This window comes from Ctenocephalides felis, unplaced genomic scaffold (genome assembly GCF_003426905.1).
Source record: "Ctenocephalides felis isolate EL2017-DRISC unplaced genomic scaffold, ASM342690v1 CF-g0.4_SCAFFOLD_03571, whole genome shotgun sequence".
Taxonomy (NCBI): domain Eukaryota; kingdom Metazoa; phylum Arthropoda; class Insecta; order Siphonaptera; family Pulicidae; genus Ctenocephalides; species Ctenocephalides felis.
In genome coordinates, this window is record NW_020539725.1 from 24,857,283 (window position 1) to 25,001,461 (window position 144,179).

Genomic DNA, 144,179 nt, shown 5'->3' on the forward strand with positions numbered 1-144,179 from the left:
TCACTTCAAACGTGTTCTTTCTTAGGCAGCTATTATATAATCAGATATGTCTAAAACATAAAAGTCTATAACAAAACTTACATTAATATCCTTTTGATATCAAGTTCCTAGAATCACTCATGGGTTGCGCAAGAAACTTATGAGCTGTTGAACAAAAACCGTGTAATAGGAAATCCGTGTAGTCAGAGGGATGTCGGATTTTTAGCTTCGCGTAGTATGGGAACCGAGTACTCAGAGTGCCGTGTTAACTGAGGGTTTACTCCATATGTGAAATACGCCTGAAATACGCACAGCATATATACATTTTCACAATTTTCACTGCCAATAAACAATCGTTGCCACTAAAACTACTCTCAAACGATTCACAATGACTTGAAACGTTATATTAGTCGAATATTCTGGTGGGACATTACTTCTTCGGTGAGGTTAGCACTTACGAGTTTGTAACGACATACGGAAAGGTGATATTTTTATTGTTAAAAAGTACAATTGCATTAAGGGGGTTGTTTGGTTTTTATTTTTTTTTCGATTTTGAGATTTTTCGATATTATGAAAGCTAAAAACCTTAGAATTACTTTTACCATGATGTATTTAGTACATTAAATCAAATGGTGTATTTAGTACATTATATTAAAAACTTTAAATACGTTTTTCTCAAATTGACTTTTTTCAATGCGGTGTCACAAATTAAAAAAAAAAAAACTACAAGTCGGATCGACTTGCATTTTTTTTTTAATTTGTTCACCACTGCAATACCTAGTCCCCCTACCTTAAACAACTTGATAACATTACGCAAAAAAAAATTGCCAAGCTTCTCGCCTCCAAAAAGGCCTTTTTTAACACTTTTTTTTAACTAGCTGCAATTTTTTTCCTTCTTGTTTTTTTTCTTTCATTTTGGTAGGGGGACTGGATTCAAACTTCTTCTTCAACGTAGTTTCTTTTTTTTTTGTTTCAGGCGATGCGCAACGGATTTATCTGTGGCACCGCAAAAGAGATTGATTTTGCAAGCCCGCCTTTGGCGCCCCCTGGTTAAAAAATAACGGCAAAAAAGCAAATTTCTTAATATTCTATGATTTTGTAATTTTTGTTTAAAAAAACCGCATGATGAATACATTTCGAGAAAAACAAAAACAAATTCCTTGCATTTTTTGTAAGAAAAAAACCGAACAAACCCCTTAAATTAAATCGCGGAAGTAAACCTTTTTATTTCCATGCGACATCAGACACCTTTGATATCAAATTTCCACTTGAGGTTGTAGATCTCAAAACAATTTTAAGTGGATATGGCCTTTTGTGGGTATAGCTGAAACATTCAATCATACGATAACTATTAAAAACAACAGATCTTATAAAAACGCTACACATAGGAAAATGGTAAACCGATGGGTTGCAGTATTCAACAAACAGCTTAAGGTAAAGTAGTTTTGATTGCTGTTGAAAAAATAAATTAAAAAAAATTACTCATGAATGATTGAATGCAAAGTTGTATTCCCTAATTTTAATTTCCTTCTTTGATTATCCTACATATGCTTTCAAAACATTTCAAAACACTGGCATATATGTACTTCAAACCGTTTGATGTAATATAAACATAAAAAATTACTGCAATTTTAATTCATGTTCGGTCTAATGCCTGCAGAAATTGACGTTTTAATATGCGTGTAAACCAGATGAGTGAGTTACATTTCACTGCAAAGAAATTGAATAATAAAAGTTATTACGCGTGACGATTTGAGAAAATGAAATTTTTACGATACTTGTTTTCATGTGCATCATAACAATGAGCATTGTTTGCGTGAAACATTTCAAAATAATTTATTTACTTGCCTCTATAAACAATTTAGTTTTAAGTAATTTCATTGTTAATTTACAACATTTTTGAATTCTACTTGTAGATTTATTTTGTTACTATTTGCTGTGCAGTCCCAAGTGCGGTCTAGTTTTATCTTCACGAAGGAAGTGAAAAATTAGTAAGCCGAAATTGAATCGTCAACTATTTTCTAAAACCCACTGCACCCATTTCAAAAATTTAAAAGCCATTTGATGTAATTTGATAAAAACTTGCATTCATTAGTTTTTCGGTAATTATAAATAGAATTTATTTGTAGTGCACGTTTTCATCTTGAACCGATTTTGAAAATTCAGAAACTATAAATTGGAAATCGTGCTAAGTAATTTTTGATAGAGATCGATTGAGCGGTTTCTTCAATTTTAACTGTTCAATTTCTCACTATTTTAATAAAGATACAAATAAAACCAAATATCAATTCTATGATCCATAACTGTATAGTAATAAAAATACGCCCAGGACATTAGTCTACATTTTTTCTAAAATGTGGAAATTATGTGTTGTTTTGACTATCAACTATATTTTTTGAATTGGAGCATATTACTTTGTCTTCTTTATATGATATACACACACACACATATATATATATATATATATATATATATATATATATATACATATATATACGAGTATATATATATATATATATACATATATATACGAGTATATATATATATATATATATATATATATATATATATATATATGACACTGAAATATTTTGCAATACTATGTTAAAATAAAAATTATCCTTTCCGCTGTCACTTCATGCTTGAAGGTTGCACACCCACAAATACACAAACACACCTTATATACATATAAATATATAGGTGTATATATATGTATATGTATATATATATATATATATATATATATATATATATATATATATATATATGTATCCATTAAAATAATTTTTATAAGATTACTTAAATGGTCATATGGATTAAAAAGCAATTACATATACACAACATGTAAATATAAAACTCCTTGGAAATTGTATTGAGTCAAAGCATTTTAAATGGCAATATACTAAAGTATTTATTTATATAAACATCAATCGACTGTGTGCAGCAAGTTTTGTAATCATATTTATATACACATTATATGTACATATTGTTATTTTGTCAAATAATTACAGAGTTTCAATGATCAACATACGTAGTACAAAATTTTTCTATAGATTTTTTCTTATTTAGAAATTTTTTTAAAGTAAGTATTTTGACCAGTACACAAATCTAGTATTAATGGACCATCCCTATGAACTTTTTTATGAAACTTTTGACCGATTATCATGAAAAAGTTTAGAAATGCTCATTTAACCCTAGAACGGTATCTGCACGCCTCCGAGGCGTATATGCAGACAATAAATGATGATGGTACTTTTGTTATGAAAATTTTGAAAAAAACAGACTATTTGTTACTAAACTAAATATTATGTATTATATAAATAGGTTCATATTTTCTGAAATAACATTTGATGATATCACAAAGTGTACAATGACAAAAGAAGGAAAAATTCATTTGTTAAGCACAATACTAGGGTTAATGGACTATTCAATGGTTGTTTTGTATCTATTTTTTATAGTGGTGGTTCTGATTAATTAACGATGGCAAAACTTTTTTTTTAAAATATTCGTTCGTATAAAAAATTAAGATCAAAAACGTATATTATGAAATTGCTTATAAACAACACCCTGAGATTTTTTTCAAAAATGTTTCAAATCTTGAATTGCATTAGCATTATGCTCATTTAAGAAAAGTAATTTTTGTCCATAAAATAAGAATTATTTTGTATGCATTTAATTTATATGCGTTAAAATTTATGTTTTAGTTACTAAACAAGCTTGAAATTATTAATTAAATTAGGAAAATAAGAGATATATTTTACCATTTCGTGTATATTAAACTAAAACTACTCGCATATTCTGTATAAAATTTGATTTATTTAGGTGAACTCAAGTATGCTCAGTCGCCAGATAAATATTGTATTATGAATAATATTTGTATAATAATAATATAATAATAATAAAGTTTATCTAAATTCCTGTGATACAGGATTATCAAAGTAATATAATGCAAGAAATAATTAAAAAAATTACGACTTGTTAATTATATTTTAAAATAATTATGATAAATGTTTAATAACATGACGAGAATTATATTTATATTTATTGCGGAATAGTTTTATTTTTGCAAATGTATATTAATTCAAAATTTATACACACATTTTGCTCTTTTCAGAAATGGTACGATAAAATTAATTGACCGTTAAATGAATATATTATCTCATACAATATTAAATCTGGATAATACATTATAATTGTATAGTATTAATAATTTAGGAAGTAGGTGATTTGGATTTTTCGTCATTATTGTTCATCCAAACATATGACGAACCATGTATTCATTTATTCATCAAGTCGAAAAAATATAAAAACTACTTGCTACTATTTATTTGACTTGGAAAAAAACATTTTTATAAAGCTAGGTGTTAGTGCCATTTTGTCTTAAGTAAAACTTTTCGATATTTGTATATTAACAACTTGAATAAAAATTGAGATTTAGTAACAATTAAATTTGTGACAATAAAATGATCAAATATTGTTTTTTTTGAAAATAATGTTTACAAAAAAATTTTAATAAATATTCATACATATCCACTATTCTCAGGCCTATAATATATTAAAACTGAAATTTATTTTGTTCTCACATAAATTATTATACATACATTATAAAAATATATTTTTATAACAAATTACAAGAAATGGCTCGGCCGATTTTTACCAAAAACTAATTTGCATATCTTCCTGACAATAGGATTCGAGTGTTTTTTTTTTTAATTATTCATACTGGTCGGTCCGTGCTCTCAAAATCGTCGATGAAAAATTGTATCCGAACATACATTCGCATACTACACACACACGCCAGAGACAGTCGTTTCAAATAAATTAGAGATCAATTATATAATAGTCCAAACAAATGTCCTTATAAATTATTCGTACATTTATAAGCACTTGTTATATTTTATTTTAGATGAATTATTCATCTACATTATATTTTACATGTATCAAATACGAAAATACAAATGATGCAATTTACAGTAAATATCTAATAAATCTATTCGATTTTTTTTAAATCATTGATCCGATTTTTAATCACTTCCCGTAGTGTAAATTATTGTAATCGTTGAAAAATCAAAATTGAAATATTTTCTCGTTTTGAAGGTTTCTGAACAATTTGGCATACCTTAGAAAAAATGAATAATGTGTGTGTATATTATATATATGTATGTATGGATACATTTTTTTGTCTACGTTTTCAGGCGCGCAGATCAACCGATTTGAATGGTTCAGAAAAACGTTAGATTCCTATTGATAGGGAGATGTGTTGATTAGTTTTTGGCAAAAGTTGGTCTATCCATTTTGGAGTAACGAAGCAAAAAATCAGAACATAGAAATCAAGTTTTTAAGAGAATGGAGCATCCAATTTGAATGTTTCAATAAAATATGCAATTCGTAATGATGATTTATTTATTTTGACAGAGGCAGGTCCAGCCGTCTTAGAAAAATGAGAATTTGAACGATTAAAAAAACACCCTGCTTGTGTTAACAAAACGATTGTTTTTGGATTTTTTTTATTGCAAAAACTTTTTTGTAATTTCCAAAAAATAATTCTTTTAAATATCTAAAATTATTCGTATTTTAAAATTTTAATTAGGAACGCGTAGTTCAGGCAATCTATATTATCTATATTTATTTATATTATCTACGGCTATACTTTTTCCACAAGTTAATAATGTTTCGAAAATCTAGACAAAAATAAGAATTATTTTTCAGTAAAATAATATATTGTTATAAAGTCTTAATTCTAGAAGGTGATAAAGAGGGGTGTCTCAAAAAATTGGTATCTAACTATACCCATGACCATGTCGTGGCCATACCTCCAAAATTAAATTTCGAAAAATTTTCTTGCACACATTGTCGATTATTTAAGCTTTGAAAATATTGAAAAAAACTGAAATATATTTAAAAAAAAATTCTAAACAGAATACTCGCTTAAGGCACAATATGCCATGTATCAGTAGTTGCTTATTGCATTTTATAACAATAGGCTAACATTTAGACATTTCAAGAATATATATATATATATATATATATATATATATATATATATATAAATATATATATATACAGGGCCGGTCCTGGGGTCCTCAGCGCGCGCATGCCAGATTTGTTCTAGCGCCCCCCCAATAATTTTAACTATTTCAACACTCGTTTTTCATGTTGGATTTTTAAATTTTGTTTTAATGTAATTTTAAGCTTTGTAAGCTTCTTCTTATTAATATTGTAAGGACCGAATTGTAATTCATATTTACTTTCCCATCTGATTCAGAACATCAGATTGTTTTTTTCAAGTTAAATTTTTAACGTATTTTAAAAGATGCAAAGAAATTACATATTTCCTGATTTATATTGAAAACAAAACACAATTATATTTGTGTCTGTATTATTTTTGCTGAGTTAATAATTAAATTTAGTATGGACACCACTAGGTATAAAAAAAGCTCATGATTTTTGTTTCTAAGAACATTTTGCTTCCACTTTTCATATTTGCTCCATTTCCATAAACCTAACCACGCATATCTCCAACATTCAAAATTCATCATCAGATGCAAAACATTTTCAACAAAAACAAAAGTTACTATTCAGTTTCTCGGTCTTAATACGCCATTTTCTAAGCACTGACTTACCATTTTCCATTTTTCTCTATTATAGTTTGTATTTATTTTTTTTTAACAAGTTTCGTTCAAACTAAATCTGCTCGCAACTTTTCGTCAATAATGCCCAATAATTTGAACTTTCGTGGGTTTGCGCTTATGAGATTGAACACTAGATAATTTCTTTTTCGATTTCACATTAACTTCAAACGAAGAAAAATTTAATAAGTACATTAAACCACAAGCAGAACAATAAGTTACTAATATGCAGAGTAATGAATTGTTTCTACTGATATCACATTGCAAACTGAATATGCTTTTTGTGTCTCCGTATTCATAGAAGTTAGATTGTTTATTATAATCTATTAAGTATTCTAGATTTTATATTTCGCATGCAAGGCAGGACCGGCCCTATATATATATATATATATATATATATATATATATATATATATATGGCATTGAACAATTTGGGAAACTCTGCGTTACATAGCTCTACTATCGGCATAGCGCGCGCAAATGCCGGGAACAATAAATATACATTACATTGACGGTAAAATTAGAAAGTGATGTTGCGAAATATTATAATGGAATCCATCGGAACGAAATTATGTGACATTGTAGGTACATACTTGAACAAATAATTCACGCATATAACATGTGATCTGTGTACAATACTAACCAGTTGCGAAATTTCTATTTGATATTTGAAATAATCACTTTTTGACATTACTCTTTCCCATCATTCAATCCAATTCCAATTTGTTCACGTAAACTTGTAATATTGTTTGTCATAAATGATTTATTTGCGGAAATTCATGTCAACTGTTTTGCAATATGAAATACTTTGTTTTTCCCTGCACGCATATTTTACATTAACATTAATTATAAGAAACGATTATATATCTAATTTCTTGTTTATATTATCTTTATACTGGCTTCATTCATTCATTTTTTTGAATGCTTATTTAAAAATGTACAGTAAAATCTCGATTAACCGGACTAATTGTTGTCTATAGGTATTAGGATAATCGAATGTATGAAGAATAATGTTGTGTGAATTGTGCAAAAATTCGAATTGTAGGTATGTACATACATATAAATTAGTGGCGATGGTAGTCCGGATAATCGCGAATCCTTATGACATTCGGTGCTATATATGCGGCGTGAGAACATTATCAATAAACAGGTAAAACTAATGAGGCACATGGCATCGTGCCTTAAAACAAATTGCTGGAACTTCCCGTACCGTAATCAAAAATCTTGGTATGAAACCCAATAAAATTTACACAAAATGTGTATACATTATGAAAATTTCTATAAAATATTTGATAATTTGATGTGCATATGTCTAATGATCATTTTTGACCGCCAAAAGACATTTGAACTTATTTTTATTGAGAGTCCATAACGTAGAGGCCTGCCTTCCCAAAAATTTAATTTGTTTTTTGAATTATTCGAAGCTACAAAAGGTAAGCAATGAATGTGTTAAGCGTTGCAATTAAGAGCTGCATATTTAGATGGTAATTAATATCGAATATTCAATGAAGCATAACGATGTGGTTGTTTTATGATCAAATACTAACTTGACAAAAAATTAGTTACCTAAGGTAACCACATTTTTGTAAGTTAAAACTGGGACGCTAATTTTTAGTTATGCTATATCTTATATTTTTTTATCTATGTTATTTTTTTTCGAGCCTTGATTAAATTTTTTTTTAATATTTTTAACAGCAATCAGAACCTTACGTCCTATGAGCTGTTCGGCTGAAACTTCTCTTTACTTCCTATTTTTTAGATGGTAACTTGGTAACCCAATGGTTAATTCATCCATATTTCATGATTTTGTTATTAGAATTAATCTAATAAGGCTGACATTTTATTGGTGCAGCAATGTCGGGCAAGGGCTATTTTGGTGCAGCAATTCCGGGCAAGGGCCATTTTCACTTGGAAACATATTGCTATGTATATTTTCAAGTGAAAATCGTTGTCATTGCTGCCTGACAACAGGCTGCTCAAAGTAGGGACCTCTGACACAAGTCCCGTCGCTCTTAATCGCTTACCGATGGGCGAGCCCTGATTAAATTTGTATTCAATTTTCTCCATAATTAATTTGAACAAAAAATAGCACTTGTTGGTTAGTTTTTTTAAATTTATTTTTATATATATTATTATTATAATTAATTTAATTTTAGCAAAACCAGGACAATTCGGGACAAAAAATCTAAATTCGGGACAAACATAGCTTTTAGAAAAACCCAGGACACAAAGTAGAATTCCAGGATTGTCCAGGCCAAACAAGGACGTATGGTTTGACCACCTTAAGTTTACTAACTATCTTTAAAGAGTAGTTTATTATGTTTTTGCTAAAAAAATCCGATTTGCAAATTTGATGTTTTTGCATTTTAAATGATTCTGAATTATTTAAGGCCAAAATTGTAAAAAGTATGCGTATTAAATTTGGCCTATCTTTGATGTTTTCTCAACAACAGCTGGTAAAAAATAATGAGACTCAATAAGACTCGTATTGCATTGTTTGTGATATCAACGGACAAGACGTTTCTTTAAAATTAACAGAAAAGGGTAAATGTCCTTATACACGTTTAGGCCTAAAGTACTAAGCTGACTTTACTAAAATTTAGATATTATAGTTAGAAATCGTGCTTATTAGTTTTTGTTGAAGATTGGTCGAGTCATTTCTTCGAAATTTATTGTTAAAAAAATTCTACTGATTACGAGTTGTATGAAAGTAGGGCCCTAACGAACACTCTAGAACATTATTGTTCTATGAAAGGTGATTTATTTATCAAAGTTTTGAGTGATAAACCGTGTCCAAATTTGAAAAATTTATCTGCGGAATTTTGAAAGATGCTAAATTGCAATTGTTCTTGATTAAGACAATTAATTACTTCGATAAATTCTTACTTATCTGGAGGTAAAATGTGACTTAAATTTGGTTTTAAATATTATTTTCCCAGCATAAGCAGAATTTTTCAACCATCCTTTATAATGTGACATTAAGGATAGAAAAAATGAGTAAAATTTCCACGAACCGGTTGACGTAAACTATTATTATATGGGTTCGATATTATAAGATTATAAGTATAAGATCAAGTACAACTCAATTATTTTCATATTATTAAGTAAATTTAGCAAAAATAATGGCCGTATTACTTTATTGTCAGCTGGTTGGAATAATGAGTTTATGCTCTGTTTAGTTAGGTTATTGTTTTATATCCATTTTGTTGGGATTAACAACATAATGATTTCGCAGTTTTTGGAATCATACTTTTATAACAATAGAAAACCTACATCAGAAGTTGACAAATTATTTTAATAGTATAGTTAATAACAATAGTTGTAATAGTTAGTAACAATAAATCTTATACAAATATAGTAGATCCAAAATTACCGAATCTACAAAAGTAGATTCTTCGCAATTGCCATTATATCAATTTTAATTCGATTATTTCATTTTTTATAAGTTCATATAGAAGAATATGAAAGCCTGTGAAAATAATCATCAGAAAATCTATATTTTTTAAAATACTAAGCATTATATTATTACGTGAATATATATGCATTATATGTATCATGTATATACATAAGATGTCTTGCTTCACATAAGATGTCTTAACTTCACGAAAACAGATCATGTTTTTGTCAGAAAATACTATTTGATAATTATATATTTTCTCGACGTTTTAAATCTTTCTAAGTCGTTTGACACAAAAATTGAGAAAAAGACGAACAAATCTGCACGTTGGAATTTTCAACAAAAATTTAAGCTACTTCAAAACTCAAGCATTTTAATTGAACATTATTATTCAGGTCATAAAATCAGATTCATACGCATTAGTTTATTTCTAATAAAATTGTATATTTATATTTATATTAATATAGTTTTATAGTAAACTAGAAATGGTACTGGCATATATGTAGTATGAAATAGATGCTATAGCATTAAAATATAATTTTATGCCTTCTTGATTTCTAGATACTTTAAGAATTAGGACAGAACTTCATGTAAATATTGTTTAAATTAGTATTTCATGATATTTAAATTTATTTACAGATAAAAATTCAATAACTAAATTGAGTCATTCTATGTTCACAAAATTAATCAATTGTTATCTTAATTATGTATCTGAGATGTAACAATAGAAATCCATATAAGCTTCCTTGTATAATTTGATATTCCATGCAGATTCGGAAAAAAACTAGATCTACAATCGTTCCGCCATATATATATATATATATATATATATATATATATATATATGTGATAAACAAATATATATATATATATATATATACTCGTATATATATATGTGTGTGTGTGTGTGTGTGTGTGTGTTCAAAGAGTTTTATGAATCATTCGTATTGTTTTGGTAGTCTGTTAGCGTCTAACATATGTTTGCAAATATATTTAACGTGGGTTATTCCGTCATGAATATTTAAAAATGTACATAAAAAAAACTTAACCAATATCTTATTTATTTACCTATTTAGTTACGGATATATATTTGAATTTGGACTTATGATTCAGAAATTTGCATAAGTTTTCATCTCAAAGAAATCTCTCACTCGGATACTATTATTGTTCTGTATGTGAGAAGTAAGGAAAAAAGTAGTGCATGACGAATTGGACATATTTTCCTGTTGTTGTAATTTCTGTTATATGTTTTATAAACTGCACTTAATAATACATATATTATTTTGACAACTACTTTCAAAAGCTGTTTAACCGATATGGAAAATAAAAAGATTTCATTTCAATTAGATTAGATAAAAGCAAAAAAAGTAAGTTTTTGTTCTCATAAAATGTTTTGTCTGTCTCAAATTAACTAAAACGTTTCCAAAAGTTTCAAATTCGGTCGAGAACGATTTCTGCGAAATAATCGACTGAGTCAATAGTAATTGGCATCTATCTATTCAGATTATATTTTCAACTAATCATTTCGAAAAAAAGTTTGCAGTTTCACTAAAAAACTAATCAATGCAATTTCCATTTGATATCTTTCAAATAAACCTATAGTTTTAATTATAGTGTACAAACAAACATTCTAAAGGCAGGGCCCATTATTCCAAATTTTAATGAATTTTTACAATAACCAGTTTTCGTAAACAAATAATACTTTAGAAACTTTGTTCAGACCATGTACTAAAATAACATGTTTCATTAAAAACGACAAAAAATATTTTTTAATATATAATTACGAAGAAAATCTGTCCGTTGAAATGTTAAAAATCGGTTCACATACATAATTTTACAAAACTTGGTTACAAACGATTCAAATGATTAATAACGCCATGAAATTAGCAAGTCGGATTTCCTTGGGAAAATGTTAAAAATTGGCTCACATACACACTTTTACAAATGATTCGGAATGAATTGAAACGTCGAACAAACATAAAATTAGCATATCGGATTTTCTGGAGAACATTTTCCTTCGGGAAGTTAAAATTCGGGACAAACGAAATAATTGTATGTGATCGTGATTGTTGATTTATTACAACAAAAATAAACATTTGAACCCATTTTGTCCATAGAGTTTGTAGAGTTGGTCATAAAAATCCCAGAAAGTAAAAAATGAACGTTTATGTATAAATGAAAAAATGCATAGATATATGTACCTAAATAATAGAAGTATCTAAAATCAATGCCGAATATTCTTATTTTGTAGATAACAGAACAATTATATAGATTTTAAACAGATGTTTAAATTGAATTTATTTTAATTAATGTTTAAATTGAATTTACAAAGCTAATGAGAGCATTTATAATAATTACCATCATATGCAATTATCATCGACTATTTTGTTATTTATACTAAGATAATCAATTTCGACAAAGTTTGATTCAAAATAAACATCAGATTTCTTGAATGATCAGATTGCTTTCTGTTTGTGATTATAAATATTGCCTCCTTTAGACTTGAATTGAGATAAAATTTACTAAGTAATAAATTCGATGTCCGAGTTGTTTTTGGAAACTTCTTTTGAAATTTTAATTTTAATCCAATTTTATTATGTAAAATTTTCAAGATATTACATGTCTCATTTTGTATACTTAAACATATATAAATTCTTGAAGTTCATAATTTTAGAACCAATTAATAAATGGTAATTAAAAAACAAAACATGTTGCATAACCACAAAAATTGGAAATTGGAAATTGTATGTTGTTAATTGTGAATGATTTTAAGGTTTTTTATTCTAATAAAATATTATTTTTATTGAAAAATTGTAATAAAAATTTATTTATAAAAACCAGTTCAATGAAATAGTTTGCAGTTTACAAACTCTAAAAATATTTCGTTCATACAATATATGCTCAAATAGTTCATTCACATATTTTACTATGAGGAAGTGTGGCCTCCAATAATGTTTTTTGTTAATATTTTTTCTATGTGAAACGTTTTTTCACCAACAGCAGTTTCTATTTTAACAGAATAACGCGTTTTATCAACATGACCTTCTTTGCTATAAAATTTCTATACGCCAAAATTTGATCTTGGTCTTTTTTTAGAAATCTATAGCGGATTTAAAAAAAACGACGAAAGACTAAAAAAAAATTAGATCTGCTTTTCATACTTTATATATTTTATATAATATAGTTAATAAAGTTATTATTTTATATTTAGTATTATTATTTTTCAGGAACTTTTTCTTTAAAATGAATTTTTAAAATCTTAGAGAACCTGAAGCTCTTACAAATTCAGAAATTTACAAATTGTCCAAAGTAATTTTTTTAAATGAAAGATCAATTGATTTTATAGAAAACTATATCTACTGGTTAATTAAGAAAATATTTTTTTATTTAAAAATAATTGTACTAATTTCATACTATTTAAAATGCAATATTCTTTGCTATTTTTACGGCACATGTAATTTTTCGTGATTTTTAAAATGTCTCGCAATATTTATAATCATAAAACATGGAAACAGATAAAAAAACAAAATTGTACGCCGCGTATAGAAAATTTATAATATTTCTCTCAATTTTTGAATATTATAGTCAATATTAATAAAAAAATCCTTTGGCAAATTGCAGTTGCTAATATATAATTAATTAATTCGATTGCACTAGAAATGTAATTAGATGTAATTGTCTTCATAGATTAAAAAGTTTTAGGTTAATTGAATCTCCTCAAAAATCAATATTAAATATTATTTTGACTCATTTTTGCTAAACACAAATTTCTAATTTCATACTTTAAAACAAAAAACCGATGAAACATTTTGAGAATTGGATCATAATTATATATTCCACCAAATTTTCTAATATCAAATAACATACAACTCTTACTTGGATATGCTTATATCTTTGATCGATTTTAGTAAATTATATCTTGTATATTATATATTTTGAAATAGTACCTACTTTGTAAGTAATACATGCAATTAGTTAAATTATATTAAAATTCTCAGTGAATATAAATGGTCGAAATATTATCAAAAACGCAATTGTATTTTATGGTTAATCTGAATCAGGTAGCAATTGGAAGATGAGAACAATTAAACATAATACTGTAATAACAATATAATGTTTCTATATGGAGTATGCAAATTAAACATAATAAAATAAGTTTTAATATATCATTTTATATATCACATGAATATTTACAATTGGAAGCCAGTCTAGTTTATAGACCTAATTTGATAAAGCAAATTATTTGTTTTACATTTCCGTTTCTATTTTATTATATATCTATATTATTTAATCGTAGACTTTTGAATAATGAATATATCATGAACATCATTAGTTGTGTTTATATTATTGTTAAATTCACATTTGTCATGCAATTAATCACTATTAAGTGATTAATTGTTAGATATTTCTAATAATTACATGTAAATTATGCAGTTCTCAGATTTGATTGATTTTTCATACAAAGAACCATTTTATTATGCAATGACATAAGATAATCTCGGTGGAAAATACTATTATTCTATATATTTTAAATTACATAATAATTATTGGAAATGTGCATCTATGTCAATGTCACTTGAATGTGGTATTCTTTAATAATTGAAATATTTTATCTCTTTGTTGGTGAAATTCAGAAGCTTTTTACAGATCATATCGACTTTATAAAATTTTATACATACATATATATTTAATATGATTAACCTACTTTGCAATGAAATGAACAAGTCATCCAAACGAGGTGATAGTATTGATCATAACTATCACGAAAAAAAAAATTAAAAAAAAAATCTTCTCACGTAGTTTTGCAAATTATGAACTTTTAAGTTTAACCTAGAGCTTTGGTAAAAATGTGACCATTTTTCGGTTATTGTTGTTAATTTTTATTAATTTTGCTCATTTTAGCTTTGAATGTCAACCAAAGTCAAAAATAATGTCACAATTGCCAGAAGTTTTCACGAATTAAAACTTTTTGTAGAATTATGGATTTAAAATTTTCAAAATTGGTCGAATTTGAGAAGCCCTCCTTAAGAAAATACACTGAAGTTTGTTGACAAATTTCAACGAACATTGGCCCATTTAATCAGGATTGGTAAAATGCTTGATAGTTTTATAAAGAAATCGAGTGAAAAAAACATTGTATACATATGTGTACCAAATCATTTTTAAGAGTAAATTCGACTCGTATTGTTGAAAAATTGGTATGATGATTTATGATAAAATAATCGCTCGTTCAGCACGCTCTGTTTAATTTTCTTTATTAATTTTGCGATAGTACGATTGTATTAAAAATACTATAGTTTATTTTATCTCTCACAGTTTTTCACATTTTCATCTAGACTGTGAATTTGAATCATTTAGAAGTATAGCCAATAAACAATCATGCCTACAAAAAACCATGAGACCCTATATTTTGTTAGAAGTTTTTCCAATTCAGCACCTTTTAAAATTAGAACTTGAATCATAAATAATTTTCTTAACTTTAAATGACGTATTCAAAATGCATAAATTGTTAATTTACAACTCAAATAGTTAGTGAATGAATATGAAATGAATAAAGCATAAAATATGCCAAAAATACTTGCTTTTTTGAATTCTAATGAAAAAAAAATATGCAATAATTTTCATGAAATATAATCGTCAATTTGAAGGTGACTTATTAAAATGATTATAAAGGTAATAAATCATTTAAAGTTCAACAAAGGTATAGATAGACTTCAATAGAAGCAAACAAGATAAATTTTATATTCTTGTTTCTAAAAGAAGCAATTAATGCAAATATGAGGAAATCGAATAAATTAATTACAAGTTAACATGAGAAACAGTGTAAATTTATCTAAAAATTGTTATATTAAATTAAATTATAATGAGACAAAGCAATTGGCAATAAAAAAATATTTTAGTATTCATTACAAAAAATAATTATGTAAGTTTTATATCGTTATAGTTAGAATGCTTATCAAAATTGTAGATCACCCTGACCTTCATAACAAACATTATTAAAAAAAAAATGAATCAATATATCTGTAGCCACAAACTATACTACTGTCTTAAATCAGGATATTTAAAAACAAGTTGATATGCACCAACTTCTTTTTAACTAATATTTACTTAACTTATTTTTTGCAAAAAAATAATCATTTTGAAAAAAATGGACCATTAACTGTTATACGCATGTCTTTAAACAATGAGTAAAAACGCGAGAGAAGTTCTTACAAAATCTTTAAAATCAGTTAATTTTTTTGTGAAAACATGTGGTAAATATATTTTAATTATGATTATGATATAGGTATATATTGCAAGAAATAGTAAACATTTATTAAAACCTGCAATACTACATTGTTGTTATGTTATGTAAAATATATTAAGATCTGTTTCGAATCCGTTAGAAATTTAATATATTCCATATGTTTCATTTCAAATCATTAGTTATCAAAACATGAATAATTAATATTGATAATTAAATTTTACATACATTGAAAATTTTATGAATAATTGTATTTTGAGTAGTTTCGATTCGATTTCATCAAGATCATATAAGTATGAACGACCTTAGCTTATATTACTTTAGAAATAACTGTTTCCTTTTATTAGTACCAAAAGCAATTATTCAAGATTATTGAGAAAAATAACAATGATAATAGCATTTTGATAAAAAGTTTTAACTAAATACATAATTCGCTTTCAACAAAACATCTATAGAAATCGATATGTCAATCCGTACACAATAGTTGTACTTAGTAGTTAAATATCCAAAAAATGTCTATTTTCTGACACCATTTTACTATTATAGCAGTACTCTCACATGAACGATATCTATGTATATTTTAGAACTATCACATGAAATAGAAAAAAAACGTTATAAATAATGATAATGATATAGTCATACACTTGCAGATCATTAAAAGGTTATCGACCAACAGAGAACTAGTCTAGAGGCAACTTTTGAGTGTTTCACCAATGTCTCTTAACCTTATGGCCTATTTTAAAACATCTGAATTGACTTTTTTTAAATTAAAAATGAAAATGTATAATGAAAGTTTTGTCATGTGTTATTGTACACCTTGTAATTCATAAATTATTAGTTATTTGAATTATTAATTATTATAAATATATAGGGCAGAAAAAAAGTTCTTCAAAAATAGAGGAACTTCAGAAAATAGATAGGGAAAATAGATTTTTTTTTTGAAGATATGAAAAAATTATCAATTCAAGATATGGTTAAAGTTGAACTTAAGTTTATAATTGAAACCTATAATTCATTTTGTTTGTTATATTTATAGTCAAATTTTTGTTGGGCGTAAACAAAGGCAACTAGTAGAATATTATCCTATCAGCTCCTCTTCAAGATGATTATAACAATTTTGAGTAAAAAATGTAAGTCCGATATCAGATGAATTAAAAAATTGATTTCTCTATATAGATTTTTACATAGTAAATAAAGTAACTGCTAATTGGCTTATAAATATTTGCAGAATCATCAGAATCTGATCAAACAAAAGTGATTTCATTTGTATAACGTTTAAAAATATTCTTAGTTTTTGATATTTTTATGATTTGAAAAATATTTTAATTAGCTCAATTTATTAATGCAATAAGCAATGATACGATTGATTTTATAGTTTCTAAACTATCTGAATTTCATAATGCTCACTCGGCTTCTGTTTTGTGAAAGTAATATTCTAATAATTTCATCTTCATAGCGATGGACAGTTCTTGTATTATTTTCACGATGATATTACCAATGGTTTGACAAAATTTATCTCCTAAAGCAATTTATCGGAACCAAATTTAATAGTAAAAAATATTTCTGGTAATGACTTCTTATTACCTAAGATGCTTATTAGTATTTTACTAATTTATATTTAATTGTGTAATAATATACTAAATACTAAAAATGGTGGTAACATCACCTATGCATGTTCAATAGTATATTACTAATCTGTGTTTATTAATAAAAATTATACAATACTGAAACCAACAGTAACAAATTTAGCATTTTACTGACATGAAATAAATCATCTCGACGCCCATAGTAATTGCAAAAGTTATGTGTTTTTAATCCAATAAAATCTCTATTGAATGAAAATTTCTTTCTTTCTAAATTATGCTCTTAATGAACTAAATATTTTAATTTATTATAATTTTATGTAAACAAGACTCTAGGGCAATTCTAGTATTTTTGAATTCTAGTATTTATTTCTGCTAGTTCTAGTACCAAAAGAATTCAATCATATGATTCAAAAATTCTAGAGATTATACTACGTAATTATTTAATTTGTACATTAAAACCAGAATATAAGAATTTCGAATTATTTTGGGTATAGAGTATTGATATAGTGACAGCAAAATTTGTATAATTATAAAATTCTGAACAAAGTTCATTTCAAGGACTTCAAACTTGTAGACTGAATATGATTAAATATACAGACTTATATCAAAATATTTGCCCGCAAACCAATTTAATACAACGTATTTACGTACAAATTATGATAAATATGTTTACAAAGTTTAATACTCCAAAAATTAGTTAAACCGATTTAACTTAAATAAATTTTAGATTATTATTTTATCGTAACTATTTGAATTTTGTTTTATAATGTATTACATATTTTATATGTAAAATCAATTTTCAAAAAAATAAGCAATATAAAAATAAGTATCTCATTATTTTTTGAATCCATTATATGTTGGTTTTATTCTGACAATGAGACTACCCTAATTTTAGGTTATAAATTGAGATAAAAGAGTCAATAGAGTTCTTCATTATAAAACTAATTCAATTTCATCTGCAATATTGAAAATTTCATTGTTTTGATGTTAAAATAAAAAATAATTCAAACGAAATCAAAAAGTAGTAAAATAGATTATAAGGAGATGAAAAGGTCAAACTACTTCGTAACCAATTTAATGAAAAATTTAAATCGAATTGTGAGGTCTGTGATATCATAGAAGCAAAACTCTTTATAAAGTTTAACTATGAGAGGTTTTTTGTGTATTAAAGTTTCGTATATTCAGCAGAAGTTTATTCATAAGTTGAGTACCTAAACCGTCTATCGTATTGAAAGAACTTTATAGTTCATAGGAACATGCAAAGTAATTAATTTGTGTCTGAACTTATAATACTTTGTGTTTTCCAAAGTTGCAGCTGTACAGATGTAGTTTCAATGTATCAGTATTTCAGTATTTTTTCAAGTCTAGGTCTCTGAATTCCGAATTGAATTTTTGTAAGAAATATGTTTATTTCTTTGCATTATCATCATCATTTGATCATCCGAGTATAGGTAGGAATTAAGTTAATTTTTTTTTCTTCCATTAATTCAATAAACGGGAAACATTTCAAATATAGTAAAAAATAAGTACATAGTTTCCAATCGTATTTCAGTTGGGATTAGTTATTTTGCCCAAATTTAAAATTAAATATCGAAACAAGTTAGTTGGTAGTATATAAATTTTTTATCACACATTTGTGACTTCAAATATTCTGGTTCCTGATCTCTGACAGATACATTTTCATGTTGAGAATTGGTGTTCTATATTAGAATCATTCGTTTGGTTGGCAAATGTTTGCTATTTTTTTGACAGAAAGAAAGTGAGCAAGATTGATTAGCAGATCTGATAGCTTTTAAAACAATATTTCATATAGAAATTAATTCAACTAGAATATACTAAAAATGTTGAGTTTGTTGAATTTTTCTGATACTAATGCATGTTTTTAATGCCTAATTATGAACTAATGAAATTTTCTGTTAATTTATCGATAACTACTATCTTTGAGTAGATTTCAGGAAATTAATATGCACCAGTTCTATAATAATAATGATATGTGTAAGTTTAAATTCACTAATAATTTATGTTTTTTTTTTACAAATTTCATTACCAATTACTTATTTCCAAGTGTGATCGTTGTCAATAGTATTTGATAGTTTTCATAATGCATAGATTCTACTTATAGATTACTGAAATTTTGAGTTTCATCAATACTATTATTGAATATAATAACTTTATATGATTATAATATAGGTACTAGAGTTTGCTATTCGAAGAATTTAAAAGCACAGTTATACAATTCTAGTCCCAAGTAAAAATGGCTCTCTAAATGTACATATTACTAAAACAATCTACTATCTATGAAATATATCTAGAACTAATTTTTAAAATGAAAAATCGATCTCATTGTATACATATATAATGGTAGTATATACTATATTGATTTGAAAACGTAAATTATAATTATAACAAAAGCATTCAGAGTAGGTCATTACGCTTTTGTATAATTAATAGCAAGTAAAATAATTTATAAGAACTCATAAAATCCTATTAAGCGTTAAAATTAGAACACAAATTTTTAGTTTAATACCGAAAATTTTCAATTATTACCGAAAAATTTGATAGCTAGATACTTAAATATAAAATTTTCGTTGTACGAACAACTATTGCTTTATTATTAATTATGATAAACAGTGCCAAATTTAATTTAATTTAATCACGCATAATATATTCAAATTTCTATAATATTAAAAAATTTACAAAACGCAACTATTCCTCGTTTAACAATTTTATATTTAGATTAGATAATAAAGTTGATGAAATAATGAGAAAGCAGATCTAGATCTATTAAAGCTCTTTCAGAAAATCAATTTAAATATTTATATTCTGGACGACATTGCACATATTTCCACTGACAATAGATTTTTTTCTTAAGAAAAATAAACATGTCACAAACATAAACAGCAAGTAATGTTGTAATCTGTACACGAAATTCAACGAACTGACCGAGGACACACAAGAACTTGCGGAGCTGCTACGATTCTGTGGACTTCTCTAATAAACGTAGAGCCGGTTAATATTTCATTTAGAGAATTAAGAATTTAGAATTACTAAAAAAAATACAAAATCTATGTTAGGATTAAAAAATTCTTCGATGTTGAAATGTTCGACTCGTTCATTAGTGATACTCATAAGATTTTACTTCTGTTCATCATTATAAAAAGAAATGTTGCCAATGTGATACGATCAATAACATGATCCAAATCAACGAAAATTTATTTGGCACCTTATTTAGTAACGCCTAAGGATATAATTATTTGCAATTACTAGTCCTTTGGACTTGGATATCTAATATATGTTCTTACTTGATAATAATGAATTGTTTGATATGATAAGGTCACATTTCTGACAAGTAAGTTATAGTCGTGATACTTTCTAACATCCATCCTCTAGAATTCATAGAAATAATGAATACATATTCTTAGTACGGTTGTTATTCTCTAAGAGAAAAATGAAGAAAAGTTAAAAATTCAGAAATGAGCTTATACCACTATGCTTTAAATTTGTTTGATCCAAGAGTTAATACAGAATATTTATTCATTGATGAATATGATGAATTGGAAATTAATTTGCTTTCTATAAATTTTTTTCTAATTTTCATTAGTTTAATCAGAACTTGCTAAAATGCATGCTTTTTAAAAGTTTTACAAAACAGTTTTTAAAAATTGTATATGACGAGAAAGAGGTTAAAGCGAAAGCTTTTCCTTCTAAATTTAATTAAGCCTAAGCTTATTAAACGTGACAAATCAAATAGTTCGTTATTTGTTAAAAAATACTTTATTAAAATAGAGAAATGTACTTTCATCAATTGCTTCAAATCTGTTCAAACAAAGTGTTAATAATTTTGCATTTGTGATAAATTAGAAATAAACAGTATGTAAATTTGTTTCTAATTTTTATTAGTTTAATCAGAAATTGCTGACATACATGCTTTATAATCGCCTTTACAAAAAAAAAAATAATAATAATCTAAACTAGATTATATGGAGAAGAAAACTAACAGACTTTTCTTTCAATTTTGATTTAGATTCATAATCTAACGAATTAAACAGATTGTTCCGATTTTTGATAAAAAAGTTATTAATAGAAACATTTCATGTAGAAAACTTTTATATTTATCCTGATTTGTGAGAAGACTTAATTACACCAGAAGGACTCTGGCTCAAGATTTTATTGATATTTATGATAAATTAGAAATTAATAAATAAATTTGTTACTAATTTTAATTAGTTAAATCAGAGATTGCTCAAATACATAACATTATAAATAAAGAATGTGCAACTTTGCTTCAAATTTTCATTTGTTTAATCAGAATCCTTTTTAAAAGTTTTAGATTCATTGATTCTCATAAAAATTTCTTTCAATCAAGGGTATTTAAGAGAAAACTAGCTTTTTATGCAAACTAACTAGTTTGCTAGTTTTAACAAACATTTATGTTTAAAATTTAATTTAGAGTATGTAACAAATCAAATAGATCCTTATTTCTTATTCCTTGATATACCTTGTAATAAAAAAAATATTCCTAGAAACTGCTAGCAACCGTCAAGATTCTTGTATTTTTGGAGAGCAAATGATTTTTTGTTGAAAACTTTTATAGTTTTTGAAAAGACTTAAGTACACCAGAATGACTCTACTTCCAAGATTTCGTCGATATTTAGGATAAATTAGAAATTAAAATATTATAAGTTTGTTACTAATTTTGAATAGTTTAATCAGGAATTGCTCGAACCTATGTTATTTAATAGCCTTCAATTTATGGTTTCTAAAACTTTCTGTCATTTTAAAGTAACAGGTAAATTCAAATCCAGCGTTTAACAAATAAGACAGATTATTATTTGTGATGAAAGAAGTTATTAGTATAGAAATACTAGTAACCGTAAAGTTCCTTGTATTCTTGCAAAGCAAATAATTTTATGAAGCTAACTTTCATTGTTATCCTACTTTGTGGAAAAACTAAGAAATCGATTCTGCCGCATAACAGAAAAATGTTATGGCAAGGCCCTGCTACGTTCCAACTTACATACATTATGCTACAGAATCATACTGATAATGTCAAAATGTCATGTATTTGCTGTGTATTCAGGCGTTTTGCACATGAACTGCAACGTCACTCATATGTTATTGAGCTGTGTTAGAATGACCCTGCTATCTAACATTGTTTTTTGTCATTTGTGCGGTTTTTAAGTTAGGTTTTCTATGTGTCAATCTGAGAAATACACTTGACTGCACATTAACCCCATGGCTTTTGTCAATATTTTGTACGGAAAGTTCTTCTTAACATGTCCTTGCCACAACATTTTCTAAAGTACATCAGAATTACATTGGCTCAAGATTGGCCCCGTGACATAAATGCTACGTTAATATTACACCAAATACAATAGAACTACTTTTGGCTCATGTAAAATTTGAAACCTGATTGAAAGAAAAGGTGATTGACCAAATATTTTTTCACTGAGAAGTTCCCAAACGAGATACTTGTAAATAAAATATATATCGACTCTTAGTCTATGTACTTCTCCGTAAATTTCAAATTTCATATACTCGGCCAACCGTACAGATGCAAACAAACACACACGAAAACCCACAAACACATCGAGAGTTAAACACATTCGCCACGGAAACACACATTCGCATACATAAAACATAAATTTTAGTACCTGCACAAGCCGCCGGGACGCCCCACTATATAAACGTTGCGCAAATTAACTTCAAAACTCAGTTACGTTCAGTCACTCGTGTTACACGTTTCGTGGTTTTTCGAAAAAAACACACACACTTTTTTTTCTAAAAGATAACATAAAAAATAATTTAAGAAAATGAAATACACAGCTTTTGTCTTAGTGTCTTTGGCTGTCTTCGGCGCCGTCTTTGCCGAAGAAAAAGCTGAGGAAGAAGTGGTTAAAGTTTACAAACGTCTTATCCCAGCTGATGTCTTAAGAGGTATTTATTAAAAAAAAAATTTAAATCTCACAAAATAACACTATTATTTAGCTAGTAAAAGTAAATTGAAGGAATATTGAAGTATAATTTTCAATTTTTTTTTTTATAAAATGTTAAACATTCGGTAAGGACTTTGTAAAAAATATTCTACTTTTAATTGACAAATGTTCTTCGATGCGATTTTTGGTCATTTGCCTAATAATGTTGCTATGTTGGTTGAAATATACATCAAGCTTCTTGAAAACAATGCCAATTTGAATAGACTTTTGCACCAAATGAGACTATCAACACTGATTTTCCTCTTAATGAAACTGCTGTTCATCTATTAAACGTGGCATGTGAAATATATTTTAACTAACTACTGTTTTTATCAATATTTATGAAGTTTTTTGGTATATTATAAGTATATAGTGATTGAACAAATGCTCAAATTGTGTAAATTTTATTTTATGCCAAACGGAGGCATAATGGTAACATAGCAAACCATAAGGCTTTAAATAAATAAATCTTGTATCTATTTACCTAAATCATGATTAATTTACTTCCGTTTCATGCCTACTTTCACAGTAGAAGAGATTGCCTTTCTTCATTAATTTTTATTTTGATCCAAAAAGCTCCTAGACTATCGCTGTTGTTACTTTCAAATTACCTGTTTGTATGGTAGATTTATGGACTTAAAAAACTTCTACAGATCTTTAATCAAAATTTTGTCATCAATTAGGTCATATGATAATAATGATATTAAAATTATTAATTTTTAATTAATTAAGTATCTCTTCTGATTTTCTTATTAAAAAGCAGTATAAAATTAGGTAAACAAAGGCGGAAAGTTGGCAAAGTTCCCAAATTTGTTGCAACGTTATTTTACTGAAGTTTATATTTTAAAAAGCTGATATAACATGTGCACAAACACAATTGAGACATTGTTAAAAGAAGGTGTACCTATGTACTAAATTTAAAAAGTAAATAACACCTAAAATATTTTTCAGTTACTACTATATATATCTGACAAGGAGGACCTCTGGTTTGCTCTTTCAGGATTTTGATGAAATTTTGCATGGCGATTGAGTTGATTGTTAAAACAGTTCAAAATATTATAGGTTTACAAAAAGTGGTTTAAGTATAAAAATCAAAAAAAAAAAATTGAAAAACAGTCTCCGAGCAACACTTTATTTTTTTTATAAACCACTTCTTATAGGCCTATAATATATTAACTGTTCAATTAGACTATCGACTTTATCAACATGCAAAGTTTCATCAAAATCCCAGAAGGGTAAACCTGAGGTTCTCCTTGTGAGTACTTGTTTATGATTTTCCAAAGAGAATGATTTTCCTTGTTTATAAATGATAAAATATCAAGTTCTATAATAAATAGCAAATTCAAATATATAATTTGAAGTAAAATTTACATAAGGCATTATTTAATTAATATTTAACAAGACTTTCACATTTATTACATCCTTTATCAAACCCTAAACATATAATGGAAAATTTATAACTAAAAAGCAATATCTTATGTTCAGTGTAATAAATTCTTCTTATGATTCTCATGAGTCATAAGGCATTTTATGAAATTACGTTACAACCATTTTATATTTTATATTCATTGCAAACTTTAAACGCTATATTAAATTTACTGCAAAATTCTTCACTCAAAGCTCCTTATATCGCATAGAGTCGCTTTCGCGTGTACCAGCAACCGCATTTAATTTCCATGCAAGTAAATGCACATATGACTCAAGCGAAAGGTCTCGTATCACAAAAACATGAAACAGTTTTTATTAACCTTATTTCAAAACTGGTTCCGATCTTTAGCATATTAAACGAATTACAAATATATTTCACCGCACACAAATAAATTGTGTTGCATTTACATATCTGCTCTTACACGTTCAAATATGGAATTACTGTACATATGTCTGTTCCCAGCTTAAATCGAGCTTATATAACGTACCATGTAAAATGTCAATCGGAAATAAACCTGAATATTGAAATTGTGAAATAAATTGACATGATGAAACATCCATTAAATTCCATGCATATATTTTCAACTAAGTACGGATAAAATGAAAATTAAATATGCCTATTGCATGCGAGTATCAAAATATTTTAGGACTTCATCTAGTTTCATTGATATACATATATAATATACATACTTACATACATTGTGTATATAAAAATATTTTGTATAATTATACATTTGATGTAGACATATGTATTATATTAAGTATTAACCAAGTCTCTAATCGGACTTTTTCTGTTTTACCACTGAGATTTGCAAATTGCAAATATTTTTTACAAACTCAGTTGTTACATATATTATATGTTAGTTTTTAATTTTAATTTCAAATTCCACTGAATGAAGGCTTATGACTATCGACAAATCGTAGGGATTTTAGAATAAATTTTTAATAAAAATTTAAATTCAAATATAAATTTTGAACATCAAATATTTTAGTAAGAGATGTTTTTTCCTATTTTCGTCAGAAAATCCGATGTGCTAATTTATATTTTCCCGACGTTTTAAATTATTCTTAATTGTTTGAGACCAAAATTGGAAAAAGTATATATGTGCGCATGTATGTGACCGTAATTTCATCCTTCGAGGGTTGAACCGTTTTTAATAATTTAAAAGATATTCGATGAAACTCGATAAGGACTAGGTAGAAAAGTGCTAAACGTTTTATCTACGTTTTACAAAATTCAAAATCGATTTTGAAAATTTGGAGGAGATACATTTCGGAGTTGAAGATCGTTCTTTGCAAAGATCTGCCTGACCGTTTTTTCGTATTTAAGTATTAAATGTTTCTTCAGCATTTTTATTAAAACTTATAATAGCAATAAAGTTGTAAGATCTAAAAAAACAACATTCTAAGATACTATAAGCCTTCAAAAAGTGGCTGAATTATAAAAAACCATAAATGTTTGGAAAAATGTGTAGCATTTTAGGTTCAATAAGCGTGTATTTGTGCTATATATTGAAATAATATAATTAAATTTATTGTTAGTTTGTTTAAAAACAACCTGTAGGAAATAGTATTGCATAGTTTTTAGTCATAGCGACAACTTTTATGTAATGTTATCTAAAAAGCTAGCAAGCTTCCAATCTTATTTTGTCCATTATTTATATGCATCGAGAATTTCTAGCAATTTAAAACGAAGTGCATTTTAAGACAAAATGCATTCTAAGACGAAATACCACTTAAGCCTAATCGTGAATGTAACTAAATAAAATGCCTGCAACATACCAAAAGTTTAACGTAGCAAAACATGAAGAACAATAACACGTTAATCGCCACAATAATATCCGAAAATTTTTCACATGAGCCCCGGTAAGTTCAAGCAATTTAAGATGAAATGCATTTAAAGACGAAATGCCACTTAAGCCTAGTTATGAATATAATTAAATAAAATGATTCCAGCATAACAAAGTTTAATGTAGCAAAAATTCGTATTTACAAAGAATATTAAAACGTTAATCGCCACGCTAATATCCGAAATTTTTCACATGAGCCACTGTAACTTCATTAGATTTAGTTAAAAATGTATCCGAAAAAAATTTTTTTTGACAAAATTCCTAGAAAAATACTATATTTTATGTCATTCATATATATGACTAACATGGCCCTATAATGATTTTAACCCTAGAATTTGCAAGTTGTAAGTATTTTTTATGCTTGATAATTTTTCAAAATCAGTTGTTACATATATGTTAGTTTTTAATTTTAATTTTAGTTTCACTTAATGAAGGCTTACCGAAACGTATGGATTTAAGAATATTTTATTTTAAAAAAAATATTGGACTCAAGAAATAAGTTTTTTATTGATGTTCCAGTTTTTTATTGATTCTGGTGTCCCATGAATGGACCCAAAGGACAAAATTTTGAAAAAATCGATTTTGACTCATATAGAGTGCTTTGGACAATATTTCATATATTTTAAGAAAAGTTATTTTTTTGTTTTCGCTAGAAAATTCGATGTGCTAATTGATATTTTCTCGACATTTCAAGTTATTCTTAATTGTTTGAGACCAAAATTGAGAGAAGTATGTGAGCCGCAATTTGTTATTGACTTATTATTCTTTTTACCATAGACTCACTTGGTCTTATTTTTTCACAAAATATCTTCCATAAATTGCTCGTAAATTTGTAAGGTTTACGAACTTTATCTTCGAAAATTACAAATTCTCCAGCGATATTTTGTTTCATAAATTATTACCATCCTCCTCAATTAACTATTCAAACGCCGCATTAGTTCATGCGGTGAAATCTAATTATTTCTGACGGCTACCGAATTTATCGAAACTTTGCCCCGTTGAGCGGAGATTTGTGTGGAATATTTCAGCAACACGACGACCGAGCCGGTCGCTTACGTGCGAAATTATTAAACTGTACCTCAAACCTCTCTGCCTCGTACGTATTTTAAAATTCAGCTCGAAAATTAACCTTCGGAAGTGCTAATTAATGTTAATGCAAGTTTTTTACGATACTATGTACTTTGCGAAATATTCCAGTTATAATTACAATGCTGCGTTTTAACTACGTATGCGCCAAAATAATAAAATACCTGCAACGCAACAAAAGTTAGCGTTGGGGAAATGCTTATTCATAAAGTATATTAAAATAAAGTATTGTATTTCAGTGAAAATGCTGTCAGAGGTTTTTCATTAGTTCATTTTTTTACTGTGTGAAAACATTCATGAAAATGAAAAAAATATTATAAAAATTATATTACAAAGGTTACTTAACAAAGTAATGCTCAGTGATATATTTTTTTGACGTTCTTTTTACAATTCGTCAGTCACGTGGCTTATTAGATAATTTAAATAATTCACTTTATTACTATTGGGATTGATATTGATATTTTATTTTATTGTTTTTTATGAAACATTATCTTAAAATCTGTATGTTGTGACTTTTCTGCTTTGAATTTGTTAAACATGCTGAATGATAAGCCATCATTGATGTCATCATTGATGACACACATACGGTGTTGAAACGTACATAATATTTAATAATCTATTGCTTCTTATTGCTACTATTTTTAACGTTAAACAAAAAATCTAAAGTTTCAAAAGTAAGTCAAATATATATTTATATATGAGCTATTATAATATAATATATAATTAAAGTACGCAGTACAAAAAATGTTTTGTTTTTTGTATGTAATATAGAGCATAGATTTTTCAATTATTTTTTTCATATTCATATAATGAAAAAATCATACAAATTGTGCAAACTCAAATAATGCATTTAAATAACTTACTAAATTTAGGAACAATATTATTGTTTAAATATTTTTTGTGAGTGAGTCTTTCATATGTATACTACAATATTTTACAATATTATAGCAAAATAGCAAAAGAAAAATTTACAAGAAATTGTAAGTCAAAATAAAAGTAAATAAAAGTTGTAAATTTTATGAATTTTTATTGAACAATACTATAGTTTAAATATTTTTGTGAGTGAGACTATCATATGTACACTACAATATTTTACAATATTCTAGCAAAAGAGCAAAAAAAATTACAAGAAATTGTAAGTCAAAATAAATGTAAATAAAAGTTGTAAATTTTATATTTACGTAAGTAGTTAGTACTTACAAATTGCGCATATCTTTGACAATACTGGATATATTTGGAAAAAATCAGCTAAGATAAAATGTCCAAAAATAATTATGAACGTCTACTGTATATTTTGATGTTATTAGTAATTTATTTTCCTATGTATATTTCACTACACAATTATTATATTAATAATTTATTTGGCGGTTTTGAAAAATGTTTAAAAGGTATTATATGCTTCTGTATTCAATAATACAAATATCTATTAAACTAATTTTTTCAAAATAATACCAACTTTTTGCGGATATAAATTTAGATTGTTCCAAATGTTTAAATTACTATTTGACTTTTTCCAGATTTTCAAAAACATAATTAAAAATCGATTTTTTAAAAATCAATATTAATAAAATACATGATGTATTAATAGAATAAAAATTCAAATGCAATTTAAAGAAAAATAGTTTATTCCGAAAATAATCTAACTCAAAAGTATTGTATACAATATATAGACTCTTATGAAGAGTATTAGATATTTTTAAAACTGGACCAACTATAAAAGTTGAGGAATCTAAATTCAACCCTTCTCGTACACCTGGAGTTTACTGGACCCCAAAGCCACCTTCAGAATCATTTTTTGTGTGAGTCAAATTTGAAAACCTTAGACCTCATAGATAGTATTGTCTCCACTCTAGACTATAGTTTTAAAATACCGGCCAATATTGGTTTTTTTTTCCGAAAAGTTCTATATCTTTTTTCGCTATACTATATCTGATTTTCGCGGATGGAAAACTTGGTTATCAACTGAGTTGTGATTTTTTTGGGAAAAAAAATTCACTCGTTTCACAGCACTTTTCAGGCTTTGAAATTTTTGAAAAGTGCTGTGAAACGAGTGAATTTTTTTACTGTCGCATTGCAGATAGATCGTTGCTTTTCAAAAGAGCTAATTTAAAATTTTCTCCTAACAATCCGTATTCAAAAGCTATCAATGACCTAATACAGTAAAGTAAAAAGGGAAAAAAATACTAAATAAATAACTAAATCAACCCATAAGACTTATAATAAGAAATTACTTCGCAACAGCTTCCTTTAAAATCATAGAAAGAACTTCATATGTGGAAACATATATGAGTAATAAAACCTTCGAATATAATAATGAATGTAATATAGATTATACATAATTATACGCTCCAGCGATAGAAGTTACAAAAGCACAGCTTAAACAAGTATTGACGGGATCATTATCAAGAGACGATGGTTTTGCAATACTTAGTCATACTTGATATTCAATTTTAAAACACATGACATATGTCTACACATGGATACATACGTATCCGTATATACAAAATAGAATATACTGTCTTTGTAATGCCTTTATTATAAAATTTATGAGTACGAAAAGTTTCCAAATGTGGTAAGTAGGCACTTAACTTATTAAGTTTATATTTTGAAGTATGATTGTGTTTTGGATTCGTTACCAAAATTGGACAAACAGTTTTTAAATATGAACACTATGAGAAATATATATTTACTTCTCAATGAATATTTGTGATACGCAAATTACTAAAACTTTCCGTACCGTAATTTAAAACTTCAAAAGTGAATTACCATTATTGCGCTTAGTCCTGTAAAGTCAAAAATGATTAAAATACTCAAACAGTTTATGAGATAAATGTGGTATTATCAGCGACATAAATATAATATTCAACGCCATTTTGGGTATCACAATAATTTGGTTCATTCACAATTATAATCCTAAATAGGTCTTTAGTTTAAATTCAGTTGGCACGTCAGTTGAGTTCTTTTTATTTTTAATCGGTTTTGACACAACTAATTTGTGTATTTTAGTCCGTCTGCATGTTTTATATTCATAGATATATATCAAAAAATTATGCATGAGATTTGAGATATGTGAGGGCGTTGGAATTTTATTTTGTACACAATTAAATTTGAATTGTATAATTATTTCTAATGTATTACTGAAGGTCTTTATATTATTTATTTGTTAGCCTTGTTACATATTTTTACATTTATAATTAATTAGCAGTGCATACACGCACATATTTTCAAACAATAATCGCGATTGTAATATATATATATATATATATATATATATATATATATATATATATATACATATATATATATATATATATATATATATATATATATATATATATATATATATATATATATATATATATATATATACATATATATATATATATATATATGCTCATGTTTATGTGTTGGTTAGTATAATTTCTGTAGGTAAATGCAAATGCAAAACATAACAATGTGTAGCAATTTGTAAGAGTACTTAATATGCAAGATTGATAGTTAATTTAACATTGAGCGAATTAATTTATTCTTTTGTTTATGCAATAATTGAGTGTGACTAATGCTATGAAAAAGGCTTTGTACCTTATAAATCGTTCTGATATAGTTAAATAAATATAAGTACAACTGATGATCCTCTGCTTTTGCGAATTTATTGTGTATGTTCTCATAAAGGTTATTTCGAAGAAGCTTTTTAAATTTTTATAAACTTTTAAAAGCATGCCTTAGACAGGTAAAAAATATACCATATATATTATTTGCCGCCAGCTATAAATTTCGAAGCAATTTCAAGTACCTCAGTAAATCAGGGTTGTGTTCGCGTGACATATAAATCATGCCAATTTGGTTTTATAATTTAGATTGAAAGTCACATTGTAGATATTTTATAATATATTATAGAAGAATTCACTTTTGAAAGTACATTGAATACCATATCACATACCCCAATTATAAGCAGAATTTCAATACTTCGAAAAATAAATTTTCTCAAGAAGCCTATGAAAGTCGAAATTCCGATAAGATTGAAAACGAAGATGAAAATAGAATTCACAAAACCAAATTTTACCAAACCGAATATACCAAATTTCATATTAATCAATAATTAAAAATTATTCGGATAAAGATAACATTTAAATAATTGATTAAAATATCTAAACCCAGAGCTTTAAGCACAGCTTATGCATTTTGTAAAATAATTGCTAAAATGAATTTCTTGAAAGTTAAATTTGCTGGAATTATAAAAAATTATTAAACAAAACATGGAAAAGAAACTCATCATCGTGCATTCATTATTAATACAATATACATTGCTTCAATAAGTTTTACAAATGATGATAAAATTCAAATATTGTCACAACCCTGAGCTTCCCTTTCGCATGAGCTTTAAGATCTTATTAAGTTTTCATGCTGCAATAAACCGAACTTTATATGACATACGTGCATAGGTGCCCACAGGTGTACATTGCTATCCCGAACAAGTTTATATATATATATATATATATATATATATATATATATATTAGGGTGATACTTAATATGGACATTTTCGAATTTCCTTGCTCCCAAGGGCTCAAATGTTTTCAAATTGATAAAACAATTATTTTAAAGTTCTAGCTCTTAAAATTGTCTTTTAGATAGAGCGCAATTTAATCAAAGTTTTGTATGGAAATAGCATAATTTCCATAAAAAAAAATTCAAAAATTTTGCAGGCCGTCAAATCTAACTTGCTAAGCGTTAATTTTTATAATCACACCACTTTTCACAGGCCTCTAATATTTTACAAATTTCGTTTTGGATGTCATTGCTATAATCATTCATACACTAATTCGATAAACTCCAGAACGAGAAAACATGAAATTCTTGTAATTTGATATTAAAATAAATGTAGAAAATTTTTTATTGAAAAGCTCACTGTCTCGAAATTTTCTCTAGACCTATGGTTTCTTAGACAAAGTTTCTTGAATAAAAATATGAAGTAGAATTTCACCCACTCTTATGAACAGATAATATATGTATAAGATTAAAAATATATTTAATTTATTTTGAACATAGTATTTCATAGATGCACAATTATGGCAGAAAATTGTCAATAATTGACTTTAAAAGAAAGGAAAGGAAGAAATTTTTAATAATGTAACAAAGTAAAACTCAATAAGTTATTCCAACGCGACAAACATATACAACTATGTGAAAAAAACCGTACTGTGTGAACTATTGTTCAAATTAATGCATTATAATAATTAGTGATCTGTCTAAGGTATTTCCAAAGTATGACAATAGTGGTTTTTCAAATTTTTCTTCCATTTACATAATCTATTTTTAACTATAATTTTAACTGTATTTTTACTCCGATTTCTCACAGTCATTATATAATTACCTGTACAACTCTTTATCAATATTGATATAAATGTATGAAGTGTACATATATTCAAACAATCTGAATCTGTCGACTACAATGGCAAAATCCTTGTATTTTTACAAAAAAAAATTATTTTCACCTTGGACAAAATCGTTGTGTGTAACGTAATGCAGATTACCTCATGATCGTGTTCTTAGGAAAACGTCAAGATTGTGGTTAGCACAATTATGAATTGTCTGTATGTATATTGAATACATTCACTAGAAACATGTATAGCCTATGATAATTTCGGTAATAATACGTGAATTTGTACATAATAGTAGAATTTAGAAAAAAATCAATTTGGTATGGTATTAACAATAGACATTTAGCGGACTGTTAATTATTTGAACCGTTAGCCGAAGGAGTGCCGAATATGTGAATAACACAAAAGTTCCTTAATCTGTTTAAATATAATATGGAAGTATATACAATTGTTGCTAAAATACGTGAAAAATATTATTTAGTGTAAAATAGATTTGTTTTTAATTGAGGTTTTTATATTAGAGAACACATGCCTTTGGAAATTGCATCAAATGATCTAGGGTTTGTAGGATATTTCTTGATATGAAAAAGAAATTTCCAGAGTAAATTTTATCCAATTTTATTAAGATGTGAATAGTGAATAATAATTAATAATAATAAAATTATGTTTACTGAAATATTATTTCAAGTAGACATACGAGATATGTATATTATTCATATATTTGAAATATATGAGACCGTAAAGGAAAAAGCATTCCTCTACACATCTTATTAAATTTTTAATTAGTTTTGGCTACAAATGAAGTAGTCTTTTAATTTAATTGCTTGCACTATATACAAACAACAAGCTTTCCATATAAATTTGAAGTAAAATTCTGTTTACATTTTCATCGAGCATGGGCATGTACAAATATGAACGCTTTTAAATGATGAGAGTAAAAATTTGAAATTGATGCATATATTTTTTAAAAAAATATATTGTCCATTTTTTTTTTTCATTTTTAATTTTCCGAATCGGATGATAGAATAATTGTAGTAGTTATTCAACATACGTTCGTTACATTAGTATATTAATATTTATATAAATATTAAAAAAAGGAATTTTCATCTACAAATTTTTCTTAATTTCTTATATGAATTTTTATTCTACAAAAAAAAACTTTGTACCCATAGTTTTAGCTATATATAAATTAGTTGAGCAGGTAATTAATTAATTGAATTAGGTTAGAATTAATATTGATTTATTGATTAATATTGATCAACTCGGAATATGGAAGCGATATTAGAGAAATTATTTGATCGAATGATTTTATTTACTCTCATAAACTCGTATATCGTGTATATATATATATATATATATATATATATATATATGTATATATATATATATATATATATATACTAGTTACAGTTAAATTTATTACAAAATATCTCTGAAACTCGTTTTTCAAACGTGTCCATATTCATATACACTGTGCACAAATCAATATCGATAACAGATTTAAAATAAATGTTTCAAATTTTATACTGGTCTTTGATCTTGAATAATTGACAAGTAGAAAGAATTAATTTGCATAATTATAAATTTCTAGTTATACAAAAAACCTGTATAAGCAAGAAAATAAATTCATATTAATAATATATTCACATCTCTATCCATAGAGATCTCGAAGTGAACGGCCGATGTAAAATGGTTGAACTACTTTCAATTAATAGATTTGTGCATATTTCGAATATTTTATTGATTAGTATATATTTGTACATAAATGTACTTGCTAAGTAGAAGAGTTTTTCTTTCGGTATTTTTATTTATAAATACAGAGAGTATTTATTCATGTGTAAATCCGTTACCTGTTACAAGGTGAAAGTGCAAATATAACACCCAAACAATAAAGAGATATTATAGATAAGCTGATTTATAAAATTTGCATAAATATTAATTATTTATAGAGGAGAAATTTTCAATACACAATGCTTCAAAGTGAAATTTGCTACTTTCAAATGGTTTGAAAAAATATTGGTTTACCATAAATATCATAACAAACAAATATGAATAAATTATCTCAATAGCTCTTTGGGATATTTCTAGATATGAAATGAATTAATGCAGCTATAAATCTATCAACGATTTTCTTATTTATTATATTTTATTAAAATTTTAGGCAATGCAATTAGTAAGAACTTGGGTTTGAAATTTAAATATTTTTGATATATGTAATTAATAAATAAAACAATAAATTAAAAAATAATGAACGATCTAAACATAATAATAAAATAAGTATAATATTTGTAAGTTGTATAAGATAGGGCTACTTTTTGAGCGAAATTAAAGAAAAACAATTATTTTATAATGATAACAAAATTGAATCTTTCAGAACATGTTTTTTTTTAATATTTAAATATTTTAATTCTGTGTTCTGTATTAATTGGTGTATTGCATCTGTACTATTTGATACAAATATGTAATTTTCATTTTCTTTTTAAGTTGTATAATATTACCACGGATTTCACCTTGTGTCCCGTGTTTTTCTAAAAGCAATATTTATTCCGGATTTACACTTTTTGTCCCGGTTTTTATAAAGTATTAGATTTAAATTAAATCTTTACAATTACTTGATAATGAAATTACAAATACCCATCAAATATCTTAAAAAGATATATAAAATAAGCATGCTTATATAAAACAATACTTATTAAATTGCCGAATGTTTAAACAAATATCACCTTAATTTAAAACGCATTATTAGACAATATTACGAATAAATGTCACTATAATTTAAAAACACAACGAAAACAGACAAACGCCAAATAAATTTACAACTAAAAGTGAATAAAATTTCTTGTAATAGGTGAAAATGCACTATTAAATAAATTAATTTAAATTTTATTACTCTATAATTTTACTTCATTTCATCCCATACCATATGATGAATTTCACTCGACTCATACACCCACATTTACCATGATGAATATGAGTAGGTACTAATACATTCGAACTGAAATAATGATTTACGTCATGAAACCCGTTTAGCAATAATAATAAAAATGTTTTATGCAAGAAACTTTCGCCGAGTTGCGAATAAGACTCGGCCATACATCTTACCTGAGACACAGAGACACGTCCCAGTGCACGAGGAATAAAGCCCGAACTGGTGTATGATACATAGAATAGTGTTGTACAATTATTATATATTATCAAAATGAATCAAACTTTGGAAAAAAATATATATAAAGATGGAAATATGTTTTACTATGTAAATCTCACATAAAAACTTGTAATCTCGTCAAACTTTTACAGTTGAAAAACCCTTTGCGCAAAGGTTTGTCGGTTTTTAAAACCGGCGAAGTAAGGAAGAGAAAATTATGTAATTCGAAAACTGTTTTTTTAGTTGAAAATATCGGTTATAGTGTATAGATAACATTGAAAAAATTAATAATAGCAAATGAAGCCAGTGGTGCCAGATGGATGAAAACAATGTTGCAAACCGATACTCGTCCTTCGTTTGTTCGTAAAAGTATTTACACCCTCATTTTATCTATAGAAATTATGTATATAAATAACAAATTAAATTCTTTAAGGTAATTTAATCCTGCTCAAATATGTTTTGTTTTACTGGATAAAAAAATATCAGCGAAATAGAACAGTAAATAACAATAAAAGTATTGACGCCCTCATTTTATCTATATAAATTATGGATATAAATAACAAATAATTTTTTTAAGGTAATTTATTCCTGCTCAAATATGTTTTGTTTTACTGGATAAAAAAATATCATCGAAATAGAACAGTAAATAACAGTAAAAGTATTTACGCCCTAATTTTATCTATATAAATCATGGATATAAATAACAAATAATTTTTTTTAAGGTAATTTAATCCTGCTCAAATATGTTTTGCTTTACTGGATGAGAAAATATCAGTGAAATAGAACAGTAAATAATTTGAGTCAAAAACTGTTTTCATACTCGAAATTTTGTGTTCGTTGTTTTTTCGAGCTAATATTTTTTTATGAAAACTCGAAACCCGGTTAAATCTGTTTTTTGGAAGAAAATACTATTTGATTACTGGTTTTCTAAAATGTTGGTTATTGTATAAACCCTAATTTGCACTATTTCCTTCTATTCATATTATTAAGAGGTATAGTTTTAATGTAGTTTAAGCTGTTCAATTTTTTTATAGTTTATATATATATATATATTTATATATATATATATATATTTGTTTATATATGGATGGTTAAAAATGAATAAAAATCATTTCAATATTTGTAACAATTGTCATGTCTACAATAATGCAAACTGACCTACTTTCAATGATCATAATCACACAAAAATACAATTCAAATCCTAATATACATAGAATTCGAAACAATAAATGAGTATTTTCAATAATACGTTTTTCAATTTTAATATTTGACAAATTTGTCAATATTGGTATGTGAAAAATGTTGAAAACTACCCGAAAATATTGTAAATTGACAAAAACTTCTCGTACTGCAAATGCAAATTAATTAAAAATGTCGTGTTTGTTCAAAAATATAGGAAAATGGCTAAAAATATAAACTGTGAAATGTGAAATTTGTGACAAATTATAAGAAATACAACAAAGCAACTACATACATGCAAATATGCAATTGGCAATAATAGTGAAATTTTGAATAAAATTTAATAACAATGACACACTCAATTATTTTAGAATTTTTTTTTCATATTTATATATGTCAATCTGTTGGATCATTTTGGTAAAAGATATAAATCACATTAATCATATGAGTATGTTTAAGTTCATAGATATGTGTCTATATAGAGATACAATTATTTGTCTTTAATATTCCATTTGAAAAGATTTTTCAAATATTATACATAAAACTTGTGACATTTCTAATATACCTGTTTTATGTCCAAAAACGTTTATATTTGTATTTGCAAGTTGGGTACGGAACTATTTCCATACTTAGTACACGAACATTTACTTATATAATCACAGCGTGTTAATATCTTCTCTGACATATATTTTTAAATGTCAATATTTTATTACCCTCTGAAATTTTATGTAATAATATTTATTACAAAACTTTCCAAACTTATCGTTCATTATCTTTGTTATGTCACCATCGGCGCAATCAAATTCGCTTTTTATCGCAATTTATCTAAAGTAGTTTAATGAGGATTTTGCAAAGCCTTAAACTGCGGAATTAAATGCAGATTTAATCAGAATGTGAATAGTAGAAACACTAAAATTTTATTGCTCAATTCGAATTGTTTCACAGTTGCGGTACGTAAGCTATGTTTAATTACGCTTTTTTATTAACTGATTTTATTATGTAATTTTTATTGTAACAATTGAGATTGTTGATGACGAAAAGTAAACGATATTAATATGACTCTCCATTACTATTATAAAATGTGAAGTGCTTAAAAATTGCTTAATAACATTGTTTATTAAGCAATAAAATTTATGAACCTATTTAGGATGATAATAAAATAAAAAAATAAAAATTTGTTTTAAATATTAATTAGTTTTTAATGATCAATAGTTTGAATAACAAATATTAGTCTAAAGTGTTGAGGCACGATATGAAGCCCTTTGACTATTCGAGATAATAATTTGAAACTTGTTCAGACAAAAGAATGACCTAAAGAGACATTTGTTTCTAGCGATAATGGGATTTACAATTTAAATGGTTCCCAGAAATTGAAAATCAAGTGGCTTGTATCAATTAACGCTTATGTTTCGATATCAAAAATACCGATACTTTTAAGGTGAATACCCGTGTTAAGACTGCCGAAAAATTAGACGGTATAACGGTTTTTAGGCATAGTTATAATGTTACATAAAGATTAGTGGTTTGCGTATCATTTCGAAAAATGAATTAATGAAATAATTATAACCAGTTTTGAAAAATATTTAAAATAATAAAAGGCGACAATTATCTCGATATTATCATTTGAGTAAACGCCAAGTGCATTTCTGATCCGTAAAATGTTATTTACTAAATAATACACTTTTATAATTACCATCTAAGGCAAATTGGCAGAACAAAATAATTTATAGACGATTTCGCAAGTCATTATTAACTTTCCTAAGGAGAAATTTATGTTTTCATGAAAAAATCCGACTGGTTAATTTTATGTTTTCTCGACGTTTCAAGTCATTCTGAATCGAATGAGACCAAATTTGGAAAAAGTATGTGTATGTGCGTATGCGTAAACAGATTTTTTTAACGTAAATCGACGTTTTCAAAAAACGGCTAGATCTATTTTTAAAATTTAAATGCCATCCGATGTATCTTGACGAGGACCATCGTTTGTCAGTTTTGCGCGACGATCGGTCGAGCCGTTTCTTTGTAATTTGCAAAAAATCAAAAATTGGTCGAAAGATATTGGTTGGGAATGATGCTGATTAGTTTTACATAGGTAAAGATCGACCAAGCCGTTTTCTTGTAAAAAAAAATTTTTTTGACGATTTTTATGAAACTTTCGTTGACGGTAGATATCATGGTCTTAAAGACCATAATAAAATATTATGATCGTACAACAAGTCAACTTAAAAAATTTATCAAAATTTGAAAAATACGTTTGTTAAAATTAGACATTTTACTTGGTTTGGCGATATAGTACCTGGTCTTAATAAACTTACTAAATCATTATAAATCATACGGAAACTAGTACAATTATAAAAAACTATAGAGTTTTGAACACTTGATTTTAGAAAACACTTATTTGTATTAGACACGTGTTCGATTTTTAATAATGAGCAATAAATCCACTTGGAATACTCATAAATCATTCATAAATTATTTTGTTTATTATTGATTAATTCGATTGTTTACACATATCGGGAAGTTCATGTAACTTGAATCAAGGCATAATACCACTTGAAGTTGCAGTATTCTATTCATAATTTTATTACTTTTAGTTAGTAATTTGATGTACCCAAATTATCGATCAAAATAGAAAAATGTAATAAAAAAATAAAAATAAAAATTATTAACTATTCCTACCTTTACCCTTGCAGATTTCCCCGGCATGTGCTTCGCCAGCACCCGTTGCGCCACCGTTGAGCCCGGCAAGTCCTGGGACTTGGCACCATTCTGCGGCAAATCCACCTGCGTCGTAACCGAAGAAAGCCCTGCTCTACTCGAATTGGTTGAAGACTGCGGACCATTGCCTTTGGCCAACCCCAAGTGCAAACTGGACACTGGTAAGAAAAAAAAATATAATGATTGAAGAATTAACAACAAAAAAAATTTACGAAATTAGTAAGTATTTTGACCCATTTTACGTGGCTAGTCAGATAGATAGATGTAAAACATAGAACTTGATAGCTCTGTAACATGATTTTCAAAAAATCTGCATTTTTTAAATTTTTAATTTCATTAATTTTTAATTGTTTTTATTTTTTTTTTTAATTAAACGATTTTTTGATTGCTGTATAAGCCAATAAAAATCACAACTCAAAAGTGCATTGCTAGATATCTACATCAATTGAAAAGTGCTATAATTTGGTACAAAGTTTTTCGAAACATTGATTTATTACATTATTTTTCAAAACAGTTTATATACTTAAAATATTTCACTGATTCCAAAGAGCTTTTATATATCCTATTTTATCATTGTGCTCTATATGTGGAATAACCGAATAAGTTTTACAAAATACTTTTGTTTCTTTTATGAAAAGATATATGTTCAAAAATGTAACGCAAAGTTTGACGATAAATTATAAGATTGAGTTTAAGTTGAAAAATATTTAGAAAATTGTATAATACAATAAAATAAATAACAAGTTATCGGTAATTTTCAACTTGATTTTTATGCTATTTATTTACTCGACATGCTAGATATATTTTATTCAAATTTATTGAAGTTCTGTACAATTTAGTGAAACCTAAAATTTTATAATTTTTCGTCAAACTTTGTAGTATATTAACCTATGCTAATATTGCATACATATTATATATTGTATATATATATATATATATATTAGGGTGGTCCTTAAAATGGTCATTTTCGAATTTCCTTGCTCCCAGGGGCTCAAATGGTTCCAAATAGATAAAAAATAATTCTCTGAAAGTTTTAGCTCTTAATATTAACGTTTAGATAGAGCGCAATTCAATCAAAGTTTTGTATGGAAATAGCATGGAAAAATTTTCAAAAATTTTAAAAATGTTTTTTAGATGTAATTTAGCGAACAAATGAATGAATAAAACTCATTCATTTGTCACTAAGTTATACCTAAAACATTTTTTTTAAATTTTCAAAATTTTTTTCATGCTCTTTCCATACAAACTTTGATCGAATTGCGCTCTATCTAAACGTTAATATTAAGAGCTAAAACTTTCAGAGAATTGTTTTTTATCTATTTGGAACCATTTGAGCCCCTGGGAGCAAAGAAATTCGAAAATGACCATTTTAAGGACCACCCTAATATATATATATATATATAATATATATATATATATATAATTTTTTTATCCGATGAAGTTTCACTAATCATAGCCAATGATTTACAGAAAAGACCAACAAAACCGCCCCATTCCCTGGATGCTGCCCCAAATTCGTATGTGAAGATGGTGCTAAACTCGAATACCCAGAGTTGCCAAAACCCCAAGAAGAGGCCGCTGACTCAACAACCACCAAGGCTTAAGTCTCTTAAATATATCTGAATTTTTAAAACATTTATTTAAGTTTAGATAAAAAAAAACTCATCATATAAGAAACATTCCACCACCAAAATAGAAGATAAAAACAAATGCAATATCATGAAAACAGCTAAAATTTCCTTTGGAGTGATGCTATTCATAAACCAAATTGGATCATAATCAACTGTACCTATAGAATTAAGTTTAAAAATATATGATAAGAGATATTTCATGGTGATAAATTATTTTGGAGATTGAGAAACACAAACTAAGTCTTAAAAACAGTTAAGATAATAATGTCGAAAAAGAACAAAAAAAAAAATTACATTAACCGCTTGATTATAAGTTTCGTATTATTTTGATTTGAAAATTTACTCAAATATTTTTGCACAATCTTTTACATATAGATAATAATAGCATGTATAAAAAGTTTCTATGATAAAGAAATGTATTATTACATGTAAGTTATATAAAAATATTAAAAAAGCAATAAAAAAATTCTTATAATTGATACTTATTCTACGGTTTTTGATTTTGAAAAATTTAAACTTTGTTTTGTAGTTTGCTTTCTTTTATTTTTTAAACTTAATGTGTTATATAAATGTATTTTTTATATTATATGCTACTATGTTTTGTTTAAAAAATATGCTGTGATTAAATTTAAATAATGAAGTTTCAGTACACGGTTTAATTTTTAATTTTTTAATTTTTTTCTAATATTTCTTACGATTTGATTATTTTGATCACTATACGTTTTTATATGTATATTTTTCTGTAATAAATCATAATAAAAATTTGAATGTGCGTTTTATTACAGAGCTCTATTTCATGTTATTTTTTATAGGTTTTCAGCAAAATTTTCATATAGTAAATAGCAAGTAGTGAACAAGTTACTTTTCAGAAAAAATCTTTTTCACAACAACTTAAAGATAACTGGTATTTTGAATTTTGACAAATGTTGGGACCTTTTTGAATTCTAAAAACAGTTTTAAACGTGAAATCTTGATAAATAATAGATCTAGTAAATAATGTATGAAATTCCAAAAAATGAGACCTAGTAAATAGTTTATAAAATTCCAAAAAATAAGATGTCATAAGTAATTCATAAAATACCAAAAATAAAGTTTTTAACTGTTAATTATGACAAATTTGTTTCCTTTTAATAACATCAAATAAATATTTTGATACTCATTTGGTGTATTAGTTTTTGAACAGTTCAGATTTTTAAAAGTTTATCAAAATGATTCTACTAATTGTCGACTATAATCCATAAACTTATGTATGATGGAAAGCTTTAAGGAATTATGAAATATTAGCTAAAGTTTAATATTAAGTGATAGCTTAAAATCGTGCTGTTTACTTCTACTAGCAATAACTTTAACCGTTAAAGATATCAATATATTTTGAGAAAGTTTAAAATTTTATGAGCTATATTATCAGGACTAAATGTAAATAAATGCACATGCCCAATACACAAATATACATACCCAATAAGTGAAGACATTCAAATAGTTACTTTTGGATACATTCATCAGTTTTGATTTGCCATAACTTATAAATTACAAATTAACTCTTTAGACTATCATAACATGCGATTGAAAATTAGTCTTCTATAAAACCACAAGGTCATCAACATACCTTAAGGGGATTCTTCTTCCTCTTGGTGCAATATTGATTTCTTACGGTTTGTATTACCTAGGTAAAATCATGTATTAATCTTTTGCCCTATATGTAGGTTTGGCAATCCAATATTTCTGAAATCAATCTTCAAAATTTCCTAAAATAGCTTTCTTTGGCCTACTTGAATCCATTCTATAAAACAAAAGCAGATATCTAGGTTTCATCCAATCTTCCTAACTGCTTCAGTATTGTCTCTATTCAAAATATTAAAAATCATTATAAACAAAAATAACAAATACATTTTTGATAAAATTAACATATCTGATCGTCCCAGGTTCTTTATACCTAATCATATAAACATAAAGAAAGTTGAACATAAAACATACAGAAGAAAACAACTACTAGAATTATAAAGAATACTTAAATAAAATAGGGCATTGTACGGATAAATTCGTAACTTATAAAATATACTATGCCCAAAAACATGCACCAATAACAAATAGTTAAATAAGCTCAAATAATGTTAAATAAAACCCTCAACCGTAGAAGGAGTTAATATAATATTTTTATTTTAAATATATTGTTTTATGTTATAATGCATACTTTTACAAATATATATATATATATATATATATATAAATATAAATATATATATATATATATATATATATATATGTATATATACACTTATATAAGTATGTCCTGTCGCTTATATAAGAATGTGTTATAGTACTACAATATATTTTGACTAACTTAATTTGCTAACACTTATGTACATCAACAACTTTATCCTAATAAAAATAAATATAATTATTTATATTTTTATAACTATATAGATAATTACATACAGATTATATATATATATATATATATATATATATAATCTTGCAAACTTAAAGCCTAAATCGAAAACACATATACTTTAAAATAACATTTTTATAATTCTTTGTTCAATCTAAACATAATAATATTTATCAGAAAGCACATCACAGGGTAGGTATATAAACCTACAGCGCTCAACACATTATAACTACTCAATAATTTTCTAAATATTCAAATAATTCAGTATCATTCAAAAAACTAACGACATGATTCAAATATACTTCGAAAAATAATTATCGAATTTCAGATTTAATAAAAATATATGATTTGTGTTCGATTTAATTAATCGTAAATTTAATTAATCCATAATATGTTGAAGTTATATGATTCGATAGATATTCATAATTATATATATATATATATATATATATATATATATATATATATATTTGTATACATATACGTAACTTTTACAATTAGTTAGGGTTTATTTAAATATGTACTTATTTGATATTATATGCGTATTTGTAAAAACAACACATATTTCAATGAATTTTATTTTCAAACAACATTCCAAAAAAATGGATTGGATTAATATTATTAAACTTTATGGATTCATATAAAATTGATAATAAACCGAAATTTTCAGGTTCTGAACACCGCTGCTAAATTAGTCGCTTCAAAATAAAAACCTTATGAAAACAATTCTGCACCTAATTAATTTTTTTGGGTAATTGTACCATATGTAAAAATATGTGGTACATTTCCTCGTCTTGTAGTAATTGTACAACATGCTAATATATGTCGTACATTTACTTGTCCCATAATTGTCATAATAGAAATAATAAGCTTAATATAATTTCTAGCAAATCTTATTCACTTTTATTCGCCTACTATGCAGTAAACAACTAAAAGATTAAGGTCAGCGTTCAGTATGCACATTGGCTAATTTTAACACTGAAATACTTAATCTAACTTATTATTCGCATTCTTTTTTATTTTTTTAATTTCCATATATATAAAAGGCGTTTCATTGATACGATATTTATATGAGTTTTTACACTAAAGATAAACTAAGCTTTTGTTAATATAGTCAGGTATATATATAATTTTGCACCAGGCAATCATTCAATCAACTTAAATATGGTTAAATGTAATAATAAGTCATCCAGATTTAATTAAATTTGATTCATATTCATACAAGGCATGATGACATTAAAGACTTTAACATTTCGAATTAAAGTATATCATATAAAAAAACTAAAATTAACTGAATGTCACGTTTTTGTGTACTTTTTAAAATTATTTGTGTGTTATATCCAATGCAGAAAATTAAAATTGAACTTAAAACGTGTATCACTATTTAATTTTACCCTCGTTCCATTAATTGGATGAAATCCTGCTAAAAACCTTTGTTATATATATATATATATATATATATATATATGTATAGAAAACATGTTATTTTTGTTATATTTGTATGTTAATGGTTAAGTATGGTTAAGTCTGGTTAATGATCAATCGACAAATTTTACGATTATGAATAAAAAAATTCATACTAAACAATTTTTCCAGATGCATTTGATATCTAAGTACGATGATAATATCGCAGTAACGTTTATTACTTGTAACAGCAATTACTTATATTATGAGAAATAGTCAATAAAATAAAATGCCAACTTTCCAATAGTAAAAACATAAACTTCTCTTTCGGGAAGTTAATAAAATTGTTCCAACAAAATTTGCTTTGCGATTTATCAGTCGTATAAGATAACCAAAAAATGTTTCACCTTTCCAAATTTATATACAACTTTATATCTATTTCTGATAAACGTAAACGTATTTATTAAAAACCGACGAAGTAGATATTTGATGATAAATCTACAAATATATTATCGAATGTAAATTTCTCAAAACGCAATAATTCATTTGGCAACTTAGACAAATGATTATCTTTAGCAATGTAAATATATTTGTGTACATTACTTTCAAAAAAAAAAAAATTATCAGTAAATCAGTAAATCAGTAAATCAGTTTTAGATAGTTTTTAATAGAAATTTCAACGTTTATGAAAATAATAAGTTTAATAGCATTTTAAAGCTTTCTTTAAGATACTTTCCTTTAACTATGTTTGAACCATTATATATATATATATATACATATTTATATATATATATATATATATATATATATATATATATTAGGGTGGTCCTTAAAATTTTCATTTTCAAATTTTTTTGCTCCCAGGGGCTCAAATGGTTCCAAATTGATAAAAAACAATTCTCTGAAAGTGTTAGCTCTTAATATTAACGTTTAGATAGAGCGCAATTCAATCAAAGTTTTGTATGAAAATAGCATGGAAAATTTTTCAAAAAATTTAAAAATGTTTTTAGATGTAATTTAGCGAACAAATGAATGAATAAAACTCATTCAATTGCCGCCAAGTTATACCTAAAACATTTTTTTTTAATTTTCAAAATTTTTTCCATGCTATATCCATACAAAACTTTGATTGAATTGCGCTCTATCTAAACGTTAATATTAAGAGCTAAAACTTTCAGAGAATTGTTTTTTATCAATTTGGAACCATTTGAGGCCCTGGGAGCAAGGAAATTCGAAAATGACCATTTTAAGGACCACCCTAATATATATACATATATATGTATCTGATTATACATTATTATAATATGAATGCAGTGATATTAATGACGACTTACAACTATAGCATTTAAAATGTTGTGCGATTACAAAATGACAGACTAGGCTATATCCATTTATAATTATCGTTGCATTATACAATTTTACGGTTATATAAATACAAACACAATCACACACACACATATATATATATATATATATATATACAAATATACAAATATATGTATGCATTGCCCTAGGCCAGGTTCGTGAGCTAAAACTCGATTCAGGAAAGAATAGTGTGAGGAATTACCGATTGCCATTTCACACCGCAGTGTCCGTTTTACAGTACACATTTTTGATCTATATTTCAAGTGTAAATGAACATCGCTACTGCACTATATCAGGTTGTCCAGAGCGCGGGCTTAAACTCACAACCCTGCCCAGACAAGGCAGCGCACACTTATATAGTCGCACAATTTTTTCACTAGTGCGTATGAGCCCACATACACTTTATTCTTCAAAAGATTATGACAATGCAACTCGTTTGTTACTATTTAATAGTAATTTATATTAATCTATTTGATTAAGGTACATTTTAGTACGTTAACCATTATGATAGACAATAAACATTTAGTATTATTACCCATCTTTCATACTTTCTAGTCACTAAAACTTTTTGCCTATTATTATACATTAAGGTAATTTCTTTGTATTGATATTAGGTATTTTCTGTAATATGTGTGTGAAATTGCACAAGATATGGTTTATTAAATCAGTAATATTCAGTTTAATAGAACGTATCATTGTAATTAAACTTATTATTAGTCTATTGAAGAAATCTATTTATTTAATCTTGATGAAGATATAAACTAATCATGAGTTGAAAGTAATATAAGTTGTAAAGTTGTAAAAAAGTAATATTAAATTCAAGGTCACCCAAAGCGTTTAAAATAAATAAATCCGCAAACCCAAAAAAAATTGATAGCAAGATTTCCATTTGATATTTCGTTTGATACATTTTATTACGAAAATCTTTATATTATACGCATTGAATAAGTTTTATCATCGTTTGCTGGTAAAAGCTTTACAAAATTGACAAAACAAAAATATTTTAATAATGAAGTATTGTTATAACTAAGCATATAAAATACTTTGATTTATGTTAAAAAGTTAAGCACAATAACGTTCTAAATAATGGAAATATACACAGTAAAAGTGGCAAATTCTTAGATAAAATAGATATCATTGTTGTGACAACGATTTGTTACGTACTTTTTATCATATATAATGGTACTAAAAACAGTAAAAATGTATGTATTTGCTGCGCAATCAGGCGTTCTCGATATAAAACCTAACCTAAAAAATGCACGAGTCCAAAAAATTACCCATGAGTGCATCTTTCTGATGTGTCATAATAACACATCTGAAAAGTTAGATTTCATGTGTAAAACGCCTGACAGCACAGCAAATACATAGTATTTTGACAGTTGTTAGTACCATTTTATATGAAAAAAGTAGCGCGACTTAGGTTAACATTGGTATATTTTATTGCAGAATGATGCCTCATGTGCATCACCAAGTTAAAAATAATGTAATGTAATATAGCCCTCAAATTTCCTCGAAGTTGCGAAGTTTTGTCATCATCATGTGTTTCTAATTTGAATACTTTAGTGCAAAAAAAAAAAAAATTTGATTCTAGATTTGTTTCGATACAAAACTAACAATAGAAATATGTTATTAACTGTGGTATTACAAATGTTATGAATTTATGAGAAATATCAAATAAATCCTGAGAAAAATGTTATCTGTTCTAAAACGCACGAATTTTGATACCAACTGTTTTTTGTATTAGAGCTCCCATAGAATTAAAAATCTAATAATTTTAAATATGAAATAGTAGGCAAATCATAGTTCTGCAATATTCACTCACCTTAAAGCTCATGAGTTATAAAATACATAATAAATTGATATACAGTTATAAAATCATTAATAAATTGATAAATAGACTATAAACTTCTTATGAAATCTATAGACTCAAAATTATTACATTACAATAATATATACTATTTCATATTTAAAGTATGAATAGTAAAGTATAAAGTATAAATTTACCATATGGGATCAGTATAAATTACTAAACTCTCACAAATTCGCCCAATCAACTTTTTCAATAACATAACAGCAAAAGCTATAAAAAATTCTTGATATCATATCTACATATAAATCTCGTATTTGAAAAGTTAGCGATCCATCAGAGCAATTGTTTATGTAATTCATAATATAACACTAAAGATTTTGACGAAGCTTTTCATGTCATTACACGAATGATGTAAAATGCATAACAATTCTATAGCAAAATGTCATTATACAACATTAATTTAATTTATCACAAATTCGAAATCATAAATATTAGTTTTATTTTAGTTGCAAATAGTAATGTACCTTAAATCTTTAGTTTTATATTCGTCTATAGCTCACATATGACTTTCTATTAGTCTCTACACAGAAAATATATCAAGGCGTATATTTGAAGCATTCATTATTTCTAATGTCGATACAAATTTTTATTACTTTTCATATATAACATTAATATTTTCTTATTTTTATAATAATTTTATGATAATATTAATTAATACAATTATCAAGCCTAAAAATCTAATATAATAATACTGTCAACGATTTTTAATTTTTATAGTCTTTTTAAATGACATATAAAACTGTTTTCACAAATATTTTAGAATTACGTTTTCATCATTCATATATTATGTAGATGTATACTATGTATACACGCTTTAATGTATATATTTATGTTTCTATATATACTTATATAAATATAATATATAATTTTAATATATTTATATACAAAGATCTGATTAAAAGTTCATTGAAAAAAATATATATCAGGTGCGCTAGGATTATGATTAACCATGCATTTGTTTTAAACATTGTTTTGTCTTTTTGATATTTGGTAAATATTCTTATATTGTATTTGATTATTCAAAAAATTCATAAATAAATAAAAGTATAACAAATAAAATATAAAAAAAGATAAATTGCAAATATATAACAAATGCCTTAGTTCTCAACGACAACTTTAAAAAAACTAATCACATTCGATATATAGTTAGCTTTTAATTTTGATTAAAAAATTGTCACAAATCTAGCCGTCATGAAATAATTAAATGCTCGTGCAACACATATGAAACGTTTTTAATGTCTCCATAAAATTTTAAGTCCGTCTGATTATTTATATTTGGATATTAAAATTTTGCATAATTCATAGTTGAAATTCAACTAAAAATTATTCAAAATTTCAATATTCAAATATAAATCCATTAATACTTTAAAAACCTAAAGAAATTTATGTATAATAAATTCTGTGTGATCCAGCCTTTTCTGCTGGATTGATGGCTACTTGTATATGTGAATATTATTATATTTCTGATATAATATTATATTTGAGTAATAATCTGATATGAAATTTTTTTATGAAAAATTACGGAAAATATAATTTTCTTTTGTGAGAATAATGAAATTTAAAAACTCACAGCCAGAGTTTAAAATGGAAAATCAATACAATATTGAATATGCCGAATATACCGAAGAAAAATATAAAAAATGTATTTAATAGTGATTTGCAACGTTCAATAATATTTTCTAATATCGAATATTGATTAATAACAACTTGTTATTTGTGTTTGGCTCGTTAAATTTCTAAAAATAAAATTAAAAAAAAAATAACTCAAAATAAATTTATATAGCTAATTATATATTTTGTGGATGTTTGACTAGGATAGATCGTTAATCGATTTATAAATGACGACTTTATAATTTCCAATCCTTGTCCAAATTTGTGATTATGTTTTAATTTCAAATAAACAAAAATATTTTGAATTGTGTTGAATTCAGCTTGCATTCAAGATAAGTTTCAGTAAATTTCTAAACTATCATATATACTAATATATTTATATTTTGTATTATGTTTATAAAATAGTATATCGCTTCGCTAAAATTCATTATTTTATAAAAAATTATATTATCAAATAATAATCTATTCTGAAAGCCTTTGCACCTTATCAAAATTTATAATAAAAAAGTAAATAATATTGAAAAATCTATCAATGTTTCTCAGTACAAATTGAACATGACGCAAGGTTAATTTGATTAGAAGTATTGAACTTGAATTCACTTCGTTTAATTAATTCTATTATAAAAGTGCATGGAAATCAATAACTTAGTGAGGGCTGATTGCACAAAAACAATTTTAATTAAATACAAACAGAAATAATGTAACTACTTGTATTTAGTACTAAAAATAATTCTTTGATCCATTGAGTACTGATACTTCGATGTAATAGAAGTTTCTTTTTAACATAAATTATTTTAGTGTAATTTATACTTCAAATTGTTAATTCTAGTTAATTCTAATATATATGCAATAAAAAAAGTGTTAATCGATGGATTTTGCACTAATATATTGTATATTATATCAAAAATTAATGAAAGTCTATACGAATTTTATAGTATAATAAAAAAATGACTATTATTAAATTTGTATTTGCACAATCAGTCCTCAATAACCCAAACCAAAATTAGTGTTAGTCTAGAATAACGAAAATTAGTATTAGTATAGAATAAAGATAATAAATAGTTTAAAACATAACTATAGTATTATAAATAGGATTAGGATTATTATATTACATACCCAAAATTTCTCAAAAATATAAATTCGTGCTGACCCTCGAACATACATATGTGATTTCGTATTTTTAAAGTAATCTTAACTTATTCGGGCTTTAACCTGTGCCATTGAACGATGGTTTGTCGAGGTTTCGTGATCATGTCTTGCCAATGTTTCGTTTCAGATGCCCCTGAGCCATTTTTACCTAGAAAGATAATTTTTGTTAGAAACAAATTACTTAAAATTATCTATAATTGAAGAAACTGGAAAATGATTTTATGAAGTAAAACTTCTTTAGGCGCAACCATGGTGTAAAACTGTGAGAATGCTACGGAAATTGCGTTACGCCGTCGTGTGAATAGAGATCTGTCGTTCTATGCGTACCGGCATCAACATTGTATGCGTACCGATATCAACAAGGAAATCGACATAGATAAATAAACATTTTAAAATTACATCGTAGCACAAATCTTGATTTAATGAAAAATGTTTTATGAATCAGAAAAATATTTTAGCCTGTTTCCCGTAAATAATTAAAATGAAAATAATAAAACAAATGAAACATTTGTGCCGTGTGCTAAACGTAAGTTTATTGAAATAATTTCTATATTATTCATAGCTTTTATAAATCTTTGAAGTTATTAAAATGAAAAATATTTTAAGCAAGACAGATTTTATAGCTGCTCAAAGAATGAGATTATATCGCTAGCGAAGAAGTAAAAAACCTAGTAGGGTGGGTGGCATCGTGCCTTAAGGCAAATTGCTAGAACTTCCCGTACCGTAACGAAATGTTCGAAGAATACTGAATGTTTTCAAATAGATTATTATAAATATTGTAACATTGTCTAACATTTATAAGAATTATATAAACTGAATTGCAAAGTTGAAATTACTTGTTTAAAGTATATTAGAACTATAGTCAGAATTGAAAATAAAATCTGAATTATTTTCGATACACAAAAAATTAAAAAAAAAAAAAAAAAAATTGAAACAAAAATTTTTTTGCAGAATCAATTATTTTGTTAAGACAAGCAGAAAGTTCTTTGAATCATTCAAATCGGACGCTTAGTTCTCTCAAAAACTGCCATTTTTTACATATTTAGCTTTGTATCTTCGAAATGGCTGGGCCTGCTATTGCCAAAATCTAATAAACACTTCTCCCAATCATTCCTAATTGAATGTTTTTTAGATCATTCAAATCGGATACTCCGTTCTCTCAAAAAGTCGATTTTTATTTTCTGCACTCTTTGCTCCGTATCCTCGAAACGGCTGGACCTGCTTTTTCCAAAAACTAATCAGCTCTTTTCCCTATCGATAGAAATCGAATGTTTTTTGAACCATTCAAATCGGTTGATCCGTACACCCGAAAACGTGGGCGAAAATTTGTATCCATACATACATACACACACACACACACATCCATTTTTTCTGAAGTATGCCAAAATGTTCAGAAACCTTCAAAACGTCGAGAAATGTAAAAAATTTCAATTCCGATTTTCGGCCCATTACAATAACTTACCCTACGGGAAGTTAAAAATCAACCAGTCAATAAATGTATGTTAATTTCAATTACACGAAGTTTTTCGAACACAATTATTACATGATTGTTTTCAAATAATATACATATTTTTAATGCTATTATAAATTGTTAATTTATAATTTATTATTATATAAATGCGTATAATGGTTGGCACTATAAATGTGTGCATCACGAGTGTTACCATATTGCTAATAAACATTATTCAAAATTGTTATATGATGTATTTATTTACAATTGAAATGCCATCCTGTGATAACAAAAACGTTTTACTTCAAATGCGTGTGAACTTTACGCGCACTCTTTTTTCATATCTTTACCTTTCAAAGGTTTCTGAACATTTTATCATACCTAACAAAAAATGTATGTATGTGTGTGTGTATGAATGTATGTATGTAATAGGATACTCATTTTCATCTCTGATTTCGAAAGCATGGATCAACCGATTTGAATAATTACAATTAAAAAAAATACTAATAATTTGGTATCCCAATGGTTAACCTATCCATATTTTGATTATTTTATTATTAAAATTTATATATTAGGGCTGATATATTATTCAATTAGATGCAGCAATGCCCTTCAGAAAATAGCCCTACACGTTATCCTTTGAAAATTTTATGAGCACAATAGCTCACAGAAATAAAAAGTGAATAGACGATAGTTTTGAAAAAAAAGTCTAGTCGTTTCGACACCAATATTTGATTAAATATTGGTGTCAAAGATTTATTAACATTATTATACATTATTGTTAACATTTAATTTAATAACATTTAATATACATATTAAAGACAAATGAGATTAACTCTAGACAAATATTTCAAAGTTCAGGTGAATGCATCGAATTTTATCGAGAGATAAAAAAAGTATAATATGTGAACTTTATAAACTGTTTTAATTTTAAATAGACGAATTTATTAGAAACCGAGTGTAGATATGAATTTTTCTACAAAATTTGGAATTTTCACTCGAATTGTCGGAATATTTACTCACAGTTATTTGTTGACCAAACTTTACACTTTTAATTATTTGGAACTCAAACTTTAGTAAAACCCTTACTTTTTCTACACGCATAAACAATGACAATCGAGAGTTTCTATTTCTGAATAATTGAATTAATTCATTTCCAAGAATTTCGATCAATCAACTCAGAGTTATTAATTTTAGGCATGCATACTTATATAAGTGCTACATCTCCACTACACACGTACTTTTTAATTCCAAAATGATAAGAACTCTTCGAGACATATCAGGACATTTCTATTTTTTATTTTCGATTTATTCTATGGGACTTTAATGAAATTCTATAAGCATTACAAGACCACTTTATTTTGCCGACCGCTTTTCTCCGTCATGTTGTTCAAAATAAATTTTATATGGTATATTTGCTGAAGTTTCGTCTACCAGTATATAAGGTAATAATAACATGTTATAGTAGTCACATAGAAAAAGTATATAAAGAAGCTATGAAGTTTGAATTTTCTAGCATGTATTTTACTAGAGCTAACTATATCACGTGCCATATAGAACATATAGGTAAATGTGGAACAAACAATGTTGTGAGTATAACTTAATACAATCATAATTTAAAGTAAAAAAAAATACAAAAATAATAATGTAACCCATGAATTATGTAAATCTATTGTTTTTTATAATCAAGAACCACATAACCTTGCTAAAGTCAGGATGATAAAAGTGGATACTAATATTTTGTTACGAAAATTAAAAATTCGTTTAATATTTTATACATATTATACTGTAAGCTCAGCTTCAGCATAAAATTAGTAAAGTGCATAGCTCAAGACATATAGTAAAATAATGGTGGACAAATTCTATTTTTAAATGCGTTAATAAAATATGCTATAAAATTTACAAACGATGAAGAAATACAAATATCGCAAAAAGAAACATTTCTACAAAATCTTTATTGCAAATGAAGTGGCAAATATGCGAGTAACATTAATTGTTATGCAAATAAATAATTGAGAACCTTGCACACTAGTCAATGCAAATTGATAATTTTTGCTGCCGATGTATTAATTAAAATTAGAACTGATTAATAATTTTGATTAGAAAAAGAAGATGATATTTATTTTGCGAACAAAATCTGTGAAGACATTGAATCATTGTATATGAGAAATAAAAAAAAACAAATAGTTAATTAAACCATCTTTCAAATTTTCTTTCGTTTTTAAATTTGCAGGTTTATAGTTGTATATGAAACTAAATAGAGATAAGCAAGTTTATAGTCAAATAATTATATCTCATCATAAAAAGCTTGAATTTAGATGAAATTTTCTGAAACTTTGAATTGTTTCTCTCCGCATTGTTTCTGTTCTGTTTGTTAATTCCATTTGTGTCTCACTCAAAAAAGTTGTCTAATTAGTCCAGATAAAACAGAACAAATAAAAGTTGCAAATTGAAAATGGAAGAAAGATTATTAATTTAATAAACCAGAAGGAAAACATTTTTTGATACTGAACAAGTCCACGAATTAAACATACAGTGTTCACAATTTGAAACAATAGTTTCATTTCATATTAGTTTCATAATAGGTTTGTATATATATATATATATATATATATATATATATATATATATATATATATAACATTGTCAAATAAATGAAAAGCCTATATACAACCATTATGAATTCGTTTTGAATGTAAATGTTAATTTAGCCCACGTGCACAATCGGAATATCGATTTGATACAAGAAATTCTATCATTTCATTTAGAAAGTTGATTAAAACTTTTTCCCTCACAGCTCGGGCTCCTTTGAATGTTTTAATTTCCTGTTAAAGGCGCAAGAATCGATTTTAGGGCTTGATTAGTCTTCATTTCATTTGGGGACCTCATAAAACTTGATACTATTTAATTTTACGAGATATAGTCGTGTATTGGAATTTGTAAGTAGCGGTAAGGTGTCCAAGTAAGGATACTTTTTCACGGATATTGCCTCAATATAAAGATTAAGTTTTGATTAACTAGTAGTAATGATATCAACATCACATTATCAGGTATTGAAATTGTAATTTAAAATATTATAAAAATAAATATACATAATAAAATTAGATATGAGTTTCTCCTTGGAATTTTGGTTATAATTTCAGATATTTCATGTCATATATACATATTTTCAAAACATGCTAAATTATTAATGTAATGAGTAAACGCCGATGACCGATGGATTCTAGTATCAGCAAATGAACCATAAAAAATCAAACAAACTTATGTTTTTGTGTTTTCAAGTACTATTATATATATTACATATAAGAACAAATCTTTTATATCAATCATAATATATAAAAAAATAAATTTTAGATAGTTATATCTCTTTGGTCCGATATTTCACTTACCGTCGATTGGTTTGTGTGAGAAGAGTCTATGAAATAAATTACGACGCGTATCGAAATATTACAGTTCTTGAATTAATGAAAGGAAAGCGTTTTAATTAAAGTAAGAATAAATGGAATTTATACTCGGATAGTTTGTGAAACGTAATTATATCTACGACGTAAATGCACTGGGTTGTACACGTTCACGTTTTATGACAAAGAAATACTAAAGTACTAAAATATAAAACTTTAAAGCCTTTAGATTATTCTTGCCTATTTAAATACGCGTAGGCATATATAAAAATTAAAATATATTGCCTAAAAAATACTTGAGAAAAATATCAAGTGTACAACTCTTGATCAACTTGACTTTACGAACTAGGATTCTCGAAATAGAAATTTTTGTTCTGAGATTTCATTACAGCAATATAAAACCAGTTCAGCTGGAGAGTTGTTCTTCGTTTAAAGTGTAGAAATAGATCAAATCTGTCATAACTATTATTACTAATATATAAAATAAAATACAGCTTGATTAGTTAATCGTAATGGTAAATGAGCACGAATCAACCGAATTGAATAATTAAAAAAAAAAACCATTGAATTCGTATTGACGAGGAAACGTGCTCATTAGTTTTTAGCAAAGGCAGATCCAGCAGACGTTTCGAAGATACGAGGCAGAAAGTGCCATAATTTTTTGAAAGAATGGAGCGTCCGATTAGAATAATTCAAAAAACATTTTACTTATATTGGACTGAAAAATTGATTAATTGATTTTTGGGAAGGCAAGCCCGACGGCTTCGGAAAACCAATAAAAATGGTAAAAGAAAAAATGCCATTTGGCAGTGAAAAGTGATCATTATACATGTGCACATCAGATTATCAAATAGTTTGCGGAGATTTTATAAAGACGAGTTTACTCGTCAATGAAAACTTTTCCACTTCTCCACCAGTATATATGTTAATCACAGTAAACTCGTTAAATAAAAATAAATGCTATAGCCTAATAATTATAATAATAACTCAATAAGTCAATTTACTGAATATCACATGAAAATCGATAGCGTTTCAACTAATTAGTGCAAGTTGATAAGGCATAATTATTACTCCAGTTAATGGAGCGTTCTGGGTCTGAATTTTTTTTACTGTGCTCCAATTTGCATAAAATTTTGCAATTAGTTTTTTCTTACCCCAAAACACCACTTTATCAAGATTTTTATTGACATTATTTTGTTCATTACATGATTTTGGTTAAAATGTATATTTTAGGAGATATTTGCAAAAAAGTAAACGCCAAAAATATATGAATTTTTAGTGGCCAGTAACTTGAAAAGTATTAGTTTTTTTGAAAAACTTTAAAAGACATTGTTTTCTTATAATTAGATATCCTATCGATATCTGACGTTATTTTGGAAAAATAAAATTACACAACTGAGAAGGGGTGTCATCTCTCCGGGGGGTGGTGGCGGCGTCCAAATTATTTTCACTTGTGAACTTGAGGGTAAGATGAACCTAATACCAAAATCGGAGCACAGTAAAAAAAATTCAGAGGTTATACCTTTTTTTTTGTCTTCGTTTACTGCACTATATATAGAATCACAGAAAAAATCAAAGATAATAGGTTGTCAAATATCTCCCTTCCGCCTTTTTGTATTATAAACCAAGAACAAAAAAGCGGAAGGGAGATATTTGACAACCTAATATAAAAATGTGTTTCTGAGCATAAGCCAGAAATAAGTGTCAATTTTCGAGGATTAAAGCAATATCATCGAAATCTAATATCCCTGTATTGTTACCTGCTAACAATATCCTCCCTATCAGTTCGTTCCGTCCAATATTGTCGAAGTCCATGACCATGACATCGAGGGAGCATTCGCGAATCTTCTCCCACGGCACGTTGAAGCTGAACGAATCGTTGAACACTGGATTAAGGGTGCATTTGAAGATAGCTGTTTTACGTTTCTCGACGCGTTTGTCGGAGAACTGCAGCCATACTTTTACGTACGGATCTGAAATTCAAAACACATATGCTAAAATATATAGGTTCGAGGAGATTAGGGTTTTATGGATGCACTATCATAATGCATAAAAGTTTGAAAGAGTTTGTACTTTGTTCATAAACTTATAGTTTTATTATACTAATAATGCGCATTGCATAAATATACACACACAGACAAATATATATATATATATATATATATATATATATATTAAATGTTAAGTATGAACAATACAACACTCACATTTTTAACACACACTTTATTTGGTAATTACAGACTATTTCTGTAACTTCTGTTTGAAACGTATTCAGTATATGGCTTAATATTTTTTTTCAAATCAACATAAATTGTATAGTGTAAATGTAACATTAACCCTTTCGACTCCCTTTCAGACCATGGTATGCCTCATCTTCAGTGTAATTTCAAAACAATTACTTATATACTACACATTCTCTAATACTTTATTTAAGTTTCAGTTAATTTTTGAAAATACAAAAACATCAACTATCACATGCAAAGCTTGACACAGTGCTAAAACATGTGAAACATACAGAAATATTTTAAACAAATCTTTAGTATCGACATGATGGATATTACTATAATGTAAACAAATGGAGTGAATATATATATATATATATAGAAGGGGAGTGATAGTATATTGACTTAATTGTCGAAAAAAAATCTCACATTGTTTAGAAATTATGACCTTTGATTTGCAATCCAAAGCTTTGGTGAAATTACAACCCATTTTCGATTATTGTAGTTCATTTTTATTTATTTTGTTAGTTTAAACTTGGGAACTGTAACAGTGAATAACATTTCCAGGACCACAGTAAAGAAAAATACCATAATTGCCCAAGTTTTCAAGAATTAAGGCGATTTGTTAAACTATGAAATTAAAACTTACGTTTTGGTAAAACCTTTCTTTAGAAAAATGTACTAGAGTTTGTTGGCAAGTTTCATACAAAATTGGCACATTTATTCAGAATTGTAAAATTATAAAATTGATAATTTAATATTGGAAAATTTCGAAAAAAAACCTAAAATAACACGATACCGGCTAAAGCATTTTGCTCAGGTTTGTGATAGGACATTATAATAGATAGTATAAGAATGAAATACAATAAAATTAAAAATCTCGCTCAATTTTTTTAAACACAAAACACAAAAAGTTTGATAAAAATACTCTTCGCTTCAACACCATACTAGTGAAAAGAACAAAATTATATTATTTTTCACCAACATGATTCTATCTTGATTTTATTTTATTCTTACAGGTTTTGGCAGTTAATATTTACTAGAAAATACATATATCAACTAAAATTGGAAATTCTTTGAAAATCTGTATTGAAGTCGTTAGATTTAATATAATTATCATAAGACAGCACACATTCGACCTTGGCATTGTTTTGGCAAGGTTTTTAATAGATATCCATCCAGTTTTATCAAAATAAATTTAAATAAACATCCTTATAAATTTAAAGTCTTAATTTGTCGCTTCTTCAATAGATAATTAAAGAAAATAATATAAAAATAAAACAACTTTTTGAGAATTTATGAAATAATCCACTAAAAATATTAATTTCAATAAGATTAACCAATGTTAGAAAAATTACAAATACAATGAAATACATAGAATACCATCAACATAAAAAAAAGAATTTTTATATTCTCAAACAAATAAAAAAATAAATTATAAAGATCTTAAAATACAAATAATTCAAAAACAACTACGAAGCTTATACAATGAGCAAAAGGCTTAGCAAAAGATTTATTAGTTGAACATAATTCTATTTCATTTTTGATAACCGAAGTTTTACTTAATTTTATAGTTTCCAGCATCTATATATATATATATATATATATATATATATATATACATATAATTACTTAAGTTTCGATTATTATGTGAAAGCGTGAAAAGAGCATTACGTGGTACAGTGAGTCAATATAAGATGAGATACGGAAAACAGCATCGCAACAAGAATATTAAACATAGTCAGATCCAATTCGCAAATTTGCTGATGTGGGGTTTTTACTTATATTCATCAAGAATGTATATATGGAGTTTTGTGAACCTAATGGTATTTGGGTACTAATGCTGCCTGTGCAAAAAATGTTAATCGTGACGAAATCCGGCAAAATTAATTTATATGTCATTAGAGCGCTTCCGGAACCGTTGATAGCAAAGGTTACACAATACAGGTTCAAAAATGCAGGAGTATGTATACTTAAATTAAAAGAATTTCAAATAATATATTCCACAAATGAAACTAAAAATAAATAGAAATCTTATAATACCGCTACTGGGTGATTCAGAAAATTTTCAATGAAATATAACGTATTTTTAATAATGTACAAAATAATTAAAGCGTTGTCCCAGTTTTTCACGATTTGTTGCAAATTTTATACAAACATTTAATTTTTTATGATTTTGTAAATATTCCAAATCATAATAATAATGAATTAAACAAGCCAATTTTTTACGAATTCAATAAGCCAATAATCCGCATATAATATCTATATGTGAATAGTAAATAAAAATCGTAGAAATTGTTCATACAGACAATTGTGCATTTATTATGACTTTGCCTAAGAACAGTTTCGATTTGAATATTCTTATTGAACATGAAGTAACTGAGTAATTGTTGGTTAGTTTAAATTGATAGTCGAGGTATAAAATTTTTCGAGAAAAATATCATTGTAAAAACCAAAATATTGAATTAATCTTACATTTACACTATACACTTTATGTTGATTTGAAAAAAATATTAAGCCTCAGTATACGTTTCAAACAAAAATCTTTACAAAATCCTAATCAGTTAGTGGAAATTCTAGCTTATATTTTTTTTAGAATATATTCACACACACATACAATTTCCTATTTTAAATTAAATGATTCAGAATGACTTCAAATGTAGAGAATGCGAGTCGAATTTTCTGGATAAAACATAAACTCTCTCGGAAAGTTGATAATGTCTATAGAACTTCTAATTAAAAACATTGAATTGAAATACACATCCACTGAAATTAAGCAGACAGACGGTGCCTAGAATAGAACCCTACTTAAATATGAACGAGTTTCCTAAATAATAAAAGGTTTTCTATTATCAAATTCTGCGTAATGTAGCCGAAGGTAAATATATTTACCTGATTTGCCATTAATATCCTTGGCTTTCAGGTTTCGCGCTTTGAGTAGACCCAACGTCAGTATGCTGTTACTGGGATGATAGCACAGAGAACAAAGTAATTCACCACATTTATCTTTTGCGGGAGGCTTAAGCGCCTTCCAAAACGACGGTTTTTCACTGAAATCCACCTAAAATTGATAGAAATTGTATTAACGTTAAATTCAATTCAAAATTACATATTGATTAGTTTTTATCCATGTGTTCTTTCGATTATTGAATGATAGAAAGATGCTTGGAACAAAAACTTGGTAGGACTGAAAGAGAAAAATTTGCATGCAAATAAAAAATGCTAAATTCTGGTCTCTATTGTCAACTACTATATCGTTTAATGCCGGCTCTTACTGATCAGAAACAGCCTGAATTGGATAACAGTAAAGGTGTTGTGACACCTCACTATAGTAAGTTACTAGAAACTTCCTTGGCGCTTGGTTAAAAAGTTTTAATGTATCCCCCCATACAGACTAACAAGGAAAAAGCAGATACTACTATCGTTTACTTACAATGGGAAATTTCTTCAGTATAGCAAATTTAAGGAAGATTGTGAAAACCGTTTATTACAGTTTTTAAATGAGATCTCTGTAAAAGAGGCATTTAAGTTACCCTTAATGTGGTGGGAAACCATATAACAAACGGTATACAATACGAAAAACGTATAATAAAATGTTGGTATTTATTTGAAAATAATAGATAGTTTTTCACATTTATATACATATTAAATTAGAAATATAAACATACAACACTCGTTTTGCGTTATTTATTGAAAATTTTAAATTTCACAAACGTTTTGTGTCTCGGTTTATTACATCGTAAGTGTAATATATTCTATACTTAATCAAATATGTATATTCATGTTATCTGAAGTAAGATCTATGAAAAAATAGTATGTGAACATGTGTTATTGTTAAACAAAATTAAAAGATAGGATAACTTGAAAAATAGGTAAAATATATTTAAAAATTTGGAATATTTAATGAATAGTCCAAAAAGTGTGTTGCGTGTTCATGTTTCAAATTTAATATTCCATCCACTCATAATACTTTTGATATACACATATGAGAAAATACATGCACATAATTTTGTAGATACCATATTATTTTCCGCTACTCGACATTGAATCACTTACCTGGCACAAAGGCAAGAATACTTCTCCTATGGAATCATCTCTCGAGAATCTGTCGTAATCAAAAACGTGTAAATGCAGAACCTGTAAAATACAATTGAATAAATTTAATTCAATTCCATTGCTACGAACAAATATTTTTTCAACGCTTATGTAAACAATTTGTTTTATTACATTTACAATTAACAACAAACATTTTATTATATATTTATAGAAAGCGAATATTAATGGAATTCGACAAAGGAAATCGATTGAACATTCGTTTTGCTGTATACACATTTTAATTGCAGTGTTTAACGTTTTTTGTTTTGGATAATAAACACATCATATTAATTGCTTATTGAAAATAAATTATGTTTTATAGACTAGTATTAATATTTTTATTTTAATGTATGTTCCAATTCTGCGGTAAAAAAGATCAATGTTATGGTTATGCTCTTGTTCGGACGTATTTTCATTTTATTATAATGGCCAAGAAGGCGACAATCTTCATGGCATTGAGCTTTTACCCGAAACGGTTGCTACCCCTAGTAGAGGGGGACTAATTTGATGGAACTAATCGTTTACTTAAAAAAATAGTGACAAATCAATAGTATACCAACAAATCAGTGTTTAATACAGTCCACGGCTACAAGGGTTAAATTACCCATCAACCTGAGTTATCGAAGGAGAGTTTTAATACATTCCGTGACGCACATACAGCTATGTTATGCTGTATTTTTCATATAAAATGGCACTAAAAACTGTCATAGTACTAAATTGTCAATAGTATTAAACACTCGATAGTGCTAAATACTAGCAACATCTATGCAGTCAGACGTCAGGTAAAAAATGCAGTGTATTTGCTGTGCAGTCAGGAGTTTTAGATATTAGGTTGTCAAATATCTCCCTTCCGCCTTTTGAATAAAGAGCAAAAAAGCGGAAGGGAGATATTTGACAACCTAATATAAAACCTATCCTAGAGAAGTCAATCATCAAAAAAGGATGTTCTTATTAATACATCTTTCTGATGTGCCTTAACAGATGAGGGAACTTAGATTTAATGTAATAAACGCCTGATCACAGAGAAAATACATAGCATTTTGACACTTTTTACTACCATTTTGTATGAAGAAAGCAGGGTAATATAACGTGGCCATATCATTGGTTTATTTTACTGCTGAATTGGCCAATCATTCTGCAACCTATTAGATAGAACAATGAGCAGAGATTGAGAAAAAAAGAGTCACATTATAATTTGATTATAATAGATAATCCTAACGGAGAATCTATTAAGAGTATAATAAAAACCAAAAACAAGAAGGAAAATAATACAAATGCTAAGAAAGGAAAAATCATATGAAAATCACTAAATGAGATCAGTAGCCCTTCCGAGTACACTTGACTGACTAAATCGTTAGAATGGAGGTCGATTCTGCTCATATAATTGCAAGCGGATAATTTTATAAATAATAATGAGAAATAAAAAAAAATCCCATGCATAATGATCAAAGTTCATTAAACAATTTGATCTACTCAAAAATATTTTATCTGGAATTATCATACAGAAACGTATGAATAATTCTATCATTCTTATAAAATCAATCATCATATCCAAACTTAAGTGTATGCCGACAAGTATGATCATGTTCACGTAGAGGCACTTTGCACAGTAAGTTATATATAAAGTTTGTTTCGAAATGACAAGAGCATTCTTACCCTAGACTGCAACTTCTGTATCGGAAAACCTTCAAAGTAGAAAGTTTCGTTCCATCTAGGGTTGAGCGTCCGACGTTTTATTTTAGTTTCCAGCCTGTGTTTTTTGTCAGGCAATAGAGTGACTCTGACGTACGGGTCCGACGTACCGGAAAGATCTTTTGCAGGTAGCTCTTTGCCCTGAATAAAAGAAAAAAATGTCCACATGAATTATTCAACATTTCAGTTATACAAGTAAATTCAATTTATTTGCTCGTTGCAATGTAATCAAAGAATAATGGCTGATTCTGTGATCAATATACTACGGATACAGTTATGTTGAAGTCAAATGAAGATGTTTGTAACTAGCGGTGCAAGGCATTGTGCCTTAAGAAAAATTGCTGGAACTTCCCGTACCAGAATTAATAATATTCGAGGAAAAAAATCAGTAATCAATAAATATTGATCAATGATTGATAACAATTGTTTTAAACATTTTCAAATAAATAATTATAATCACTACATATTTTATCGTTCATAAAATATACAGTGACAACCTTATTATTGCCCAAAACACTTGAGAAAGTTTATATTAGCAATAAGTGCTGAATAAATCCATCTGAGAATATATTGCTTACGACTAGAATAACGAATTTGAAATATTTACATTTTCAAACTGGTTTGTAAGTTTAAATTTCATATTTTAAGTATAAAGCTTTGTATATTTTTGAAAAAAAAAAATTCTGGAAATTTTGTAATTAGCTTGAACCGTATAAGTGAACTTCAAGAATTAACAATCTTGTTGAAACCCAACAAACTTGTAACAAAATCAGTACTCATTTTTGAAAATTTTATCAAATATCTTATAATTTGATGTGCATATGACTAATGATAATTTCTCACCGCCAAACACCAATTTTTTTCACTTTTTCCTCTGTATCTATGAAACCGCTAGACCTGCCTTACCAAAAATTTCACAAATTCCTTATATCGTCAATACAATTAACATGTTCTTTGAATCATTCAAATCGGATACTCCGTTCTCTCAAAAATTACCGTTTTTGGCACTTTTTGCCCTGTATTTGAACCAAAAACTAATCAGCATGCCCTCTAATCAATAGGAGTCGAATGTTTTTGGATAATTCGAATCGGTTGTTTTGTGCGCCCGAAATCGTGGATGAAAAATTGTATCCACACATTTTTCTAAGGTATGCCAAAAGTAAAATTGTGCCCCATAGATTTATGGAGTTGAAACGATAATGTAAACCATATTGTTTAATATTACAAAGTTAACATTATATATACAGTATACATTATATTAGCGTTATATTACATTTTTTTAGTTAGTATGCAATTTAATTCAGTTTAATGTTGAAACACGTTTTTTATCTACAAAAACTAATAAAATATAAGTAGGAATCCTGCTAGGAATAATGATATTTACTATAATTATATACATAGTTTTTATAAAATCATCTAAAAGACACGTATTTTTATAGAAATATAAAATGGTTAAAACCTTATTAAGAAATAATGTAAAACTCAAAGCATGTTATCAATTGTAAACAGAGCGATTGTAAAAAAATTGTACCTCCCATATGAATTTGAATAATCATGCAGCGTTGTCATATAATTTACACACTTTATCATGTTAAATTAAAAAGTTTGCATGTATGTATGTATGTATGTATGTATGTATAGTATATATATATATATATATATATATATATATATATATATAGTTATATATATAATGCACATTTGCATTAATCATGTGCATATATTCAACTCTATAAAACATTTTTTTACTGAGAGCACTACCCTCTGAACTATTTATAACTGGCGAATATTATACGTTATTCCAGTTGCAACTAAATTTAACTTATGTGCTTGGTTTTTTCATAAAATTAATTTTATTAAAATATGCAACTCATGTTGAAATATACGTTTCTACAAAATATCTGAAAATTAATGTATGAGCAAAATAAGCTTCAAAACGTAATTAATGAATAAAATTAATTAGAAATATATTTTTATAATAATTCTCTCCTCAAGACTTTAACTAATAAAATTATAATTATTATATTAGATTAAAAAAAAACAGTATTATTGTTTTTTTAGATTTTAATGATAGTAAATATAAAGATATGACCGTCAAATACATTTTATTGAATGTTGTATATTTATTTCAAGAACATATATAGTAAAGTTATGTTTCAAACAGTATATATTACGAGTATATATACAGCATGAGACAACATAATAGTAATAATGAATTATTCATTATAGTAATTTTTTACAGAAGTTGACATTTTTATTATTGAAAGAAAACATAAATAAATTTTACATCAATTTTCAAACAAAAATAGTTTTAACTGGATAAAATTACCATTATAAAATATATGATATCAATTTAAATGCAGGGATTCGAGAAGAATTTCTAGATTTTTCAGACCATTCGCCATGGTAATTTGAAAACTAGACCATATATGTTTCGTAAAAACGCATTAAATATTAACTCATTAGTCGCATTAAGTATGAATATACAACATGTCATAATATTAATCCTTTAAAAATAATTAACATCAAACGGTTAAACGAAATAATCCATTACCATTTTCTACGTTTAATGTAAAAACAAATATTGCGCAAGCATAATTAAATCACAAATGAAAATTTAATTCCGCGAAATAGTTTAAAATGAGTCCATAAAAATGATGTTTGAAATCCTCGAAAAAGATATAACAATCGCAAAAAATCGAAAAAAAATGTTTATATATCATCATGTTTCAAAAACTTCTGAACATTTTGGCACACCTTAGTTAAATTGTTGTGTTCGTAAGTGTGTGTGTATGTACGTATGTAATATGTATGTATGTATGTGTGGATGCAATCTATTATGCAGAATTTCTAGAGCACAGATCAACCGATTTGAATGATTCAAAAAAATTTGATTCGTATTTGGCATTTAAAAATGATCAGACGTATGCAAAGCAAATTATCAGATAATTTATAGAGATATTAATAATCAGTACAAATTTTGTTGATATCTCTATTAATTCCGTATCAAGATTTATAATGTTTAATCGTTAGACTGTGACGCAGCAAAAAAAAATTAATGATAAAAATGTTAAACTACGATAGGAAAGTTTTAGCAATTTGCCAGCAAGATGCCATTCACAACTAGTTAAATTTATTAATTTATTGATGAATTCAAAATCGTGAAACTTTAAAACGTAATTAATGAATAAAATTAATTATATCATTATCTTTTTAATTGTTAAACGAAGAAGATCTCATTGGACTCAGCAATATCAACATCACACTCAAATATTGTCAATTTAGCTTATAGGAATTCTTATGTATTTCTGATTGCTGAATAAAACAGAGTTTAAAAAAAAATCGCGAAACAAATCTTCACTATGAGTTTTAATGTGCATTGTGATTCAATTTTTATATATATTAAACGTTATATGTTGTAATAAATGTTTTAATAAAAGAAATTGGGTGTTTTCAAAAAATTAAACTGATTGTAGTATGATCTATATAATAAAAACTGTATCTGTCTGTCATTGTCATTTTTATTTTTATCTTTCATATAAAGATAGATTGTTCACAAAGAAAATCCAGTTTAGTAATTAAAAGAAATATCTAGAGCACAGAGTTTCAAAAGGATATAAACGTTCGATCTAAAATTTAGCCCCGGTTTCGTATCATGCCAAGAGCCTGGATAGTCATCATCGATACAACTCTATATAGAACATTTTTCCATTTATTTCTACCATTTATTAAATTACCTGCAATATTCTCAATACCAGCGTTGTGTTTTGGAAGTCGTATTCGAGCGAGAAATGTATTTGGCCGACATTCTCCGACGGTTCGCTGTTATCTATATACATGTCCACAAGCGACACGCTTCTGTTTTGCAGAAAGGCCATCTGAAATCAAATTAATTAATTATTATTATATGAAATTGTCAAGAGAACCCGCAATTTAATACAATAAAAGACTCTCCGATTGAAATTAATTGGAACAGAGCAGATGATTTGCTCGTTGTGCTGTTATGTGAGGAAATGGCAGCTCCAAGAGTGTTTTAAATCAAGAGATGCTTAATCATTTCGTGCCGAAGAAGAATTACCATGTTGATTGGATATTGTTATGTTCTATTAAGTAAAACACAAGATGATATTGTGCTTTTGAACGGCAGGTGAGCAAATCCAATGACAAATTTTAAGTAATTTAATAATTAAAAATGTACAATGTAATTAATTCATTAACCAGTTAACTGTGCTTGACTTACTCGCCATGGAGAAGTGACCAAATTTTGTGTATTTATGAGTATATTTGTCATGCGTATAAAACAGTGAACATTTGCTATTTTAATTAAAATTTTTGAAGATCAAGATATTCTAAAATATCAAGTTGTTATTTCAAGTTGAATATTTTAAGGCTATGACTGTATGAAGTGAGTAGTTGCAAGTTTTATTTTACCTTAAAGAAAGTTGCATGAACTCATAGAAAGTTGAAATGATATACTTAAGTCAATGAATTAAGATTTAGCTATTTAAATAATATTTCATATTATCATAACATAAGCATATTGATTTTGAAATAGAGATCAAAAGGGAGAAAGATAAAGTATGCTTGTTCGAACAAGTTTCCATAATTGCATCGAGTCAGTGTTCTGACAACAAAAGAAGTTAAAATTCATTTTGGTATTAATAGCTATTTATATCGTTTTTTTGTGAATAATCGATCATATTTAAGGACAGTATTTCAGTATTTCCACTTAGACAAATGTTAAAATTACCATTTAATTCACTTTTCACCAAGCTAACTGGTGAATTAACACAATTACTGCTGATCAAAATAAAAGTAGCACAACGGTACCCGGTCTACCCTATAATTTTGTTGTATTTAATCCATTTTTAAAGTAAATTTTGAAGTAAAATGTAATAAAATTTTATAATTTTGTAAAATAAACCTATATTTTTTATCCGATACCTTCAAGCGCAACTTACTGTGATTCACGAACATACTCGTCATGAGTTTGATTTGGATGAGACAACTTTGTTCGAAGTAAGCGCCACAGTTAACTGGTTAATATTACATCTAATATAATATGACAATATAATATCTTTTATTTGTTTCATAATTGAATATTTACATTTGCTAGCAATTTAGAAAGAAACCTCAACAACTTGATCAAGACGTCCTTTGTAACACCAAAACAAAATTTTTGTCTATTGGTCAACATACAAATTTACCTAAACAACGAGTACATCAGAACTCATCGTTTATAATACAAATTATAAAATTTGCATTTGCCAGAAATAGGAAATAATCCAGTGAATCACATTTAATATTCAGTAGATTTTATCGAGGTAGTAATGAAATTTATATTAGTAAATCCTTGAGTATAAACGTCATGCAATGTTGTCAAATTGATGTTAATTTGCCCGAAATAAAGATTTAATATAAATTAAAGTTTAAATATACTGCAAAATCTGCTGAGTTTATGGTTGAAAGTAAATGCCAGAAGAAAGGATATACCGTGGTGTGAATTTTCAGTAATTCTGCAAGCCAATTGATGAATTAAATATAGATTTATTGATTGATTAATTAATATGTATATATATATATATATAAAATATATATATATATATATAAATATAATACTGTATTTGCTTATTTTGGTCATAAATAAAAAAATTACAACAAAAAATTGATATATTTCATAAACTATGTATTACTTAGCAAAAAGAACCAAGAAACTTTGCTTGGAGTGCAGAATATCTTAAAGTTAATAACAAGTAAAACTTTCAAAGAATTGTTTTTTATAAATTTGGAAGCATTTGAGCCCTTGGGAACAAGGAAATTCAAAAACATCCATATGAAGGACCACAATATGAGCTGTTATTTTTTCTGAGCTCAATTGAAGGTTATTTCGTTTTATAGACTTCCCAATAGTTTTTGCTCGCCCATGTTTTCATCTGAATAAATATGTTACGCATTTCCAGTTCATAAAAAATGCGCCGTTTCTTTGGCTTTTCTCATAAACAAACTTGAAATAATTTCCATAACTAAGATGAGAAAGTGGAAAAAATACTGCATAGTTTCATGGCACTACCAGCGGTATGGAAACTGATTATTTCATAAATAGATTCATCAGCCATTTCTGACAAAAATCTGCAGGTTTTATAATGATAAAGTAAAAACACGAAAAGTTTTGTATAGCCGAAGTATACTTATGCGATTCATATATCATGCGCCTGATTGATGTCATTTGACCACCTGTTGCAGTGCATAATTACGGTCTAATATCTGGGCAACATTTGTTGTGATTAATGATCGTTTAGTCCTTAATCAAGTGGACAATAATGGGTATGTACCAAATGATTGTATAATCATAATTAATTATAATAAAATACATCTACGTCAAAATATGTGCTAGCTGAATAATGTTCGCCAAACTAATAAATTATTTAGGAAATTTATATAGTATGCAATTGCAGGATCATTTAAAAGCGGAAATAAAATATGAAATGTACTGAAACTATAGTAATGTATTCCTGGTTTGATGAAATAATCAGTTTTAACTGAGTTGCAAATGAAGTACCAAAATCTACGAATAATTTATCAATTTCCAGAAGGAGATGCTGCTGATTTAAGCACTTTGGGATTCGTATTCGCATCCTATTTTATGCAGTCTCGAATTATTCAAACATGCGCTTTATAACTGGTACTGTATTTATATATGAAACCACAAGTGTTTATATATATATATATATATATATATATAACAAAGAAAAGAATTTTCATATTATACGATGAAGAAACACAATGTCCTAAAAGTAAAATATCTGATTGAAGTCGAAATTTAATACTTTCGAATTGAACACTTATCTGCAGCGAATACGATACAAAATATTCTACTACAGATTGTACGTCGATTTCTGCTTTTCCGATAAGTTGAAGCATATAGTATGCAAAATATTTTTTTGTTTTCTAAAGAAATACGCTGAATCTGATAGTAGTTTGTAAACCAAATTGGAATTTTCAGACTAAAGTTTCTTTCAATCTAGATGCTTGAAAATTTTATGCATGCTTGCATAATATAGGTATAGACATATATATATATATATATATCATATATAGATTTTATTTTTGAGCAGGAAGCAGGACTTAAGGATCTTATGAACGATTGTTTCTATAATGCAAGCTAACTATTGGCATATTCATATTTGATATATTGTTCATATTATATTTGGTATATTGATCAAAGTCTTTTAATTTTACTACTTAATATCAGACTGCCCGTGGTTGGTATATACCCTGGAACTTTGGGTAGCAAGACAAAAATTCTTATTATTTGGTCACGGACAATTTGCTTAAGATATAATGCAAAATAAAAATGGAGAACAGCATATGAGTTAAAAGTGACCAAAACTGGTACGAAACTAAATATTTGGTGAGAGAATTCATATAACTAGAACATTGTGCATTGATTCAAAGATTATTTGCAACTTCAAAGTTGCACTTTTTGCACTTCATGGACTTGCCTTTCTGTACCGTTCGAATGTTTTTTTTATTTGATTTGTAAATTATTTATTTAAATTGGAATTGTATTAGAGAAGTGTTTACAAATGTTTACATATAAAGATAAGTACGCCTAACAAATGATGCATAGATCAAAAAACTAAAATTTTGAAAAATTATATGAAGTTGGTATTTATAAAAATATATCAAATTCGGAATAATATTAATAATATTGTTGTATTGTTCCTAAGCAACAATATTAATCCAAAATAAAATTATATTCCTTTATTTAATTCAGAAAGACCCTAAATGAATCAAGTAATTTTGCCCAGTATAGGTAATATCTTACAAAAAAAAAAAATACAATTCGATCCTGTTGCATGTGACTGTATCATTACTTTTAATTGGTTTTGCATGAAATACCACCTGCCTACATGAAATTTGGATATTGACATTCACATTTGTCCTTCGACATTTCGCACAGAAAATCTTTCAAAAGTAATAAATTTTAACATTTCATAAAGAATGTACTCCATGGTAATAAATGTTAAAGAAATACCAATAAATCTTTGCATGAATACTTAATATAACATTTGAATGCCAATAACAAAATATTTTGAAACGAAAATATTATTCAAAAACATATATAAATATGTAGCCAACAAGAAGATATGTCGTAATTCAATATATTAAATTACTAATACGTATATTAATTTTCTTCCGTTTTATTTTTCTCTATATGAAGACTGCGAATAGATTTTGAGAAAGTGGCAAATAGCATTTTGATGAACAAAATGATTAAATTAATAAGTAATTCATTACTATCGAAATTATATAATTCATAAATACCATATTCATAACATACTTTTAATAAATCATATTTACTTCTAAGGATTTTAAAGATATTGACGGTAAGGACAAATTTACGTTATTGAATCTTTTTCTAGTACCTTAATATAAAATGAATTTGAGTATTTTTGTGACTAGACTCTTTTTATTATAAAAATATTCCATTAGACAGGTCAGTATAAACTTTAACTTCAAAGTAAAAGTATATACATATAACCTTATTTTTTTAAATGTGTTATGTTCTAAAACTAATAAATAAAACTTCTGTATCTACCATTTACTATAAATGACCCACCAAGATTTATCGAATTCTTATTACTATTGGGAATATACCGGGCTATGACAGATGAATGATTTTCAATAGAGAGAAAAGGGATATAATAGCAGGCCAGTAATAATAATTATGCCTGGAGAAGTATTATATATAACACGATCAATAATCTCAGAAATGAAAGTCGCATTGGTATTAAATCACAAAAATATGATAGAGAAGCTCTACTGGCCGAGTTGTTTGCTAAAGGTTACGAACTGGTATTTATTGAAATTCATTGATTTTCGTATGAATAGTAATATATGAAGGAAAATATTTTATCAAATTTGGGGAAATATGAAGTTATAGAATAATTAAAATTTATTGGCAAATACTTATAGCTAAGCTATGGAGTTCAACAGAAGATCTAGTAAATTAATTTCTTGTTTAATTTCTAGACTGGAAAATATAAATAGGCGTGGAATATCTCAGTAAAGTGAGTATTTACAGTATAGTGTCAATGAAGTGAGTTTTTATAATGCTGACAAGATTCTTATACAATTACAATTACAATGTGCAAAACTAGATAAAATATAAGCTTGATGAATAGAAGATATACATCAGGTATATTAGATACATTTTAAAACTATTGTAGAAAACGAGTCATATGTAACTAATATAATATATGTAAATAATCAAGTGCTATTAATACTGAAAATATATATTCCGCTTTTTCATTACTTTCTAATAGTTAGATTAGTTTTTTAAAGTATTATTATATTTACATATTTTATGTTACGCACTGCACAAATTAGAAGGCAAGTCTAATTAAAAGAGAGAATCATAAAATTCTAGATCCTCCCCCCATAAAGTATTACCTAACGGCGGTTTCCGTGGGGACAAGAGACAAGAGATAAGCGGAAGTTTTAGTCGGTATTATACTCAGACGGTATTGAGTCCGACATACCAAGACAAAAGACCCAGTTTGGTATGGATAAATGCATTTCCTTCGCTAAAAACAAAAACAGCAGTGATATACCAAAAACAATTTTTCTTGGACTTGGAAGACATATTGAATCTCTATATTGATGTTGACATTGGTCCTTCGACATTTTGTATAAAAATTACTAAATTGTTACATTTTTAACATATTGTATAAAATAAATTTCAATTCGTACTATTGAGTTAGTAGTTAGTAGTAATCTAGTATTATTGAATTATTTTAAAAAAAATTGTGATAAGCCAGCCAAGTCAAAGAAGTACAAACTTCTAATAGTAAGAAGTTGTTTGTTATTACTATATCAACTCTATATGAGCCAAATTTTTGTAATACATCCAAATATTGGGGAAACAGAAAATCAATAATCATAAGCCTATATACGAGTATGCAAATGAAACACAAAAATTCTGCCTAAACAATTTTTTTAACTTCCCATAGAGTAAGTTATAATAATCGCAAAAAAATCGAAAATAAAAATTTTTATTTAGTTTTACGTTTCGAAGGTTTTTGGGCATTTTGGCATACATTAGAAAAAAATTATGTATGTGTATGTGAGTGTATATATGTGCGGATACAAATTTTTTGCCAACGATTTCGGAAACACGGATCAACCGATTTGAATAATTCAAAAAACATCGATTTTTACTCACTAAAACATTCTGCCTAAACAATTTTCTTTGATATTAATGTTTCAAATTATTATAAAGGTCTTTAATGTACGCACGGTGTATGAAAATGTTATTGGAGGTACAAAAGCTTAGAAAAAATCATCAAAATTGATATTGGTAATCTTGACATCGTTGTAGAATTTAGATTAAACAGAAGAAAGAATCTCACGAAGAAAGCCATAATTATTTGGTAAAATATCGAATTTGAATTAATAGTTATCATAATAAAAAGATCAATAGAGAAACAGGCAAATATATGAAATTTGTGTTTTGAAGATGAATGAAGAAGTGGCCAATAATTTTTAAGAGACAAAATGTATTTACCCCACCAGTTCATTTCTACCAATGGATCTTCTTACTGAAGATGATCTTGATACAAGATAATTTGCGATCAAATGAAATCAAATAAAAAATAACAAAAATCGTGTTTAATTAAAAATAAAATACCGTAACGTATTTCTAGAGAACTCGACCTTTGAAGATGCATTATTCTCACTACACAAAGAAGTGCTTTGTGCCATACGAGTTAGCATAACGAAGGTGATGATTAAAATGTATAAAAACGTAAGTATGCAGAAGAAATCACTGGGAACAATGTAGCGAGAGATATAGAGTCAAGTATCCTTTCAGCCCCCATTTATCACGCTAGAAAAGTTTTAAAGCAAGCCACTGTTGCGTTACTTTTTTCCATGCATCAAAGAGATATTCACTGCGACCTGTTCGCGGAGTGCGGACGCGGATTTTCAGCTTAGCGTAAAAAATGCATGCGGGTGCTACAGTTTATATCATTCGGTATTTAAAATCGTTGAGCATGACTTGTTTATTTATTATTCAGAATATCCATAGTATAAAATATCATAATAAAACCAGGATAATGAAGTCCAAAAACTGTAATTCTAAAACTTTCATACGCGAGAATAAATAATATGAGCAATATGAGCTTTTATCGATTGGCAAATATATCTTATCCATATAGGCTTTAGATATTTTAAGTAGTATCGGGTTACGATGATAAAAATAGTCAAAACCGGAAGACAATACTGTATGAAAATCAATACTGCTAAACCAAAAAATAAAAAATATAAAACGTCATTAAAGATGTCTTTAACACTTTAATCACCATGTCAGTCATATGTGTCTAACGCCGAAAAACGCTTCGACTGATCATGACGTATAATAAACTGCAAATCGATATCGAGTTATATCAAATGGCTTCTAAAAGAAAACGGTTTTCAGAATCTTGTAGAGATAAGGTAGCCGAAAGGTAAAAGTTGTAACCTTATATGATGCAATATATCTACACAAACACAAAAACTGTGTAAAATTGTTCACAACCATTTGAAACGACGAAAAAAATAAAATTGGGGAATTATTTGTTGACACAAAACAAACTCGTTCTCGATATTATAGAAATAAAGAAAGTATCAAATAGTATTAATATTTATATATAGGACTGGGCTCTACCACCGATATCTCATAAACAAGCAAATACTAAAATTATTTGAGAACAATATTTGAAAGTAGAGGAAGAAAAACCAGCCAGCACCTTGATTCTTACCACATTGCTATCTAGATATAAACTGCATTGTTTGAAAATCTATAAAACAAGTTTTTCTTCGTTGTTAGTTTTTTTGATTGTATGCACTTTTGGTCAGTTTACGAGATCTTAATATAAGTTTTAAATATACGCTATTTATTCGGTAATCTTATGTTAGACTCAACAGGATTTTTCATAAATGATGACACTTGGGTAGGGTAAAACGGAGTACAACTGAACCTTTAACCTGGCAAAAGTGTGACTAACAAAAAATAGTAACTGAAAAAGTAAATTCAGTTAAAGAAAGCAATTTTACAAATTATAAATTAAATAAATAGTTATTACAACTCTGCTGATGAATATTTCTGACAAAATACCTGATCAAAATAATGTACAGCGTTTCTCTGTTAAAATGTACACAATCAAGTTTATATTTTGAATCAGTTGAATAATATAGCTATTATTTCGTAAAATTCTCCTAAATTTAATAATAAAACATTGAACCTGTTTGCTCCCTAGCTCCCTAATTTTACCCCGTCTATGGAATAAAAAAGACCAGGTGACAATTTTTTTTAAAACAAATGATTTTTTTCAATCAGAGTTACGGACTTTTAATAAGTACTATATTACTCAATTACATGTTACATTCTTTTATTTTTCATTTTATTATATAATATTTCACATTTTTTTAATCTACATATTTGTTTTTTCATTTGAGCCTTGTATAAAATTCTATTCGATTTTCTTCATAATGAATTTGAAAAAATTAGTTCTTGTTGTGAAATTGAAAAAAAAGTTCGAATTTAATAATATAAAAGGCTATTTTAACCCTTTGAAATTTTGTATTCGGCAATTTTCTTATTCATAACGTATTGTTTCATATAAGCTTCATTCAAGCATATATCATTTTCAGATATTTGATGGGTTGTTGTAATTTCATTATCAAGTAATTGCGAAAATTTAATTTTAACCTATACTTCTCGAAAATCCGGGACAAATATTAATCTTAGCAAAACCTGGGACACAAGGTAGAATTCCAAGACGTATGATGGTCACCTTATGTACTAAGTGTCTGGCTTCGGAAAAAACGAGTCTGAAACAGCCCCGTCTTGGACAACCTATCTAATAGAGAAGCCTATTTCCACTTGAATATGAAACTAAAAATATATTTTCAAATAAAAATAGCACTTCCCGACATTGCTAATAATAATATATATCGAATACAGATATGAGTGTTATTGGGTTTCGATACAATAAAAAGTCGAGTAGTTAACTTTCATCATAACAGCTCATAGAACAGATCATTATGTTCTGATTGCCGATCAAAAAAAATAAAATAAATTACACTATTAAAAAATATGAAGTTACTAAGATCCTGATAATATCATACAGAATCTAGTAGCAATCAAGTTATCTATACAATTCTAAATTACTCGTATCAAGTAACTTGATTTTACACATAATGCTTTATAATAGTAATAATTGTCTAGAAGTTATAACTAACTAGTTAGTTACTATCGATGCAATACTACAACAGTGTGGTGCAATGAAATATGAAGCTGCGCACTTAAGGTCCTTTTGTTATCAAATACAATATTGGTTGAGTTCTGAAACTTAGGGTACACACAAAATTACCTAATCTGTACATAATGCAATAATATTGGTAAGATTTAATCGTAAGCTGATCTTTAGGCTGAATTAGATTTGTATTCATGTTTAGGAACTTGTAGGCATCATCGTGCCCTAACTCAATGAACTAGCAACCACTGATTCTGAGTTCGACATTCATCAATTTTAACATGATCATTAAGCAATAGTGAGATACGATTTTCACATTTCAGAATAATTTCACAAACAACTTCTTCTGTTATGAGCATTTGTTAATATACATTCAAGGATATTGTCCAACAAGCAAATAGTAGATTATATCCTGTATGAAAAATAAATCCGCATCCAGATTTCTCACAAAAACGTCGCAATTTATTGTAGAAATCTGACTTTGCAAAACTTTCGTTTGATATTCTAAAGAAAATCCTATAAAGCTTCCGCTGTCCGAGGTCTGTTACAAATGTTGTTATTCGGGGACCAAAGGTAAAAAGTCGGGCCGGTTCAGCGTATTTATTTTCTTTGTATTAATATAATTTCATAATACAAAGAATATTTTTTGTATTGAATACCCCAAAAGAAATAGTTGAAATACGCATAATTTTGTCAAAAACGCAAATCTTTCTCTGTGAAATTAGAAATTTGTTTCTTCACAAACTTGTAATTAACATTCATAGATATCACTCTACTAATTCAACTGCTGATCAAATTAATAATGTAATTACAGAGAAACAATTTATGAATATTTCCATGTAATCAGATAGTAGAATTTGGTGTTGCAGTACACAAATGATTTTGTTGTTGAAGTGGTTTTCTCAATTTAAATTGAAACCGAGAGTGATTAGCAAACTCTTTACAAGAATTAAATTTTTCTCATTAAGTTGTAACTACTGAACTATTAAGAAACTAACGGCTTCTCTTGCAAATTACCCTCTAATCGAACAAAGCATCGTTGGAATCTATGTCGGACAAAAGGGTTGAAGTTATAAGTAGTTTTATTGGAAAACTCTCTGTAATATTTGTCTCTCCCCTATCATGGTCGCTCTAAATACTAAAAGTAACAAAGGAGCCCGCTTCACTCGAAAGTTTCAACTTGTCAAGTGCACAAAAATTTTAAATCACCTGGAAAACAATTATTAGGAAAATAGATTTAATGGGGTATTCTAGTGTAGAGCGATGAATTTTAGGTCATTTTTAAAGTGTTATAAAAGAAAGCAATGAATGGTTTCACTGTCCATTTTTTTACCACTTGTTTATTAATATTATTAAAATACAAAACAAAAATTAAAAAATAAAAAAGTTGAAAATTGTAAAAACTGGCAGCTGATAAAGTGGGTGGTCTCAAAAAATTGGCACCTCAGTCTTGACATGATTTCAGCCCTCCTGGCCATCGGAAATGCAAAAAATAAAAAGATTATTAATCTACAATGATGTCGCAATCGCCTGAACTAGCGATGAGTAAAAAGATTTTTTTTTTACAAATGGCGTTTTTCTGAGTTTCTCGAATTTTTTAAAAATAGTAAAAATTGGAATTTGGGGATAATCCTAGTTCAGACTATAGATAGGTCTTAAGTTAACAAGACTCTCTGAATATTTCAAGTGAATTGGTCGATTAAAACTCCAGAAATCGTGTCAACAGTACTGAAAAAGACTGTTCTGAGGAAAACGCATTCGTTTTGCGTGAAGCCAAACCAGTATGGAGACCGAGTCAGTAAAATGCTTATATCTCAGAAAATAATTCAAATTTTCAAAAACCTTCTCGTACCCATATTCTTAGATAATTAAACTTTGAAAATAAGAAATAGAAATCTATTTTTTTCAGTTTCTACACTAGAATACCCCCTTAAGAACCATATTTTTCAGATTTAAATAGTTTTTTAAAATTTGATAAAAATGGAAGTTAATAATCGAACATTACAACAAAACAAATAATGAATGTAATGAATGTAAAATGATTGAAAATTTTTGACTAATAAGAATCTGTGGTAGGAGAATCAAGCTTGCGGTTAGTTGAGTTGAAACCAAACCTTTGTGGTTAGTTGTGACATACAAAAAAATATTTATAGACTTAAGTGAATGGGTGGAATATATAGTTTATAAGATGTAGGGAAATGAAAATTGTCTTATAGAAGACACTATGTTTTATTTGTTTCGTGATATTAATTGATGGTTACGTTGATTTATGATAAAAATGTATATTACAAGAGACGTCTTTTGTAGTTACTTTTAGACTTGGTAGACGTTACAAATAGATCCCATCATCTGTGTATGCAAATGCGTTTTCTGGTTGAAAAGCCCAGAAAAGGTAATAAATATTAATATTGACAATGTTACAAAATTGACACTTATGCGTTATCTCACGAAGAATGCCATAATTATTTGGTTTAAACATCAAAGATCAAGAGTTAATTAGCAATATTGAAGAGAAAAGACATTTCAAATACTTTTACATCATAATATAACCAGTAAAAAGCAATCATAACCCGAGATTATATTAATATAATTTTTTTTTTAATAAAAACACATAGGTATGCAGAAAATATCATTTTTAATCCGCACATTGACAAGTATGTTCAGTAAAGAAATACTGCGTGCGGCTTGTATTGTATGCGGTACATATACGTTTACTTGCAATATATTTAATAGAAAACAAAAATCCCATTATTTACTAAATCGAAGACAGCTTACGAAACATGTCACAAACGTTTATTGAATTTCCATTGGATCTGCACTAGAACAATATGTTCCCGAACTCAAAGAAAATATCCTATTTGCTCGTCTTATATAACTATTTACGTAAGAATTCTTCGAAACTAAAGCAAAATAAGTAATATGAAATCAGAAGCAGCATTTGCAGCAGACATGAAAGCTGATTCATTAAAACGTGCAACGCTTCATCTAATGAAAATCATCCTTCATCTAATGAAAGCAAAAAATATAACAAAACTGTGCAATCTAAGTTGTTAAAGGCTGTGATATCTTATTTCTATTGCATTATATGTATACTATTGCATACCGAGGGATGTTCTCCTTTTGCATTAGCTTGTCCTGGCTTTCCGCTCTGATTTGCAGCCTGTGTGAAAAAATATATTTTATTAATTGCGAAAGCCCTGATAATTAGAAGTATAAATCTTATCGCCGTAATCTCAATGTATTCCATGGGACCATAGAAATTTTCAAGTGAAAGCCGAACAATAAAATTGTAAAGGAATTTCCATTATATGCATGGCTGGAGAAACATTGCGCGTTTAAATCTGAACCAAGTATTAATTATTGAATACTTAAGGGCCAATTCCCTGATAAAATAGATATGTTATAGTAATGATATGTTACATATCTACATTCGTAAGAGTTGGTTGGCTAATTAGCCAAAAAAACTTTACTTCAGATATGTGCTATCAAGTAGACATCAGAAAGTTGCACTTAAGATAAAACTATAATTTGATTTCTGTGCGTTTTACAGGTTAGGTTTTATGTGTAAAACGCCTGATCGCACGGCAATACGTAGCTTTTGAACAATTCGTCACTACCAACTCATTCAAATATAGAACCATAACATAGCATTGCCACAACATATCTGTTTTATATAAGAATTTGACCCGTATTTGAAAGATTCAAATACGGGTAAATGATTTACTTTTAATATTGAACAAAATTTTGTAAATGAAGGAATCAATATATAATGTATATATATTTTGTACCAGCTTCATGTTTTTGATAAAACAGATTTTATATGTTGATAAATGGAATTATTTCTACGCGCCTATTTACGAGTAATATAAATTTGTAAACATGAATTGCAATAGAAATTGCAATTGAAATTTATAAAAAATTTCGATTTTACTATAAAAATGATAAATGGTAATGCATTAATACTTTTTTACTATTTTTGTCGTATATTTCATTAGTGTCATGACCATTTTTGTATTTGTATAACATTTTGTAAGTAGTATTTTTTTGTTTGTTAATAATATTTATTTGGTCTTTTAGTCCTTTGGTCTTTTGGTCCTATCATTTTTACCATGGTTAGAATTTATTTATTAGTTAAATTTTTACTAGTCTTTGAAAAAAAAAAAAAAACTTCTATTCCGAATTATTTGTGGTTTAAACAAAACGAGAAATAAATTTCCGAACAACACGAAGTACTTTTTCATATTCAAATTCTAATGTATACAAATGTTTGTCACCGCATAATATTTTTGTGTTAGGAGACGATAAAAGTAATAAAGTGCGTAAACCCTATGTAAGGATCAGCCCAGAAAAGTCTCCGAAAAAATGACAAAAAATATTCTACATCATATACCTTTGAAAGTTAATATAGTCCATGTTGACTTCGATTATGAATAATTCACATTAATTACTCTTCTCAATTACAATATCATTCCAATTGAACAATTATTAAATGCCTGTAGATAATAAAGTAGTAATTTTTACTCAAATTTATTTCATTTTAATCTCAGTAAATATTCGTAAAAAATACTTCAATTTCTTTGTAACAAAATGTAATGTTTAAATAAGCTCTGATACTAATTACCAAGAAAATGTTCGGGATCGATTACGGTAGTACCACTGTGGGTAGTTTTTCCTAATTCTTGTTTTAAGAACTAACTAAATTGTCGTAATTTGAATTTGCGTATGCTTTAGGGAAAATTTTAGAGAAATATTTCCAAAAATGTGGTTGTAATGTAAATATTACAATTTGCAAAAATTGACGATTAATCAAATTCCTTTTATTCACCACTTGATATTTTGTACGAACACAGTATATTCCATTAGAGTGCAACAAAATATTTGTTTAACGATGAGCTTATTTCATACAAGTGGCTAAACCACCGGAGCGCGAGGTCAGGAAGGCGCCCCAACTCTTGGCTTCCAGAGCAGCCCCCTGATAATTGATCCCCTGGAGCTCACACATGTGCCTGATGCTAGTCAGTCTACGTATTTGGATACATTGTGGTGATTCATTAGGATACTATTATAGTGATAAATTGTTTCGCTGATAACATAACGCGAATAGAATGACAAATTCGAAATGAAAATTTTATTTAATTAAATAGATGATTTATTTGCACTGACTTTATTATAGTCATATCAAATTTATTCATACATTGTGATTCCTCATTAGCACTTCTGATTAACTTTTCGGAGGTCGTTTTCGCGAAACAAAATCAGATTTGATAATTTTATGTTATTTTCGACGTTTCAAGTGATTCTGAAGCGAATGAGATCAAATTTGGAAAAAGTATGTTTGCATGTGAGTATGTTGTACATATGAGCTGATTGTTGAAGCTTTCTCAAAAACGGTTGGACCGATTTCAAATGTTGAAAAGCCATTTGATGTAACTCGATAAGAACCCGCGATTGGCAGTTTTGCGGGATTATCGGCCAAACCCTTTCTATATAATTAGCAGAAAAGTGTAAAAAATTTTCGTCCCCGTTTTAGTTCACAATCTTGAATCAATATTAGAAGCTGTTCGAAAGATATTGATTGAGAATCGCATTGACTAGTTTTTGGTGAAGATCGGAAGCGCCATTTCTTCGGAATTAAATTAGTCCTGTCATTATATTAAGTTCACCTCAGAATTCAAAATGCCGAGCTGTAAGTCTGTAAATACTTGTATACGAGTTTACAACCTAAAGTTGTCTCAAAATTACTTATGGTAGAGTGTACGTACCATATGTAGGTTTTGAGACAACTGTTAAATGTCAACATACAAGTATTTACAGATTTACAGCTAGATATCTCGAATTCCGAAATTCTTACCTAAGTGTAAAGTAAATGACTGGACTAATATTAAATTAGTTTTTTATCAATTTTGATGAAACTTTGTATGATGATAGATATAGCCTGAAACAACATAGTAAAATAGTATAGTACACCTCAAAAAAAACATTTATAGAACCCAAAATAAATGAAGTGAAATGCGTTCGACAAATGAGTTTAATTTATACAATTAAATATTATAGGCATATGTAAAGGACTTCATTTAGAAATCGTATTGATTTATTTTAAGTGGAAGTTGAAATTGTATTTTTGAAGTAAATAGTTGATTTTAGTCGAAGTAAAAAGAAGATTTGCCTAAATAGCTGCATCTCAACTTTTATTATTTGTCAATTATGTATAGGTATCGGGAAATTAATTAAACTTGCCTTAAGGCAAAATGCTACTTATAACTAATTTAAATTTTATATTATGACACTTAGTTTCATACTTTGTTCTTCTTAAGGTACTGCCCTTATAATTAGATAAGAGATGTGAAAATTTTACTCTTATTTGATTAAAATTTAAATTTAATTTAATTTTATATCTATTGCGACAAATTTGTTCTAACAAAATTTTACTGAGTTAAGAAATAAAATAATCTGTTACTCAAATTAACTGTTTACATTAAATATAAATTGCATGTTATTGAGCTGCTATTTGAATTGAGTATTATAAAATTTAATTTAATGTTATTTAATATGTATTATTATTTATATTATTAATAACTCAATGCTTGTATTATAAAATTCAACTCGATCTAACGTATTATAAAATTTATAACGATCGGGGGACCATATAACAAAAAAAATTTTTGAACGTAATGTCAATATTGTAAAAATAACGACATAAAAATAGTGTCGTAATAGGTAAAAATTTTATGTTCTGCATACTTTTGCTCCTTAATAAAATAACTCTGTTGATAAATCGTATTTATAATACTATGTATTTGAATAATTTATATGCAGAATATGCAATCCAATATACTCATCAACTCAATTTAATCTGTATGCAAAGTTTTATTTCAAATGTGCTGAAAGTATGAGTGGGAAAATCTGTACTACTTATTGAGATATTTTGCGCATTTGAATAGTTTTCAATATATCTTTATAAATAGATCATTATAACACACTAATGAATACCGATTAGATTTAGAGAAAAAGTAAATAATCATTTTATTTTCGTCTACATAATTATTTTACGTACTAAGTTCATATTCGATGTTTTTTCAAACATATTATAAAGTAATATTACCAAAGGCATTATAAAAAAATGATAATTCAACACAATTATCTTTATCACTTTTCAAAAATTTTCAAAAAATTCAGTTATTAGCATGACTATAAATTATATTCATGTCGTTGCTATTTTAGCTTCAACTATTTTGAAAAACAATAAATTGCTCGCTGAAGTTTTCATTCATTTTATGAATTGAAATTACATAAAAGAATTCTTTAAGCTCTTATTGATTACTGAAATAAAGGTCATGAATATAAATCATATAATTTAGAACACTGCTTAGTATTTTGTGCCTCAAAGAAATAATTTAAAATTTATCTTTGCTGCTACTGAACCTTTACAAATGTGAATGCAAAAACCACAGTAAATAATATGTGAAAATGCATTCAACTATAAAATTATCTATAAAATCGCTAGGTCGTATGAAAGATATTCGCAATATCCGACATTTTATACACAAAAGTATAGAAAATTCGATCAAACCTTTGCATAAAAGTATTTTGTGAAATATTTGTGTGGGATCATTCTGATGTGATTTTAAAATAAAGTTTAAAGGTCACCGGTCATGGTTAACAAAGCTTTTACAAAGAGAAGAAAGTATTTGATCCTTTGAAATCGGCGTTCGTAATTATTAAAGTTTTTAGGATAATGATATTAGGGGGCCCCCAAATTATTTTCATAAACAAAATTCTTTATCCTAAGTCGTATGAGAAAATATGAAATATTTTTCCATGTTCGTCTTAGGCTATTATTTTCAAATAAAATAATATAAAATATTCAAACAAAAATGTTCAGAAAATCAAAATTTTAAAGCTGCGGATTTTAAATAGTATAGAGAGAATTCTATTTTATATAAAAAAATGATGTACATAACTTTATACTCAGTTGTGTAATACTCTCAGCAGACTCGTAATTACTTTTGAAGTGTAAAATAGGTAATCTACTTATGCATATAGTTTTATATAAAAGTCCAGTATGGTTTGAAGTGCCATTTATTAGGAAAATCCATTTTATTTACGTTTTAATATAACTCGTATATATATATATAAATATAAACAACAATTGAAAGCCCAATTAAAATATAGATACTGAAAATGGTTGTAACCAAAACATGTTGTGGTTACCCGACATCAAGTAATTACCATCACTAATGAGTAACTACTAATGAAGGGTTAATATACTAACATTTCGCAATTATAAACAATAATATTCATAAAAAATATCCAAATCTGTTAAAAAATGGGTATATAAGAATCAAAAGAAATCTTCTGCTTTCATAGATTCTGTAATGTCAGAAAACTTATCAATATGATTCATGTTATATTCATTAAAAACAATCTGATCTGTTTGTAAACGTAAACGAATCTATTTTATAAATTGGGAATTTTTTTCAGGAATAATTTTTTAAAAACTTTGATGATATGATAACAGAAAATTTTGAATTATGCCAGACTAAAACAATTATATAAACAATTTTGAACAACAATTCTAACTAAATGAAACTATTGAATTATCTAATCATCTATTATACTATTAAATTTATCTCGATGAAATCAATATTTTAAATTGTTCGGTTTTCTATAAATTTGGTATTTAGATACAGGTTGCAAATATAATGATAGAGTATTATTGAAATAAAAAAATCAATGAATTTTAATATTAAATAATTCAAGGAACAATTTTTAAGGATATTTGTTTCAAATTGGTGTGAAAATGATGTTTTTCTGATGCTTGTTATTTTCGGAAAGCAATCAGTGCAGCTTAATTTATACTCGTATAAACATTTAATGAAAAAAAAACTGATCAATTAATTAATACTTCATAGATATGTTGATTATCAAACAATGCTTCATAGATAAGTTAATTTTAACAGTTTGTAAATTTATGACCAATATTAATTTATTGGTCATACCACTCACATAACATAAGACACAAATATATTGGATAAGTAGTTGATTTATACGAAGCAAAATAAAATAAAAAATTCTTGTAAACGATTTTAACTAGTGGTTTCAATTTTTATATTGCTATTTCAATAACCAACAAATTTAAGAACCCAAATTTTCATTCTACAAAAAATCTATCTTTTGATTCACTGTTAAGACTTGATTTTTAAGAACAAATCATCATATAGGTCTTTGCAAACCAACAATAAAAGCAATTGATTGATTATCTATTAATTTTTTTAGCATAACGTTCATAAGTTTCAATTAAATAAGGTTCCACTGCAATGTGGCACCTACCTATTTATAATCAAAGTAGCTTTTTGAATTTAAAGTAGTAAATTAGTGAAGAAATTCCACTCTTTTAAGATGAAACATCAAATAAAATTAAAATCTTACACTCGCTGATTAAACACATAGCCAAGTCTTTTAAGCCAATAGACAGTCAAAGAGCAAAGTTTTAATGAAGTGATCAACATGTACTATCAATATTAAATCAGAATTTAGAAGTCGACGAAAATGTAAATGTTTGGAAAAAATTTTAATCGTAGGCGGAAACTTCATGATTGAGTTAATCATGCAAAAAATAACTACAACAAAATTTAATTTGTATTTAAAAAAAGTCAAGTGAGAAATAAAAATAAACCATTTAGTACTTAGAAGTGGTACAATCTAAGGGGCACGTATAAACTTTTTTTTTATAATTTTTAACTATGACCTATAGGACATATTCGGGCATATTAGACAATCTTACTTTAGAATAATTTTGTCACGATAGAAAAGCTAGATTAGAGTCAAATGATCAGAATTGTACTTTACATGCAAGCACAGTTGGAAATGGTAGAAATGCTCTTCGGATAAGAGAAAATAGACAAAAAATAACAAAAATTGTGATATCACAAAATCACCACTAGCTTCTTTCTGTTTACAAAACTAAGAAATATTATAATTATCAAAAAGTTGAATACTGAGTCAATTACAATATCCATCACTTTAGATCGTTTCAAATTATCATATCGTAGTGTTTAAAGAATTTAAAAACTGCATTAAAAGGTATTTCAATTGTTGAATGAAAAGGTGAAGTTGTATGTAAAGTTTTAATGGTATAGATTCAACAAATACTTTACCACTTTGAAGAAAAGTTCCCACAAATAAGTTATCGATCATTAAATAGAATATGATTGTTTGAAAAGTATCATCAAAGAGTAGATCACGGTATTTTAATTATCGTCTAAAATATGTTATGCAAAAGTTATTTAATAGTTTCATAATGAGCTATCTTTAATTAATCAGAAAGTTTACGATAATTATAATGATTAATGGATGTAAATTAAGAAAGTTTTTGTAAAATTTAAATTACAGTGGATTATGAAATTCAAAGTGAATTCTTGAAGAAATATTATTTGATAAAGTTAACATAATTTAAAAAATGTTTGGTATACATCTAGTAATTTTTCTTATTACTATTATTTTGACTATCCAAACGTATCTACAAATGTTTAAAGTTCGTTTGTCATATACTAAATCACTATTTGATATACATGTTTTGCAGATTTTCAAATTGTTTTCACAAATTGGCAGTTACATTTTTCGAAAATTAAAATAAATTAAATACTCAATCAATTACAATATTTATCAAAAACCCTTAAAATTTGAAATAGGAATTATATAGAAAAAAATTGTTGTATTAATAATTTTATCATAGATGTTGTATTAATAAATTATTTATTAAATGTTCCCAATGCCAAATTAATTATAGCATAGCAGTTCATGGTAACTCATTATTAAATATATTAACAACTTGTACCTTAGTTCCTAGCGTACTCAAAAGATGCAGATGATAATTAAAGTACTATGGTATGGATCACGGTGATACTTTTTATGCAATCATTATACATTTTATTATCGATAACGGGTTTATATATAATAAATATTTGCTGAATCATTGAAAATCGACTCTGAACTCTACCTCTTTGTTTAAAAATTCAAGTACCTTTTTAAAGTAGCTTTCAGATTCTTTAAACACTACGATATGGTAATGGAGCTGAATCGTTCGTGATGGAAGCGATTCTCAAACACTATTCAAATTTTATAATTAAAATACGTATTTAAATTTATTATAGGGCTAGCACGTAGGTTACGAGCGACGGGACTTGATTCAGAGGTCCCGGGTTCGATACCCGCTTCGAACTCTCTTGCTAAGCAGCAGTGATAATATAAAAAATAGATAGCAATATGTTTCCAAGTGAAAATAGTTCTTAATAAAAAGTCAGCCCTATTAGAATAATTCTAATAATCAAATCATCAAATATGGATGGATTAACCATTGAATTACCATCTAAATATACGAAATAAGAAGTTTCAGCCCAAAAATTATAGTACGTAAGGTTTCTGTTTGCTATTAAAATATGAGAATATCGGAAGAAAATTATAAATTACAATACTTACTATAAATAAATTACACATATTTATTACCAAGCGTAATTTTATTTATAAAAAAGTATTGTACCTAATAATACAAAAACTTGGTTACGCACATTTTGTCTTTTGAAGCAAATTGTATCATAATCACGTACTACGAAGTACTGCATGAATCAAATTAATAAAGCTTAAGTTAAACTTTAATAATTAATTATGTATTTTGTAAAGATGCTTAACTTCGTTGTTTCAGAACTACACAATAATAAAGTAAGAAATTCAAGTAAATAATTACTTGAAAATAAGTTGTGACAAAACTTTTACCTGATGACCTCCTGAATTTGGCCCCATTGCGCCGCCATTGTTGGCGCTGCCTCCGCTGGCACTCGCGCAGGCACCTTGCACCGACGAATTTGAATTGACACCTTTTGAGTCGCCTCCGAGAGGTGACTTGGCGGGCGTACTCGATCCTGTCGTTCTGGAATAGAAGAATGATTAAATGAACTAGGTGCAAATAACGAAGCGACTTTCTAATCATATGTTACTATAATATAATATCATAATTCATAGAAATGAATGTTTTCATATGCCGCATAAGTCATGGGAAACACATTGATTGTGTTTAGTTCATTTATGGACTATTAACTTCCCGAAGGAGAAGTTTATGTTTTCATCAAAAAATCCGATTTGCTAATTTTATGTTTTCTCGACGTTTCAAGCCATTCTGAATCGAATGAGAACAAATTTGGAAAAAGTATGTGTGTGTGTGTAAGTGAACATATTTGTTGCCGTAAATCGTCGTTTTCTCGAAAACGGCTGGGCCGATTTCAAACATTTACAAGCCATTCATAAATAGCAGAAAAGTGAAAAATTTTTCGTCCACGTTTAAGCCCGCAATTCTGAACCGATTATGAAAATTCAAAAACTGTTCGAAAGATATTAGTTGGGCATGATGCTGATTAATTTTAGGTGAAAAACTACAGAGGCGTTTTCTTGTAATTAACTGTTGATAAAAAATTGGAGCCGATTTTTATGGAACTTTTTTTGGCGATATATATCATGCTCTTATAGAACTTACTGAAATATTACTGCCTTACGACAAGTAATTTAATTTTAAAAATTCATCAAAGTTTGAGATAATGAGTATTTGTTTTGACGTTTGTTAAAATCAAAATTAGACGATTTACTTGGTATGACAGAGTACTTGGTCTTATTGAACATACTAAACCATTAAAGTCCTACAAAAACCGGTTCAATTATAAAAATTGTTGATTTTTGAAAATTTGCTTTTAGAAAATATTCCGAGTTAACGAGTTTATGTGTTATGAATCCACTCGGAATACTTTTAATCGCTCATAAATTAATTTTTTTTATTGATTAAGTGTCGATTATTAACACATATCGGGAAGTTCATGTAAATTACCAATACCAACTAGTTATATAATGATTCTCAACTTTTAAAGAAGTTTAAAACTTTGCTCCATATGAGTATTTTTATACGTTGGTAAAATATCTAATATTTTCGATGTACCTACGCTTATTAGGAAACGAAAACGAAGCTTCAAAAATAAAATAATTTTTCATTATTTAGTCAACCCTCCGTTAACGCGGCAAGTGCGTACCGTACAGTATGGGGACTGGCTATGAAAAAAACTCGTATTTAACATACAATTCAGGCTAATTCGTAGTGCGTTCTATGGAAACTTATATAGTGCAGTATGGGAACCGTGCTATGATAAACTCAGAATTAGTACAAATCGCACCATTTTTATCGTGCTGTATGGAGATCAAGAAATACAACCTGTAGTAAGAGTAATACGGACGAAATGACGTCTATGACATAGACACCTTATTCAAAAATTGGCGCAACGCAGTTGCATAAACGTATAAAAGCAATTCTCACTTGAGATCATATTTAAAAAATATGACCTTAAGTGAAAATTTGTCATCAAAGCTGCATGATGCCGTCCTGGTAGGATCAAACCACCAAACCCACAACTATTTTGGGCTAGTCAACGTTCTAATTACGCCACCGCTTGGCCCAAGGTTCAAAAAATAATGTGAAATAGTATTCTCAATGTGGGTGGAAAATTCTAATAGCAGCATTTGACATTTGACATTCTATTTCTATATGGGCGAATTCTATCACTAGTATGAAATGAAAAATAGATATCGGTAAAATTCTTCTAGCCACAGTTTGGTAACAAAATATTTGCGTCAATAACGAGTGTATGAGTATGAAAGAGTTGTCAACAAAATTGTTTCGCGATAAAATCTACAAAATAGATTTTTTAAAAAACCCACACGCATATATGTTATAAAGAAATAAAAAACTCTTACTTCTTTATCTACATTTAGTTTTTCATACATTGCCAAAAAAAAGATTTAATCATATTTGACTATAAAAGTTTCGAAATATACAAATATATTATATACATATTAAAAAATTGTAAAATATTTATGAAAAAGTAACTCAACAAAATGTGATTTCAAGGAACACTTGCTATTAGTTAAAAAATAATATATTCCTAATTAAAAACATACCTAACTACATATTGAATACATTACAAAAAAAATCAAACTAATAAAACTAAAGTTTTGAGACGTAATGTTTGGTCATTTGTAAATTTATAAAAATATGTTATAACATCTAATACTTTTTGCAGTATCATCTATGTCGTGTAAAAATATTAACCGAATTTAATCTCTTAATACGTTAAAAGCATTAAAAAATATATCACCTATAGCTCAAATAGTTTTTATACATATAATATATAAACAACAATTATAAAAGGAAGAACTTCAATATCATTAATAAAAGGAAAATAGTTTGTTCAAAAAATTTTAATTATCAATTTTGTATGCGAATTATGTTATTTGTGTATGGATAAGGGTCCTTAAAATTGCAGAATATTAAATTTAAACATATTCAATTATCAAAATTGTTTAAGTACTGTTCATATATCAAATGCCCATTTTTAGGCAAACAAAATGACCAGATTTGTCAAAATCCAATCTGTATAACAACAAGTAGAAAGACAAGACTTGTGTTGCAGAGCAAATCTACCTATTTTTGTTCTCTTGACAACATTAAGATAAATCGAATAACTTAGGCTTTCTTCTGTAAATGTGACAGGACAATTGTGTCTAAAGATAGAAACATTTACACTAATAGATCCCGGATTTTTTTCCTATCCATCCTAAAAACAAAATGATCTTGCAAAGTTAGAATACAAAAACACATATAAAATATTTTTCAGTTACAATATTAAATCCTGCGGGAAGTAAATTAAATCCTTGAAAATGATTTGAAAAGGCACTACTCAAATAGAAAAAATCATTTTAACCTGGAGCCATCTGATATTAAAAAAGCTTTTGCTATACATAAAGTATCATTCATATAATTAATGTGAAGTCATATTACTTGAACAATGTAATGAAATTCTAGTTCATTAAAGAGGAAAAGGCTTTTTATAAAATCCCAAATAAACAAATTTTTCATAATAAAATTATTGCAACAATATTACGAGTATACATTACAGTATGTATTACATACGTATATTGTATATCAATATGTATGTAAGGTGAAAAGATGCTAAAATATTAATATTAGGTATTTTAAGGATCCATATTAAGCAAATACTTAAAACTATTATTTAATTTTCAATAAAATTTACAAAATATTAGTCAAAACAATTCTCAAGTTACATATTTTAAACACAATTAGAAAAAAACTGAACAGATGATTATAACAATTTGAGAATATTAAAAACAATGAATTATCAAATGTTTCGGAGTGACTAGAAACATTAGAAAAATATAAAATTAGCAACTTGGTTTACGAAAAATAATATGTATATTTGAATATTGATGTGCGATAACTATTTCATAATGCATCCAAAATTAAATGGGTTAAAAAAATTACTGAGTAAATAAAATTATTATAAAAAAGTTATTTAAATAAAATATTATTAACTTTCCGTAGGATAAGTTATTGTAATGGGCCGAAAATAGAAATTGAAAATTTTTACATTTCTCGACGTTTTGAAGGTTTCTGAACATTTTGGCATACCTCAGAAAAAATGGATGTGTGTGCGTATGTATGTATAGATACAATTTTTCGTCCACGTTTTTGGGCGCACGAATCGACCGATTTGAATGATTCAAAAAACATGCAATTCATATTTATAAGGAGTTGTGCTGATTAGTTTTTGCCAAAGGCAGGTCCAGCAGTTACGGAGATAAAGAGCAAAGAGTGCAGAAAATAAAAATCGAGTTTTTGAAAGAACGGAGCATCCGATTTGAATGATCAAAAAAACATTCAATTAGTAATGATTGGGAGAAGTGGTTATAAGTTTTTGGCAAAGGCAGGCCTAGCCATTTCTGAAACACAAAGCTGTGCAGAAAATGGCAGTTTTTGAGAGAACTAAGCGGCCGATTTGAATGATTCAAAAAACTTTCTGCTTGTTTTAACAAAATAATTGATTTTGGAAAAAAAATTTGTTTCATATCGAAAATAATTCAGATTTTAATCGTAATTCTGACTAAAATTCTAATGTAATTTTAACAAATATGTTCAACTTTGCAATTCAGTTTATAAAATTCTTATAAATATTAGACAATGTTACAATATTTAAAATAATCTATTTGAAAACATTCAGTATTTTTCGAACATTTTGTTACGGTACGGGAAGTTCCAGCAATTTGCCATACACCCCACTAGTTTCAAATTGATTTTCTTATATGTAAGAGATTAAATGAAATACGAATTTAAAATAATATATTTGTCCACAAATTGTAGAATTATAGTATGTTACCACTATGAAATTTAATTTGACGTAAAAATGTGTATCAATAATTATGCGCTGATTGTGAATATCCAACCTGTGAGTATCAATTCATAATATAAATATATTATGATAAAAATAACCTATAAATATTATCAAGACTTTCGTCAATTTGCCAATACACGTGAGGCACATTTCTATTGTAAATTATTCCTTCGCCAAAAGTACATTCTTAACTGAAGTCAAATATATACTTTTGTATAAATAAATTTTATGAATTTGTAATAATTATTACTGTTTGTGCCACGAAGGCAATCTAGATTTATAACTGTTACATAAATATTTTCTTTCTTACAAGGGCAATTTTCACAAAATTAATGGCGGCTACTTAGATTGGTGATTTGGACTGTCTAGTAAATCTACAAGTAAAATACCTGTGTATTTAGGGTAGTTGTAAACAATCCTCACTTATATTAGATATTTAACACTTCACTATGCACTAGCTCAATCGTTTAATCAACTTTTGAAATATTAGAATAATCATTGCACAAATACAAAACAATACTGACAATTATGGCGTCACCCTACACAATTAATAGGCGTCACTTTGCAAACAGATCTGACGCAAAAATGACGGACCTCAGGCGGGAGCGTTAGTGTGAAGTCAGCTATTTTGTTTAGCGCGTAATTTGAATGTTCTAGTTTTAATCACTTATAATGTAATTCTGCATTATAAGTGGAAAAGTTATTTGTTATAAACTAGTTATTTGTACATCAAAACTTGCATTTGATTGGTTAATACGAAAAATATGATAACATTAATATTAATTTAGTATGGGAATGGAAGAAACTATTGACTAAATGAAAATTTACTATTTTTCACATAGTTCATATTGAAATTGTATACAACTACCATGCAAATAATTGCTTTATCAGAAATACTAGTATTTGTGTAATTTGACTAGGACAACAATATATATATATATATATATATATATATATATATACATATATATATATATATATATATATATATATATATATATATATATATATTATACTTCGGGATTTTTATTTCCAGTCACGATTCTCTTTGGCGAAGTCCAAACAAAACGCAGCCAAAATAATAATTTTTGCATTCATTCTAGTATTTCAATATACATCTCTTTTCTCTCAATCTCTGGTAATACAAACACAAATACTAGCAGCGGTTAAATTATATATATATATATATATATATATATATATATATATATATATATTTTCAAATATATGTTTGTCATATATTTTTGAAGATTGAATAAATAATACTTACTCCAATTGCGCTCTGTTTGTGAATTGCCATTGAAGATTAGCCGGATGAAACATGAAACAAACAAATATATTATATTAGTTTAAGTACATATAATTTATAGAAATGTACATGCATTTATAAGCTTAATATATATATATATATATATATATATATTTATATATATATATATATATATATTCTGCAAACATTAGAACGCTTTATGGTATTAACGCCAGCAAATATTTGATGTAAATTGTTTGTTGAACTAAATTTAATTATTTGTGTTAGCATAATTAATGTATACACGGATGGGACAGAATACTTTCCTACGACATATTGATTCATGTGTCCTGATATATATATATATATATATATATATATATATATATATATAGGGATAGTTTTGTCGACGTTGATACCTATTTGAAGTATTTTGCAGCGCAATCGTCAAATTATAAAAATGATTCAATGGATTTTTTATTCTATTAGACGTTTCAACACTTTATGTGTGTCATCATTCAGTAATCTAAAAAACATTACATAAATAACTATAGTTGATATTAAATGTAAAAATATAAAATAGAGAAAATTATATACATACCAAACCAGGAAAAACAAAAAAATATACTTTAATTTTGTGTATATATATATATATATATATTTGTATTTTTCCTGGTTAAAAACAGGTCGTGCCGAATGATTTTATAGTCTATTAAATGAACAAAGTGTTTTAGGAGGTCCGTGTTATCAGAGAGCTGTCGCAATTTCAGCTCCAGGAAGTATGAAAACCGCTTTCACAGAGTATTGCGTTATCGGGGGTTGACTGTAGTTAAAATCAAAGCATAGTGTTTTCTGCACAATATCGTTGAAAGTAAACAAGGACGCCAGCAAAGACTATTGTAAGACAAAAAACAAAATGATCGGAGACTAGCTCAGAAATAGAAATTATAGGGAATTGAATTCCTAATCATGGACGTTGATGTTCGATATGTACTTATGTATATTCCATTTCAAAGAATGGAACAGCACCAACAATAATAATAAAATGTGTAGATTTATACACATGCATGCCATGTGAAATAGCATTATGCAGAGTAGCATGAACCGTTATGGTTCCTTGTTAGTTGACATTACTTAATCTTGTAAGCTCTTGAAGATATGATGAATGCAAATTAACATATTAAATATACATGCTAACACTGTGTGCCTGAGGTCCATGAATGTGCAGCACACAGTATGACCGAGTCAAATGAATAAGTTATGGGTTGTTTCAGAGGATATTGATTTAAAATACTAGTTTCAAAAATTTCAGCAGCAAATAATATTGTAAGTTCAAGTACCGAGAATTGCCAATGTACTCAATTTATGTTTAGCAGATCCTGCCAGTTTTACAATCATATTTGAGAGAACTGTTTTTTAAAAAAAGCCTTCTAATAAATCTATGCAGTGGCAATATTTCCTAGAACTTGAAGATCAAACTAATTGCTAAATAACTATAGACTCAGCCTCGTTAGACATCACATTCAAAGAGACTGCAAAAAATATTCCAAAAAACAATATTCAAAACAGTTAATTTTCCTACATTTTTGGAGAACTGAGCTAAATTGATGAATCACTCATACGTGCGTTTTGAAATTTAGTCGATAGTAGTAGTAGGATTTAATAATAGTAATTTGCTTCTTATAAGTTCCAATTTTTTATGTTTCTTTTATCATGTCAGTCAGTTGTATGTGAACTTTAATGAAATAAATGAGATTAAAGTTTATAAGTAGATATCTCAAATTTTAAATTATACCCTTTGATACTAATAAAGTGTATGTAATTCTTTGTTGAATAAAATCAAAACTTATGATTTATTTCTATAAAGCTGAAAAAACTAAAATCAAGAGGTACTGATGTGATAATAGCTTGCTTTCCTATTCCTGATAAAACAAATCGATTAAATTCACATAACAAATGAAGTAGTTGATAATTAAAATCGCATATTCCACAAAATCGATAGATTTCCCAACAAAGCAAATCACCCACCATGAACCCCAAATTCAAGTCTGTCGACGACTTATGAATGTTTCAAATCGGTTTGGGACTTTTTTCAGAATACGTGGACAAAATGCGTAATTTACCATGTCGAGACTTACATACTATTTTTCTGAGGTGTTTCAAAGTTATCGGAACGTCTCGAAACATTAAAAGAGCCATCATGTCCTACTTCATCTTTATGGGAAAATCAATATACTTGTGCTAGAGAATGGTAATAAAATATTAATTGAATTGATTGCATCAAAATTTTGATACACGTTTATAGTTTTAATCGCTTCCATAAAGTTTCCACTGAGAAAAACTTCATTAATAACCAATAGCCATTTTTATTCTATCTAGGTTTTTTTATCTTCTATATAGCTAAAATTTGATATATTATATAAATATTTTATATAATTGAATTTTTTGTTTAGAAAATATTAGTAATTTTTTAGAATATTGAGAATTTGTAGTCTTATTATATACATGTATATTTAGAAAATAAAAAAATTCTAAAAAATTAAATGAACTGAATTATTATTAGTAATAATCATAACCAATGCTAATTAACTCTTAATTTTCTGACATAATTAATAATTAATTCATTGTATTATGTATTATGTATGATAAGTATTATCACTTTATTACCCATTAAAAAATTCATTGTTTAAATAAATATAACGTTGCCTATTAAATAAATTTAAAGTACTGCTGTGAAAAAATTCAAGTTTAAGTTTCAATAAACATCGTTATACGTTACATCAGTCTCTATTAAATTTTCTAAGAAAAAACATCTAAAGCAACTAACTTTTAGAAATTGTTGAAACTTTTTATCCAATTAACTAAAATGTTTTGATAAGAATATATATATATATATATATATATTTATATAACAAGCAATGTTATTATATTGTACATACTATAATGCAAAAAAAAATTAATGAAGCTCAATTAAAAATCTGAAGCGTAAACAATCATTTTTGGGCGCCTATCTCCAAGTATAGTTTTGACCTCCAAACCTCTAGAATAGTTTTTTTTCTATCGGATAAGAGTAGCAGTTGTGGTTAATGCTAAATTATGATCTATTGCTTTAAAAAGATTTCTTTTAATTCTAAATATGATGTAAAATATAGTTTGTAAGCATAAATATATAGAATGCCAGTATGTGTTATATAACACCTGTACAAAAATAGTTTGAAATTTTTTGATATTAGTATGTAAGTTTTGCCTTGGATTAGATTTAATGATGCTTGATGGATGTAAATATTAAATATATATTATTTTTTAAATTTCAGTAACTTATTTGAGGTTCGGAGATCATCTGACGATGTCTCAATATGCCAGTACTAAATTTGTGAAAATTTCTGATATACCACAAGGGTTATGAACAAAAGCTCCAACAAGAGATATTATACTTTTATTGTCAAGCGTGTTTTAGAAGAGTTAACTGTATAATTTCCATATAGAAGAACGATGTTAAATTGCGTGACCCAACACATTTTCAACAATGTAATAACCATATATTTAAGCAAATATGCATGCATGCATAATTACAAGCACGTTGGATTATGAAAATTACGGGTTTGTTTGGTTGCTTGTTGCTTGATATATATTTGTATTTAGAAAATAATGATTCTTTATATTTACAGTCAATTTACACAATGTGTTTTATATTTCACTTTGCACGTACTATTGCAAATAAAAGTACGTTCGAGCAAATATTGTGTCTTATAATGAAGCTTTATGAATAGAAGCGTTTTCAAAATCCTATCATAAGTTCATTGAAACGTTTGCCAAAAACATTAGAGTTTTCTTACATAATAGGTCAAAAGGTTATTTTCAATTTATTGGAACTGAAACTTAAATTATGAACATGAATATTGCAAATATCTTTAAAATGTAAATGAAAATCTACTTACGTAGCATTGCTGCAAATTCAAATTTAAAATAATATTTATGCATGTAAATTTTTCAGTCACCAAAATTATTAGTTAGAATTTTGTTAATTGCAATTCTTGGTCTTGTATACAAAAAGCCTAAAATATGATAAATATTGTGAGCAATAGTAAGGTATCACACAGATATTTTCAAAAATGATTTTGAAATAGGTGAAAAAAACAAAATATAGTATTATTGAAAAATAATGATTATAAAAATGACGTATTAAATTTGAATCAAACTGTTTAAGCCAGTGGTTTCCAACATTTTTGCACCGCTCCCCTCTGCACTAATAAAAAAAAATTGCGCCCTGCTTATTTTTAATACTGAACAAATACTCAACTGATATTATCAGACTACAAATTAATATGGAATATTATGTAAAAATATTCATAAAAATTAATTATTTTCTGTTTATTTTTTAATATCATTTCAAAAATGTTGGGTTATTTTTGAAAATAATAATTTGGACCCGCAACGGCAGCGTAACCCTGAGAGAGCGCGCCCCACAGGTTGGAAATCGCAGAGTTAAAATATAATCATATTACAAAATTCTAGTTGAGAAATTTATGTTTTCATGAAAAAAACGATTCGCTAATTTTATGTTTTCTCGACGTTTCAAGCCATTCTGAATCGAATGGGACCAAATCTAGAAAAAGCATGTGTGTGTGTGTGTGAACATATTTTTTTTTATATAAAGTTTGTATGACTATGCTGCTATTGTCCTCAAATTTTTATCCAGTTATCTTCAACGTTCCTAGATACTATTCAGAAATTCAGATATTATTCTAGTCTCTTAACACTGGGTAACAATTGTGCCAGTGTACAGTAGTGATAGTCATTATACTACCTAAACTGTACTGGTTTTGAGATAAGGTCCAGAAAGAAATAAATAAAATTCTTGTTTGTTCGAACAAGTTTACATTATTCTGTAGACCACATTGATTTTAAAGAGTCAAAAGTAAGTTTATATACTTTTTCATTATCGTGAGTTCATAAAATTCATATATGAACATGGTTATTCATAGTTTTGAATTGATTATGTTGTGTTATATATTTCTGTGAACAAAAGTCGTTATAAACCGTTTTGGTATTCATATTCATCGTTTTTTACCCAATTTTATGCCTGTCACAACCGTCCTGAGAATGTTCATTTACTTTTCTCCCAGCTTAGGTAATTGTATATAAAAAAGTGACACAACCGTACCGAGTCTCCCTTACTAATGACTTCTAACTTTAACGTGATAAATAAAAATATCGCTATTCATAATGCACTACTAAAACAACTAATTACAATTTCACACCAAATTTTAATTTTTTCTAAACATTTAGTTTAGAGTTGGTACTTAGCTCGTATTTTATATTATTATAATTGCATTTTGAGTCCTTGTGAAGCTACTCTGTGGGCTATGTGAAATCCAAATTAAAAAATAAATGAAAAGAAAATAGAAGATGGTACTTTGTATATACTACATAGCGAAAAAGATTACTGTGTTTTAAAAAAAATATTACAACGATAAAATAGCTTTGTGCTATTTTCCCTATTTAAAATATATTTCTATAATAATGTATTAAAACAAAGTTCATTTCTCTTTATATCATCAACTGTTTCTACTGTACATAATTTTGTCGATCCATTAGATAATTAAAAATGTATATATTTGCGTGTTTGTGGGATCTAATAGTAATTACTTAGACTCGCAAGCAAATGATTAGAATAGATCATAACGAACAATTCATAAGCATGAATAGCAGTTTGAAATAAATTGAGAGTATTTATATAATATGCCAAATAAATGACAATCTTAATAAATTTAATTAAATTAGTTATCGTAAATTAATTAAATGCATTTTAATATATCTTGGCTAAAGAATAATTAGCCGGGGAGACAGTTAATAGCTGTCACCGTGTAACTTTGAATACAATTGTTTTCACGTTCGAAAATTCATAGCAGAAACCAATCATTCTTTGGATAATACTTAGAGATTAAGAATTATTTTTAGGATATGAACAAAAAATTATAATTCTTTAATACCTGCATCATTTACAAAAATTTTCATTAACAGAAGCACACTCAGATTTATTTCAAAATTGTATGTTAAAAAAATATGTATTACGAATTTAAGGACATCATTTCATTGATTATTTAGTATTTCGTGACCATTTAATGTTAAAAAAAAAACAATTTTAAATATTGGCAAAAAGTCTCATAATTGTATATTAATAAGTTTGACAGATATAAATATTTTTCTGAAATCATATAATTATTTAAATAAAATAGATATTAGATTGCAGTTGGCAAAAATGGGTCAACCCATGATTCTATATTCTACATTGATGTTTAATTAATGCATTAATTAATTGAAGAGTTCAGAATGAACTTTGGATTACTAAAATAGGCTGACGATTTTGTGGGAAAATTAACGTCTTAATCAACCTAAATATATATAGGCGAATATTAAATATATAAGGCATATTAAAGTTTACAATCGATCCAAACCTTCGTTCAATACAAAATTAATTAATAATTTTAAAATTGACAAAATCTTTTTCCAAAATCAAAATTCAAATATAAAAATTTTAGTTCCGAAGAAATTGTTTTGTCATCCTTTCACTGCCTAGAATATTTTTTTTTTAAAAAGTGTGAAAAATATATATTACGCTATTATAATTGCAAAGAAATTTGGCCTATTGTTACACAAAATAGTCAACGTATATAGATATACAGATTAAATTTTTTTTAACAATAATCCAAATTAATCGAATGCTTTTAATATAAACCATAATTCATGAAATATTATGTATAATTGATTATTTGAAGAATGCAAAACGCAATTGCATGTTTCATTATTTACAACGTTTTACAGACCATATTGATAACAACTTTGGAATCACATTTCATGAAAATTTATCTAAAATTCTCTCTCTATATTTCTGTAATATTGTTTTTCTGTAATATTAACTGAATCAACAAAATCGTACAAATAAAAAAATCATTTTATAATTTGAATACCATATATTTTATGTATCGTCTTCATCATTATTCTTACTCGAATGTAACATTTCAAACATAATGATATAAATTTCCATTTTCCTTCAATATAAGCTTGTTCAGATTTTAATCCCTTGCCACCTGCTCAACGATCAATTCAATTCAAGTTTATTACATTATTTACGGATGATGTCATTACCGAAGTATATTTATATCATGTATAAAAAAAATGATGTCATGAAATACGGCATTTTATCGGACATTATATTACACCTAACATGATTTATATTTTAGGTCATATATCTTGTTCAGTGTGACACAGATATTCATACATAATCGCGAATAAAAACAGGTAAATGACAAGATATAGAAGAAAATTATGAAGCTTCATGCCATTTGTAGAACGTTGGCTGGAGGGCAGTATTAATCACACATATATATATATATATATATATATATATATATATTAGGGTGGTCTTTAATATGGACATTTTCGAATTTCCTTGCTCCCAAGAGCTCAAATGGTTAAATAAAATAAAAAAACAATTCTCTGAGAGTTTTATCTCTCAATATTAACTTTTAGATAGTGCGCAAATCAATCAAAATTTGTATGAAAATAGCATGAACAAATTTTTGAAAATTAATTTTTTTAGGTATAACATAGCGACAAATGAATTTAAAGTTAAAATTCGTGTCATTTTTCATTGAAAATTTGACGCTCAGCAAAATTTTTGAAATTATTTTCTTGCTATTTCCACATAACTTTAATTGAATTGCGCTCTAAAAGACAATATAAAGAGCTAAAACTTTCAAAGAATTCTTTTTTTATCAATTGGGAACAATTTGTGCCCTTGGGGCTAGGAAAATCGAAAATGTCATATTAAGGACCACCCTAATATATATATATATATATATATATATATATATATATATATATTATCAAAGTCGTTTTTAATTTAGTTACAAATTGAGGTGTATGAACTGAAATATTAATTACAATACAGTAGTGTATTTCAAATTTCACATATGTTACTTTAAGACCTAAAAGTGTCTGATGCGCGATTATTTCGGATATAAGTTGGACTTGTTTCGAACATAGCGGGCGTTAGTCGAACATAATGGAAATTGATTGTAGCGAAAAAAGCAATTCTATAAATACAATAGCATAAGAACTGCAAAAAAATGTAATATTTTAATAATTGGATGAATTTTTTGCCATCTAATGCAAAAATATAAACCGTTCAATCGCTTGTAAATTTTTACAATCCAACATTTATTGGTAATTTTTTTTAATCATTGTTCTATTGACATTTATTTATTGGTAAATTAGTTGACAATTTATAGCAAAAGAGTTACCCTGATATTTCAATAGACTTATTGTCTAAATTTCGGCATACAATTTGAGATTTGTATGCATATTCATAGAAACTTTGATCTTTTAAAAATCTGATAAAGGTGCTGTGGCATTGATGATCACTCAGTTATTGATAGTAGATTAAATTAACCTGGTAGTAGATTAAAAAATTGTACTCCTAGACTAGTAATTCCCAACGTGGGGCACACGCCCCACAGAAAAATCCATTTTTAAATTCAAAGGGGGGAGGCAAATTAAAAAATTACACGACTTTAACCCACTTGCTTTGGGTGATTTGAATGTAATTTGTAAATACTGTTAAAAATTCGTTAAATATATAATGATCATTGTTTAGTTTAAGTGAGCACAGGATGCATGTGCAAATCATATAATTTTTCCATATATATTTTTGTAGCTTAGGTAAATAAGCATCCCTTTTTACGTCTAATGCAAACTTTCTCAATATTACGGATTATAGAAAAATTCCAAATTCTGTATGTATTAGTCTGTATATTTATAAATTGCCATCCCTTCCAGACAGCGGTATAATAATTTTTATATTATATTTTTAAATATAGAATTTTTAGAATTCAGTAAGTTGCGAGACTAAGAACATCTTAAGAAAATCAGCTCGCACAAGTTACTCAAACATTTAATAAAATTTATAGTTCTATGTCTATTGCCGCACAGTGCATACAATCGTTTAAAATGGCAGTAATTAATTTTCTATGAAGTGATAACGGCAAAGGCAGCAGTAAGGTGTAATCGATGCCTTTACGGATATTTTGGATATTTTAGATATTTAATACCGAGATAAAAATTCTTATAGAAAAAATAATATTTATAAATTAAATCTTATATTCATTCGCATTTCTTATACGCTAACTCCTACATCATAGGTTCCTATTCGTGTATTTTTATAGCCTTACATATGTCTATACGTTGCATTCCATACTACACGCCTTACATCTATACCATACGCTATATTTCATTACATACTCTCAAATCCCTACATAGTATACCGAATACACCTAACCTATATCTACAATATATCCTATTACCTATAATTTTTCTTACACGCTATATTAACCCTACCGAGAATCGAACCCGGGTCCGCCGCGTGGCACGCGACAACCTTAACCGCTAGACCACCGTAACGCTACTATCAACCGTCTTTTTTCGCGTGTCGTCGCGCCACCTTAGTATTAATTACCTAATTAATTAGAAAATGACCCGCGGAAACAACAGTGCGTCCCATATTATATTATTAGTGGGGGTATCCGATAGGGTAATGGTTAAGATGCGTGACCGCCACGCGGATGTCCCGGGTTCAATTCCCGGTGTAGACAATAGATAAGTAGAGGTAGATAATATAATAGATAATATAGGTAAATATATAAATTAGACATTAATATTTATAAGAAATAAAAAGTATGTAGGTATATAATAAGTTAATGACGGTATAGGTAGGTATCTCACGGTATGATTGATAATAGATATCTACCTATGATATACAGTAATATAGTATAGTAAGATAGGTATTAGGTTATCTATCATATTATTAGGTTAAGTCTTATAAAGTATTGTAATAAATCTTGACTACTTTTATATATATAAATAAATATAATTAATGTTATTAAAGAATATAAATTATGTACTCAATGATTCCCTCATATTTGTACAATTTAATGTATAGACTAGCTGTATATAATAGAGTTAATTATATAAGAAGTCAATATATTAGATTTGTGAGTTCTCATCGAAATATATCAATTTTTATAAACCGGATTTTAAATTTTAGCATTCTTAGCAAATTGGCAAAAAAATATTAGCACAACACCACTGATATTTATATATATATATATATATATATACACTACAGTTGACCCAAAGAGATCAGGCGTCACATCAATAAAAAGTTATACTATTATTGAAAAAACATTCGTTTAGGCTAAATAAAATATTTATATCAATTGGAAGAATTAGTTAAGTATGCCAATATTATGAAGAACTGACATGTTAATTTATGAACGTAAAATTATTATTAATATTATTAACTATAACCAAGTTTTATATGTACTTATTATTTTATTATAGTATTAATATAGTAGTGAATTATATTGGTGTTCCTAATATTTTTACTATTAGACTCAAAAAATGAAGGAGGTGTATAAATTATAACAAAATCGATAGAAAAATGTTATTTAATATTAATATATACAATTTAATTTAAATAATTATATATTGTAAATTATCATTGATTAAATTAAATTTTTCATTCATTTTATATGCAACTAAAGCAATTTCTTAAAAAGGTTCGTTAAAATTTTCAGGCAATAAAAATTACAATATATCTAACTATAATTTGATATTAGGTTGTCAAATATCTCCCTTCCGCCTTTTTGTATCATAAACCGAGAGCAAAAAAGCGGAAGGGAGATATTTGACAACCTAATATAACCTGAAACGTTGAAATTTGGAATGGGTACCATATGCCTACCAAAATATAAGTTATGATTTACATATTTCTATAACAAATATGATTTATATATTTCTGTGGCAAATGCCATATATATATCTGAACCCATGGTGTATTGAGCACTATCGTATACAAGATCTGCAATATATTAACCATACATGGGCCAAATTTTTGTTTTACAAAAAAAACAGTAATCAAAAGAAAAAAAAATCGGTTTAAACATAGATTGTGGAATTGATTAATTATGTGGCTTTAAAGTCACAGCGGCCTATTATGTGCACAATTCTTTGTATGAAAATCCTGTTTCAGATTCAAAATTCTCGAAAAGGTCATAAATATTGATATTAGATAGTCGTGACAACGTTTTAGAATAAATTAGTCGCGTAAATAAAGATTTATGTGTCATCTCACAAAAAAAACCATTAATATTTGGTAAAATATCAAAAAATTTGGATTGTTATGCAAAGTTAAAGCAAAATTTAATTTACCATATGAGTAACGATGATTTTCTTATAAGTTGATATTTAAATGTATGGAATAAAGTCTGTAGGGAAATTTCAATAACTCGAAATTCACTTGTAAGCTGTGTTTTTTTCGGCAAAAATTCTTGAATTGACCAATAGAACGAAGATCGCGATGTATTGCGACAAACTTCTTCAGTTATATAAAATTTGATTTAAAAGCATTTTGTAGAAAAAAATACAAAATTATAGAAAAAGGTAAATTTTCAATATTTTGAACGATATAAGATATACGTGATATATTGAAATTAATATTTGATTAAAATTATAAGATATAATTTATTTGTGATCATTGGATTTTATATTAGACAACAATTGGTTGATGAAAACAAAAGTAGAACATTTTAATTATTTTCTTCTATTAAGTCGACTCTAAAAATCAATGCTATATATTACTAATTATATAACAATATCCAAGCATACATATAAGTAGTATATATTTGGTGCAACGGATTCGCTTCGGGATATATTTTCATATCTTAGAATTTCAATACGCTTTTCATAAAGTGCACTCCCATTATATTGAGTGCATCAATACATTCCTGATATATATATATATATATATATATATATATATATATATATATATATATATGTATTGAGGTGTCTAATACAGAATTCTCCTGTTTGTAAACCAATAAATTCTGGCCAGATCTAGATGCACCATCACAATGGATATAACGAAGATGTATTTGTTCCTCCGGGATTTGGAGAATAAACCATTCTGAGACTATTGCAAAATTGCTCAACTCGAAATTGATACTAAAGCACGGTATAAATTGTATGAAATACATATGTATATGTATATGTATATATATATATATATATATATATTTTGTATGATTCTGAATTTGATGTTGACATATGTATTAACAAAGTCTAATAATCGGGCATAACATCAATAAAAAACATGAATTTCTTTCAAAAATTTATTTTAAATCCATACGTTTCGGCTATAATCCTAGCCTTCATTCAGTGGAAACTAAAAATAAAATTAAAAACTAAAACAATTGAATTGGAGTGAAAAGAAAAAAATAAAATAGTAATTAGTACTTACAATTAGTTGATCTTAGTGTTAGATTGGAAAATTTAATAATCCATGGTATTAGGATATGGTAATGCACTACACTATGTATTATAAACATTAACTTGAAATTACACAATATTTTCACAAAATACTGATTTGAAAAAATCACAAATGAATAGTGTGTTATTCGTAGACTGGTTGAAGATGTAATGGAGAAAGTCATTTTTTAAAAAATATTTTTACCAAGATTCTGCACATGTGTGGAACGAATTGTAAAACCTTTGCGCGAACGCTTTTATTGTTTTGTAAGAAATTTGGAAATGTTATCTAAATAGAAGAGATTTGTGTCGCACAGCGTGTTGAGTTCATTCCGTTTATTTATTGTCTTATTGTTATAAATAGTTAAAAAAGATCCCTCTATATATATATATATATATATAGAGAGGGATCTTTTTTAACTATTTATAACAATAAGACAATAAATAAACGGAATGAACTCAACACGCTGTGCGACACAAATCTCTTCTATTTAGATAACATTTCCAAATTTCTTACAAAACAATAAAAGCGTTCGCGCAAAGGTTTTACAATTCGTTCCACACATGTGCAGAATCTTGGTAAAAATATTTTTTAAAAATGACTTTCTCCATTACATCTTCAACCAGTCTACGAATAACACACTATTCATTTGTGATTTTTTCAAATCAGTATTTTGTGAAAATATTGTGTAATTTCAAGTTAATGTTTATAATACATAGTGTAGTGCATTACCATATCCTAATACCATGGATTATTAAATTTTCCAATCTAACACTAAGATCAACTAATTGTAAGTACTAATTACTATTTTATTTTTTTCTTTTCACTCCAATTCAATTGTTTTAGTTTTTAATTTTATTTTTAGTTTCCACTGAATGAAGGCTAGGATTATAGCCGAAACGTATGGATTTAAAATAAATTTTTGAAAGAAATTCATGTTTTTTATTGATGTTATGCCCGATTATTAGACTTTGTTAATATATATATATATATATATATATATATATATAATATTGGTATTTAGTGCAAAAGAACTTATACTATAATGCGATTGATCTTCATGTTAGTTCATTCATTGATCTTCATCTTGTACAGTTCAATCATGCTAGATTATTGCAATTTATTAATTAATTTAGCAATAGAGGTAGTGATTTTGATTCCGTGTAAAATATAACTCAAGGAATAACTTTCTCATAGTTCACAATGATTTAACCTTTTCAAAGTGCGATTTACTATCTTTCGTTTGATATTGCTCGTGCTATATTCAAAGGATTCCGCTGTATACAAGTATAAATAATATGATTCACATAACTATGATCAAACTTTCATGCTAAATTAATTGAAGATTGATATAATTCCCTGGTGCGCAATTGAAATATCGACTGCATTTGATTAGTTTTGATGGTGATCAACTGGCATTCAGATGTTCGCCTTTGATATTTGATGCGAGTAATCTTGGCATCACCAATAATACTCACGAATGTATGTGGATAGAGGTCCAAATATATCTAATTATAAGTGAGGCACTTTGCCTTTAGACAAGTTGCATAAACTTCCAAATGAATGTAACTTCTTAACTTAATCGATAGCGGATGAGGATTTAGATTTAGCAACTTTAAAATTGTGACGCAAAATTTTGACTCGTTATTACTAACTTTATTAAATTTCCATACTATCATTCTACTAGTCGTAGGATTGAACACTATGAAATATACCATTAAAAAATTTCATTGAATTTTGCATTTTATGTTACGTAGTTATGAAATTTATTAAAACTCTTCTTGGATAAACTCAGGTTGTTGAGTTATAATTTAACTAAATAAAAAATAATGCAAGATGATATATTTATTTATTATTTATTATACATGTTGTTAAGCGGACTTTACCTTTAGAAGTAGACAATTAGTTCTATCAAAACACTCCGCTACCCTCTCTACCAGGGGTAGCAACCATCCCGTGCAAAAACTCAATGCCATGAAGATTGTCACCTTCATGGCCAATATAATAAAACGAAAATACGTCCCAACAAAATTTGCATCATCAAAAGTTTCAAAACCGCCCAGTCGATTGCTAATTAACTGTTGAATTTTTTTCGATGGAACTTTTTATGATTCTAATGAACATACTGAAATACTACTGCCCTACAACAAGTCGTTTAATTTGAATTTGAAAATTACAAATTTAAAAGCACCTCTCAAAAGCAATAGCTTTGGAATCAGCGAAAAGTAAGTGAGCAGTCTGCAAAACTTCTCTAGTGGCATGAAACTTTTCTAAAATATTTCACTATTAATTTAAATAATTTAATAATATCAAGGACTATGTATATGCCAGTCTAATCGTGCTAGTATTTTCTTACAGCAGATGCTTATTATTAAACAAAATAATTTTTATTATATATAATAATTTACTACCTTTTACCTTTACGTGATATGAATCTTAACATGGCGATAAAATTTATACACTAAACAGTCCTATAAAAATTGGTTGAATTATGGAAACTATTCAAATGAAAAATAACAACAGTAATGAACAAAAAGGATATCACAAAATGGTCTGGTTAATCATACATTGAGTTAATGACGTGATTCAGAAAAAAAACAATGAAAATTTATGATAATATCTTTAGAATAAGAGAAATACATGACACTATTTTATTAGATGGGTATATATGTATACAGCCTCAAATAGTTAATATGTTATAACTTCTGGTCTGCATTTGAACTTGCTATTAATTTACTATTAGTTTTGGGAATATTGTAAATTTCATTTACACATGCTATATAAATATATATATATATATATATATTTATATATATATATATATATATATATATATATATATATATAGTCCTTGCTTAAACCAGAATTCATCAATGGTGCATAATGCGATGATATGAAAGCATTTTGCAATCGGTGCATGAGTGGCAATTTTGCTCCATATAAGCTTATATAATATAACGTGAGTTAATATGAACAGTTCATCCTACCACATACATACACATACAATACATATATACATACATATATATATATATATATATATATATATATATATATTTGATCTGATTTATTTCAATATTAATTTAATTTATATTGTACTAGCTTTACCCGTGTTTACTTTATAATATAAAATTTAACAAAAATGCATATTTGTTATATCTAGCCTACCAGTTGTCTTCCTGTCTACCCGTCTATATGATTATCTGTCTGTTTCTCTACCTGTAACCAGTTTTCCTATTTTTGTTACCTATTTATCTGTCAACTTTTTTGTCATTCAACCAATTTACATCAGTCCACCTGTTCACCAATATACCTATCAATCTGTACAACAGTCTACCAATTTAGCTGTCCAACAATTTATCTGTCTACAAATTTTTCTGTCTTTCAATTTACCTGTCTTTCAATTCACCTATCTACGAATTTACCTATCACCCTATTTATCAATCCACCATTTTATCTATCAACCAATTAACTAGTATACCTACCCATTTATCTGCCATCTAGTTCTACGTGTCTACCAATTAATCTGTCAACCTGTTTATCTGTCTACATATTCGTCTATCTATCAGTTAACCTGTCTACCATTTTACATAACCTACAAGTTACCTGTCCACCTGTTTAACCTACTACAAATTTACCTGTCTACCTGTTCATATATCAACGTATTTATATATCTACCTGCTTATCTTTTTTATTGTCTTCGGGGCGGACAACCCCTATCATTTGGATTAAATGAAAATATTCAAAACCTGTCTCTATACATAATTACTATGTTATTTTATGAATAATTTTTATTCAAAATAGGTGCTTGTGGCAGGAGGTTGAATATTAAGATTTATGTGTTATATACGCATTATTAAAAAAATAAAAATGTTAAAAACTTATCCCAGAATTTACCTAACAATTTCCCAAATTTTCACGGCGTTCAATATAAAAATTACACACACACACATATGCACACACAGCATAAATCAATTTTTATATTTATATTATATTATATAATTTATATTAAGATGTGTGACTTTTTTTTAAATTCGGATTATGGTTATTGTTAATATATTAACTAATTAATAAATATGCGTTGTATATTTTATTACAGTATCTATAAAAATTTTAAGTTAATAAGTAAAAAAGTACTTTTGCTTGTACCTGTATCATGCAATTTCTTTGTAATTTTTTTTCTTTGCCACATGACGTATGTAAAAAGTTCATTTTAAAAGCACCGATGACATAAAATGTAATTTTTATCTGCATATCTATTTTTCCATTATTGCTTTTACGTCTGAAAATTTAACGAAAATCAAGTACACATACATCACTCACGCACACATCATACAATTTCTTTATTTATATTATTTAATTGTAATTTATATTAAGATGTGTAATTTTTTTTTAAATTCGGATTATGATTATTGTTAATTTATCAATTAACAGACATGCGTTGTATATTTTAATATAGTATCTATAAAAATTTTAAGTTATTTAGTAAAAAAAGTACTTCTTCTATATGAACCTGTATCATGCATTTTTTTTTAAATTTTATTTTCTTTCTCATATGACGTATGTAAAAAGTTCATTTCAAAAGCACCGATGACATGAAATACACCTTTCATCTGCATATCTATTTTCCATTATTGCTTTTACATCTGAAAATTTAACGAAAATCAACAAGTACACATAAACATCAATTTTTCAACTCGTTGATTAAATATCGCTAACATTTACGTCGAATGTCGCATTTTAATCATCTATGTTATTTTACTCGAAAAAACAACATATTCAAACGCAATATACCACATTCACATGCCGGCCATCAATATTGTTTTTAGATACCGCCGGACATGTTTTTGGCTGCTTTTCCGGTGAGTATCATTTTTACTGCAATGCTACCGCAGAGCAATGAAAATTGATCGAAAAACAGAAAAACATAAAAATATATGTTTGTCAAATGAACATACCGTATCCAGCTAACGATGGTAATATTCAAGAAAATACGTAATTTGAATTTTGTTTGCACATGATTATGAATTAACATTTGAACTAATTATGTACATTTTCTAATTTCACAAAATTTTAACTTTTGTGGTTAAATTTAATAGTACCTATTGAAATTACATTTTAAAAATTCAATTCAATATTAATGTCTGTGTAATTTATGTTCACACTTAACAGTTCTGAAAACAATTAAAATTTTCTCACTCAATTTTTTTGTTTAAAAATTATGAGCTTTTAAGTGCAACCTAGAGCTTTGCTGTAATTGTGACGATTTTTGGTTTGTCGTGGTTAATTTTTATTTTTGTAAAAGTAAACGTGAACGAAGTTTTTAGGACCACAGTAAGAAATAATAACATTTTCTAGTTTTGAAGATTTAAGACTTTTTGTTGAACTATAAAATTAACATTTTTAAAAAATGTACTAATGTGTAATATTGGCAAGTTTCATCAAAAGGTGGTGCATTTAATCAGGGTTGTAAAATGGTAAAATACTTTCGAGAAAAAAAATCAAGTAATAAAAGAAATACCTAAAAATGACAGGAATTTATTGGCAATATTTAAGAAAATACCCAATTTTATTACTGTGGGGTTACTTGGTACTCTTATTTTTACATAACTTTAATATTGAAAATCATCTGTTTAATTTATTTTTATATTAGGTTATGAATATATATTTGAATCTATCACCATAATATAAAATTATTTCACTACAAATTTGTATTAAACTTCACTAGAAAAAGTTTGTTAAATGAATATAGTAATTTCAAATCAAATTGCTAATATTGAAAACAATTTTATTTTCACACATTTTACATTTTGTATATTTGTTATTGGTATCATATTATAAAGAAGTTTAAAAAAAGCAAACGCAATATTTACAAACTTTAATTAGGAAATTACTCATCGTAATTTAAGTATAAAGCAGATGCATACATAAATATATTTGGTAGAACTTTTAGTATGTAATATGAATATTTCTGATTATGAGATAAATTGGCCCACTAGAAATTTGTAAAAAAATATACTAGAAAAAAAGTTTGTTAAATGAATATACGTAGCCAACTAATGATAAATTGTCGAAGTTTAAGAAAATACCAAATTTTGTTTTCATAAACTTTTGAGTTAAGCTCTAAGCAATTATAAATACTAGTTTGACATTTTTCCAAACTTATGTAGTTTTATTTGAATTGAACTTTAAAGCAGAGTAATATTTCTAACGTGATATTTAAAAACTTTAATTAGAAATTTCTTTGGCGTAATTTAAGTTTATAGCAGATTTTGTATATATTTTAGTATATTGATGGAGCAGAAATTTAATTGTGAAAAATTGTTCCATTTGTCTCTTATAGTGATTTAAAATCAGGTTTAATTTAATTGATATTTACAGTTATATACAAAATTAGTAAAACTTATACTTTATTTTTAATGAGTATACTCGTGTAATTAATTACTCTTTTCTTATTTCACAGGTAAAAATATATTAATTTTAATCTATTGTCATAAGAAAAATTAATTCACTAGAAATTTAATTTCTAAATAATAATCTAAATAATTTGTGAAGTTCTCTTCAGTTTTATTATTTATATTTTATTTTTCCTAAATAAACTTAAATTCTTTCCTACTCATTAGCACCAATACCAAATTTCATTTGTTTACAGTAATTTATACAGTTAGTGAAACTGATTTTATTTTTTTTCATGGACATGTTCACATATTTAGTGACTTTTTACTCAATAAATTAATGTACTGCATGTGAATAGAATTTGGTGTATATACATTTGATGTATATATATTTTAAAATGAGATAATTTGATAAATGTTTGAAAAGTTAGTTCCACGAAGTCATAATCAATATAACACAACTTTTCTAAAAATTTTAAATGGCTACAGTTAAAACTGCTTCGAAGTATAAAAATTACGTGCTGTGTGGCTCCTATTTTCAAGTATATATTGAGACAAAATATTATTTATCATTGATAACTTTCTGCTATGTTTTTGTTTTAGTTAAATAAATCGCATGTATAGTAAATATCTATATGAATATATTAGTTTTCGATAACAATATATTAATATTACAGATGTGTGGCAATGACCAAATAATTTACACGAACATTTGCACAATATTTATAACTGGATTAGCTAGTTACACTATTTGTCTCATTATGATAATAAAGCACATTATTATTTTGGTAAATTTTAAAGTGAAAATTAAAATTTAGAATACTAATAGATTGCTCACCTATTTTGGCCAATTTACATTTTATAAAATCATATATTTTTACGAGTCATGTAATAAATTTAATAATGTTAATAAATTAATAATTTAGTCTAATTTCTTGAAAACTATTCAAAGTCCAACATCAATGTTTATACGATAATATACTTTTTATACCCTATACTATAGATATGTTACAAAATTAGATTGTTCAAGAAAAAGTGCTCAATATGAGACTTCAAATAAATCTCTTGCACACAATTCCTAAAAAAAACTGCATTAGATGAGCACACGTGGCCGTGATTGAAGATAATGATCGTTCAAAACCACAACGCAATATCCGAGCGATTTTAATTATTGGAAAATGAAGTTTTTTCCTACAAAAAATTCATAATATATTGTTTAACTTTTGACATATGCATATTTATAACAATAATAAACAGAGCACACGATAAAATCGATATTATTTAAGCAATAACATTTTTTTTTGTAATTATTTAATGCAATTTTTTAACAATTGTTACCTATAAATAGATGGCTTTGGAATGAATGTTGGTATGAATGATAGTATTGGATCTATATAAGACTAATATGTATAATTAAGGGTAGTTAATGTAGATGATAATGAAGGGTAGTTAATGTAGAATAATGTAGTTGGAAATCAAACGTACATAGAGAGAGATCATACGTACAGAGAGACCATTAGTGTAATTAGTGTTATTAATTGAATAGAAAGATCAGTTCTATTAGAAACGGTCAGACTTAACACAATTTTTACTAAATTGTATGCAGTTTTACTCTATAAATGTACTGTGTTTTAGAGATGTGAACGAATATACATTTGTGAAGTACAAGCACATTTTTTTCTATAAAAGCTCTATTATGAGACCTTTGTTTCTGAATGCATTTTATTTTGATATTTTTTATTGACAAATATTCAATAAATAATGGAAAATTATATTTTAAGTTATTAATGAGTGCTGAAACGCAAATGAATTCAGCAATAAAAAATAACAGCAATAAAAATTACGATCTTTAGATTCTGCAGTTTTACCCTACAAATGTACTGTGTTTTAGAGATGTAAACAAATCCACGTTTGTGAAGTACAAGCACATTTTTTCTATAAAAGCTCTATTATGAGACCTTTGTTTCTGAAAGCATTTTATTGTGATATTTTTTTATTAAAAAATATTCATTAAATAATAAAAATATTCCATTTTAAGTTATTAATGAGTACTGAAACGCAAATGAATTTAGCAATAAAAATAACAGTAATAAAAATTACGATCTTTAGATTCTTCATACAGTGAAATAAAAATTGAATTCTCGAAAAAATACTTTATCTAATAGTTGCTTTTAATTTGAACCATATTCCAAATTTAAAGACATCACCAAATCTTTCAAGATTTCAAATACTTAGTTCGATTTAATTGAATAAGTTTTTAGATTTAACAATTTCTTTTATTATATAAGTTTTTTTATATATGTTTTTGAGTAGCAGTATATAGATCACATAATATCAATGGAAATGAGGACAATTGATTATAATTATTTTTGTTTGAAAATTTTCCTTTATCAATCTAAATTAATAATAATCGCTTTACATTACTTCTATAAATAATTTTATAATATTGATTTAGCAAAAAAATTTATTTTATAGTCATGTCAGTAAATTATTGTGCATCTCAATTAATTTGTAATTAGAATTAAACAAAATAAAATAAGTAAAAATTTCAGTATTATATCAACAAATCAAGAAAATTGCTTTAGAGTTGTAGTTTAATGTCATAGCCTTGTAAAACCACTAAAGATTCTTTTATTGCAGATTCTGAATTTTACGATAGAATGAAAATTGCCACAAAAAGTATAAACCAGACTATAAAGATAGCTTTCAAGTTTACACACTTTATAATAGCAGTTAAAGTGCTATGTCATATGTGAATATAATAGTAGAGTGTTCAATTAGTAATAAGTGAAGGTAAATTAGAAAATGAGTCCTAACAAAGTCCTTCATCTACAATAAAATTGAGATTTTACTAGAGTCTGAAATAATATTCGTCATAATCCATTGATTTCAGCTTTCTCATTGGCTACTTATTAAATTCAGTTAGTATTAAATATAAGTTTATGTATTTATGTCTTAGGATAGTTATACATGATTATATAAATTGTATAGAAATATGTATGTATAAACTAATATAAATGAAATAAATAAATCTTTAAAAACAAAAAAATACTTATTAAATTTACTTAGAATATAACGCATTAGAATTTTGTAAAAAATTAAACACAATAGCAGCATATATGAAAATTTTATCATATATTTAATCATTTAAAATTGGTTTTTATACATTCAATATTATTACACTTTCAAACATTATATTTATTATAAAATTCATTGTCCATCATATAAAAAAGTTTCATTTATCTCATAGTATTTTCTTCGTTTTCCTAGTAATTATCCAATAGATAATTTATCTTAATATAAGTGATTATACGTAATTGATTTGTGAAGAGCATTTAATTCAATTTCTCGATAATATTGGTGAAATGCATTATATTTGCATCCAGTCTATATCAGAATTCCCATTTGCTCGGCTTTATAACTTATCTCGTGATAGGAATATATAATGAAGTGTCAATATTGATTATGAAACTGATTTAAGTTATTAATGATAAAAGTCGGAAATGAAATTGATAAATAAATAATATTGATTCAAATATTTCTGATATAAATAATTTATGTCCTTGGAAAATTTAATGTAAATATTTTAGATGATTTAAAAAATATATTTTTTAGTTTTTGCATTTTTTAATAATGAAATTTATCGATGTCATAACAGTCATTTTTGGGCAAAATTATAAAAAATATTCAAAATATTGCAATTTTTAGATATAGATCGCTACGCCCTACTCATTTGCTTTTTATGTGTTAGTAAGTTACACATATACATAGTAAAATTATTACCTAAAAGGTACTACATATCCAAGAAACACAAAGAATTGAATAAAACATGTTAAATTTGTGATTGTATTTTAACCACTTGATAGTAAAGATTATTAATGAATGAATAAAATAGAATAAAACGAGTCAATTGTTGTGTTTTTCTGATTTACTAGTAATTTTGAAAAGATTTACTAGTAATTTTGAAGGACATTTGTGTTTTTTTCGTCAAGCATAGTCTTCAAATTCCTCGTTTAATCATTTATATAAAATATTTGAATACAATACGACATTAAAACAAAGTTTGTTTCGTAGATCATAAATCAGCCATCTTGTTTGAAGATGTAATAGAAATTTAAAATATAATACAGAGTCCTAAAAAACAACTTTATATTATTTAAAAAAACTAATAATTTTATTCCATTTGTTTATATATTGAATAAACACAAAAACACAATATTTCAAAGTGCACGATTTCAGCGAAAAATATTTGCTCAAAGCATGTTGATAAATATACGTTTTTATGAATTTTTTATTTGATCATGTATTCGAACAGGTACTACCAAATTGCTGGAACTTCCCTTACCGTAACGAAATGTCGAGGAATACTGAATGTTTTCAAATAGATTATTATAAATATTGTAACATTGTGTAATATTTATAGAATTATATAAACTGAATTGCAGAGTTGAAATTATTTTTAAAGTATATTAGAACTATAGTCAGAATTAAAAATAAAATCTGAAATATTTTCGATATACAAAAAACTAAAAAAAAAAAAAAAAAAAAAAAAAAAAAAAAAAAAAATGGAAAAAATTTTTTTTCCAAAATCAATTATTTTGTTAAGACAAACAGAAAGTTCTTTGAATCATTTAAATCGGACGCTTAGTTCTCTCAAAAACAACTGCCATTTTTTACATATTTAGCTCCGTATCTTCAAAATGGCTGGGCCTGCCTTTGCCAAAAACTAATAAACACTTCTCCCAATCTTACTTACGAACTGAATGTTTTTTAGATCATTCAAATCGGATACTCCGTTCTCTCAAAATTCGATTCTATTTTCTGCACTCTTTGCTCCGTATCTCCGAAACGGCTGGACCTGCCTTTGCCAAAACTAATCAGCTCTTTTCCCTATCAATAGGAATCGAATGTTTTTTAACCATTCAATCGGTTGATCCGTGCGCCCTGAAACGTGACTGGAAATTTGTATCCATACATACATACACACACACACACACCACACACACCACACACACACACACATCCATTTTTTCTGAGGTATGCCAGAACGTTCAGAAACCTTCAAAACGTCGAGAAATGTAAAAATTTTCAATTCCGATTTTCGGCCCATTACAATAACTTACCCTACGGGAAGTTAATAAATATATACAAAATTAAACTAGACAAAATTTCCTATAATTTATTCAATAACGTTTTTTTGAAACGCTCGCGCCGCCATTGGATCTCCCGGTATTTGACCGCTCTTTTCACTTGAACAGATTCTCTTAATAAATAAATAATTTTAATGTTGAATTAAACTTTTCTGCTTAAGTCTGGTCTAAAAATAAAACAATTTAATTATTTTAAAATTTCATGTATTAAATTTTTGACTTATTTTATTTACGAAAAAGTATTTCACGCATTAATTTCACTATATTATACTTGAACCTTATTATTAATTTACTTATTTGATGAATATATTTATATATTACACAGAAAAAAATTGACATAAAGACTAAATTGCACTAAGATAATTATTTATACATGGTATGTAATCGCCTTAAAATTAATAGCAACACAATATAGTTCAATTTTGACTATGAACAAAAATAGTAATCAAAGTATGAGTATGCAACAATTAATTAACTTAATGAGACTTAAAGTTGTCGTGCTGACTTCTTTAAAGACGTTGCCTTACAGATAGCAACCCAAACGGTTGCCGAAACTGTCAATACTGATGAATTATTAATTGATGCATCAATTCTTGATAAGGTCAATTTTCAATAGTTTTCAACTATAAACATAGATGTTGATACCTTATGTTGGACTAATACTGCTTGAGCTCAAGCAAACCTCTAACCACCAACGAGGGTGTCGTATATTAGGCATAAATTGAAAATAGATGGCCATCTGCTATTTCGAAAGGTACATAAACTAACAATAGTGAACACGTAAGCATTTAAGAGTGTAGTCATTTATCCTTCACGCACAGAGCTGATAAAACAAAGTGGCCATAAAGTGAGTATTTATAAGCTAGATTTATGGCCTACCCGAAAAGACATAAAACATAATATGTCATAAAATCAAATTAGATGAATGAAGCAGACCTAATATAATGTCAGTTTGATAATACCCTAAAACCCACATCGAATAAGTGTACACAGTTATAATAGAACTTATGTTGGAGAATACACATTGAGAGTACATTATACGGATCCAAGTGTAAGTAAATGCGAGACTATCTCATTTCCACGCTTGACCATAGAAAATTAATAGTAAATATTTAATTTAGTTTTCATGCCTACGAGTATACATTGTACACATATATATATATATATATATATATATATATATATATATATATATGATTTAGTAGTTAATTTTGATGTTGAAATATATGAGTGAGTTCTTGAGGGCGATACATCAAACAAAGAAAAGCCAAAGATTTATAAAATAATCTTTATTTCCAAACGTTTCGACATGCAATTTAATGTCATCATCAGTGGATCTAAAAACAGTATGAAAATTAGTATATCTAGGTAATTATAATATATGTGGATTGGTAGAGTAACTATACAATAAGAGAAAAATTAACAAACAGCAACACTTAACAACAAACCAAATATATTAGATAGGAAAGGTAGTAGAGATTAGAATTACATAAATAATTAAAAAATATAGGCAAAAATATCTAAGTACACTCATATAAACCTACGCATATATACATATATATACATACACATATACACACATATAAATGAACGGAACACCATTCAGAGACGTTTTGCAGAATCTTGTTTCATATCAATATGTGATCACGCGGTGAACAAAATAATGTTTCCAAATTTATCTCCTCTGAACAAAATTAATTCTGACCTTACTAACCTTGCCAACACTTCCTAGTTTGGCATAAGAAGATCCATCGGAACCTTCACAAATTTTCGACAAATTTTTGAAAAATAGCAAAATTAAAACGCATTTCTACAATGATAGTAGTATTTGTTTCGCATTTCTACAATAGTAGTAGTTGTGAGTTTCACTGAATATAGTCAGATTTGATATTTATTAATTGTTGTGATATAATTGACTTTTAACGCATAAATACTTATAAAAATAGCCTGTAAAAAGTTCTTCGATACAATCAAAAATACTTATAAAAATACTCTGTAAAAAGCTCTTCGAAACAAACCAAAAATACTTATAAAAATAGCCTGTGATTATAATCTGTTGTGATATAACTGATCATATTATAATTGCTCGAAGTCAAATTGAACCTTTGTGCCCCGCCCTACGTATATATATATATATATATATATATCAAATGTATTGTGAGTGGATAGATAGATATTAATACAGAAATATGAACAAACAACTCTCTTTTTTGCACTAATTTATTAGTTGAAGTAAATTTACTAGATACTATTAGTTGAAGTAAATTTAAAGAAAATTTGCCTCTGTTGAAAAGCTAGCAAAAAATATTCTTGCTAATTATTTTAGGTAATTTTGTTTGCATTGGCAGACAACTTTGCACAGGATGATTATAATTACAGTTTATAATTCAAAACAGATATATATATATATATATATATATATATCCATAATGTAATTGAATTTATTAATTTATTATCATTGCATATTACACTCCCTTTATAATATCATACAACATTATGATTTCCATCAAATTATACAGCTTATAATATCGAGTAATTTAGGAGACCATATTCCTTGATATAACGTTTATTGCAAAATATTTGTCTTGGAATTCTAGCAATTTTCTCGGTATCTTTTTTGCCCATAATTTATTCGAAATAATATTCTTCCTACATACTGACCTGAATTATTATAATTCTGCGGCTGATTAATTTCAAACGTTAGGTACACAATATTAACATTTATATGCAGATTTACAGGTATTATAATATATATATATATATATATATATATATATATATATACATATAAATATATTACGTAATCAGTTATGTATATATATATTGGTATTATAAAGGCATGCGTTAGAGATATATTTGGCTTATTTATATCCCATACATTTCGTCTAACCTTCACATTTTCCTTTGTTTTATCAAAGACCAATCTTCGTACATCGAATACCCGAGAGCGAAACATGTAAAATTGATTAATTTTAGCCATATTATGATATTTTGATCAAATTTCTCCCTCGACAATTCTTTGATATATTGTTCATTACATTAGTATAATAACATTTTACCCCAGTAATATAGACGTTACAACTTTAAAAATGAACAGAAACGTATATATATATATATATATATATATATATATATATATATATATAATACTATTCTATGCAAACGTTTACATAGAATAGCAATGGGATTCATTTTAAATGCTACAGAGAATGTCAGATTTGAAAAATCTACAAAGCAAGCAGGCAATTAATTTTCTTAATTAGTTTTAGTTAGCGTAAGGATGTAATAAAACTCTGATATTTATTATATATATATATACACAAACGCTTTGCACACAATCGCGGTACTCCTTGTTCTTCTAGTCTCCTAATGACAAATTAAACACTTAAAACTTTAAAATTCTTCAGAACTATGCAAATAAGAATTATACATAAAACTGCTGGAAGATTGTGTTTATAGAATTTAGTTTAAACAATATAATGTAATGGAATGTTTGCAGATTTTGATAATCAAAAATGTTAGCAATCATAATATATTGCGACAACAGGAGTAAGCAGTAAAAAAAAATATAGACATTTTTGAATTTATGAAGCGATCAGGGATTTTAACATTATTTTATAATTTTCAAATGAGTCTATTTTTCATAATTACTTTTTCTATATTGGTGACCTCGACGTGAACGGGAAGTGACATGTTAACACGAATGCAGTGGAAAAACACAAATTTCAACACAGTCTCATATTTTTTAAGTAAGTTTAATTTTGATAATCACTTTTTTTATTTATGTGACTCCGACGTGAACGGGGAGTGATGTTGTACCACAAGTTGGCAGTAGAAAAACAAAATCAAATGCGACATAACATTTTTGAATTTGGAGAATGATTTGAGATTTTAACATAGTTTTATACTTTTCGAATAAACTTAAATTTGATAATTACTTTCTCTATATTGATAACTTCAACGTGATCGGGGAGTGATGTGGCAACACAAGTTGGCAGTAGAAAAACAAATAAATTTACGTGTCATAACATTTTTGAATTGGGAACTGATCAGATATTTTAACACAGATTTATACTTTTCACTTTTCTGCAATATTTTATTAATTATATTAAGATAATCCCCATACTAATAATTAGTGCACTAAAAATGTTTTTAAAATATATTCTAATTTTGTATAGTAAATTTTTCAGTTTAGTTATATTATAATATATAAAAATTTCAATGAATTAATGAAAATGATTAATTGATATATTCATTTACTAAAAATTGTAAATGAAAATATTATGAGTTTGATTATACACTGTACATGTATCTTGAAAGTATAAAGGAGTCCTGAACAATGAAAATGTTTCTAAAAAGTAAAACGTAATATATTGCCGAAATGTCAAAATATTTATAACAGAAAAGTTAAACATTTTTTTTGAAGATCTAAAGAAACTTTTTTTCATTAAAGATCTGTATACTTTTTAGTTCATAAAAATATAATATCACTGAAATAATTCGAAGGTTAATAGGAATATAATAATTTGTATATAAGTTAATGATTTAGCTTTAGGGCAGAATATAATACAACAATATATCACAAAATTTTGTTTTTTTTCTAAATTTCAAGGAAAACTAGTAAGAAGTAGAACAAGGAACATAAAGTCACGTGATTTAAACATTTTCAAAATTTAAATTATGCAAAAAATATGAAAGAAATATAAGTAGAAGTCTAAGTAAAACATATAACTAAAACACGTAACTAAAATAAATATGATCTAAAATCTCTTTTTTAAGTATTTAAGACTAATATCATTTATATGCAAAAATTTGATAATTATATAGAAGTAGCATTAAAAGAAAGATTTGATTATACAAAATTGAAATTTTATAATGAAAGAAATTAATTTAATGATCTTTTAAAATTTGGTCTTAATAATACAACTGAATGTAAAACAAATTTTTGATAATTATATGAAATGTAGAACTAAAAGAAATATTTGTTTCTATAATAATAATATAATGATCTTTTAGTATTGGCTCTAAAAATACTATTGAATGTAAAACCAATTTTTGATAATTATAAGAAAAGTACTTTAAAATAAACATTTGTTTATGGAAAATTAAAATTCTATAATAAAATTAAAATAATTTAATAATATTTGCTTTAAATAATACTATTGATATAGTAAGCAAAGAAAATAATATTAGCGTATGATTATATTCTGTTTAACATTTACTAAAATTCTTAATTTCAATGTAAACATATACGAATTTAAGACTTTATATAATGGAATAAAGCTAGAATTAAATTATAATACTAGTAACACTACCAATCGAATAATTATGAAGATTTGAGTAAAAGTTGCTGTTTATATTAGGTGGAAATAAAATTTATCAAAATGTTACTAAGTCCATAGCAACATTAAGTTATGGGAAATGTGTAGTATAAATCTGTAATATGTTTCGATTGTATTTCAAGCGTTTAATTTAAATTATAAAAATATTAAAGAATCTCTATTTATTTATTGTTAACAATGTAATTGATAATTATACACAAATAAATAACTTTATATCACATTACACACACACACAAATATATATATATATATATATATATATATATATACGTATTACGTTACTATGTGAGTCACACAGATTCATTACCTTTGCGAATAGTATTCGAAGAATGCGACAAGTATCTCTATCGACCTTGTCATGGCGGCCCACATTGTTCATTTTTATTACTATTATAATTAAAATATTACTCGAGGTAAAACTAACGTATTAAATTTAGCCATTATTATCACTTGAAACACTAAATAGTAAATAGTCACTATAAATCGATTGTCATTGTTTCACATGTATCATTTCTCATACATATCACTTAGGAAAATGTTCAGTCGTATAAAATTTAGTATAAAACATATCTGGTGGTTTGAAATGATTATTTTTTCTATTAATGCGCAAAAATTATATATATATATATATATATATATATATATATATCAGGATGATCCTTAATATTGACATTTTCGAATTTCCTTGCTCCCAAGGACTCAAATGGTTCCAAATTGATAAAAAACAATTCTCTGAAAGTTTTAGCTCTTAATATTGTCTTTTAGATAGAGCGCAAATCAGTCAAACTTTGTATGGAAATAGCACGGAAAAAATTTTGAAATATGAAAAAAAAATTTTTAGGTATAACTTAGCGACAAATGAATTAAAAGTGAAAATTCGTGTCTTTTTTTATTAAAAATTTGACGCTCTACAAAATTTTTGATAATTTTTGCATGCTATTTTCATACAAAACTTTGATTGAATTGCGCTCTATCTAAAAGACAATATTAAGAGCTAAACTTTCAGAGAATTGTTTTTTATCTATCTGGAACCATTTGAGCCCCTGGGAGTAAGGAAATTCGAAAATGACCATTTTAAGGACCACCCTTATATTATATATATATATATATATATATATATATATATATATATATATATATATATTGCTCAAAAACTGCACAAAAACAATAATTATATATATCTGACACTAAAGCATCTGACCATACAAATAATAGTACGTAGCTGATAGTTTAAAATTTACTCTTCTATTAAATCAATATTGAATCAACAAGTTCTCCCTACTTCTTTCCTGCGCCTTGAAATATATTTTGTGTTTTTGTAAGCAACATGTAGTAATTTAAAGTTAAAATTGAGTTAATATAAATTGTGTAGTGTTATTATTTAGTTAGTATAATTCTTTTTGTGTTATTATTTAATTATTAAAATTATGCAGAAATGTTGATCTGATATACATTAGAGAAAAATGTAAAATTGTTAAATGATTAAAATAGATTCCTTTTTCACTTAATGAATAAAGAAAACGTAATAAATTATGGAAACACATATATTTTAAAGCACTGTGTTGTATATCAAATACTTTTTTATTTCAGTTAATTTCCATAAGACCGTGTAGATAAAAAAATGCTAATTTGTAGCTACACCCCGCACTTTCGACATGCAATGTTTTAATATGCGTCCATTAAAACTAGTTACACGTGAAACGTGTTTATACTACGATGGCTTGTAGCGGACTAAAAGTACGCGTTTGATACTAGAGCTTGGGAACTGGGAAAGCTTACGGAAAGCTCTGTGTGTGTACACATTTGGGGGTAGGTAGAGGGGCGATGGGTGCGGGAGCTGGTCGAAGATTAATTGTTTTCTTTCTTTCGCAGATATACTTTCTTTAATTTCTTCCGCAGATATAGACACAGGGTAAGAATACATATATAAATAAGCACATACACATATGCTTAAATATAATAATAATAATAATAATAATAATAAAGGGTGGTTTGCTCGAGGGCAGATACGTATGTAGAACGAAACTCTAAATGGAAACAGAAAAGTATGGGCTGAGTGATTGTCATTGCCATTGTAATGCACCTAGCGAAAAAGCGGATTTGAACTTATTGTGTGTATTATCTATCGTATCTATTATTCCTTGAAAATATTTTGTTCTGATTGCTGTTGTAATAATAATTGAAAAAAAAATATATTGTAGAGTAGAGTATTAGTTATTGTTATTGTCAAAATATTATTAATTAACGAATATTAGTTATTGTAATCATCAAAAAATCGAAATTGAAAATTTTTGCAGGTTTTCACGTTTTGAAGGTTACTGAACATTTTGGCATACTTTGTGTATGTATGTATGGATACCATTTTCCGTCCACGTTTTTGGGCGCAAAGATCAACCGATTTGAATGGTTAGAAAAACATTCGATTCCAATTGACATGGAGATGTGCTGATTAGTTTTTGGAAAAAGCAGGACCAGTAGTTTTGGAGATACGGAGCGAAGAGTGCATAAAATGAAAATCGAGTTTTTGAGACAACGGAAAATCAAATTTGGATGATCCAAGAAACATTCAATTAGTAATGATTGGGAGAAGTGTTGATTAGTTTTTGGCAAAGATGGGTATAGTCGATTCGGAGATACGGAGCTGAATGTGCAAAAAATTGCAGTTTTTGAGAGAATTTAGCATCCGATTTGAACGATTCAAAAAACTTTCTGCATGTGTTGATTTCTAGTGTTCTAGTACTTCCCGTACCGTAAGTTCTAAAGCTCACTAATACACTTCAAATGAATAATTTTAACTTTGCTATTCAGTTTACATAATTCTTATAAATATTAGACAATATTATTCATTTTAAATTTGATTGATTGAGTTTTGTTTATTTAATTTTCATTAAGTTACAGTATTTATAATAATCTATTTGAAAACATTTGATATTTCTCGAATATTTCGTTACGGTACGGGAAATTCCAGCAATTTGCCTTAAGGCAAGTTAGTTTTATATTTAATATTGAGGCAGGTCAAAGTAGGGTGAACTGGGTATCGTTGTGCCAGGATAACGTAGTGACAGTCCTAAATTATACCAATTTTGATATAGGGTCCAAGAGGAGAAAGATGTAGTATGTTTGTTTGAACATGTTTCCATTGTGGCTTTCAGTACGCACCCTACATCAACATGTAGAATGGGGTCGGATTTTAAAAACCCAAAAGTAAGTATTTCTGTTCGATTTATTTTAGTAATAACTGTTACTTGTATATATATATATATATATATATATATATATATATATATATATATACAGATTACATTGTTCAATATTAGTAGATAATTATCAGCAATTAGTTTTTGCGTAGATAATTTATCTTGATTGTAACAATTTTTTATCTGCAAAAGTGTACCTGTCTGAAAGCTAAACATGAAAAAAATATAACTGAACTAACACAAAATACGAAAAAGAAAGAGAAAAAAAAGCAAAAAGAGCAAGAAAGAACAAAAATTTCACAAACTGGTTTTAATTTTCATTAAGAACTGGTCTTAGTAACAAATTTGTATAATCCTCAATTCATGACACAAGAGTACTATGGCTACTTCTATCTTAAATAACATCGTCAACGTAAGATATTTTGAAGACATTGTGGGTAATAAAATTTGTGGTAAACTTTGTTGTTGTATTCTCTGCAAAACATTGGACTTACTCAAATAGCATCAATAGCTTAATGCCATAAGTTCCCACAGGCCTCAAGACAGACTTAAGTATTAAATAAATATTTTCTAATAAATGTTTTGAGTTTTTTTTTGCTATAAGTCACAGCAATTCTTGCATTTTCAGTTTTATGTTTTGAAATTCATGACTTGGAATGTGGTTGAAATTATAATTTTTTTTCTGTTCAGATGAATGTCTAACACAGACCTTATGATAGGCATCATTATAATGTAATGTCTATGACGCCTAATTATTTTACGACAAATTTTTGTGGTATTAATAAAAAATACAGATTAAATATATGTTTCCAATTATCAATAACCATTTAGGTACTGCGATATAAAATAAAAACAAAACGTTTTTCAAACTATACTTTCATGATTCCAGTTGGATTTTCACTCATCTTACAGACCTGTAGCTGAGGTGTCTTTGGGAATAGCAACATATATATATATATATACAAATGCAAATAGTGAGAAAAGAGAAAATTTTACTGTGTAACGAAAAGGTAACTAGATTGAACCGAGCTTGAAAATAAGTGTCTGCTACATTGCGCCATTGAAGAAAAATAGAAAAACTGACTGAACTGCGTCGAAGAAATATAAGCCGGGAGAAACTACGCCATGTAAGCAGAAATATTTGAAAGAAAAGTGACTTCAAAAAAAAAATGTGTGATTTTTTAAATCTTTAGAAACTAATAATATTTGTTCGTAATGCAGCCATTCATAATTTCATATTTATAATTCAAAGCAAATTGATTTAACATTAGAAATATATCAAGATTCGGTAATGATATCTTTTAGTACAGCTACGGACAGTATCAGTATAATCTATATGAGCTAATGCTATTTACTTAATTTAACAATTTGCTGATCTACATATCTATATAAAGTCTAAGTTATATCTGAAAAAAAAAACTACAGGAAGTAAAATAAACTTTTTTACAAAAATTGTATCAGTATTTATACCAAAACATTCCGGATTCATGTGAAGATCACTTCTCAAAACATATGGTTTCTAATAGAATTTAGTATTAATCAATAAATCAACCGGAGTTTAAATAATAATTTTTTTATACAAAGAAAACATACATTATTCACCATTTTCTCCAAAGATAAGTAATTTTTACCTATGTTACAAAAACTTGTCATAAAACATATTCTTTCCCCTGCACTTTCTACTATACAAATGCTGTTTCCAACCGCAAATTGTTTGCGGATACTTGAGCTCATACAAAACGAATATATACATATTTTTATAATGCTCTTATTTTATGACAGAGATATTATCTTTTCTTGAATTTACGACCTAAAGCTCGCTGTTTCATAATTTCGTAATTTCGAATTCGGTGGAAAATATTCGGGATAGCCTCCTCCATTCGATATCCGATAATATCAATTAATCAATATATACATTATAAAATTTATGCCAAATAAATTGATTTACTACATTATTAAAGCAAATATTTTCAAGGAAGAATAAATAAAGCATAACAATTTATACATCTCAAACGTATAATTTTCAAATTGTCTTTGCAAGTTCAATTAATGTTTGAAATGTATTGTTAATTTTTTAATAAAAAATGCATGAACATGAAGTGTAACAAGTAAAAATCTGCATACTTTTACAACAAGTCATTGAATATAAAAATCATCATCAATCTGTTCAGTTTACAGCACCATCAATTTTCGCAAATATAAATAAAATAATAGATTTTCATACGTTCTTTGATATGCATGTTATAAATATATCTGAATTTTAGCTAAAATAATGTATCAGCAAAAATGTATAAACTAACATTAATTTTCGGCCAAGTATTGCGAATATAGGGCAGTGACGATTTAACAAATATACACAGTGTGTATTGATTAAATTATTATTGAAATTAGAGTCAAACTCTCTGGTTATTGAATGACAAATCGTTTAACATATTACAAACTTGTTATAGGAAACACTATCAGTCATATTAGAAAACATCGGACTACCAATATCTGTCAAAGACCATTTTCCCTTCAATCATTTTTTCGGCGTTTGATGGTCGATGGGCGTTATTTATGGAACGAATTCTATATTTGGTAATTCAATTAGTAATACAATATATTTTGATAAACGAATTACTTCAACCATCATTTTATGACTCGATGACATAATTTTCATATGTATGTCACAGGAGCATGTACGGAAATAGACACAATCTTATTAATTCTGACTAAATTATTGAATTGGACTTGAGGCAAATACATATTAGTTTACAAAAACTGTATTTTTGATTATTTGGAATATATATTTTTGTTATTATTAAAAATAGTTATATTATTTTGCTGTGAAGAATTCTTATTAGCGTGGCTTATTTAGAAGGCAACCCAAAGATTGACCTATCACTTTTTACCATTTTTTTTCTTACATCAGATGATTTTATTATTAGAAATAAAAATGCCCTGTAAGGGCCGTTTTCACTTGGAAACATATTAATATATTTTTTTATATAAAACCGATGTCACTCTTGTTGGACATCAGGCAGCCTGAGGTGATATAAACTTGGAACTTCTGATTCAAAGCCCATAGTTCTAACTACTATGCATGGTATATTTGATACAAAGAATATATATAGTTTTCAAAATTTTCGGATTATAAAATTATTTCAAAATGTTAGAAATTTAAGTAACTTGGTTCGCATGCATTTAAAGAATATAACATCTGCATATAATCTATGTAATAGCAGTATATTTATGAATAAAAATAAAAAAATTACACTTACTTACAAACACTCGTTACACTTACTATTAAACTTCTTCTGTACAAAGTCATGTTAAAACCAATTTGGACGTACGGAATACAGCTTTGGAGAACGGTACGCAAATCCAACATCACCATAATTCAAAGATTTCAAAACAAGATTTTGAAATAAATTATAAACGCACTCAAGCATGTCCCAAATTGGTTGGTTCATACAGATTTGAACATGAACACAGTTAAGGAAGAAATTGGAAAATTCAGTCTGAGATACAAGGAATAAATACAGAACTACCCAAACATCATGGCCACAAATAAAGTAAAGTACCATGGCGTCGAACGGCTTCTTTGGATACATATTATTCTATTAGCACGGTGTACTAATTTATAATAAGTACAATTACTATCGTAGGATTTATTTAATTTTTTCACATCATTTTTTGATTACTTTTATAAACTATAGATAATCAACATCGAACCCGATCACTACTGGGTGACCTTTCGGCCATTTTTCCATAAAAAAACCATAAAAATTACTGAATGTTTTTAATAACGACAGATTGTAATTCATAAAAGTAAATAAAAACATTTATTACTAACAACAAAGCATTTAAATTTTAAAACATTATAGAAACTCTAAGCTGTATTTAGACATTACATATTATATAACCTTTTATGTGTTTTTTCCGTAATGAAATAAAATACCAAACAAACAAAAAATAGCAAACATAACAAAAAATAGCAATATTATAATATATGTACAGTATTATTACAAAAATTCATTGTATTTTTAATACTTAACCAAAAAAATATTTATTTTAAATATAATGGGCTTTTACGCGGTAAGAGTTTTGGCTATGCAACGATAAAGCACCAGTTTCAAATCCAGTCTTGGACAACCTGATATCAAGCAGATGTCCGTTATAACTTCAAAATATACATATACTAAAAATACGATTACAAATGGGAAAAAGCTTTCGTATTGCTTCAATATCAAACATTCACATATAGAGGACGACCTTAGGTTGCCTTCTAATGAAATAAATTTATATTCAATGAATTAAGTTTAGAATGTAATGAATATACAAACAACTATCAAGACACAAATAATCTCTTAAAGCTGGAATAGATCTAGAAGTAAGGGAAGTGCGATCTAAAAATATCATTCTGTAATTATAACAAACATAGAATCAATAACGAAATTCCCAAACTTATTGGGTCAAAAATTTACCAGAAATTGGCAAATTAAAAAAATCATTAATCTAAAATCATGAAATAAAAAACAGTTACACTTGGAGATACAACATACAAAATGGCTTAATTTACAATAAATATGAATAAAAAACTAGTATAAATGAAGAAAAGAAGGCATAATTCAACGACTTAGGAATGTTCAATTTATCCCTAGTTTTACTCTAAAATGTGATCTATAAAAGTGTAGAATAAAAATGAAATTCAAATTATTTTTTCACCCGATACTTTATTCTAATGAAAATTGCTACTTACTAGTGTACTAGCTCTCTGTCTATCTCATCACTTTCTGCGTGTGTCAGTGCAAGTGGTGATGTGAACGTGTATTTGCGTCCGAAAGCATATATATGAGGTGATTACATGCCAGGTGAAGGCGCGTATAATATTTTTATAAATACATATATTTGTTGGTACGAACATTTTGAAAAGGGTGCTTAAGATATCATACGATTTACTGAAATGCTATCTCCAGATGCTCACACATTCGCTTTTTCGAGTGTGTCATAAAACGGATTTCTTATAAGAAAAGAAATCACAGTACATCAAATATTCAATCCCATAATAATTTCTGTCAGAGATACAGTTAAGATTAAATAAAAATATACATAACTCTATTCACATTTACATATATAAAATATGTGCATATTTAAGTGTGATAATATAGTAAAACTAGTGGGGCGCATGGCATTGTGCCTTAAGGCAAATTGCTGGAACTTCCCGTACCAAATATTATTATTTTTTTGAAAACGATTAACATTTTTGAAAAAAATTTGCTTCGAAAAAATTAGATTTTTGAGAAACTAGGACTTTGATAAAAAATTACTTTTTTTGTAAAAAAAAATTTTTTTTTTGAAAGAAAATGTTTTCTTTATTTTGACATATTTTGGAAATTCTGAACTTTATTTCAAAGCAATCGTACTGCTTTAACTGCATAGAGACAAAATGTAAAAGCGCGTAAGCGCTGCGTCGCCATCTAACGGATAAACATTGGTACGGAACCCATAGGAATGCAAACAAAATTTATACTTATTGTTAAAATCTCTATAAAATATCTGATAATTTGATGTGCATATGTCCAATGATCATGTCCAAATGGCATTTTTTTACTTTTTTCATTAGATCTCCGAAACTGCTAGACCTGCCTTTATGAAAATTTGATCAGTTCTTCATCTTGTCAATACAAGTAAAATGATTTTTGAATTATTAAAATCGAACGCTCCGTTCTCTCAAAAACTGAGTTACCGTTTTTGGCACTTTGTGCCCCGTATCTTCGGAACGGCTAGACCTGCCTTCGCCAAAACATAATCAGCACGTCTCCTTATCAATATGAATCGAATGTTTTTTGAATTATTTAAATCGGTTGATCGGTGTTCCCGAAATCGTCGACAAAAATTTGTTTTCCGCACACACACGCACCCTCACATATATACACACACATACGGGAAGTTAAATATATGGTAGGGCGAGGCACAAAGGTCCAATTTGACTTTGGGCAATAATATTGTGAAAACCTAATCAATTCTAAGTATAAGGAAATCATTGAGCACATAATTTATATCCACTAATAACATAAATTGATATAAAACTTATTATAACATAAGACTAAATTACTATTATCATACTATTATATTATACTATATTATTATATATCATAGATAATTTAACTATTATCTATTATACCGTGAGATACCTATGCCATCAATTTCTCTATCCATACAAGTAATCTATTACAGCTAGATTATTATTTGCTTACTAACTTATTATATATATATATATATATATATATATATATATGTGTTTATATATATGTATATATATGTATATATATACATATCAGACACCCTACATATCTATTTAATATTAATGTGTTATATTTCTACCTTACGCCTATGTATTGTCTCTACGTATCTATTGCCTATACCGGGGATTGAACCCGGTTCCTCTGCGTGACAGTCACGCATCTTAACCACTACTCTATCGGGTCCCCTCACTGAAAATATATTATGGAACACACTGTTGTTTCTTTGGTTCATTCTTTAATTAATTGAGTAATTAATACTAAGGTGACGCGACAACACACAAAAAAAAGACGGTTGATTGTAGCGTTACGGCGGTCGAGTGGTTAAGGTCGTAGCCTGTCACGCGGCGGACCGGGGTTCGATTCCCGGTAAGGGTAAAAATAGTATGTAAGTGAATTTGTAGGCGTAAGATAATAAATGTTAGGCGGTTTAGATATAAGTGTAAGGATTGAGCGTATACGGCGTGGTGGTAGAGGAACGTACGATATAGTAGTTATAAGGCGTATAACCACGTAAAATGTAATGTTTAGGTATGGTTCAGGTATAGGTGATACACATACGTAAAAAGAAATATTGTATTAGGGGTTATCGTATAAGAATTGCGAATGTTATATAGATTTAATTTATAAATATTCTTTCTTCTATACAAATATTTAGTTTGCTGGTTAGTTTTTTTGACAAAGGCAAGGCAAAAGTGCAAGAAATGTCGATTTAGTTTTTGAGTCAACGAAGCATCTGGTTTAAATGATTCAAAAACATTTTACATTCATTTACTGAAGGAAGAAGTGATTAAATTTTTGGGCCTATGCGAAAAACTAATAACCACTTCTCCCAATCATTACTAATTGAATGTTTTTTAGATCATTCAAATCGGATGCTCCGTTCTCTCAAAAACTCGATTTCTATTTTCTGCAGTCTTTGCTTTTTATCTCCGTAACTGCTGGAACTGCCTTTGCCAAAACCTAATCAGCACATCTCCTTATCGATAGGAATCGAATGTTTTTTGAATCATTCAAATCGGTTGATCCGTACTCCCGAAAACGTGGACGAAAAAATGTATCCATACATACATACACACACACATTTTTTCTGAAGTATGCCAAAATGTTCAGAAACCTTCAAAACGTCGAGAAATGTAAAAATTTTTAATTCCGATTTTCGGCCCATCACAATAACTTACCCTACGGGAAGTTAATAAGTGTGTTGGACATATTTATCATTCTGCATTAAATAATTGATAATTCATAATTTGATGTTGTACTATTTAGTATTTTAGAAGTAGAAACGACTAGGTACGGTTGTTCCACGTTACATGTCGTAATAACAGCTAAACTATACAGATTTTTAGATAGGGTTCGAAGAGAAAATGATGAAGTACGTTTGTTCGAACAAGTTTACATTAGTCAGCGCCCTACATTAGTATGATGTAGACCGCATTGATATTTAAGTATCAAAAGTAAGTCTTTTTGTTCGATTTATTTTAATAATAACCGTTATTTGTATGCAGATACTTCTTATTACTTTGTTTGTTATTTTGTCGTAAGTTAAATATTAGTAGTTAATTATTAGCAATTACTTTTATTTTATGTGACATATATATGTTCAGACATGTATTTTTTTTTTTTTTGTGAAATAAAGCAATATCTATGACAAAATACAAAAGAAAAACGAAAAAAATTCAATACAAGAAAGCAAGATTTCACACAGATTTTTTGTTTAAAAACTTATATTTTGTGATATACTGTTATATTATATTTATAAGCTTTTAAAAGATTATTAACGATGATTAACAATTATTAAAAAAGATTAACAATTAAAAAGCAGTTTAAAGTCGATATGAAACTTTTTGATGCTTATAGCTATCGTTTTTTAACCTATTTTTAAGCCTGTCATAAGCGTCCTGACACGACTGTGACATTCGCCCTTTTCTTATATGATTTTATTTTATGACTAATCCATCTAAGGACAGTATTTCAATATTTCCAAGTAGACAAATGTTCAAATTTCTCCCAGCTAACTGGCAAATTAACAAAATTATTGCTGATAAAATAAAGAGTCACAACCATACTCAGTCTCTCTTAGCGTAATTTATTTTAAAATATTTTTTTTATTAATAATAATAATTTTTTAACTCGTTTGTGTATTAAATAAGAGGGCGATTTGCTAGATCGTACAGCGGGAAACACTATCGTAGCCTTAATATCACTAGATTAAAATTTTCGCAGGAATTTCAATAATGTAACCCAAATATGAGAGAATGGAGCCAAAGTATTATTAATTAATTAACATTTTGTGACATATATTCCTGACATGGTTGCTACTTCATGTGCGCGCGAATTCTTGAATCCCAGCCTAACCCTTTTGACAGAAACTGAAGGAAAATGAAAAACAAACTATCTTTACCTATGTGATAATTGTATTATAGAACTATATTGTTTTGTTAATATCTTATTTGTTATAATTAATACTTTCATACGTCAGTTGTTGGATTAAATACCATGATGCACATCCTAAAACATTTATCTATTTTAACGAGTATATTGATGATAAACCACGTTATTGTCAAAGCAGTATAGTTTCTCGTAAATAGATACACTAGAAGCTCATTTAATAGACTAGTGAAAAGCTCACACTTCAGACAATAAATTATAATAACAAGGTATTAAATACAACAATATCTCTAATATTGCGACCTCATGTAATGTATAATATGTAATAAATTGCATATATGGACATATATATGATCAGAAATTTTTATTATGCTATATATTCAGTATAACAAAATGTCTTTGTATGTATGGTTTTTACCTTTCGCCGAAGAAGTTAATAAAATACACTATATATTTTCTAAAATATAGATCAAGATTTTTCTTCAAAGTTTTGTAATATATATACGAATTTGATGCTGAAGAGTCTAATAATCTGATACATAACGAAAAATAATGAATAAACGTACTGACATTTTATCCTTTTGCAATACAAACGGTTTGTTTTTAGTTACAATTAGTTTCTCTTAAATTAAAACCTTAATAACAAAGTGATCAACTTTCTTTTGTCATTTTATCTTTAGTTGCTATCGGTCGTCTACATCTCTCGTGAAAAATAGTTCTGTCAGTCAAATTGTGATATATATTGATGGTCCATAATATGGATATTTTTATATTTTCTTGTTTCCACAGGCTCAAATGCTTGTAAATTGATAAAAACAAATTCTCTGAAGGTTTTAGCTCTTAATATTAACTTTAAAGTAGTTCGCGCTCTAATCAAAGTTTCTTGAGTCTTCTTCCTAATAAATACTTATTTCATAAAATATAACACATTTTTGTTGTAATTTTTTTATTTACGATCAAAATTATTTTATTATTAATTCTCAAATTTTTTATTTGCTTGTCGATAAGTTATAAAATTCTAAAAAACAAATATAATTTGTTACATATGCTATTTCTCATAGAAATGGTTGGAGTGCGGACTATCGCAAAGTTAATATCAAGAGCTAAAAATTTCAGGATTTTTTTTTATCAATTTGGAAGCGTTTGAGCTCCTGGTAGCAGAAAAATTTAAAAATATCCATATTAAGGACGACCCTAATATAAATATAGTTTTTTATGGTATCGTGTAGTTATACCATATCCTTATAACATGTACCTTTAAATTGTTAAAGTACCTTTCTCTTTAGGAATATAGCCAAAACGCACGGATTTTTTAAAGAAGAGTGCGCGTAAGGTTCACACGCGATTGAAGTAAAACTTATTTGCTACTGTACAAAGCAGCAAATTTATGTTAAGTGAAAATAAATACATCATATAACAATTTTGAATAATGTTTGTTAGTAATATGGTAACAGTCGTAATGTACACATTTATTAGCGTCAACCAACAAATTATACACATTTATATAATGATAGAATATAAATTATATATTTATAATAGCATTAAAAATATATATAATATTTAAAACCAATAATGTAATTAAAGTCATACTTCAAATATGACACGTTCGGTTTGTCATTGTAATTAGCATTCAGAAATGAACCTTCTTTAGAGAAAAGAAGTAATTGCTAATTAATAAAATCTATAATATTTGTTCACACAGTGGATTATGTTAAACCACGCCTAAACAAATCTTGTTTTCGCAACTTCACTCATCATGTAATTGTGTTTGAAGAACTTAATATAATTAAAACTAACATACATTCATTGACTGCTTACTTTTTTTTTACTTTTCCGCTGGCAAAATAATCTTATTCTTTAAACATGTGTAATATCTGTCTTGCCTAAAAATATTTTCCATTTTAATAACTTCAAAGATTTATAGAAACTACGAATAATATAGAAATAATTTCTAATCAATAAACTTACTAATCATTAAGCTTATTAATCAATATTTTCAAGAAACCGGGTAAAATATTCTTCTGATTCATTCAAATCATTGGCACTCGACTTTTATCTTATCTACCTAACCGCACTTCCGTTGCATTTGTACGGATTTATACCCTAGTCGCGCCTAAAGAAGTTTTACTTTAAATAACTTTTTGAATAAACACCAGTGAAAATTAACGAAGAAGTAATATATACATTTAAATATGTAAAAATTGTCAAACTGTACAAAACAATATTAAAAAGCATACATAAAATTTATACTTGGGTAATCGCAATCTATTTTTAACCATAATTGATTTAAATTTATATCATTTATACACATTAAACTCAAATAATAACATAATTTCCAACGGTTTCTTTGGCAAACAGCCGAGGGATATTTCACACGCTATCTCTGGAACTTCAAACAGCAGCGATGTTAGAAGACACAAATAGCCTCGACAAAGTTTCTAATGTGGTCGTTTGCACGACGTACTAAAACCGGCTAATTAGGCCATATTACAAAATATTGAAACACCCTGGAGGATTTTCTGGTATTGCACATTTTGTTAGAATTATTTCATTTTAAACGCGCAACTAACTGGAAAACTATTTACGCAACATTTATATATTGCACACAGTTGAGAAATCAAACAATTATCAAGCAGAGTTTGCAGATGCAATACGTGTGAAAACTACGTTACGTAAATACAACAGACGTTTTTAATTTAAATATATGTTCTTATTGATAATAAACTTGAATTTACTGAAATAAAATGTCTAGAGAATAAATAAATAAATTAGTTGTTAGTAGCATTTTGCTACTAAGGCAAGTTGTGTAAACTTGCCGATAAGTACATATAATAAACTTGATATATAAGAATTGAGATTCAGCTAGTTAGGTAAAATGTTCATCTATTAAATTTGAAAATAAATTATTGAATTTATTATTGAAGTAAAATTTCTTTAGGCGCGACTAGGGTGTAAATCCGTACAAATGCAACGGACGTGCGTTGCGACAGAGTCGAGTGCCAATGCAAAGATTCGTCATTTGCTCTCGATGATATCATTTCTATACGGGTCGATTGTGATTAGTGTCCTGTATGTGAATAGAGATCTATCGTTGTATCTGTACCGGCATCAACGTTGTATGCGTATCAATATCAACAAGAAAATCGTCATAGATAAATAAACATTTTAAAGTTACATTGTAGTGCAAATCTTGATTTAATGAAAAATGCCTGAATTAGAAGAATATTTTACCCTGTTTCTTGAAAAAAGTAAAGCAAATTAAACATTTGTGAATTGATTAGAAATTATTTCAATATTATTCGTAGTTTCTATAAAACTTTGAAGTTATTAAAATGGAAAATATTTTTTAGGCAAGACAGATATTACAGCTGTTCAAAAATGAGATTATATCGCCAGCAAAAAAAGTAAAAAAAATACAAGCAGTCAATGAATGCATGTTAATTTTAATTACATGAAGTTCTTCAAACACAATTACATGATGAGTGAAGTTGCAAAAACAATATTTGTTTAAGCGTTGTTTAACATAATCCACTGTGCGAACGAATGTTATAGAATTTATTAATCAGCAATTACTTCAATTTTCTAATGAAGGTTTATTTCTAAATGCTAATTACAATGACAAACCGATCATATTATATTTGAAGTATGGCTTTAATTACATTATTGTTTTTCAATATTATACATATTTTTAATGCTATTATAAATATATAATTTATAATTTATCATTATATAAATGTGTATAATGGTTGACACTGTTAAATGTGTGCATCGCGAGTGTTGCCATATTACTAATAAACATTATTTAAAATTGTTATATGATGTATTTATTTTTACTTAAAGGCCATCTTGTACAGTAGCAAATAAGTTTTACTTCAATCGCGTGTGAACCTTACGTGTACTCTTTTTTTTCATTTTATAGTCATAAAATTTGTAGTTGTATAAATTGATATAATTCGTTTAACACATTTATTCTTCGTTTATTATTGAAGTGCAGACGTGCAGACTGTTATCAGTAGGCACATACGAAACAGAAAACGTATATGTTTTTCTCACAATTCGTTAGAATAAACATAACATTCAAAATGATAAAATGAGTTAAAAGAGTAACAAAGTAAGTTTTAACATTATTGATAATATTTGATGATATCAAATGAGAATCTGATTACACGACTACTTGATAACAAGCTGGCCAAAGTGGATTTTGAACTGAAAATTAGCATTTGCTATACAACGTTATTACCATGGGGACATTGCTGGCTCACTCATGCTATATATATTTTTTTAATATCTTGTAAATACCCAAATTTTCTAACCAAGCTATTTACAATTATGTCAGTCTTTAACAATAAATGTTTTGTATTTTCAATATGTTATATAAACAAAGAAAACCGAGAACAAACAAGGAAAACTGGGAAAACTGATCTCACTTTCAACAATGAATAGCGAAAATCGTATATATTTTCATTTCTATTTCCATTACAAATGTTATAAAATTGAGTTTGATATAAAAGTCTATGCAGATAATAAGAATATTGCTAAAATTAACCAATGAAATAAGTATTTTTAACCAAGTTAAGACTTCAATTTACTTCAGTCAAAAAAGTTTTTTTCACTCCACGTTCTGCTATTCGCTATAGTACTATATATCTAGGGATATAATATTCTGGTTATACCTACAAGAATAATGATAATTTATTCAAAAAGTCGAAGATATACAAGCACTTTTCATTTGCGGTATAAAAGCTAAGAATTTTTAATGGAACGTCATATATCAAAAATATGGATTAAGATACCTTGGAGTATTCGCTATAAGGTATGCGCGATCCGCTGGATACCTAAAAGCTCTTGCACATATTTGAGCAAGAATTTATATATATTAGATACTTAAAATATAAATTAGCGTGAAATGTTGAGATGAAAAATGTGCATAATGTCAAATATTTGATAGAATTCAGACACATTTTCACATGAAGGTGTTGAAAGTGATTATCGCTAATTTTTTTTAACTTTCGTGGCAATTGATTATATTGCTTTTGACTTTAATACTGTAATACTAGTCTATTGTTACTACATTATTGTCTATTGATCCAGTTTATAATAAATTGTATTATAAATAAACTTCACTCTCTGCTGAATAAATCTTATTTAAAAAAAAGAGTACGCGTAAGGTTCACACGCGATTGAAAACTTATTTGCTACTGTACAAGATGGCATGTAAGTAAAAATAAATACATCATATAACATTTTTGAATAATGTTTATTAGTGATATGGTAACACTCGTGATGCACACATTTATTAGTGTCGACCATTATACACAATTATATAATAATAAATTATAAATTATATATTTAAAATAGCATTAAAAATATGTATAATATTTATGTATAATATAATTAAAGTCATATTTCAAATATGACATGATCGGTTTGTCATTGTAATTAGCATTTAGAAATGAATCTTCATTAAAGAAATGAAGTAACTGCTGATTAATAAATTCTATAATATTCATTCACACAGTGGATTATGTTAAACAACGCCTAAACAAATATTGTTTTCGCAACTTCACTCATCATGTAATTGTGTTTGAAGAACTTCATGTAATTAAAATTCATTGACTGCTTGTATTTTATTTTACTTTTTTGCTGGCGATATAATGTCATTTTTTAAACAGCTGTAATATCTGTCTTGCCTAAAAAATATTTTTCATTTTAATAACTTCAAAGATTCATAGAAACTATGAATATTATACAAATAATTTCTAATCAGTAAATTTGCGTTTAGTTTACGGAACAACTGTTTAATTTGTTTTATTATTCTCAAGAAACAGGGTTAAATATTTTTCTGATTCAGCCATTTGTCATTAAATCAAGATTTGTACTATGATGTAACTTTAAAATGTTTATTTATCTATGCCGAGTTCCTTGTTGATATCGGTACGCATACAACGTTGATGTTGGTACGCATACAACAACAGATCTCTTTTCACATACACGACGACAAATCACAATCGATCCGTATAGAAATGATAGCATCGAGAGCGAAAGACGAATCATTGGCACTCGACTCGGCCGTAATGCACTTCCGTTGCATTTGTACGGATTTACACCCTAGTCGCGCCTAAAGAAGTTTTACTTCAAAAATATTTAAAAGCGCTATATATACAAGGCGTCATCACCGTAATGTATGAAAAACAAAAAACAGTAACTATGGCTTGAGATAGAAGTTGTCGAAAAAATATGTTGTTGTTTTACTTGCATTGTCTACAAAATGTATAAATACTACTTTACAAAATGTAAATTTTTCAACACTATCGTGAGGTCAGTTTGAGTTCTATGAATAAAAATAATGACTATGATCCAACAGTTCAACTTAAATATATTAACCAGTTTATATTGAACAAGTAAAATATTCTCTATTCTCTCTCCAAACGAGTACCCGAGAGGCAACTGTAGGATAGAAAGATCCTTAAGACAGTTTCATTTTAACTCTTGGGGAACGAAACACCAGAATGTGTTAATTCGCATACATAGAGACAAATAGGTATTTGCACAAACCCAAATGGGTTCACATAGGTGCGTTTGTGTTACATTCAGGTGTTTGCGTAATCCACTGAGTATATTACAAACTTGCTTACACACACTAAATCCTCAAAACATTCCTTCGTTTCAAAACAATAAATCTTTAAAGGACACAATACCTTTCCAGATGTGGACACGAATAAACCGCAATAAGTTATACACACAAATATATAGATATGTACATGTATAATAGCTATTTGCATAATATAAATGTACACATTGATACACACACATATACATATATATATATATATATATATATATAAGGGTGGGTGTGTGTGTACTTACTAAGGTACAAATATATAAAAATACCATATATTGCATGATATTGATATGGGTATCTTTTGCTAACAGTATATATAGAATAAAGTGTCTAAGCGTGCGTAAGGGTTAAATAAGGGCGAAGCTTATATTTGGGGTTACTCGTACATATAGGATTTTATATACCTAAATATTTATACAAAGCAGATCGGTTCTAACACTTTCGACACAGCGAAATTGTTTCATACTTGAGAGAATTTCCCATCGCAAAAAGCTTACTAAGAGAGAAACTCAATTTGTTGATGATACAGTTTATAAAGCAGATATATAGTATGTTAATTAACTACATATTAAGATGAAACAAAAGATAACAGTAAAATATGTTCATCAAATATGTTCATATATATATATATATATATATATATATATATATATATATATATATAATTGCCAAGACAACCAATTTGTGTGACATATTACTATACAAGGAACATCAAACTTAAT

At 27.0% G+C, this 144,179-nt stretch overlaps 2 protein-coding genes across 3 annotated transcripts; one reads left to right on the forward strand and one right to left on the reverse strand.

Moving 5' to 3' along the window:
* The first annotated feature begins 23,568 nt into the window (after positions 1–23,568).
* Positions 23,569–42,865, forward strand: LOC113385267. The gene is made up of 3 exons (XM_026623105.1): positions 23,569–23,772; positions 40,573–40,758; positions 42,068–42,865. Exons 1-3 carry the CDS (start codon positions 23,649–23,651, stop codon positions 42,199–42,201), a joined length of 444 nt encoding a protein of 147 aa, XP_026478890.1. The 5' UTR covers positions 23,569–23,648; the 3' UTR covers positions 42,202–42,865.
* A 993-nt stretch (positions 42,866–43,858) lies between these two features.
* Positions 43,859–94,983, reverse strand: LOC113385018 (synaptotagmin-7). 2 transcript variants are annotated; one of them, XM_026622817.1, is made up of 10 exons: positions 94,847–94,983; positions 89,950–90,103; positions 81,281–81,337; positions 68,614–68,754; positions 64,841–65,017; positions 63,146–63,226; positions 61,982–62,150; positions 58,628–58,840; positions 51,984–52,164; positions 43,859–44,070 (listed from the first exon to the last, which is right to left on the reverse strand). In XM_026622817.1, the coding sequence occupies exons 2-9, from the start codon at positions 89,974–89,976 to the stop codon at positions 52,064–52,066; spliced, it is 966 nt and encodes a 321-aa protein (XP_026478602.1). In that variant the 5' UTR covers positions 89,977–90,103; positions 94,847–94,983; the 3' UTR covers positions 43,859–44,070; positions 51,984–52,063. The 2 variants fall into 2 exon arrangements, with proteins under 2 accessions (XP_026478602.1, XP_026478603.1); XM_026622818.1 differs by lacking the exon at positions 81,281–81,337.
* Between the last annotated feature and the right edge of the window lie 49,196 nt (positions 94,984–144,179).

Bases quoted from the DNA above. Each gene is read 5' to 3' on its own strand.
- LOC113385267 (XM_026623105.1), top strand. From the start codon at position 23,649: ATGAAATACACAGCTTTTGTCTTAGTGTCTTTGGCTGTCTTCGGCGCC. The intron at 23,773-40,572 runs GTATTTATTAAA...TTACCCTTGCAG, and splicing joins CCCAGCTGATGTCTTAAGAG to ATTTCCCCGGCATGTGCTTC. The intron at 40,759-42,067 runs GTAAGAAAAAAA...AATGATTTACAG, and splicing joins CAAGTGCAAACTGGACACTG to AAAAGACCAACAAAACCGCC.
- LOC113385018 (XM_026622817.1), bottom strand. From the start codon at position 89,976: ATGGGGCCAAATTCAGGAGGTCATCAG. The intron at 65,018-68,613 runs GTAATTTAATAA...TCTTTTATTCAG, and splicing joins TGGTATTGAGAATATTGCAG to GGCAAAGAGCTACCTGCAAA. The intron at 62,151-63,145 runs GTAAGTGATTCA...TATCAATTTTAG, and splicing joins TATTCTTGCCTTTGTGCCAG to GTGGATTTCAGTGAAAAACC.